Genomic DNA, 144,179 nt, shown 5'->3' with positions numbered 1-144,179 from the left:
CTCGAAACTGCACACAGCGTTCAGACAAGGAAAAGGGGAGGGGGAGTCCGCTAAAAACCTGTTCTGGATCTTGATGCGGCTTTTTCAATATTCAACGCTCAAAGTCCCACATGAGAAGCATGGGCCCCAGACAATCTGCTCTAAATCACTCCAGGTTGATTAAATTCCTCCCATCCCGAACGTGTGGGTTTTGCCAGCCCAGATATAGCCAAGTCCAAGATGGCTGCGTGCTGGCTGATAGTGCCAAACCAAACCCAGCGCAGCTCAGCCGGAGGAAGTGAGGACAGAGGCGGCTGTACAAGCTCATTGGCCGGAGCGGCGCTGTTTGTTGTTGCTGGGGTGATTACGAGGGAGAAAATGCACCTGTCGCACGAAACCCGGCAAAATAACTCAATGGTACCTGAATGGTTCATGGTCAGATTGCCCATCTTAAAAAAAAGTCCATAACCATAGGCATGTGAAAATGTGAAAAAAGCATTTTTTTTTATTTTTATTTTTTGTAAAAGTGGAGACTATGTATTTTCTAGCAAATTATTAATAGAATATTCATAATACAATTTAAATACTTTGGAAATACTCTTCTTAACCCTCCAATGGTCTTCGTAAATGAGCCCTACCTCTGGTCCTTCTGGTCATTTTTGGCCGGAAAGAAGGTGTAACTTTTTTTTATTTTATTTTTTATTTATTTATTTATGATGATGATAATGATACCATTTCTTCTTCCCTGAAGTAATACAAATAAAATAATGTACTTCTTTTAGGATTTTGTGTTATTTTGATCTCATTTACATTATATTTCTGACTTTTACATTAATCTGTATATGCAAATAAGCAAATTTATTCAACTTTAGTACAGTAAAAACCTACACTTCTATAAGTTGAAACATGAAGAACATGTGTGATATATTGGAGGCAGATTGCTGCCATCTGGTGAACAAAATATAAATAACATGATTTGAATATTATGTTGTGACAATAATAGCCAGTAGATGGCTGCAGTGTTCTATGCAGCGACCTATTGTGTTGTCTGATTGTTTGTTGTAACCTAATTTTTATTTGATCACAAGTATGCATTTGGATATATATTTAGACATGATCTAACTATTATTTTTCAAAGTTTAGCATTTTAAAATTGATTTGAAGTGCCAGTTTTTGCAGTTAACAGAAATGTACTGCAAAATTGTGAAAATTCAATGAGTACAAAACATTTTGCAATTTCAAACTTTCTTTAGAAATAAAATATTTTGCAAAAATGTTCAAGTCAGTGAGGTGAACAGCAATAATGAATAATAATAAATGCATAAAAAGAACAAACAGTGAACAATAAAAAACATAAGGAACAGTAAAGAATGATGCAATTCCTTCATGCATCAGTGGCAGTGTGTAGTTATGATGGCATGTACATTGCAAACACTTGTTTAGCATTTTTTGCACATGGTTGTTTTAATCCATGCTGGTTTTAATGTTTCTTGGGAGACAGTCTGCACACCATTATTTCTGTGTGTGTGTGTGTGTGTGTGTGTGTGTGTGTGTGTGCGCGCGCATGTGTGTTCTGCATTGTGTGTGTGTTATTGTCTCACACCCTCATTTCTGAGTGTGTGTTTAGCATTGTGGCTGATTTATTGGTTTTATTTGACAAATTTAAAAAAAATGCTCTGATATAGCCTCACTATTTGATTTTTTTGTGTTTGTGTAAGTGTGTGTGTTTAGCACTCACTAAATGTTTTATAGTCTCACTATAGTCTTTAATTTCTATGTGTGTTTTTTCTGCATTGTGGCTGATTTATTGATTGTATTTGACAGATCCCAAAAAATTGCTCTGTGTTTTGGTCTTTCTCATTCATTTTCAAAGGTCAGTCAATTTTGACTTATCAAATCATGGCCAATTTTTTGTATGTTCAGATGGCAAGTGGAGGAAAAGTCACCAAGTCTTGTACCGCTCAGATAAAAGAAAACAGTATGTCTTGGATTATATCAAAGACTGTTTTTACCATGTATTTTTGGGCATGATACCATGGTAATACCATGTTTTTTAACATGTAACATGGCAATACTAAAGTTTTGACACAGTTGTTGCTTTACTAGAAACATCAAGATCATGTGTGAAATTCCAAGAGAACACACAAAGTCACCAAGATATATGCCATGAATGACAGTTACATAAATGTAAATATGCACCATAATATTAACACATATTCTGTTGGAATACCAATTAAATATCATGGTTGCTCACATGAATACGGTAATTTTTAAGTACCATATATACAGTATATTAAAATGACTTTAACAATTCCATTTTTATATTTGTATGTTTTGAATTATCTATCTATCTATCTGTCTATCTATCTATCTATCTATCTATCTATCTATCTATCTATCTATCTATCTATCTATCTATCTATCTAACTATCTATCTATCTATCTGTCTGTCTGTCTGTCTGCCTGTCTGCCTGCCTGCCTGTCTGTCTGTGGTCTCTTTTGAACATTAACATTGACTGAGAGTTGATTTGCTGAGAAAGACAAAAGATGGACAATTTTGTGCTAAGCTATTGTTTTTAGCAGATTTATACAGTGTAGGAAAATTTATTTTGACCACTTTCAGCTCTCTTCAAAGTGCACATCAAGAGTTCAAGCAACTCCTTCACATGATCATTGAACAAGCACATGAGTTCTCACATAAACATCTTCCAGTGACCTGAATGTGCAAGCTTAACCCTCTCCAGCACAATTACTGTAATACAGGAACTAGTGTGTCACTACTTAATGTGACTGAAATAATGATTTACTGGCAGAAGGAGGACTCACCAAAAATAACACAGGGATTACTGTTTTTCTCAATCACTTTTGCTCATTTTTTTTTTTAAACAGTCTTAACATTCCCTAATCTGTAAGTGTCATTGTCACAACAGTTTTATGGGACATCACAACTCTATTGCATGTCTGCAAAATGTAGTAACTCACCCAAAACACTTAATTCATGCTTCAAAACCTGGCTTTGTGTCAGTAAATTGGCCAATGCCACCAAACCGTACTGGTCAAAATGTTTAGATGTTTTTTTCACCATGGCAGTCAACCCTGGAAATGTCTGTTATATACAAATTTAATTTTTGTTCTACTTTTTAGTTGACACTGACTGCTTACTGTACTATACAAGAATGTCAGTTTTGTCTAGCTGAATGCTATTGTGTATCACATTGAGCTTTTAAGATACCTATTTCAACAGCAGGTAAAAGTTTACTGGGAAAAGTCAATACTGTACAATACTGTAGTACATAGAAAAGGGATATGCACATTTGTATGTATACAGTAAATGTATTTTTGTAGCAATGTGTTACATGTAAACAGAAAATTCACATTTGCATGTCCATTTTTACACATTTCTTACATGTAAAGTCATCTATAGTGAACATAAAAAAAAAAAAAAAAAAATGCAACAATGAAAAACATTCCATGTCATAGATATTTATGGAATATACATGTATGTCTGACAGATTTTGATAATTAAATGGATAATTTTGTATGTGATGGCTCACATGATGATGTTTAGAAGTTGTGAAGAGTATGACAATTTCACTGAGAATCAGCTCATCAGTTTTGATCAGCAAGCCATGTACATTTAGTTATTGTGCAAATTGAAGACAATTTTACTTACTATTGTAGGCAATTTGCTTAAATGAATAAGAAATTCAAATCTGGTGTGAACAAGAAACTAATTGTTCAGAGACTTGAACTTAATGTTTTGAAAAACAAATAATTCTCATTCGAGAATTGAGCCAAAGTGATTAAGAAAAACTGTAATAAGCCAAGACCCAAGCTTTGATCAGAAATTCCCTATGAAGGATCATTTGAGGTAATATACATTCTTAAAACCCACAAAAGAAAAGAAAATTAAACACTTGCAAAGAATGTGTTTGCTTTAGTTAAGTTTTTTGACAATGCTGTAATGAATCTGCATTCAGAAAAGATTCATCTAATCTATACGTTCAACAAAATATTATTAGAACTTTGAAAAGTATCTTGATTATCATTTTCTCCCCTTTCATGATTAGCCAATGCCCTCTAATGGTCATATTTTGTCATTAGTTTTTGAGACTACATTATGAAAATCGTGCAATGTGAGGTATTTATACAGGAGCTTTATATACATCATGGGAGGAAGAGCATCATCAAAAAGAATCAGTTACATAATAGCATAATTAAAGGGAATAATAATATAAAGTAATTATAATATAATCAAAGGGAATCAGAGAAAGAATGCAGTTTCAATTCAGGTGTCACCAAAACTTCTCTAAGATAAAAGAATAATTATACCAAGATGGGTGAAACATTGAGGTGCATAAATTATGATCTACAATTCCATGCCCTTTTGATGTCTTAATGTTATTTAGATGTTACTTATTCATTTGTGTTGTTTTTTTTATTTATTTTTGAATGACACATTACTGTACCTATGGGTATATGAATGGCATGAAGTTGTCAGATAAAGAAATTCAATCTTTCATTAATGTCCTAAAAGGAAGATTCCGCATTCAATACAAATTAAGCTGAATCGACAGCATTTGTGGCATCAAACTGATTACCACAAAAAATTATTTTGACTCATTCCCCTCCTTTTCTTCAAAAAAGGCAAAAATCAAGGTTACAGTAAGGCACTTACAATGGTGCATGGGGCCAATATTTGGGGGGGTTTAAAGGCAGAAATTTCAAAGTTGTGTTAAAAGTTGTGTATTATTTGAGCTGTAAAGTTGTTTTAAGGTTTGCTGACTTCACACTGTCATGGCAACGAAGTTGTAAAATTGGGTATGACTTTACACGTAGGTGTAACACAAGGTTAGTAAGTGATTTTAACATACTAAAATCATGTTTGCATGCATATTGTCTATGTCTTGTGGCTATACTTTTGAAAAAGTGAGTATTTTAATGTAAAAAAAATTGGCCCCATTCACTTCCATTGTAAGTGCCTCACTCACTGTAACCCAGATTTCTGCTTTTTTAAAGAAAAGGAGGGGCAAGTCAGAATTACTTTTTGTGGTAATCAATATTATACCACAAATGCTATCGCTTTTAAAGGTACCTCTGAAAATGTATTAATTGCTATTTTTCAACACATTAGAGCCCACATAAAACATTTCCATTGTTTTCTTTTTTTCTTTTCTTTTCGTAAAATATTGCTTTTATTTTCAATTTTATAGCTTCAAGAAATCTTGAAAATAACATTGAAAATAAAGGAGCTTTTGTCTTGAGGTCAGCTACCCTCTCAAAAAATGCTGCCTTTTTCCTTTTAGATAAATATTGTGAGTTGATGGCAGACTTTATGTACAAAGACACATGTCCTCATTTTCAAAATGAATATTCTCTTTTTACAAAACTTTGACCGACTGCGCTCTTTGCTCCTCTCCCAAGCCTCAAAACCTCCCCCATGATACAAAAACCTTTTTAGGGTTAAGACAATTATAATGCTTTTCAATTGGTAAAATTTTATTTTCATTTTAAAATGTGTTAATTTATGCGTACAGCAGTGCAAATATGCAGGATTTTTCCCATAAAAGCACAGCAAATGTTTAAGGCTCAAAACTGTCCATCAGATGATACTGTTACAGCTAAAGATCAACCAAGTTTCATTGAGGACCCTGTGGTTACCCCCTCTAAACAGAGTTTAACTTACTAAAAAAAAAAAAAAAAAATCTCTTGACATCACAGTGCATTTGAAACAGGTCTCAACATGACAAACACTTAATAGTCACAGCATATCACAAAACTACAGCATACAAACTGTATGCATATTGGTAAGTGACATTGTAATGCAGTATTGCACTGAACAGTGGATAAACAGCATGCATTTAACTATTTTATTTATTACAATCTCTTCCAGTCTAGACTGTAACTGCTTGTTTTAAATGTGTGAAAATTATAGGCCTAAACATTTACAAACATTAAAAAAAAAGTCTTGAGGGCTCATAATAACGGTAGTTATTTAGCAAATAAACCAGGGAGAACACGTATGACAAACTCTATCTCAAACAGGTAGGACTGGCTTTGCGATTTAACCAAAACAGACATAGGTTAAACACAACTGTGTTTAAACATACTGTAAGCTCTTTCCCTGAACTTCACTCAGAAGTGACTCATAACACCCAACGACTCACTTTTTGTATGGCATTATGCTGACATGTGCCTGTTAATGTGTGCTTTTAAAGCAAAATCTTGGGGAAAAGGTGTGCAACACTATGTGATATTCCCTTGAGAGTCTCTAGAAAGCTGTTCATTTTGTGCTTAATACCTCTGATAGCATACATATCATAGTTTCAATTCTTTATAATGATTCCTGTGATCATTTCATCTGGGGATGTGGCCAACCTGACAATGTTAATTTAATCATTTAATGTATTCATTTTAATGTTATTATTAGAATTTGATGTCATATTAAATGAAATATGGTGATGAAAACATGATAGTAGTAATATTTCATAATAATTATAATTTTTATTCATATCATTATTTTATTTTTCTTATATACCATACATATCACAGCTTTAAGTCTTCATAAAGTTTCCTTTTGGAGTGTGACCCACTTGACAAAATTAATTTAATTAATTTAGTTAATTCATTTTTATATTATTATTATTAGAATTTAATGCCATATTAGTATGAAATATGATAATGGAAAATATGACAATATTAATATCAATGTGTATTATTTTTATACATTATACAACATACATATCACATACATATAACAACTTTAAGTCTTCATAATGTTTCCTTTTGGTGCACACCAACCTGACAATGTTAAATTAATTTAATGTATCCATTTTATTAGAATTGAATGTCAAATTAGTATGAAATTTGATAACGGAAAATATTATAATATTAATATGCAATATTAATATGAAATAATAATAATAATTATTAATATGATCATTGTTTTATTGTTATACACCATACATATCACAGCTTTAAGTCTTCATAATTTTTCCTTTTGGGGTGTGGCCAACCTCACAATACTAATTTAATTTAATTTAATTTAATTTAATTTAATTTAATTTAATTCTTGTTATTTAATTTAATATTATTAGAATAAGAGTGATTATGGAAAATTTTATAATATGAATATGTAATAATAATAATAATAATAATAATAATAATAATAATAATATACCATACATATCACAGCTTTAAGTCTTCAAAATTTTTCTTTTTGGGGTGTGGCCAACCTCACAATTTTAATTTAATATTATTAGAATTAGAATGATTATGGAAAATGTTATAATATTAATATGTAATAATAATAATAATAATAATAATAATAATAATAATAATAATATACCATACATATCACAGCTTTAAATCTTCATAATGTTTCCTTTGGGTGTGGCCTGACAATATTAATTACATTTATAAATGTAGGCTATTTATCCTTGAATGTATTCATTATAATATTATTGTTTGAATTTCATTTTTGTATTATTACAAGGTACTGGCAAATATTATAATATTAATATATTATTATTGTTATTATTAATAAACATAATAACACTTCACAGAGTATTACAATTTCATTTTGTGTTATTTTGAAATGAAATATTAATAATATGTTTTTTTTTTGTTTTTTTTAATGGGATAAAAATAATATGTTTCTTAAGGAATTTACACTGCAAAAGCCTAATGTTCTAAATGCCAAAACCTCTTACGTAATTTGTTCTGGGTCTCACGAAGATATTAAAACCTGTACTGTAAAATATTTCAAGTTGGTTAAACTTAGAAACGTAAGTTCGCCTGCTGCCTTAAAGACGTGAGTAAACTCAGCTTGAAGATAGTCTTTGTTTCAACTCAAATAGTTATGTTTTACAAGTTGTTTAACTAATGATCATTTGTTGTTTCAACTTGATACTCAGAGTTAAAGCAACTTACTATATTACATTATCAATTCAAGAAAACTCACTTTATCTTGTCAAATAAACATACAATTCCTCACTATTTCAACTCAAACTTTCAAGTCAAGATAACTTAAACTATATTCATATCAATTGGCATTTTAAATTAAGAGCACTAATGTTTTTAAATTGTTTCTTACATTTATTTATCATGGCTAATAACAGCAAGTTTGCCAGTTTCCTTATTTACACTGAATGAACTTCCAACTTACCTGCTCAAAAATATAAATGTATTTTAACAAGAACAATATTATACACAAGCTTTAACATTGGCTTGGGAATTCATTCCTAGTAGGACAACAGTTTCTAATAAAGACTGGTTGTAAAAATATCCATTTCATCAAAATAATATCCAGGTTTCTCCAATGTTTTGCAGAACTGGCGCAGTGGCATTTGCAGAGCAAGGTCAATGTGCTGAACTTTTCACCATGCAAGAAAGTGGCAACATTATTACATTTTATCAACACAATACAACCCCTTCCCTTTTTTCAACTTATAACTTACAGTCATGAGTTAAATGAACTTTGAAAACCCAGACAAAACTCACAAGTAGTCAAGACAATGGATTACTTTAAGTTACATTTTTTAAAACTTATAAACTTGAGTACAATATCCAAAATTTCTCATGACAATTGGAGTTAAAGATAAGAAATAAGTTAACATAGCTTGGGGCTATCATGTTTTACAATGTGGAGGGGAGGCCCTTGTTAGCTGCTCACTTGTTATGACACAATAATCGAGCAAAGTTCATTTATAAGTGATCTGCCATCTTCCGCTGCAACAGGTGAGGGCTGAGACGCTCGACTCTCCAACTTCTCCAGACGTCTTTATACTTCTCCACAGTCCTAAAAGTGCTCTAATCATGGCCACAAACGTCCAAAAGAACATATATGAACAAACAGATGAGGGAAACATATACGAGCAGCCGTATGAGAACGCCAACAGCACCACAGATCCCAAATATGAGAATCAAATTAAGCTTCAGGAGAGTAAAACGGAACCGAGCTACAGCGTGATCCAGCGGCCGTCTCCAGACTACATGAACACAAAAGGAGCCACTCAAGAGGAGGAACCGCACTCTTCACTCTCAAGTGAACAAGGAGAGAAAACTGACAGACAGATGGAGGTGGTGGAGGTGTCTCAGCAGAATGGAGATGGAAACGGGTCCAGATGGCCTTCATGCGCTTCAGAGGACACTGGAGACCCTTGCAATGACCCGCCCTCGTTGCTGCACGACGATCTGCTCATGGCATACAGTCTCCCTGAAGATTCATCTCCAGAACCTGAGGAGGTAGTTGACTACAGCCTGAAAAACGTGGAGAACAGTTCTGTGGAGGAGACCACGACAGTTATCGACCCAGATCAGCCCGACATTGCGCTTTTTGTCAAGGTAAGGGGGCTTTATTTATGATACGGAGAAAAGAAACTGTGCTTTTTTTGTTGTTGTTGTTGTTTGTTTAATTAAATAATGAGAAAAAGGGAAAAAAGAAGTTAGGAATTGCATTGTACAGTCTGAAGGTCAGATGGGTGTGGTCTGTGTGATAGCCCTCATATTTCTGCTTACCTTTGGCCTTTGGAGAGAATGTGAGGACAATCTGAGAATTCATTCTCAAACCTCTGTTGACTAGTAGGTCAGGGGTTCCCAAACTTTCAAACATTCTAATTTTATAATAAACAAACAAAAATGATAATCTATATTATATTATGTATATTTAGATTACAAAGTCAAGTATGATAGGCTTTGTTAAAAAGCATATTATTTTATGTACAATAATTTTTTATGAGAAATAAAATGAAAAATGTATGTTTGTAATTAAATATCTTATAATATAATCTAAATTAAACTTTAAAAAAATATACACTAATAATATTTTATTTGCCATAAAAATATAACAGGAATACAAAATTAAATTAAAACATATTATATATATATATATATATATATATATATATATATATATATATATATATATATATATATAAATCAGAAAAAAAGAAACGTCCTCTCACTTTCAACTGCTTTTATTTTCAGCAAACTTAACATGTGTAAATATTTCTATGAACATAAAAAGATTCAACAACTAAGACATAAACCGAACAAGTTTCACAGACATGTGATTAACAGAAATGGAATAATGTGTCCCTGAACAAAAGTAACAGTCAGTATCTGGTGTGGCCACCAGCTGCATTAAGTACTGCAGTGCATCTCCTCCTCATGGACTGCACCAGATTTGCCAGTTCTTGCTGTGAGATGTTACCCCACTCTTCCACCAAGGCACTTGCAAGTTCCCGGACATTTCTGGGGGGAATGGCCCTAGCCCTCACCCTCCGATCCAACAGGTCCCAGACGTGCTCAATGGGATTGAGATCCGGGCTCTTCGCTGGCCATGGCAGAACACTGACATTCCTGTCTTGCAGGAAATCACGCACAGAACGAGCAGTATGGCTGGTGGCATTGTCATGCTGGAGGGTCATGTCAGGATGAGCCTGCAGGAAGGGTACCACATGAGGGAGGAGGATGTCTTCCCTGTAACGCACAGCAGTGAGATTGCCTGCAGTGACAACAAGCTCAGTCCAATGATGCTGTGACACACCGCCCCAGACCATGACGTACCCTCCACCTCCAAATCGATCCCGCTCCAGAATACAGGCCTCGGTGTAACGCTCATTCCTTTGACAATAAACATGAGTCCAACCATCATCCCTGGTGAGACAAAACCATGACTCGTCAGTGAAGAGCACTTTTTGCCAGTCCTGTCTGGTCCAGTGAAGGTGGGTTTGTGCCCATAGGCGACGTTGTTGCCGGTGATGTCTGGTAAGGACCTGCCTTACAACAGGCCTACAAGCCCTCAGTCCAGCCTCTCTCAGCCTATTGTGGACAGTCTGAGCACTGATGGAGGGATTGTGCATTCCTGGTGTAACTCGGGCAGTTGTTGTTGCCATCCTGTACCTGTCCCGCAGGTGTGATATTCGGATGTACCGATCCTGTGCAGGTGCTGTTACATGTGGTCTGCCACTGGGAGGACGATCTGCTGTCCTTCCTGTCTCCCTGTAGCACTGTCTTAGCCGTCTCACAGTATGGACATTGCAATTTATTGCCCTGGCCACATCTGCAGTCCTCATACCTCTATGCAGCATGCCTAAGGCACATTCTCGCAGGGACCCTGGGCATCTTTCTTTTGGTGTCAGTAGAAAGGTCTCTTTAGTGTCCTAAGTTTTTATAACTATGACCTTAATTGCCTACCATCTGTAAGCTGCTAGTGTCTAAACAACCGTTCCACAGGTGCATTTTTCACAGGTTTCATTAATTGTTTATGGTTCTTTGAACAAGCATGGAGAACATTGTTAAAACCCTTTACAATAAAGATCTGTAAAGTTATTTGGATTTTTACAAAATTATCTTTAAAATACAGTGTCCTGAAAAAGGGACGTTTCTTTTTTTGCTGAGTTTATATACACTGGCAGCCAAAAGTTTGGAAAAATGTACAGATTTTGCTCTTATGGAAAGAAATAAGTACTTTTATGTGGCATGAAGTGGCATTCAACTGATCACAACGTATAGTCAGGACATTAATAACATTAAAAATTACTATTACAATTTGAAAAAAATGTTCAGAACTTCTTAAACTACTTCAAAGAGTTCTCATCAAAAAATCCTCCATGTGCAGCAATGACAGCTTTGCAGATCCTTGGCATTCTAGCTGTCAGTTTGTCCAGATACTCAGGTGACATTTCACCCCACACTTCCTGTAGCACTTACCATAGATGTGGCTGTCTTGTCGGGAACTTCTCACGCACCTTACAGTCTAGCTGATCCCACAAAAGCCCAATGGGGTTAAGATCCAGAACACTCTTTTCCAATTATCTGTTGCCCAATGTGTGTGTTTCTTTGCCCACTCTAACCTTTTCTTTTTGTTTTTCTGTTTCAAAAGTGGCTTTTTCTTTGCCATTCTTCCCATAAGGCCTGCACCCCTGAGTCTTCGCTTTATTGTTGTCAATGAAGCTGTCAGCTGAGGACATGTGAGGCGTCTATTTCTCAAACTAGAGACTCTGATGTACTTATCCTCTTGTTTAGTTGTATATCTGGTCTTCCACATCTCTTTCTGTCCTTGTTAGAGCCAGTTGTCCTTTATCTTTGAAGACTGTAGTGTACACCTTTGTATGAAATCTTTAGTTTTTTTTGGCAGTTTCAAGCACTGTATAGCCTTCATTCCTCAAAACAATGATTGACTGATGAGTTTCTAGAGAAACTGTTTCTTCTTTTGCCATTTTTGACCTAATATTGACCTTAAGACATGCCAGTCTATTGCATACTGTGGCAACTCAAAAACAAACACAAAGACAACGTTAAGCTTCATTTAACAAACCAAATAGCTTTCAGCTGTGTTTGATATAATGGCAAGTGATTTTCTAATACCGAATTAGCAATTTAGCATGATTACTCAAGGATAAGGTGTTGGAGCGATGGCTGCTGGAAATGGAGCCTGTCTAGATTTGATCAAAAATGACTTTTTTCAAATAGTGATGGTGCTGTTTTTTACATCAGTAATGTCCTGACTATACTTTGTGATCAGCTGAATGCCACTTTGGTGAATTAAAGTACCGATTTCCTTCTGAATCAGCAAAATCTGTACATTATTCCAAACTTTTGGCCGCCAGTGTATATGAAGTGATTGCATCAGTGACAGTGAGTCTCCATTCACTTCCACTGGAAGGATGAAAGTGACAGTCAGTTTTCAAAAGGAGGCTGCGTAAGCTGAATAATCATTAACCTGGGGGTCTGTACAGTCATGGAAACCAAGGTGAACTCCAGACCTGAGTAAATTAACCCACGGGTGCTCTTTGCTTTATGATACAAGAACACTTTAGTCTGTTTACATGACAGGGTCACTCAGCTGATTGAGCAACTGTGATTGTATTAATAAATGTGAGCTCGCTGGAGGCCCAAGTTCATGTTACATTCCATTAATCCAACTGGAAGGATCTGGAATACGAACGCACAACCTTTAAGTTACCAGCCCAAATCTTCCCTTGCGTTTATTTTTAAACTGAAATTTCCACTAGCTAAAGCTAAACATAATGTCGCATTACATGCATTAGTGAACAGAGCATAATAAAACAAATTCAGTTCTTAAGAAAACTTCAGGAACAATTAAAACATTTCATAATATTTTTATGACCACATAGTCATAAATTCATAAGCAGCAATAAAAGAACTTGTTGTTTTGGAGCGATACAATGCCAGGCTACTTTCGTCATGAAGCCAGCGAAAGAACACACATAAATGATTGCAAACAAAAATCCCATTTGTCCGTATTATACAACATTTGTAAAAATATATACTGACCTTGGTTATATTATAAATGATATCCTTTTAGCAATCATCTGCTCTTAGGCTACCACAATCACATTCATATAACTTTATAAGGTTATGTTTAAAGTTTACATAGCCATTACATGATGCTGCAAATGTTAGTATTTACTGATACTGTTTTCATTAGATTTAAATTCAATATTTTCATAATCAACATGTACATTTACTTTATCTAAATATACAGTATGTCTACACTAGTCATCGTCTTAACACTTATTATTCTTTTAATATTCAGTCACTTTCAACAGAGAGCACAAAATTATCAAAAAGGATGAAAACAATTCATATCAATAGCATATTGTAATGTGTTCTGCATCTCACAGAAACTCCTGTTAAGCTATAATTGATATAAAATAAAATAGAGGCAAGAGGTGATTCCGGAATATTAGTGGTCATTCCAGTCCTTTAAATAGCATGCAATATCAGTACTGTTTTAATCAGATAATCAGTCCTTCCCACATAATTGCTGATTTGATTAAACTAAAAGATTCCTCAATTGTGACATTTAAAGCAAAAGATTATTTATAACTTAAATACAGAAACATGTCTGAGAATCTATTGCACAATCAGTCAGTCAGTCATGGAATACCTTTTAGGAACTCAATAAAATGTTTTAATATACAGTGCATATTAAATTATTTTAATACACAATGTGAATGATTTGTTGTCCTGGTAAATTATTTGTCAAGACATTTGGACCCTAAACTTTTAAAAACCCTTTTAAATTCATACCCAAAGGTTGGAGATTCAAACACTGCAAGGGTTCATCTACTGTTGCCATTTTGTCCTTGATCAATACATTTCACCTCATGTTACTTCAGGGGACTTATCCCTGTAATTATGTAATAACAATAATAATAATAATAATAATAATAATATAATAATAGGGATTATTAATTAGAGATAAGACATTAAAGCAGTGGTTCTCAACCTTTTTTTGATGAATGCACCCCTACTTCATTCCCTTACCCCATGCTAATCCCTTGTTAATAAATTCAGCCGGCTTACGCGTCATGAATGTGAGACCAAACCTTGTGTTTCTTAAATTTAAGCAGATGGAAGGTTATATCTGGGGCCTATAAAATGAAAACGTGAAGACAGAAACTAATAATAAAAGTGGTATCGTTATTATATTTCAAAAATAAGTGAAAAGACCAATAATATTGCATATTTTGTCCCACTGGAATGCTCATTCTACATTACAGCATTGAGTTTGAGTTGGATGTAGATGTAAATTTACTCGTATCAACAACAGTAAGGTTATATAACATCCATAAAAGTTAAAAGTTAACCTAATTTATGTGACTAAATTATGTGTATTTTGCATTTGCCCTTATTTAGTTTTATAGTTTTAAGTGTGGTGTTTACGGTACAAATGCATACCGACCCGTATAATGGAGTCTAGATAAACATTTGAATGCAAACATGAACTTGATGATAGATTTTATTAACATGACTGATAGACGCCCCCCATATGTAACCTAACGCCCCCCCTCTCTACTAATTTGCTCTCAGCGCCCCCTGGCATCCTTTGAGCACCCACTAGGGGGGCAGTACCGCCCCTGTTGAGAACCCCTGCATTAAAGGAATGGAAGTCCTGCCTTACAGTTAAAAAGGGCTAATCATCTTTTTGAAAAAGGAGTTTTCAGTCTTTCTCAATTCAGGTAAAATGCTTGCTATACTTGCTTGGTTATTGCTCAGACAAAAAAGTAGCTGCCTAGGGGGCATTACAAAGATGGTCACGAGTGAACTGGCTTGCACTAAAGGGCTGAAGAACTGATAATGTAATAAGAACTTTTTAAGCTCCAAAGAGCCATATCACCAATTTAGTGAAAATGGTGCTGCAAAGAACCATTGAAGAACCTTGTGTGCTTAAATTAAGACATGGACATGGTGAATTTAACTTTACATATGAGCAAGATCTGCATCAGTTTCAAGAAATGATTGTTTGCAAAAATGTTCTCTCTCTTTCTAGATCTTTCATAATGTCAGTAACAATCATGCCATAATTCAGTCTCTATAAACTACAGTGGACTCAGTGGAATCAAGTATTATAAAAACGCCGCTGTGGCTCTGCCACACTCCAAGAAATGTATACAGTGTAGAAGTGAATTATTGACAGCAGTGATTACATTTATCCTGTTGGGAACTGAGCCATGAAGAAACGCTAATTGTCATTACTCTGCTATGGGAGTTTAAGACTTTAGTAATTGCATGATTTAAAAGTCAATATTCTCTCAGAATACACTATGAACTTCACCTTCTGACATTGTTTAATTCATTTCAATTAACCTAAAAGGGAAAGGCTCCCCTAAACTGATTGGAATAACTATAGAACCATTAAAACATTTTTAAGACATTAATTTAATAAAGCTCTGCAGTTTTGCTTGCCTCCCTGATATTAAAACCCCTGTGAATTGGCTTGAGAAGTGCATTTGTTCCTGTGTTGATGTATTACATACTGAAACAGGAAATAGGGGTTGGACATATCGGAGGGCCAGTACCTTTTTTAAATCACCAAAAGGCTTTAGTTTTATGTCACAGCCATGAATGTGATTTACCACTTGATATCGCACATCAAAGGCAGGTGGTAGTGGGGAGGGACATTCTCGAGAGCATTTGATTGGACAAAATGAGTGAGTGCAGTGCGAGTCCTCATTATTTTTGGTCCATATTCCCAAGATGAGAGAAACAATACATTTAGTAAAAATGTGTATATCTACTAAAAGTGAATTTTGTCAACTTTTAGGAGCACACTAGCATATAGATGACATCTAAGCTAACACACATGGAATAAAATCTATAAACTTTGAAATTTAGATTATACGGGGAGTTGCAACAACCCTGAAGCATTATTTGTTACTATGACTATTCAAGCAAATATTAAGCAGATTGTAGATATGGTTTTGGACTGTGCATTTCTTAAAGGTGCACTCAGTCATTGTTTCAAAGTGTAGTTTTGGACTTACACTGACACCTAGGGGCGTGGACTCAGCATCATTCAATCGCAATAGTTTTCAGTTACCTGTGTAATTGTGGAAATTCACTTTTCACAGTCAGCCATGAATAATTTAATTCCTCAGTGAAAGTGTCCAATAACAGGGTGGTTACTGAGATTAAGTGTATTCAGCTGGCCATGTGATTCTAACATGGCCGCCATCATGAGGAGACCCTCTTCATCTCGAATAAAACAGCTTTTATAAGGTTACAGATTTGACTGGTGTCTTCATCTCATGTGAGTGCTCATGATTTTATTTATGTTTCAAAAATACAATACATTTCTTTAGAAGTAAAACTTTTTAAATAAGGAAAAAATTACTAAGTGCACCTTTAAAAGCTTCTTAAAGGGACAATTCACCCAAAAATTAAAATTATGTCATCATCTCGCCCTCGTGCCGTACCAGATGTGTATCACTTTTTTTCTTCTGCTGAACACAAATTAAGATTTTTAAAAGAAAATTTCACCTCTGTTGGTCCTTACAATGCAAGTGAATGGTGACCAGAACTCAGAAGGTCCAAAAGGCAGTATAAAAGTAATCCATAAGACTCCAGTGGTTAAATCCAGATCTTCTAAAGTGAAATGATAGGTGTGGGTGAGAAACAGATCAATATTTAAGTAATTTTATTTTTTACTGTAAATCTACACTTTCAACATTCTGGTGTGGAAGTGATTTTCACTTTCACATTCAGCCACCTACTGGTTGGGACTGTTCAAAGGTGGAGACTGATAGTAAAAAGGACTTTAATATTGATCTGTTTCTCTCCCAAACCTATCGTATCGCTCCAGAAGATATGGATCGAACCACTGGAGTCATATGGATTACTTTTATGCCTCCTTTATGTCATTTTTGGACCTTCTGAGTTCTAGTCAGCATTCACTTGCATTGAGAGGACCAATAGAGATGAAAATTTATTTGACAAATCTTAATTTGTGTTCTGCAGAAGAAAGAAAGTCGTACACATCTGGGATGGCATGAGGGCAAGTAAATGATGAGAGAATTTTGGTTTTTGGGTTAACTATCCCTTTAAATAAGGGAATGGACTCTATGCACAGTCACTTCCGCATTTTGCCTCAGGGGGCACACTTACTTCTGGCACAGCGCCGGAAACTATTTCTTTCCACGCTGACTAATGCTCAGGGAAAAATTACTTTTCACATGTGTTATATACACAGATTATTCACAAGTTTCTGCGGATGACGTTGGAAAATATCCATCACACATTGAGACACGGAGCTGTTGCTCCATCCAGTAAAAGTAAGAAGGGGTTTAACAATGTGTATTTTAAGTTATCGACCAAAATGAGGGTGATTATTCACAAGCCATAGACCAGCACTGGCTTAGTAAGGTCCCTGCTCCTGTTTCCGACTGTATTACACATGTAATTATTTTGATTCATTTTGCTAGATAAAGTATAGCCCTGTGATATTATAAATTAATATAATATGACAATTGATGATACTCCAGCTTGACAGCAAATACTGGTGTGAATGATCATATATTTCTTAACATAGTGACTTTAACCATACAATTTGTCTAATAGTGGTCAATGTTAGTGTATTGTATTCTATTAATGTAGTATAATTTTCACTTTTAGCATAATTAACGTTAATAAAAATCGTGTCCCGTTTCTGAGAGATTTGTCATGTGCTTGTGCAGAGGTCTGCTGAACTGAAGAGAGCCCTGATGATGGACGAGTGCTTATGAGAAGTGAACATTTTATTCTCCTTTTTTCTTTTATTTGCAAAAAAAGGACAGTTAACAATGATGCAGTAATTTGACACAATAGCCTAAATATAGATTAAATTGTGTGTTAACACTTTACAATAAGGTTCCATTCGTTAACATGCTTTCATGTATTGGGTATCATGATCAAACGATTAACAATATATTTTTACAGTATTTATTAATCTTTGTCAATATTAGTTAATAAAAATGTAATTGTTCATTGTTAGTTCATGTTAGTTCATAGTGTTAACATATACAACTTTTGATTTTTAAAATCTATTAGTATGTTGAAATGAACATTAACTTAGATTAATAAATGCTGTAAAAGTATTGTTCATTGTTGATTCATGTTACCTAATTTTGTTAACTAATGTTAAAAAATAACCTTATTGGGGGGCCTGGGTAGCTCAGCAAGTAAAGACGCTGACTACCACACCTGGAGTCAGAAGTTCGAATCCAGGGCGTGCTGAGTGACTTCAGTCAGGCTTCCTAAGCAACCAATTGGCCCGGTTGCTAGGGTGGGTAGAGTCCCGTTGGGTTAACCTCCTTGTGGTCGCTATAATGTGGTTCTCGCTCTCGGTGGTGCACGTTCTGAATTGTGTGTGGATGCGTGAGCCTCCACACGCGCTATGTCTCCGTGGTAACACGCTCAACAAGCCACATGATAAGATGCGTTGATTGACGGTCTCAGACGTGGAGGCAACTGAGATTCGTCCCCACCACCTGGATTGAGGCAAGTCACTACGCCCTCACGAGGACTTGGAGTGCATTGGGAATTGGGCATGCCAAATTGGGGAGAAATAACCTTATTGTAAAGTGTTACCAATTGTGTTATTGTATCATTACATTTATTTATGAATATCTTGGTGTGATATTACAGATTATAAATAAAAACAAATTAATCCTCAACTGTAAGTTTTTTTCTTCTTCTCAGTAGTGCTTTACTGATGTGCAATCTCATGCTTTGATTAGGGGGAAAATATAATAATTTACAGTGATCTTTCATTGCCCTGCGCATGGCGCTAAAACCTCAGCTGAGCAAAAGAGCAACTGTCCCACATCATCGACTTCAGGTGATAGTTTGTGCTCTCGAATCGCATGTATTGCTGTATTTCTCACTTGTAAATCACTGTACAATTGCTGGATGTAAATACTTTGCACACAGATGAAGCCTTACACAACGGTATAGCAGTGCTCGGCCATTCTGCAAGCTTCAGATTGTATGTATTTACACTTTTGGAGCTTATTACCGAGATCATTTTTATACTTTTACTAAATAAAATCACATTTGTTGTGATAAATCGCTTTATTTTAGAAAGAATAGTAGTTTGCTACAACTCTTGACACTTTTGCATTAGCTGGATATGATACTGGAAGATTGTTAACCCCGTGAGGTTTGACCGGAAATACGTAGGGTACGTAGCGTTCCGTGCACAGAGTCCATAGATCCTACATTGTTGGATGAATACTGTAAATTCTACCAAAAGAGGGCGTAGTTCAACCCACTATGACAGCTGTCTAAATGCAGGCCTATCATTTCATCATCTAAACTTGAGTTTAAACCTACAGGCTAGAAACTTTTGGTTACCTGTTCAAATCTTAGAATCAATAGGCTACATGACCCCAAGTAGGCCTGCTTTAATTACAGTGCTTTTAAAAATTCTGGAAAGGGCCTCTTTATATGCAATATTAACAGTTTAATACCTTGCTGTATATTGCAGACAAGTAGTCTTGTAAATGTATTCCTCCAGGTTTAAACATATCCTTCCTTGGCAAAGTAAATCATCTGAAGCTGAAAAAAATTGGTCATGCACGATGATGGGGGTTTACTTGTTGAATATTCACACATCCTTGCCTCTCAGATGTAGGATAGTCAGCTATATTTTTGGAGACCAAATGAGAGATCATAACTTCACAGGTCCACATCAGTCACGCCCAATATCTTTGAACGTAAATTCACGCTATAAACCAAAGCCAGCTCATTAAATATTAAAGAGGGAATCTTATTCTCTCTGGCACCCTAAGCTGATCTAATATAACCTGCTGTTGCCTGCCAGCGCGCTGCCCGTGACTTGGAGGGCATGAAAAATGCATGCAACTCATTCCTCTACTCTGAGTATCTGGGACATATTACACAGTTACACTGGGGCAGCATGAGCTTTGAGGAAGAGACTGTAAACAAGGAGCTTATCATAACTGAGTTCAATATTTTTGATCATTTCAACAGCGCTTGCTCAGGCTATTTGATGTGAATTATGACGCATGCTTGTTTGCACACAATAAAAGTGTATATGGTCCAAATGCATTGAGTCTGGCGCCGAAAACCATGTTTTACACCTCAAAAACTGAACCGCCAAAGATGGTTTTCAGGTCATCGCTCAACATAACCATTCTAGTTTATTCTCATCTGTCACTCAGGCTCATCAGAGCTATGGATGACAGGGGCAGGGCCAAAAATAAGCCCCGCCCCTTCAAAGCACCTATTGCCTCTCTTTACATCACCTCCTTTTTGGGAGAGAGCTAGATTCACCTTTCGTCTGGGCTAGAGCTGATATCATAACATCTGGTGCCATTGGCTGCCCATCCAGAACAGAACAGACAGAGTTTAAGAGAGCGTGGTAAAACCTTTGACATTTCAACACAAAATATCAGCAAAATTGCTGGTTCTCATTGGGAGGATGTAGGAGACAGACCAACCAGGAGAGTTTCCGGATTTTGATAAAGTGTCCACAATGGTGGATGGCCAAGGAGCTGATATTGAATTGTTTGTCAAGGTAAGGAGAAAACATTTGCATTAGAGTGTGTAGAAGTTTAAGAAACTCCCATGGAGCTCTTGTAATGTACCCATGAATTTAATGTAACCTAATAGTTGTTCTAGAGTAATGCCGGCACATGACCAGGTTGTAAGAATAATGATATTTGATTGCCAGTAGTTCTTGCACGATGGATTACAGATTATAGTTTGTTTAACAGGACAATGACAAGAGAATATGAGTTGAACTGAATCGGAGTAAGTCTTCAAATCAGGGGTGTCATGCGCATATTTATTTATATTTTATTTTTATTTTTTTTTGAGGGGAATGGGCTGATGAATGGGATGATCCTAATAGCTCACTTGGTGCTTGAGGTGAGATAACGCATAATCAAAGAAAAAAGAAACACGTTTTAACAACTTATAGTTGTACAACCCAACAGTCTAGTAGCACAGTTATAATTTAGTGTGTAAGCAAACACAATTTCAAATCCCAACTTGTTTTATTATATTTTAAACTTGACAGTCAGCAATCACTATTGCATTTGTATGGGAAAACACATTTGACATTTTGATATTAATGATAATAAATTGATCGTGTTCTATCAGGAAAAAAAACAACTTGTATTTTATTCAGAGAGACACTAAAATCATGTGAACATTGATCATTTTTACATTTTGTAGCTATATTTTTAAAAATTATATTTTGTGTATTTTACACAACTGATCCCATTCACTTCCATTGTAAATGCTTTACTGTAACTGCAATTTTTGCTATTCTTTTTTTAAATAAATGAGGGTCTAAATAATTTTCTGTAGTAATCAACATGATACTACAAATGTTGTCAGTTGAGCTTAAAGGGCTAGTTCAACCAAAAATGAAAATTCTCACATCATTTTCTCACCCTCATGCCGTCCCATATGTGAATTACTTTCTTTCATCTGCCGAACACAAACAAAGATTTTTAGAAGAATATTTCAGCACTGTAGGTCCATACAATGCAAGTGAATGGGTGCCAATATTTTGAAGCTCCACATCCACATAAGAGCAACATAAAAGTACTCCAGACGACTCTGGTGGTTAAATCCATATCTTCTGAAGTGATATGATAGGTGTGGGTGAGAAACAGAGCAATATTTAAGTTCTTTTTTCCTTCACTTTCACCTTCTTCTTCTGTTTTTGGGGTTTCACACTCTCCGTGCATATCGCCGCCTACTGGGCAGGGAGGAGAATTTATGATAAAAAAGGATTTAAATATTGATCTGTGTCTCACCCACACCTATGATGACGTGTCTGAACACATGGATTTAACCACTGGAGTCATATGGATTACTTTTATGCTCCCTTTATGTGCATTTTGGAGCTTCAAAATTTTGGCACCCATTGAATGGACCTACAGAGCTGAAATATTCTTCTAAAAATCTTAATTTGTGTTCTGCTGAAGAAAGAAAGTCATACACATCTGGGATGTCAGGAGGGTGAGTTAATCATTAGAGAATTTTCATTTTTGGGTGAACTATCCTTTTAACTTGTATTGGATCTGGAACATTCCTTTAATGTGTGATTTTACTTTTACCTAGTTATCAAAGATAACCTTTTTTTTTTTTTTTTCAGCAAATCTGAGGCTTGAATGAGCACAACACTTCTGGCTCAAATGTTGTACTTAGATTTTTTTTTTAAAACCATAGCTAACCCTTCTCTAATGCACAACAGTAAGTAAGGTAGAAGTACTGCAGCCATTTTGCATACTTTGTTTTCATTGCATAAGTGAGTAATGTTCATCATTACAGATAATGCAACAAGCTTCCAAGATCCGAATAGTATTAGAAAAGGCAACATTCAGCAATATATGATGTTGGTGTCCAGAAAGGGGGCATTAGATTAGGTATTTGAAAGCAGCTGCTAAAAGTGAGTTAAATGTTCTCCTAAACAGATGTTTTTAGGGTTAGTGCTCTATCGAGTTTTAAATCAACTAAACCAACCTCCCTACCCTAAACCTAACCAATAGTATCATAAAAAACAAACATGGCATAAAAAGTCATTTTGTGGTGCTTCTATGACACTTTCAGCTCACATGTGGACTTGCATACTCTTTAGGACTCATACCCCAGCCCTCTGAATTGTGAGTGCAATGCTCTATCAGTTGAGCTACTGTGCAGCTTGATCATGCTTGAACAAGCTTGTAAATGTAGTTGGTTATGTAATGCAAACATTGTGTCACCTTGCAGGTCAGAGTAAAAATGTTTAGATGTCATAAAATAGCATTGTTTAATTGTTTATGAACTGATAATCTGCGGTTCAGTTATGTTCCAGGAATCGTGATGTACGCGTTACGTACAACCAACCACGATGAAATGCTTTCGCAAAAATGTAGGTATAGTAACATGATTCTATGAGACCAGGTTGCACTTGTCATTAGGTGGATGCATGATGGATGAAACCACTTTAAACCTACTCATGAGGAAACAAACATGCACACTGACAATGCATTTCTATATGTTATATACAAATCATTTCTATATATTCTACATTTCATGTACCAATGGCAGCCATATAGCAGCAGCTTCTTAATAGTTTTAAAAGAAAGACAAAAATGACTCAAGCTTTGAATATAACACAGCAAACACTGTACACAAGGCATTGCCCCTCTGTCACACCCCGGTCTATTTACAGCCCTGAACTGCTGCCCTACAGAGCAACTAGTCCCATTGCAAACTGGCCTATTGTCCTGCACTTTCTAGATTGTAACTGGCCATTGTTCTGCGTCCAGTGCACTTTCTGTTTTGAATTTTCCAGAATGGACAGATGAGTGGTACTGGAAGTGGCCTGACCTTTCACATACCGTCTGCCTCATTCATCTAAATGTGTTATCCAGTGCATTTTCCTACCATGATTCCATTCAAACCTCTGTGCTGATGAAACCGTATCCATTGTCATTGTTGTAATGTATAGAAGAGAGATATCATGTTGCAAATAGCAATAACATCAGTAAGACTGATGATTTCTTAATGAATATATGATATAAGAATGTCATTAGAGGTAAAACAGAATAGATTGTACAGTATATATACTATATATTTGAGAGCATATACGCTTGATGTAATGATGGAAGATTTGACTTTTTCATGTTCTGACTACCTCCAGTACTGCAGTTAATAAATGCAGTGTGCATAATTCATTTTGTGCTGGGTATTATGTCACAGTGTAAGCTATAGCTGGTCTCGTGCTAATGGTGCCGCTGTTTTTGGACACCTGATCTTCTCCACTGCGGAGACGTACAGTATAATGTTAATGTGATTCCTGTAAGAGTAACTCGAATAATACTGTCACTCAAGGATAACTGGAGTCCTTTGTACTCTCAGTGATTAGGAACTTAATGGAACAGCTTGTTGTTTCTCCTACCTTTTTAAATTCCTTTTTCATTTCAATTAAGCATAGAGTTAGTTCAGTCAGGCCATGTTAGTCAAGCTTGGAATCTGCTGACACTCAGCTGATCATGACATCTGTCAATACAATTCAGACTCCAATCAGAGTGGTCCTTTTTAAGTCCTTTCTTCATTCATTCTCTCTTGATGATTTTACCAATTTGTTATATTTGAAGTCTATCAAGTGTCGATTTAATCTATATTATGTAAGGATCAATTGTACCATGTTGCACTGGGGTATTATTCGCTGCTCTCCCTGCTCCACCCATGCATGGCTGTTTGCCTAAAACAGAACCATACCGGCAACACCACCAGATGCTTCAATTGTCTACAAATCAGTAAATTATTTATTTAAGTATTCAAGTTAGTATTCATTTGACGGAAATGGTCCTGACTGAAATGGCTCAAATGTTTGTAATGTCATACTAGCGTGCTGCTTACTTTACAGTATCTATTGTTTGTAGCCTACATTGTTTTAAAAAAAATGAAAAAGTATGCAATTTCCATTGATGAAAGTTTTAGACAGTTGCTACACTGTTGACCTCACCATATTGCTTGTTAAATTCAGTGAATGGTGTCCAGTTAAGAAATGGCATCCAAATTCATAAAGTTAAGAAAGATTTTGGGTTTAATTTTGCTTATGAATCTGATATTCTTTTCGGTGCAGTGTTCTCTATTGTATACTGCACATTTGGACAAAAAGTGATAGGTTATCTGGGTATTCTATGGATACAGAAAATGTGCATACCATTAACAGGATATATACTGTATACTCCAGAAATACGTAGTAAGAGTACTTTGGGACTATTCTACTCTGAACATAGCCACTCATATTGAAACACCAGCAGAGGGCACTATAAAACCTTCTCTGTCTTTCTCTCGTTTTCTCTCTGCCATCAGTTTTTTTCTCCAACCCTTTTTTCTAACACTTTCTTCAGCCAATGCTATTGGCATTTAGGTCAATTAATACGTACAAGAATCCCTGGATGTGATATGTTTAAAGACAAAGCGTTTTTATGTTTGTAGGCTGGTAGTGATGGCGAGAGCATTGGAAACTGTCCGTTCTCCCAGCGTCTTTTCATGATCCTCTGGCTCAAAGGTGTGGTCTTCAACGTCACCACTGTCGACCTGAAGAGGTGAGAATTGTTCATCTGGGTCAGAGCTCAAGTGATGTGGAATCTATTAAAACTAAAAGAACTTTTGGATTCTAAATGTCAAGATCAAAGGTCACATGTCTTCATGTTATGAAATGACATTTACCTTTGATATTGGAATGGAATCGGAAAAACTTCAATTTAAATCAAATACACCTGACTTGTGCTTTTGTGTGCAGTCAGTAGTAGGTCATTGATATTGTTTAAATATATATGTTATTTTGCCTGTCTAACTTCAAACCAGAAAATAATTTAATTCCGAACCACAGTATATCCTGTTTAATAAGGACAAAGAATCTAATGCAATCTAGGAATTAATTGAATTCTTCTGCAATACAATGGCTGACAGTAATGCAATTAAGAAATTCATAAATGATTTCATATTTGTTCAGGAAACCAGCTGATTTACACAATCTGGCTCCAGGCACTCACCCTCCTTTCCTTACCTTCAACGGCGAGGTCAAGACCGACATTAACAAGATTGAGGAGTTCCTGGAGGAGGTTTTGGCCCCACCGAAGTAAGCTCAGTTTTACAAATACACCTACTGTACTGTACTACACTTCCAATGTGTCATTTTTGCAATGTATTATATTGTATTAAACATCACATTAAACTATTGTGAACAAGAGCTGGAAAGAATATTGACACATGTTTTTCTATGTTCCTTTCCTTCTGTCTAAGGTACCCCAAACTTGCAGCGAGACACAGGGAGTCCAACACAGCTGGGAATGACATATTTGCAAAGTTCTCAGCTTTCATTAAAAACACAAAGCCAGATGCCAATGAAGGTATGCACGTCAAACTGGATCAAACTGATTGATTGAATGAATGAATGGATATACTGTATTTTGGTCAGTATACTGGAGAAGGACACAGTAATACACAGTTAACTGTATATGGAATCCATAGTGAAACTTTGTATATTTAGTAGAACCGATTTGACCAGTGCTTACATGAGTCCATGATTTAGAACAGTGGGTTGCGACTCAAAAATAAAACAAATCATATAAAATGCAACTAACCATGTAATCGTTTATGGTTAGAATAGAAAAATAAATAGGTTTATAACTTTTTAAAAGGGAGGAGAAAACACTTCCCTGATCTTGTAATGTTTACCTCAAAGGCTGTCCATCCAATTGTCAATTCTTCTATTCACTCAATTTAGTGTTAAAAAATTTGCATAGTGTTGGGCCTATACACTTCATGGACATATTGAATTTCAGTGTTGGATTTAAAGGACATTTTTGTTTACTTTTACAAATTTTAGTTGATACCGATAGCCAAAAATGATTTCATTTTATAATAATTATAACATGAATTCCTTACTTTCATATAGCGCATTTCTGTATACCTCCACTCAAAGAGCTTTACATACTGTAGTATTTGGATAGTAATATTAGCTGATATCCTATTTATAGTGGCAATACTTCAAATCTACACTGTTTTGCCTTTAAAAAAAATAGTATTCACACCAAGTGAAACCACATGCTTTACGTGAAATCAGACCTCAAGACAGTTTAAGGTACAGCAGAAAATATATTAAAATAACTCTTTAAAATCTAGCATAGGAAAAAGTACTGGTATATTGTTTGAATTGGAAAACATTAGCTCTTCTAGTATCTGCTTTTAATATTGGCCTAATCAGACATGATAGGATATTTTACAAAGCATGAATATTGGCCAATACCAATAAGCTTACAATACTGTATATCGTATATCCCTAGTTAGTTTTCAATTTGTTTGGGCTGCACTGTTTTTTACCATTCACATTCATTTACTGTGCAGGAACACACAGGTTATTAAAAAGTGTGTAATGTTTTGTTAGCACTGGAGAAGGGTTTGACAAAGGCTCTCAAGAAGCTGGACGACTACCTGAACAGTCCCTTGCCTGATGAGATAGATGCCGACAGCACAGAGGATGAGAAGGCCTCTGAACGCAAGTTTCTGGATGGGAATGAACTCACTCTGGCAGATTGTAACCTGCTGCCAAAACTCCACATAGTGAAGGTGAGCTGAACTGCGGAGGGTGACATGAGAGTCACTGTTAATCGGCCTGAAGATCCTTATATAAAGAGTCAGAGATGTTGTTTCAAACCTTTATAACTTTCTTTCTTCTGTGGAACAGAAACTGAGAATTTTGAAGAATGTTAACACTGTTCTTAGTCACACAACTAAAGCATACAGTGACCAGGGCTGAGAAGCTCTAAAAAGGTGAAAAAAGCTTCATAAAAGTACCATGACAGTAGTTATTTATATATTATACATATACTGTATATAAATATATTTATATATTTTGAGCGCTTACAATATTATTTTATTTCTTCTGAAACCTCGTGCTATAAACAGACCAAAATTTAAAGGGACAGTTCATCCAAAAAGGACAATTCTGTCAACATTTTCTCGCCCATGTCTTTCCAAACTCATATGGCTTTCTGTTTTCCATGGAACACATAAGAAGATGTTAGGGAGAATGGTAGCCTCCAACATTAGGGCAGAGCAATATATCAAATATTCACAATGTTATCGCAATAATTTTGCTGCTGATATAAAATTAAGCAGTTTGTCATATGTGATTATTAAACTGCAAAACGCTGCTGTGTAATTCAATGAATGCATGGTCTGTGTGTTCAGAGTGAACAGGAAACTTGTTCTGTGAGGAAATGCTGTCTTCAGTGGTGCATTGTGAATGCAAAGTGCTGCAGATTCATTCTGTTTATAATTTATATAAACATTTATACATTTTACATGTTATTATATCTCAAAATGGGACACGGTATCACAGAAAAAGAGATGTCAGTGTTTCAATAGATTTGTTATAAGTAATATTGCAAACAGACAAATACACACTGACACTGCAGTGTGCTTTCAGCTTTCCACCAATATAAAAGCTCCAAGTGAAGGTGAAATAAACATGATAACACTTTCAGCTTTCCACCAATATAAAAGCTCCAAGTGAAGGTGAAATAAACATGACAGCACTTTCAGCTTTCCGCCAAAATAAAAGCTCCAAGTGAAGGTGAAATAAACATGATAACACTTTCAGCTTTCCACCAATATAAAAGCTCCAAGTGAAGGTGAAATAAACATGACAGCACTTTCAGCTTTCCGCCAAAATAAAAGCTTCACCTTTCCACCAAAATAAAAGCTCCAAGTGAAGGTGAAATAAACATGACAACACTTTCAGCTTTCCGCCAAAATAAAAGCTTCACCTTTCCACCAAAATAAAAGCTCCAAGTTAAGGTGAAATAAACATGACAGCACTTTCAGCTTTCCGCCAAAATAAAAGCTCCAAGTGAAGGTGAAATAAACATGACAGCACTTTCAGCTTTCCGCCAAAATAAAAGCTTCAGCTTTCCGCCAAAATAAAAGCTCCAAGTGAAGGTGAAATAAACATGACAAAACTTTCAGCTTTCTGCCAACATAAAAGCTCCAAGTGAAGGTGAAATAAACATGACAACACTTTCAGCTTTCCGCCAAAATTAAAGCTCCAAGTGAAGGTGAAATAAACATGACAGCACTTTCAGCTTTCCGCCAAAATAAAAGCTTCACCTTTCCACCAAAATAAAAGCTCCAAGTGAAGGTGAAATAAACATGACAACACTTTCAGCTTTCCGCCAAAATAAAAGCTTCACCTTTCCACCAAAATAAAAGCTCCAAGTTAAGGTGAAATAAACATGACAGCACTTTCAGCTTTCCGCCAAAATAAAAGCTTCAGCTTTCCGCCAAAATAAAAGCTCCAAGTGAAGGTGAAATAAACATGACAAAACTTTCAGCTTTCTGCCAACATAAAAGCTCCAAGTGAAGGTGAAATAAACATGACAACACTTTCAGCTTTCCGCCAAAATTAAAGCTCCAAGTGAAGGTGAAATAAACATGACAGCACTTTCAGCTTTCCGCCAAAATAAAAGTTCCAAGTTAAGGTGAAATAAACATGACAGCACTTTCAGCTTTCCGCCAAAATAAAAGTTCCAAGTTAAGGTGAAATAAACATGACAGCACTTTCAGCTTTCCGCCAAAATAAAAGTTCCAAGTGAAGGTGAAATAAACATGACAGCACTTTCAGCTTTCCGCCAAAATAAAAGCTTCAGCTTTCCGCCAAAATAAAAGCTCCAAGTGAAGGTGAAATAAACATGACAACACTTTCTGCTTTCTGCCAAAATAAAAGCTCCATGTGAAGGTGAAATAAACATGACAGCACTTTCAGCTTTCCGCCAAAATAAAAGCTCCAGGTGAAGGTGAAATAAACATAACAGCACTTTCAGCTTCCCACCAAAATAAAAGCTCCAAGTTAAGATGAAATATACATGACAACACTTTCAGCTTTCCACCAAAATAAAAGTTCCAAGTTAAGGTGAAATAAACATGACAGCACTTTCAGCTTTCCACCAAAATAAATGTTCCAAGTTTAGGTGAAATAAACATGACAGCACTTTCACCTTTCCACCAAAATAAAAGTTCCAAGTGAAGGTGAAATAAACATGACAGCACTTTCAGCTTTCCGCCAAAATAAAAGCTCCAAGTTAAGGTGAAATAAACTTGACAGCACTTTCAGCTTTCTGCCAAAATAAAAGCTCCAAGTTAAGGTGAAATAAACTTGACAGCACTTTCAGCTTTCTGCCAAAATAAAAGCTCCAGGTGAAGGTGAAATAAACATGACAGCACTTTCAGCTTTCCATGAAAATAAAAGCTCCAAGTGAAGGTGAAATAAACATGACAACACTTTCAGCTTTCCACAAAAATAAAAGCTGCAGGTGAAGGTGAAATGACAACACTTCAGCTTTCCGCCAAAATAAAAGTTCCAAGTTAAGGTGAAATAAACATGATAGCACTTTCAGCTTTCCACCAAAATAAAAGCTCCAGGTGAAGGTGAAATAAACATGAAAACACTTTCAGCTTTCCGTCAAAATAAAATCTCCGCATGAAGGTAAAGTAAATATGACAAAAATGTATTGTTATTGAACAAAACAAATATAATGTTCATAACAATTCATATGAAAATAACAATAATTCAGTATTATATTGTATTATAATAAAATTAAACTGGGCTCCATAAAGTAAGTGAACGAACATGTACACAAATTGTTTTTTAGTACAAATATACTGTATGTAGGTAAATATTGCTTTTTATTACTGTATTGTTGAATCTAAATGAAAATGATTAAATATCATTCTTGTGTTAATTTAGTGAAAAACTGTGGAAAACATGCATTCATTTTAGAGTTTTATTTCATAAATTAAACATTTCAATCTACTTGGCTACAGAGGCTGTTTGGTTGAAATAATGGTTCCTCTGATTAAAAAAAAAAAAACACATTTAATGCCATTTCAGAGCAAATACATAACTATCGAGATATATATAAAATTCACCAATAGCTAAAAATACTGAGATGTAATTTTTGTACCCCTATCATCCAGCCCTAGTCACCCTACACAACTGAAAGCTTGTAAATCAGAATCAAATCAAATCAGGAAATCTGAATGTATAAATACCCAGCCATTGTGTGGATGTGGCCTTCATGAAATTTTGAGTTGAGCAGAAAATTAATGCGTTTAGTTTAAGTGATCTATTTTTCAAACCATTTTTTGCAGGTTGTTGCCAAGAAATATCGGAACTATGACATTCCCACCGATTTGACAGGAGTGTGGCGCTACTTGAATAGCGCATACGCACAGGAAGAGTTCACAAACACCTGTGCTGCTGACAACGAGATCGAATTGGCATATCAGGATGTGGCTAAGAGGCTAGTCAAGTAAACAGATGAACAAATTTGACCAAACCAGACTATTTGTTCCCTGTAATTCAAAGCTGTATTAATCCCATACTAAAGTTCACAGTAAAGTTTTTTATTTTTCCAGGGCCATTATAATCATTCAGCCGATAAGTACACACAATGGTGCTCTGAGTCTTAAAACGTAGGTAAATTTGGATCTGTAAAATCTTGACTGTCTGTGAGTATGCAAAATATCAGCCCATCTTCACCAGCTCTCACTCATCTGTTGCTCATGTAAACATTTTCCAAAGTGACTTTCCTGTTGTGTCTCGATTTAAATAGACACACTTACAGTAACATTAGTGTTTCCTAATGTTCTCTCGCTCTCTTTCTCTCTCTGCATAACCTAGTTCTGCCTGTTTTATTCTCATATACTATAAAATGTCTGTGATTGTTTTCTATCAGTCATAAATTGCATTAATACTTGACTGCTGAAAACACTCGTTCAAGCATTTCAAATCTTGAAAAATGTAAGAATTGTTTACTTCCATTTCTTTCAGTCATATCTTTATTTCTATTTGTGTTTAATGGAGAAAAGGATTAAATGTGAGCAGCAGGATGTTTAAAGTTGTAAAGTGTCCTATGTGCAGCCTTTTAACAAATCACATACAGTAGGCCTATACTTTGCAGGTGTTTGTATATGTTTCAAGGTACAGTATTTTCTAAAGAAATACTAAAAGAATTCATTTTTAAAGTACTTAACTTCTTGATGAAGAGTTATCAAACTAATTGAATATGTGCCTCCATTACAAGAAATGCAGTGTGGCAAATACAGCTGATTAATAATGATCATTTCAATTTCTATATAAATTCTATAAAAATCTAATTTCTATAGAAATGTAAGATTTATGCATTTCAATTATATGACAAATTTCTATCAAACTGTATACTTTAAATAATTTACATTATAATAAATTAAGCATAATTGTGAAGTATTGAAGTTTATTTAGTCTAAATAATTGACATTAAGCTTTATTCATAATACTGTATGTGCATTTTGTTAAAGATTAGTCAATTCAGTTTTTATGGAAATTTGTCATACAACTGAAATGCTTAAATCTAAAAAATCCACAGATTTTTCCCCCTGCTCTTTTATACTTTGTACAAAACCAGTAATTTCTGCAAATGTTTTATAGAAAATTCACACTTGAATTGCCTCATGTAATTTCCTTTTAAATCTCACGCTAAGAGTGTAAGTTCAAAGTCTTTGTCATTAGAATTTAAACAAGTTCTTCAGACTTTCCTCTGTCATTTCTCACATTTCAAACAATTTTCATGTCTTCTCAGTTTATTTTTGGCTTATTTGAAAGTGTTTAACATCAATCAGGTGGATATATCATACTTAAATATTTATTTACAGCCCATTTTATGGGTAATTAATGAGCTGAGGGGAGAAAGGAGATTCACAACACTCAGTGGCCCATCGAAATGGAAAATAAGGAAATCTGATTGGGCGTCATTCCAGGTCTCCTCCTCTCCACTTAGTACTGCTGGAATATCACAAGCCCGTGATGGGTCCTTGTGGAGCTCCTGCTCTTGTGTGGTTTGGACTAGTGTTTGATATGAAATGAGAGTGTGGCGCCAGAGAGGCCTATTCCTAGTGAAGCTCTATGAATAAAATAATATTTTCACAGTTTGACTTGCATTATTTCTTTTTCCCTGTGCACACGTTTTTGCTAATTGATAGAGTTTTATGGGGTAGTGTCTAAGGAAATTGATATTTATTGTAATTGAATAATGAATGCTAACTGTGCAGTTAAATTTCTGGATCATTCTGAGTATGATGATGTATGTCCACACATGCTCAGATACAATGGCTCCAGTAAGTATCTGCCTGTCTATCTGTCTGCCTGTCTGTCTATCTATCTATCTATCTATCTATCTATCTATCTATCTATCTATCTGTCTATCTGTCTGTCTGTCTGTCTGTCTGTCTATCTGTTTATCTGTCTGTCTGTCTGAATTCTATGGTCATGGACATACATTTTTGGATATAAATGTGTGTACAGTATGTATAAGAGGGTATCTGTATCTATATATTTTTTGAGTGCTTAGAGGCTGAAAGGGCTTTATGGTATGTCACAGACCATTTCCATCTAAAGTGGGTTTCATTGTCCATTAAACACAAAGAAACAGACTTTGATCTGGTTGTTTCATCCTTGGGGAAAGATGAGTGATGTCTGCTAACAGATTTAAACATGAGCTTTCAGGCCATGGATCAAAGCTCTCCCAATGCTTCCACTCTCTCATTATGGCCAAAAGCCATCCAAGCCTGTCTCTATTTTCTCAGAAGACCTGTGCCCGTCAGATTTACAATAGGGAATGGGACTATTTACCCGAAGCAGGAGCCATCCAGAAATAACAGTCCAGAAAAATAAATGGAGCCTTCTATATTTTTCCACACAAGTAAGAAAATATGGTAGAGAACTTGTGCCTCGCTGCTTCCTAATTAGTTCTTAAACATTCTCTGCCTTGGATTTTGGCATCCACATTCAGCGTTTCTGATAATATACAATGCGGCATTAATGTCAAACATGTCTCACTGTGATCCAGGGCTGTAACTCTAATCTGTTTGCACAGACGCAAATGATTCACAAGTCCTCCGGTCCTATACTTGAGGAGGAGACACTGCAGAGACAGTTTCTCGCTGACTGTTTTTTTCCCCTGGCTTTTCGTAAAAGACAGTTTGCAGGTTTCAAATGTAATGCTTAGATTGATGCTCAATTTTTGAGCTTTTTCTCTTACATTTTTTGTTTATTAGTGCATTCCAAAAAATAATTTTTGGATTTATGCATTTCAATTCTGTAAAACAGAATTTTTTTTATACTACAATTTAATTTAGTAAAAAATTACACAATTCAATTTGATGGATTTTCTTTTTTCTTTCTTTTTTTTTTATTTTTTTAATGAAATTGAAATGCTTAAATCTCAAAAATAGGCTAAAATATATTTATTTGTGTGAGCAGGCAAATTATTACTGTAACAGGTTGAAACAGAGTACGGGAGAATGGAGTGTTGTAACACCATCAATTTAATCAATTCTGCAGGTAAAACTTTGTCTGACGAGGTAAATTATAGAATACCGACCTGAGAAACATTTTTCCTGTCAATATTTCAACAATCTTGTCATGTACAAAATTTCTGTGGGCAGAACTAGCCAACTAGCGATACCCGATTTTCAAATTAATCAAACTTTTGAGTTGGTTCTTTTTAGTGAATTGGTAGAGCAGATTTGCGGAACGTCTTAATCGGTTCGTGATTCAGGCTGAATCATTCGGACACAGTTCACTAACACTGACTCTTATTTAGTTTTTGAAAATCTGTGTATCACAGGCTCAGTCATCAAAATTTGTGGCCCATTTTGTAGGAAGACTGTAGTTCCTCACATTTACCTGGCTATTGACCTGTTTCATATGACATTACCGTATGACCGCGCCACCATTTTTATGACCAAAACTCCAAACATCTTTAATGTGCTGCACTGTGGGTTGCAATAAAAGCCTTCTTCAGGAGTTAAAATCAGCTCTTACAGACGAGAATTGATATCGTTTAATGGGAGTTTTTCCATTCACCGCCATTGTTTCCTCCCGCTGATGGTCACAAATATGGCTGTTGCGAGGAAAAATTGACATCACTGAAACAGGTCAATTCACTGTGACGCGAAATTCCAAAGAGCGAAGAAATTTCTCAGACATGAGAAGATGTAAGCGAGTGTGTATGGAACTGGAATACTGCACTTAATACTCTAGGTGAATGAAGTTATAAAGAAACTTACCACTAAAATGTTTTCCTCATCCGCTCTGAATATTTAGAGTATCAGAAGTTCATCATGCGAAGTTTGTAATCACGTGGATTCCCATTGAGATGACTGCAAAGGTAAATGTAACTGCTAAAAGTGAATTTTGTCAGTGTTTAGGAGTACACTAGCATATACAGTACTGTGCAAAAGTCTTAGGCACATAAGATGTTTCACAACAATGTTTGTCTTAAGATGGTTATTTATATCTTCAGCTTTAGTGTGTCAGTAGGAAATATGCATTTTAGACTCCCAAACATTACTTTTGTGAATAGAATAGGATAGAAGAACAGGGAGCCCTGCAACAGATGGCATGGCCCCCACATTGCCCCCCACTGAACATCGAGTCAGTCTGGGATTTCATAAAGAGACAGAAGCAATTGAGACAGCCGAAATAGATAGAAGAACTGTGGCGAATTCTCCAAGAAGCTTGGAACATCCTGTCTGCCAACAACCAAGAAAAACTGTGTCCAGGTGTACCTAGGAAAAGTGGTGCTGTTTTGAAAACAAAGGTGGTCACACCAAATATTGATTTAGCTTTTTTTAAGCTTACTGAACTTTGTATAAAGTATATTGATAAATTAAAATTATTTATGGCATTATTTTTGAAGAAATCCACACAATGCAACATTTTTCACAAGTGCCTATAACTTTTGCACAGTACTGTAGATGACCTCAAAGCTAACACACATTTTTTTTATTTTAATTTTTTATTTCATAGGGTTTTGTAAATGTTTCAGACAAAATTCAGCCAGCCAAATTCTATACCAGACAGCATGGATGGTTTTGTAATGGTATGCAGATGGAGGTATTACAGCTATAGTCCGATCACATGTTGACCAATAGGCCTATAGCACACCCTTACACATTTTTCAAATTGTATACAACTGCATTCAGACAAAAGTTTGACTCTCAACCAGATGAATAAAATATTGTATTACCACAGTCAGTGACAGTTAAGAATTAATCAATGGATGAATGAGTGTCCAATCACTCTGTTAGACATGACTGTATAACCACTGATCAGTTCAAAAGCTTGCCACGGTAACAAATGGATCTCCTCACATTTGAGTATACAAAACTATATATAAATGCTGACCGTGCAAGACTGATGGAAAGCCACCCTATTTTGCCTAATTTTGGTTGTATATTTAAAGTTCCTTTCAGTAGTATTTAGTTAAGTTTTAAGATCACATGAAAGTTTACTACTGACTTCTGGTCAAACAGACTGAACTGGTCTCCAGAATTCTGACACAAATGCACTACATCATTTTTATTAGGACAAAGTGGAAGAAACATAAATCCAGGCTTTGCCTGGGGAAACATCAGAATATCAGGTTTTTCCTCGAAAATGGGACTGAAGCAGTCATGTGACTGACATGTGGTAGGATTTGATGGAGATTGTTGATCTGACGGGCACACGCCTGTGGCTTCGGCAGAAAGCTGATGACCAAACTAGAGGGATTTCTGGCTCTGCAGTGCTCCGGTCTGGCAGATGTTCTGCACATCAAAACAGTGCTGTAGTCCTTCAGGAGGTTTAGTATGCACCCTGTCGCACAGAGCCACTCCAGATCAGAAATCTGATACTTTTGTAAAAAATGCAACGTTAATACAGAGATGCTATTATCTAGAGCAGGATGACCATTGGGTGATATAAATGCAGGTATACATAATACAGTTTCGCAACACCAAATCAGATGTATGCAAAATTTCTGAAGTGAAACAAACTCAAATTTACTCAAATTCACTTAACAACAACAACAACAACTTGAAAACAGACATTGTTTACTATCCATTGAAGTAAATAAACAAGAAAAAGATCCCACACACTGCTGTGCAGGATCTTTTTTTTTAATTATTATTTATTTACTTTAGTTTTTTCCTACGTATCTGCTGATAGTCTATCAGGTGTGCAGGGTTTTTTTCTTCTTTTTTTACCATCCACAAATTAACAAATTTATTGATAGATTTTGGAACTGTCACAAGGAAAAATTAAAAGTTATGGTAATTGGCCAAGTGAACACTAATGCAGATAATCACAAAATGGCAAATTATTGGCCGATTAATTGGCCTGGCCGATATATCGGTCTATTACAAAAAAACAACAACAAAAACAAAAAACTCCACTATCAGTCTTAAAATTACATGTTAGTGAGAGAATTTAATTCTAAACACTTATTTGTATGGCAAAAAATGTAGCACTTAGCACTTCTGAGATGTTTGACGTGCAGATCTGGAGATATAATGAAATGACACTAGCACAATAAATTAAAATTAGTTAAATTATTTAACATTTTAGGCAGTGTGTAACATTATAAACAGCCTTCATTCTTTTAAACAAACCTATTAAAATGATAACATTTGGAATGAAATACCATAACTTGTCTTGAAAGGCACTGAACTGTAGGAATGTCCCATGCCAGTTTGAGTAATGGACTCAATGGTTGTATCACAATGATAAAATAATAAAAAAACTGATTGATTAAAGCCTGAGCTGTAAAAGAGATTTTCATCATTAGCCTTTAACATGGAGTCATCATATGGGGACCAGAAAGCATGATTTTAATTTATCATTTAAGTATGAAAATGTTACTCTTCCTGTATAGTGGCAGGATGTGGCTAGGAGACAGTTGCGCCTGAGAGGATTTTAATTCATTTAAGACATGACTTGGTGCCTGCATAAGGATCCAGGACAGCTGAGTTTCCTTCTCGGTGCTCCATCAAATAATATATATATCCACATAAGAGCACAATGTGCTGTTTCATAACCCAGCTTTGCCCACAGAAGCTCTCGCATGTCCTCGGCTGTCAATTAAATTTGTTTTATCATTCGGCCATATAAATCATCGCAAGCTCCACTGGAAATCGAGAAAGTTTGACTTTCCAGTCATAAACCATAAAATCTGTCATTAATATAATAGCATGCATTGGGATATTTGGAGACTGCACTAAATGAGTACCAGACCTGGGCATTGATATAAAATGGCTTGGCTTGCAACACTGGGCAAAATTGCTTCATCGTTTTCCAAAATAATAGGTATAATGTCACCACGACTGTACAGTATGTCACTCATCAATAAAGATCTCTGGAAACGTGATTTGACTGTTTTGTATTTCCAGTTCATTAGTTATCAGTTAACACTCAGTCACCTCAGACGGTTTATAGGACTGTTTCTTTGACAAGAAACATGTCTTTGCTCTGACTGGCTTTGACTCAAGATGAAATTTCTCTTTTCACATTTTAGTGTTTGGCTCAGTCATATGGAAACAGACTGTTTTGCATGAATATTTGGCATGCTGCAGAACTCTGTCCATAAATGCAAGACGATCTGTATTGAGTGGCTTTTGACAGGTTAGATGGAAGATAACTTAAGCCTCCTGGCACAAATATACAGATTTAACAATGTGATCTATTGTTCGCATGGTAGCTGTCCATGGTACTGATATCGATGCAATTTTTTCCACAAATACCTTGATTATGGTCTGGTGGGGTTGAAAGTCAATTTGATAAAACTGCTTGGAAATATGTTACATTTGTCATATATATATATATATATATATATATATATATATATATATATATATATATATATATAATTAAAATCATACTTTAACATTTGAAGTGTTTGTGGACAACTTTACCTTTCTGTCAAACACTTTCCAAATTACAACGAGGTCATGCTCAATCAAAAAATACCCCCTGAACTATTTTAGTTTCTGCAATAATAATGATTATTGTTATACTATTTATATGACTCTGTGCATTTGTAAATTCAGCAACAGGTCAGTTTCTCCAAAAGCTGTAGAGAAATATAAAATACTGCAGTGCAAAAAAGCACCAGATGGCGTAGTTGAGCTAATGGTATTGCGTGTCAGTCACTTCCTTGTGGTGTTGAATATACTGTATATATAAAAAAAATGCACAAATGCTTCGGCTTGTGTCATTTATGATATTGTAATTTTGTTCATATAAGCACAATGTAAAGAACTACACTGTAAAAAACAATTTACCTGGTTTTATTCATGTCATATTATTTAAAATGACTGTACCAACCTGACTATATTGGATCACTGAATGTAATTTTAAGGTTCAGATCCAAAGTATCTCCATGTTATCACGTTTACGTATTACGTATCAAAACAACTTGATTTTGGCTGAGGGTGTTACACATGCAGACTTTTTCATGAGATCTCTCTTTTCAGTCAGAGGTATGACACACTTGCCAATACAAAATGATGGAGGGGTGACAAACATATCAGTTCTCACTCTCTGATTCTCTGTCACGTGGAGCTCGTTAAAATAACAACAGGAGTACCGCATGATTTAGGAAGCAATTAACTGAGTAACTTTTCCTTGTGAATGTGTGTGATTATGTATGTATCTCCTCGAGGCTGGCCGTAGAATGTGTATGTACGCTTTGTGACAGAATCACTATGGACTTCAATCAGCGTTTGTGATGATATGCAGCTGAGGCGATGGCAGATAAAAACGTTCAGATCAGCTTGACGTCTCCTCAGTTCTTCATTAAAGGAAGAAGCTCACTGGTCACTTGAAGTGAACACAAAAGCCTGCCCCAGGGACAGAACTATAATTTTTTCTCTTGCTGTAACCATGAACTCAGCAGGGAGTCCTGACGGTCAAGGGATTAACAAATTTACGCTGGCAGACGCTAATGCACGCTTCGTCTCCCTCGGCCTGGCCAGCCATTTTGTAAATGAAGCTCACACCTGAAAATCACTGGCAAAATCAGCTAGTGTGGCGCTGGCTTTGGCCGTTTGACTGATTCATTGAAATGAACTGACGCAAAACAGTACTTCGTTCAAAAATCCGACATCGCTAGTTTGATTCTAAACAGTTGACGGAAAAACCGGACAGACGACTTGAATGTTGAAAGACTTTCAGGGAAATGTAACGTTGTAGTGTGATAGAAGAACCTGCCAAGATTGTTTTTACTTGCATTTTGTGGGAGTTAATTTCAAACCTCATTATAATATATGGAAATGTGGCATGTGGGGTGGCCAGTAGCAGTTCTAGCTTGTATGGCACCGTGGGCGAAACCCGCTTCAGCACCCCAAAGTTGTTGGGGGTGGGGTGGGGGTGTTGTAGGTGGTTAGAAATTAGATGGCTGGTGGAGTTCAGGGCACCCACTTGTCTGTGTCCCCGCAAGATGCCGGGTGGCTGCCCATGCCGCCCCTGCCTAAAATGGCCACCCATATTGCTGCCACATGTTCTTTTCTTCTCCTTTTTTATTTCATATTTACAATTCATGTTCATTCAAGAGGGAAAATTATGCAACAACAGTATGTCTCAAGGTCAATCAGTAAAATGCAGTATAATTAGTGCGGGCCCTTTCAAACTAACACAGACCGTTTCCAGCCAGAGTCAAGTTTGTCTTGGGCTTTATGACACAGGCGTGCTGACTGGTTTGTGGGTGGACTGTCTCTTTCTCTCCCTCTCTTTCTGCCCATATTTCTCTCTCTCTGTGTTTGGTAAGACAGTAATTGAGAGATTGATGTCAAAGGGAAAATCTTGTGGAGTTATTTCTCGACCAAGAACAATAGACTATCAGGTACAGCACCTTCTCAAATACTCAGCACGCCCAACATTACTTTAGATTTCTCTCTACTATATATAATTATTTATCTTTGGAGATGTTTCTTCTTTGTTAGCCACACAGATTAAGGAATATCACATGCCTCGTTCTTTGTAGTCCCTGGCTCATTATTCTAATTGCTGAATGCAGATCGGAACGTTTACAACGTGAAACCGAAACTCGCCCTGTTTTTCCCGCTCAGTTCACATTCAGGGAAGTCCAAAGAAGGTTCCCAGTTTAAATGGAGAAGAAGGATTCGCTAATTATGCCTGTTATGTCTTGAAATAATGTGTAACAGCCCTTGATTCCTATAAGCTTGATTTAAAAGAGACCCGAAAGAGACAAACACGATACCGTAGATAGCTGTGCATATCCAAAACCATCCAAAGCAAATGTTGATCCAGTATATGATCCAAGTCAGTGCATTCTACAGTGGTGCACAAGCCCTGAGCTGCTTTCCATTTTTAATCTCTGGCCAGGTATCTTCAAGGTTTATTGAACCTTCAGTGAAACTGCATGTAAATGGAACAAATGCATGGACTTTTGGTCATTAGTCTTTCCTAAAGCCCCATTGTGACTTTGAATCAATGTCAAAGAGAGGAAAAGAGAGAGAGAGAGTGAGAGAGAGAGAGAGAGAGAGAGAGAGAGAGAGAGAGAGAGACAGAGAGAGGAGAAAGTCTAATGATTGAGATGACATATTTAAAGAGGGATACAGTAATGCCAGGAAACTATGATAGAATACTATGAGATGCAAGCATCTGAGACAGACAAGATCATTGCAAAATCTCTTTTTATTTCCCTTACAAAGAAAATTACTATAACAACATAAAACAATTAAAAAATGAGCCAATAAAAGCCAATTTCTTTCACTGTTGTCATGATCATTTCCCTGTAAACCCTCATTCTATCCATAATTAAAGACCCCATGAAATCACAGTTGGACTTTTGTGGCTTTTTGTCCGTGTCTTTTGGTGCTGAGGTGATCTATATGCTAGTGTACTCCGAAAAGTTGACAAAATGACATTTTTGCAGATACACGCATTTCAAATGTCAGTTTTATTGATGACAATGATCTTGCATTCAGGGATGTATCCACATTTTTGTCCACTAAAATGTTCTCTAATGTGTAAAATTGACTCCTTCACCCAATACCACCTACTTCTAACTAGCAAATCATGGTTCATGGCTATTGGCTACTTAAAAAAGGCAACAAGCCCAGTGCTATGTCCTGCTCCAACTTCCTGTTTCAATAGGAAATATGTCAACGGCAGACTGATCTTACTGTGAATTCAGCAACAGTAGGTTAAAATATTGGATTAAAGTATTGGTCTGAGCTTACCAAAATCCAAATCACTGCCCCCAGTGGCCAAAGCTGGAAGTGCTCTTATGTGGATAGATATATTATTTGATGGAGCACCGAGAAGGAAACTCAGCTGTCCTGGATCTTTATGCAGGCACCAAGTCATGTCTTAAATGAATTAAAATCCTCTCAGGCGCAACTGTCTCCTAGCCACATCCTGCCACTATACAGGAAGAGTAACATTTTCATACTTAAATGATAAATTAAAATCATGCTTTCTGGTCCCCATATGATGACTCCATGTTAAAGGCTAATGATGAAAATCTCTTTTACAGCTCAGGCTTTAATCAAGTGTAAATAAATTATTTACTACAGTCAGCAGAAATGCCCTTAACCCAACCCCCAACCCTAAACCTAACCATCAATGGAGTACAAATTTAATTTTAGAGCGAAAATGCAAACATGCTCACCATTATTTATGTGAACGTGATTACTACCTGGTTTCCATTGGACCAGAACCTGTGTCTCTGAGGTTGCTCTCACAACAAGCTATTGATTGAGCTAGAGGGAAATGTGTTTATAAATAAATCGATGCAAAAATGTCTGATGGGGGATGGCGATTGTCAGTAATTCAGCTGAATGGGGTTGATTTCAGGGTACACAGACTTTAAGAAGCAACTTGTCGATTTCCCGTGTGATCATGTTGTCAACAAAGAAGAAAAAAAAAACATAAAGTGATTTCATGGGGTCTTTAAAGAGAAAAAGAACTTGGGGAAGGAAAACAAGATAAGTAAAACACAGTTGTGCAATGGAAACAAAGCATGCAAGAACCAGAGACAAATTTGCTACAAATCGCTCTTGTCCATTGAAACCTGTTCGTTTCATCAGATAAATACTAATTTACAAAAGAAAAAAAAATTGATAATAATTAAACAAAACAGGGGTGGTGTATTTGATTCCAATATACAACATACACTCAGAATGTTGTAAACATTTCGTACACACTCACAGCTATTCAAATTTGTAGGTAAATGCCCTGATCATATGAAACAGTCAAAATAACCTTGAGTTAACAAAGATGCAATACTGGACCAATGTTCAGGTAAAAAAAAAAAAAGACCGTGGAGAAATTAATTCAACATAAAAACAGCTAAGAGCTTTGTTTTGTTTTTTCACTTGATTGCTTAGGCTTTAAAAGCAGTATTTAATTCAAAGCAGACTAAACCTTTCCAAAGTTTGGTGAGGTTTGGATAGTTCCAACTGTAATAACTGTAACAGAATCAATCTGTTGAAAACTGATTGAAATCCAGACACTGATTTGCAACATGAGTTTCATAAGCAAAATTTACTATGCACCACTATATCCTAGATTTACAGTGGAACAAAACTGAGCTAAACGTTTGAAACATTTTAAACAGCATAAGTTACATTCCAAATAAAGTATTATTGGAAGTTATTCTATTTTCATTGCTACACTGGGTAATATAGTACCTTAATTGAGAGTTCTACACTGTGTAGTGTCTTTTTGATCAGATAAATTGCTCCAGTTCTCAGGTGAGAATATCTGTGTACAGTATATACTGTACTGTGTGCAGTATATTTTCCCAGCCATTTCTAATAATTAAACAATGTAAATGCCAAATAAATTATCCCAACACATGCATGCAACTCAAAGAAAGCTTGATCTAACACACTGGCAAACACTTAAGAGCATCCTTGGCCATTTCTTTGGTTTAAAGCATTTGGTACCAAGCAATGTTGACATTTCTAAAATGTAATGTATTCCAACAAAAAGACCTTATTACACATGCCGTTTTGAATGTGTTAAACAGACTAAAACATACAACTTTGTGTGATTATTTAAGGCACAGATATTTTAATTATCCTAAATCACTTGCATTAACTTGAACATAGATGCTTTACAAAAATATTCCCTCTATGACTCAAGATCCTAATACATTAATTAATATATAGCTTTATAAGTTAGTTTAAATCAATGTCTTTATCAAATATGTATAACTTAAATGCTTAAGTTAAAAAAAGCAAATAAACTGTCTGCTTACTCTAAAATGTCTTGCATTGCAATGTCTTGTGCAGTGCTTTAAACGATTTATTAAAGACATGCCAAGTAAATAAAAACATAATGCTAATGAAAAACTCAAACCATCTCTGCTCCTTCAATTTCAAATATTCCCACCAATGACAATGTTTCCTAGAGGTCAAAAGGTCCAGAATAATGTATCACGTCCATAGATTGAACTATCACAAAGACATTTCAATGTAAAAAACAAAACAAAACAATACTTCCCTTTCAAATAGTTCATAAATACTTAAAATCATATGAAAACATAGAAAAGGAAAGTAGTTCAGCAAAAAAGGATGAAAATCCAAAGGTTTGTGCTTTAAAACCATGCCATTTGTTTGGAGTTTCCATCAGACTGCGACAGATCTGTGTAATATATGTGCATCATTGTTCAATCAATATGGCCGCCATACTCCTTCGTCCATTCTACCAGCAGGATTGAGCAGAGTGGGGGAGTTACTATGACTACTGTCCCCCTCAACCCCTCCATTTCCATCAGCCTGGACAGGGAGATTTGGGTTGACCAAGCTGGTCCCCGTGGATGCGCTAGTACAAGGTGGCATCATCCGTGTGGGTGAGCGATCCCCCCCTGAAACCATAGAGAATTGGTATGAGCCAGTGGAGGCGCCATAGTAGAGATAGGGCGTGCTGCTGCTTTGGAAGGGTCCACTTTGACTCTGGTTGGAACCAGGGTAGGGTGGGGGTAGGTAGGTGTGGTAGTGGGCGCTGCCGAGAGACATTCCTGTGGTGACGGGGGTCGGCGTGTACGTGAAGGTGGCCGGGTAGTGCATTCTGGGACTGGAAAATCGGCTCTCGGTGAGTGAGGGAAAACCGGAGAACTGACGCTCAAACTGGCAAGGAAAAGGACTCAAATCTGTCGAACCTGTAGGAACATACACAGGAATTGGTTTTTAGCAGTATAAAATTATTCAGAGTCTGTTCAATATGATTCAGTGGAAATTGTCAGAGATTTGTTCCAGTAGGTTAATTAAATCTAATTAAATACTTGACATGAAGTTGACAAGTCCTGCAGTGTGACAAAACTGGCCCAATTCACTTCCATTGCAAGTGCCTCACTGATTTTAGCCCTTTTTTTAAATGCTTTTTTAAAATCACTGATTTTTGCTTTTAATTTCGACGAGTTTTTGTGGTAATCAAAATTATGCCACAAATGCTGTCGACTGAGCTTGACTTGTATTGAACCTGGAAAATTCCTTTAAAAATTCATCAAAATGTTATCCTTATAGAGTATATAATGTTAATAAAAAAATAAAAAAATGAAATGGACATGTTATGTGTCAACTACCCAGCTATATTAAAACAACAACATTAACAAAAATCATATGCATCATAAGACATGCAGAGGAGAATGGTTTATCGATTAGTTGGCTTAACTTTATTGTGGTTTTTCTTCCTTGTCAGACAAGTTCATGTGTATGTGTATTCATGTGTCGGTTATACATCTTAGATCATTTGCATCTCTAGGGCTTTATATATATCTCTGTATGTTTGTCTGCATTTTTAAATTGTTTCTGTGCATACAAACCTTTGTGTGTATGTGTGTGGGTATCTATATTCACTTGGCTGCAGCACATAAAACACAGTTTAGATGCATAATCGGTCACACATTTGGAAGCATTTTGAGGGGCGCAAAGCAGCACTGATGTTGACTCCTGGTACCTCCAGCACTATAAACCCAAGCAAAACTGTCCATCTGCCCTTTTGTCCTTCTTTATTCGCCTCCAAATATCAGAAACCACTAACGGTCTGTAGCTTGTGCTAGTGCCAAGGAGTGAAGGAACAAAACAAAACGGCCTCCCCTCCCTGGCACGGAGCTGTTTTCATAAATCACATGGCGTCTTTCTTGTCACCATGTCTGCGTTTGTGGGCCGCTTGGGTGGCAAGGTTAAATGTTGGTGATTTTCAGAAGCACGGGTTGTCGCTTGGGCCCCTGTGGTGCTAACGTTAGCCATCTCTCCTTTGCCTCTGTGCCCAGTTCTGTTGCTTTTATATTCAAAATCTTTGGTTTAAGCAGCTGACGATAATGGTTCTCTCACCCCGGGCTACAGAGAGACTGTGCTCAGAATAAAAGGCTGAATGATAAAAGCGAAAGTTTTTTTACCAACTTACAGCACAAATGAGGGTTATGCTAAGCTATTTAAACATTCACTGGTGCTAGACACCACAAATCCAGAGACGAGACGGTAATGGTCTTGAAAACAGATGCTGCGAATGTAAAACTAATGATTTATTTGACAGAATGATTCATTTCAGGTGAACCAAACAATTATGGGTTATTTACAAGTTTAAGTCACGTCTACATAAGGTACGATGACATCATGCAACACAGTGCAGAACGTTTTACCATCTTAGGCCACATCCACACTAATCCATTTTCATTCAAAAACCCTGTTTTCAGTTTCCTAAGTTTGTGGTAATGGAGGGCGTTCTGTTTTCTGGGGAGGAAAACACTGTTCTAGTGTGGATGGGAGGCATAAACGTAATGGAGATTGTTTTCGAAACGCTCAGTTTTTGGAACAGAAAAACGCTTTTCTATTGTGGATGGGAGGCGTAAACATAGCGATATTAATGCGTTTTCAAATGTAAACAAATCAGTGTTCATTTTTGTTTGAAAACTCTGTTTTCAGTTTCCTGATGTCATCGTTTTCCAAAGTATGTGGTAATGAAGAGTATTTTTGAAATGCTTAGTTTTTGGTATAGGAAAACGGCATCCTAGTGTGTATGAGAGCTGTAAACATAGTGATGCATTTTTCATGCATTTTTAAATGAAAGCGTATTACTGTATTGCGGACGTAGCCTTAAAACGATAAAATGGAGTAAAAAAACAAAAACAAAAAAATTCAAGCTCTCCTGCTCAAGATACTGAAAAAAACTGTTACTCTTATGTTAAGCACAGACAGCTGAATACATCAAAGAGCTGTGCCCTTATCTCACATCAAACCTGTTATTAACAAAAGCTCAAAGTGTGCCAGCATCACATGAAAGGATGATATACCCAAATTAATTAAACATGACAGGGCAGGTGGCTGGTGTCCAAAACCTGCCAACCACTACTCCGGTGAGAGAGATTCTTGTTTAATTATTTTAAGTCTCTCGGGGTTCTCAAGAATGGATGAGGGTGTAGTATCCTGGTAAGTGAGAGAAAACACCTACCTGGCACTGAATCAAACAGGTGTTTGCAAATGGAAACTTGTCTGTCTACATTTATTCTTTACAGGATACATTTGTGGGTGTGTGCAGGGCACATAAGGACAAATTAGCTTATGGGCTGCAACTTGGGCACCAAGTGGCAGTCAGTTTCCTGAAGGTTCTTTTGGCTTTATTTGCCTTCCACTGGCCTGTTATTATGTCTCGGTCTGTTATTAACGATATACTGCACAGGATCAAAGCCATGGAAATAGGAGAAAAGGAAACTATCTTTTTTCTTTCCTACCGAGTTTTAAAAATACGCTCTTGGTGTAGTACAATTTTAAACCCGTCACCATTTACATATCTTCAGCACTATTAACCAATCACAACCGAGCAAATGTGAGATTGTGTTTCTAACGAATGCTGACTTGAAGGTTTAATGCAATGTTTTGTTTAATTTGATTGACAAACCATTACAGTAAAATTATAATTTCAGAAAATACCAGGTTAACCACTCCCAAAATGACTTATATATTTAAATATATCTGTGGTCACTACTGTATATATTTCCCTTACTTACATAGTTTTGATGACTTTACTATTATCATAAAATGTACAAAATAGTAACAATAAGAATGAGTAGGAGCATCCAAACTTGCAAATTGTCATTTATATAACTAGAAATCCAAAAATTTTAGCATAAAATTCACATTTCTAACAAAAAAGTGCATTATAAACATATCATGCATTTGATCTGCAAACCCCCTCCCTTACAAATGCGCATATCATAATTAAACACGCGCCCACCCCCATGCCCACTGCAGTGTTGGACGTGAGGGGTAGGGGGCGCACCTGCTGGAGCTGGTTACCTGGGAGGCGTCTGGGCACATCACTGATGGAAGGGAGGCCCGTGGCTCGGCTGGAGGAAAGGGGGGTGGTGGAGTGCATGGACGGGGAGGCCATGGGACTCAGATATGACGGGTATGTCTGGTCATATGACCACGGTGGAGAAGACTGAGCCTCACGCGGATCTAAAGGTCCAAATAGAGAGCAGGTTTTAATAGAGCAAGAAACCACAAGAGGCTGTACATCACAGTAATTTAACATGATTAAATGGGGTCCTTAGGCACAAAGCGGATCATTGCTTTTAAAAATTGTTCGCAACCACACTTGAGATAAAATTATAGACATTAATCTTCAATTAACAATAACATTTATTTGTATAAAACGAAATTTTTTTGTGGTCCTTGCAAGTGTAACACAAGCCATCTGGTATGTGATAGCTGTGCGGTATGTGTAAACCTCACTCCCCTGGCCTCAAGAGGCAGACTAGCAACTGACGCTAGGGGCTGTAGCCTTTAGCCTCTTCATTAGCACGCCCGCCTCCAATGCCGGCTGAGACCGGTTCGATTCCTGCTCGGAGCGGGTCGAGCAGTTACAGTGGTGCCGTGACCCGGATGGGAGTGAAGTTTAGGGGGGTGATTGTAACGGGATCTGGTATGTGATAGCTGTGCGGTATGTGTAAATCTCACTCCCCTGGCCTAAAGAGATGGACTAGTGACTGATGCTAGAGGCTGTAGCCTTTAGCCTCCTCATTACCACATCCGCCTAACATGCATGCTGATGCCAGTTTGAATCTCGCTCGGAACGGTTCAAGTAGGACCGGTTACACCTGTGCAATGCAATCTAGATGCTAGGGTGTTGTTGATGGTTGCCAGGGAATTGCTAAGGTGTTCAGAGTGGTTTTATTGCATTGCTATGTATCTTCTAGAGTGTTCTGGGTGGTTGCTAGGGTGTTGTTAGGTGGGGACTGGGTTGTGGCTAAGGTGTTCTGAGTGTTTTTTTAGTTCATTGCTATGTGGTCTTTATAGTGTTCTGGCTGGTTGCTTGGGTGTTGTTAGGTGGTTGCTGGGGTGTTGCTAATGTGTTCTGAGAGGTTTTTAAATGTGTTGCTATGTGGTCTCTAGAGTATTTTGAGTGGTTACTAGGGTGTTGCTAAGGTGGCCTGAGTAGTGTTTTTTTGTGAAATGTGGTCTCTAGAGTGTTTTGGGTGGTTGCTTTGACATTGCTAGGTAGTTGCAAAGGTGTTCTGGGTGGATGCTAGGGTGTTGCTAGGTGTTTGCTTTGTTGTTGCTAAGGTGTTCTAAAGGGTTTTATGGTGTTGAAATGTGGTCTGTAGATTGTTTGGGTGGTTGCTGCTACATTGTCACTGTAGGTAGTTGCTAGGGTGTTCTGTGTGGTTTCTAGTGTGCTGCTAGGAGTATGATGGGGTGCTGCTACGGTTTTCTGAGTGTTTTTTAGTGTGTTACTATGTTTTCTTTAGAGTGTTCTAAGTGGTTGCAAAGTTGTCGCTAAGTGGTTGCTAAGGTGTTGCTAAGATGTTCTGAGTATTGGTTTTTAATACAGTGTGGTCTCTAGAGTGTTTTGGGTGATTGCTGCGACATTGCTTGGAAGTTGCTAGGGCGTTCTGGGTGGTTGCTAGGGTGTATCTATCTATCTATCTATCTATCTATCTATCTGTCTATCTATCTATCTATCTATCTATCTATCTATCTATCTATCTATCTATATCCATCCATCAATCCATCTGTCTGTCTATCCAGTTTTATACAGAGGTCACGTGTGGTTAGCAAATACAATATGTGCACTTAGGCAAAGCATTTAAATGGATGCATTCAGAGTTCAAATATTTGTCTGAGGTTACATATTTCATGGCTCATAATTCAAGCTATCTGTCATGCCAAGTATCAGTTTAAAAGCAGGCAAATAATTGCTAAAGTCAACAAGGTACAGCACATTCCTTCTCAGATTCAGTCACTTGGCTGACACACACAGAGTTTGGCGCAGTACAGAAACAATACCCCATGTTTAGGACATGCACTCTCAGAGCAGTAATTAAGGACAGGTGATATCCTGTTCTCGCACTGTGACAGAGAGCGCTGCCCTAGGCTGTCCGCACTCGGTTTCCACATGTCCATCAGTGTAGCAGTGTGTGATTTCGGTGCAGATAAACCACTTAGTGCTGAGACGAATTGAAACTAACTTTCAGCACCAGTATGCTGAAAAGCTTGGGTGGATAAATATAATCGCTGTAAATGATGACTTGACTAAAGAAAACAACAATTCTGACCTTACAGGTTAGCGGTATCTTGACTGAAATTATAATTTCTTTTAAGTGGTTTTGGGTGCAGATAAATAACACTGCAATAATTATTTGTATTACAGATCTTTAAAGTGTGTACTTTTTTCGATATTAAAATACATTCTCCCATTTCAGCTTAATGCAGAGCCAAATATATGTCAGCCATTTGTAGGTTGATTCCCCCAAAAAGCATAAACAATGTGTCTCTGTGGCAGACTTAAATAGCAACATTGGCTAGCAGAATTAGCAGTTTAGCAATATTGACTTAACCAATGGTGTGACTTAGTTTGGACTGGGACTATCTTGTTGTTCGAGTTTGCTGGCATTGGATTTGCCAAACATGTTGTGTGGGGGTGGGGTTTTGGGGAAAGGGCATGTGGTTGAAGTCAGCAATATTGCAGAAGTTGGCAAAACAGCTAAAATCGCTTTCAGCACCTCCCTTACAAAAAATCTAGAGTTCTGGCAAATTAGCTGTAAACATGTCACTAATTTGCCACTCATTATTTTCACATGCAAATGAGCTTGTGATTCGCCACAAATGTTTGCTAGAAGTTTGCAGCTCTTCACTGGTAGTGGTGAACCTGCAGCAAACCTTCGCAACAATGGACAATTTGCTGCAAGTTTTTCGCAAAGCTCATATGCATGTGAAAATTATCAGTGGTGAATTTGCTGCAAGTTTTCAGCAAATTTGCAGTGAACTCGATTTTTGTAAGGGACTTTAATAAACTGCATGCACAATAATTACACAAGAAGTAGATTAGAATGTTTATTATAATAGTTTTAGATGAAGTCAATGTCACATTGCAGATCACAGCTAAAACTGCCTGATAATGTAACATGCTACATAACGTCAATTCTGGAATAAAAGCTGACAGAAAAACACGCTCAGTTTTTATCATTAGATGCAGTGGTGCTCTATCTCATACCTGCTATCTGTGTTTGCCCCTGGTGCGTAAAGGTGTTTGGGCTGCTAAGAGAAGGCCGCAGTGTTTGTGTTGGCACGGTAACCCTCATGGTGCTCTGCCGAATACGCTCTAGTTCGCTGAGCCGGTCGGAGAATAGTCCAGCTTTCGGTGAGTCGTCCAACTTCGGCCTGTGCCCTACAAAAAAGAAATCACCATGAATAAAGATGATGACCACCCTGATGTCACTGAGCAACACCAACATCACTCTGACTTTTATAACATGGGCTGCATAATCTCTATCCAGATATACAGGATTATGTGAGAGCAATAATAAGGTATCATTTGATTCTATTTTGACCTGACAATCCAATGTCAAATGTCTATATGGTTTTTTTGGGGGGGTTCTTTCCTCAAGTTCTTCAGACGGTGCACTAATACAAAATAAATACTATCTATGCCGTACAAAATAGAAAAAAATATTAAATAAATAAATACATTTATTATAAAAATAGAAAATAATGAAATATATTTTTAAATAGAAAACATTTTGTTAAAACGTATACAAAAAAATACTACGTGGGCAAGAAAATATATTTCCAATATCAAAATGCATTTGATGTATAAATGCAAATCTGTGTGGACTAGAATTTTTACAAGTTTTAAATACATTTTTTGTTTTTAAAATATACAAATAATTTTCAAAAAATATTTTAAGATTTTAATGTATAAGATATAAGTATATATATATATATATATATATATATATATATATATATATATATATATATATATATATATATATATATACTTATGCTAAATGAATGATATGCTAAAAGAATGCAAACAGCAAGTGCAAAGAATAAACAACACTACCACTGTGCGCAATTCATAGCGAATCACCCCTAAATGTCCTGATCAAAAGCACAATGGTGACAGTTCATGAATTGCCCTTTGCAGTCCTTGAACCGCTAACTTTTCACTTACCCGCCCACTAGGCTAAATCAAGTCCAATATGTACAGTATATGTATGAAATGGGTTTGACTAGGAGACAGGTGTTCCATTTCCCCTCATAAAAGCTTTCAGTATGCCCTGTGGCATTTAAGTCTATTAAGCCACAATCTACCGTGACTTTGGCATATGGAATCAAATCACATCTAATTTCATTTCCAACAATAAAGCTTTGTATACTATGTTTTCTTTGTCCCACAAATAGCATCCATTAATCGGTCCCATCAGGATGGGGATTTGGCTTTGAAAAGTACACAACCAGTCAAAAGTTTGGACACACCAACTCATTTTTTATTATTACTACTTTCCACATTTTAGAATAATAGTAACGTCATCAAAATGAGAAAATAACACAAATGAAAATATTGGAATAATGTAGTGACCAAAAATGTTAAACAAATCACAACTGTCTTACATTTTAGCTTTGTCAAAGTAGCCACCTTTTTCCTAGATTAGCATAAATTCAGTCAAGTCTATCCAAATGTTTAACCGGTAGTGTAAGTGCCATGCATTGCACAAGTTGGCATACATTGAACACTCAGCATTGCCAGACAAAACAAAACAAAACTTATATACCACAAGACCATATGCACTTCCCCTCCATACGATATGTCCTGACACAGGCCAGCACCTTTCTGGAAAGCTATAACAAGTGTTTAAGAGTCCATAGCCTCAAGTCTATTCTTGGCAAATTAGAAGAGGGATAAAACAGCAGAGTGGCCCGATACACAACTAGCCCCTTTTTCCACATTAAAATGGCCCTGTGTCTCCCTCAGCTTGCACCAGTTTTCCTGAGCAGGCAGTAATGTAAATATCAAACAGGAGAAAGAGTAAAACTCCTGCTGGAGTTGGCAGCGATCCAGTTGGCACCAAAAGAATGAGCTACCTCTGGATCTCAACTAACCGGACTGTGCATTGAACAAAGAGAGGCAGCGTACACACTCCGAGAAAAAAAGGGAGATATTTTTCATGCTACAATTTTTAAAGAGGTCACATTCTTGCAATACCAGTCAAAAGTTTGGACATGCAAAGAACGAGCTTTATTATTTTACAGTATCTAGACTTATACTATATTAATTATTTCCACATTTTAGAAAAATACTAAAGTCAGGAAGCTAAAGTCTAATAATTAATCTTATATTAAACTTCTCACGAAATCTGTCAAGAAAACGTCCCCAATTTTACTTCTAAAATCAAAAGAAAGAAATATGTAATTATATTTTGCATATAGAAAATGTAGCCTATTTTGGGGCCATTAAGATTTTTTAAATTGTGACATTGTTTCATTACAGTTACGCACATTCTACCCCCCAATGCGAAATAAAAGATGGTCATTATGATATTATCATTACCACAACATGAAAAAAAAACTGTATTTATACAGTACATCATAGTAGTTCTCCTACTGTTTTAAATTTAGCTGATTTTAATTTTAAAATCATTGTTTAACAGCATCTGTTTTTGCAGTTAAAAAATTACTGTTACTGTAATGAAAGTCATCATTAACAAAAATAGGAATAGTTTCGTGAGAATCACATGTATGCTGGAGACAGACAGGCAGGCAGGCAGGTGGATAGATAGATAGATAGATAGATAGATAGATAGATAGATACCTGTACATTTGTCTACAACACTAATTTCAAGAATTTAGGCATACGCCTTTAGATTAAATGTTTTTTGAGATCATGTATTACATAAATTCAGTCAAGTGTGTCTAACTTTTGATTGATAGTGTATGTTAAGAATATAAACAATGAACCCATTTTTAATAGCATGAATGTCTTCTGTAGAAGCATGGAATTATATGTAGAGATACAATAATACAGTATTTCATTTAAATGAAAACATCATAGCTTATGAAAAGATCATTATAATTACTATGAGTCTAACCTCATGACATGTTGCATTGCTCTCTCCCTTTGAACACACAAGTAAAGGCAACAGGCAATGTGACATATATATAAGCAAAAAGCTATCATAAGTCAACCTCTTAGGAAGTGCAGTACTTAAGTAAACTGTGCCCTTTCACACAAAGCCATAACTTTTTGTGACAAACCAGACAGTGATACTAACATATTCTTGTGGTGAAGCAAAATGGACGAAGATGTGCAGGCTTATTTCCTAGAGATTTAGATAAAACATGATGTTGTGTGCTTGGAGAGACAGTGGAGCACCATTAAATTAAAGGAATAGTTCAACCAAAAATGAAAATTCTCTCATAATTTACTTAACCTCATGTTGTGCCAAACCTGTATGACTTCTTTTTTTTTTCTGTGGAACACAAAAAGAGATGTTAGGCAGTATGATAGTCTCAGTCACCGTTCACTTCCATTGCATCTTTTTCCCCTTCAATGAAAATGAATGGTGACTGAGGCCGTCATCCTGCCTAACATCTCCTTTGTGTTCCATGATGGAAGCAAGAAAGTAATACGGGTTTATAACAACATGAGGGTGTGTCATCTGAGGTTGAGGCTGTAGAAAACACTAGAGATGAATTTGCAAAATAAGGGGAATTTAAAAAAGATACAGTATGTAATGCTAAGTGGCTTCTCTTTCATTCTGAAAAGTTTTATGTCCATGGTAAATATGTAGCCATCTCAGTTTTGATAATGTATATGGTTACATTAGTTCCCTCAAGAAGAATATCTTGGGGGAAGTTCAAGCAGCCAAGTGGTTAACAGTGTGGGCTGCTAACACAAAGGTGTAAGGTTCAGTCCCAAAGGTGTGGATCAAATACAAACCCAGGAATGAGTGTTACTGAGATCACAATTTTGCTCAAGCACCTTTGAACTGTTGAGCAAAGCACACAAGCTAAGGTTGCTTCTGCGAGACTGTTCCTCGAAGTACTACTGTTTTCTTTGGATGAAGAACTTGCAATAAAATGGTGAAAAATAAAACATATAATGGGTCTCTCACTCACAATTATTTGATGCTGCTGTACCAACTATGATAAGAAAATGTTCTGTTGTTTATTTTCCTGTTGGTTGAAAAGAGCCACCCGACTCGCGGTTCACCGCTGCTCTTTTAAATCCAACATTTTGAATGTGACGTCGCCTCAGCTCCTGAGGGATTATTGGATCATTAAGTGTCCATTTGATCCACACTTCTGAATCTCACCGGAAATATTAGGCCATCAGGGTATTTCTCACTTACTGCTTCATGAATACTGATACTATAGAGCGCAACAGTCTGGTTCCAGAAGTAAAAATCCCATTCAATCTTTCATAGACTAATTGATTTTCAACAATGACTTATAAACATTTCAAGACAGACCTACCTTGAGTTCCTAATTTGTTTATCGATGGTATATGCTTATGTTGAATCCATTTGTCTGCGTTATTTCAACTTCATTGTTTAAATCGCATGTTTGATAGCGGAATTCCTGGTAAACAACTACATTACACATGGTACAACAGAGAACGGTTCACCAATCAGAGAATCGCGGCCATCAAAGCCCACAAAATTTGCCTCGGAGCAACCGCCCACTCCAATGACACACTGTGAGTGACGTAATCAAGATGTCTCCCTTTACCCTTAAAGTACTTATATAATTGTACATATTTCAGTATTTAGCAATAAAAGTAAAATATCTTGTTTCAATACTTATAATACTAAAATCAATAGTTTGATATATTCCCATTCTTTTTTTATTCAGTTACATCATTTGCAATGATTCATGGCACTGCAGTTTGTACCCTCATGAAAGATGGTAAGTATCACAGCCATGTACCTTTGTCTTTTTGTCTGATTTTCAAATACTTTTTGAGTAAAAGTGTGTCGATATCATAAAATGGCAGGGTCTGAGTAATAGAGAGAAAAATAAGTATTTATAAAGGCAAAATCAGCCATTTAAGTCATGATTTGAGTGAAAGAGTATAAAACACAGAGTTGTTGTAGCACCTCTAGTGTTCATTTCTCCTGGAAACTGCAGGGAGTTGTACCTGGAGACACGTTTAACAAGTTTTGCAAAAATGTACTGTATATAGAGTCACGTTTTCACTATAAGACCAGGTTGCAGAACTCTTTTATGGAGGATTTTATGAGAAGCCTATGCAAAAAATGAATAAGTGGCAGGGCACTGTTGCGCTCTATTCCACTGGCATACTGTTCTTGGCATACTATATAGTAGTGTTGGGCCTCATGTACACAAATAGGAGACAAAGGCAGGCCTACATACAGTCATAGAGCTTGTACGAACACTCAAAGCCTAATAACAACAACCGTGCCAAAATCAAACAAAGGGAGTCCAAAACAGACTACAGATCCCATCAAGCCTGGCTCACTTTACACCTATATGTGAAATTCTGAAGGATCGAACTCTCAACTCCTATTGGATGAAACGCACGACAGAACACGCCCCCCAAACCATGAAGTCATCGAGAGTATAAAACCCAGAAATTCCTTCTAGGCTTCGCTTCCAGCGACAGTATGTGCCTTGTCTAGATGCAGCCCTACTGCTCCCAGGTGTAGCCTTGTTGCCCAAGGAAGTAACGTACGTTCATGAACTTTGGCCATACGATCTCCATCTCGCTGGACGAGTTGAGATTTCTCCGTATTCCACCGAGCACACTAACGGATCCGAAGGAGACTGCCGAGCAATCTGCGTCTTCACACTTTTGCCTGCAGAAGTGAAGAAAGAAGATTTCTCTTCCTTCTTCAACCGAGTCGACTTTGCTGTTTTTTCCGCTTGCCGACAGAGCGAGGAAACAGCCTCCCATCATCACCTGAGCCTCGAGGAACCAAGTCGGAGTCAAAGGACGGATGAACACACATTCGCGTCCTCACGCGACTCAAGTAAGAGGTTTACGTCTGAGCAGAGATAGATTATTATAGTGTGTTGTTCTTGTGTATAAAGGTAAAAATGAGCTAGTTTACGGACCACTGAGTCCGCTCATTGCTGCTAATAATACTCAAGGTATTATTTGTAACTTACTGTTACCACGAATGAGATTTGCTTGTTTGCAACGTGGTTGTTGTCCTACCACGTTGGACTGTTTGTACATTTCCGCCATCGTGGGTGAGACGGCACACTGAGTTTTTCCAATAAAAAAACCAACTACCATGGCGGACGCATTACGAGCCGTTCACTGCATCTCTGAGTGATAAAATAACGGTTGCCTCTCTCCCACAATCGCTAAAACCTATGTATAATAATGGCTTTGGTGCCATCACTCTATTCTCTCTCTCTCGTACTAACCGCACACACACACGACCCCTCACAAACATACCCACACACACATTTGACGAGCAGATAGAGCCCGCTTTGTCCCTAAGTTATTGTACCAGTGGAGACACGGGTTAAATGGGCAGACACCATTAACTCGTCTCAACGGCCACATTCACGGCCACATTCTCTGGCCGGAAACCTCGTGTGACGTACTCACCACGAGAGCCACGTCCGGCATTTTGTGCACTCCACACACTCCATTCACACAAACACACACACACACACACACACACACACACACTTTCCTCTCATGCATTATAGGCTTATTTGTTACCATATCTAATCATGTTACTGTTAAGTTTGTAGTTGGAAGTCGGAAGTTTATTGACTGCATTGTATTGATTATTAATTGATATTACTGCATTAATACATTTGTTATACTTTAAAGAGAAGTGTTTTGGTATTGTTCTGCATGCACCTGTGTCAATGGCTGGTAGGGGATGTCAGTGCCCAGATTCAAGCCTTCATTGTTTTCCTTTTGAATGTCGATGTTCTTCAGATGTCGACTTTCCTAAGAGAACAATCCTATAGTGAGACTGCTATACTGTCTGGTTATTAGTCCCTGATTCCAGGGTGGTGCCCCAGTGATATTAATCCTTATTAATTTTCTATTGATTTTGATAATTATCTTTGATGATTGTTTTTTTTTTCTCCCCAATTGGGAATGCTCAATTCCCAATGCGCTCTAAGTCCTCGTGGTGGCGTAGTGACTCACCTCAATCTGGGTGGCGGAGGACAAATCTCAGCTGCTCCGCGTCTGCGACCGTCAATCTGTGCATCTTATAATGTGGCTTGTTGAGCACGTTACCATGGAGAACTAGCATGTGTGGAGGCTTCACGCTATTCTCCGCGGCATCCACGCACAATTCACCACGCGCCCCACCGAGAGTGAGAACCATATTATGGCGACCACAAGGAAGTTAACCCAATGTGACTCTACCAGCAACCAGGCCAATTGGTTGCTTAGGAAGCCTGACTGGAGTCACTCAGCACACCCTGGATTCGAACTTGGGACTCCAGGTGTGGTAGTCAGCGGCTTTACTTGCTGAGATACCCAGGCCCCCATCTTTGATAACTGTTGATTTGAAGGATCAATAAGATAATGTTAATTCTAATCAATGTTCTGTTGATTTTAATAATTAATAATTATCTTTGATAATAATTAATATTCTACTGAATTTGATAATTGATGGCTATCTTTGATGATTGTTGATTTAAAGGATCTAATCAATGTTCTATTGATTTTAATAATGAATATTTATCTGTGCTAATTATTAATTATTGCTAATAACCAAACCCGCTCCTGAATGAAGTGCCCGACAGTAGGGAAGTATGATCTTTGGACGCAGTGAGTATGTTAGCTTTGTCAAGCTTTGTCAACAATCTGAAAAATCCCATATACTTGCATTGACTCTGACAGAATGTTCAAACAGGCTGAACAAACCCACACAAGGCCTTTAATCTGCTTTACCATGCTTTCTCTCTCTCTCCTTTCTTTCTTTCTTTCTTTCTATTAATAATTACTTAAATTTAAGTCTGCTCACACAGTAACTGTATGTCTTCAGAGGACTTGGAATATGTTGCACATGGACTACTTTTATGACACTATGGGTGCTATTTTAAGCTTTAAAGTGAGTCACTATCAACTGCTATTGTATGGAAATAAGTGATTCCAACATTCTTTTATCTCCTAAAGTCATACGGGGTTGTAATGACATGAGGGTGAGTAATGATGACAGAACTTTCATTTTTGTGTGAACTATCCCTTTAAATTAAGGACTCATTTTGAGTTTAGTAAACCTGTGCTGTGTGTGTTGTGTTTTTTCATTAAGGATCCTGAAATGAGTTCTATGATGAAGGCATGAGGGACATCATCTGTGAGGAAAGGTATTTAAGAGGGCCAGGAAACCAGATGATATCACTGCTGGAGGGAAAGTCCCCAAATTTCCTATCATCCCCCAGCCAGCAGAGTGAGATTTTCGATAGCTAGCACTTCCCTGTCCAATCACAGAGCGGAAGTGCAAACACATTCATTCCAGATGTTTAAATGGCCCAGTGGGATGTGGCTCAGTCTTCAGCTGATGAGATTTTATCTCAGGTTGAGAAGAGAAGAGCGTGTATAACTAGAGTGGGGTAATTTTTTGTTTTCAGGCTTCAATTAATGACAAGGGATTCTCTATAGCCAGATTAACTGATCTAAGAACAATGAAAAAAAATGGAATGAGTGTTAAATAAATGATCTGTGGTTTCCTGGACTATTCTTAGACCAGTGTGAGGGTCTGTTTGGACAAGTAAATCTAAACAAACACAGATGATCTGATAGTGAATCAGAGGAATTAGTAAAGCAGCTGGATGCTTCCGATGGGTAAGTAATAGACACAGGAACTAATTAAATGAGGACAAAGTCAGTGTGTGAATTAAACACATTTTTTAAAAGAATTTCCAAACATAATTTTCAGGGTGCAGTCTTTAGGTGCCCCTATCAAAGTTAGCCAGAGACTATTTAGCAGTGACTGTTAAACTGAATGGGAGCAATTGGAACGCCCAATGGTTACCAATGGTCAACAGATGTAGAAAGCAAGTCCCGCCTTCAGGTAAAAGAACCAATCACCTTTTAGAGACAGACATCGCCTGTCAATCAACTAGAGAATGTGCATGCTCAAGCTGGGAAAAAGTAGCTTTTTAGCATAATCTGGGGTAAAGAAGCACAATTTATGATACCATTGTAGTCAGATTTTACTGCTGATTTGTAATGTGTTCTTTGATCATAATCTTGGCCAACCATCTTGGAGATATCGGTCTCTCCCCTTTCAAGTAGATTGGAGATGCAGTGGCATGCTGCTTGTTTACAGAGAAAAATAGCTCCCCATGAGCGTTCCAAAGATGGCCGCCGAGTGAACAGACTTGCTAAAAAAACTTTGAGTTAACGCATCTCTTAAAAACAAACAAACAAACAAAAAAAAAAATGTTTTTTTTTTATGTAACAATTATTTGTGTGTATTACTTCTAATGAAAATCAGTTACAAAGTGAATGCTAATAAAATGTAGGAATCACAAAACAGAAAGCACCCTTTCAAGCACAAAATTATTAAACTTTGGTGTGTGTCTTGTCCTGCATCGTTTGTGCTACAGACATGAATGTTGCCTTAAATTGGCTTGTTGACTGCATAGTAACACACTAAAAATCACACAGAATGCTCTAGCTAATGTATACATTAGCAACACCCTGGTAACCACCCACAACACCCTCGCTGCATAATAACACTAAAAACCACACAGAACACCTTAGTAACTGTACAACAAGACCCAGGCAACCACCTACAACACCCTAGCATCCACATAGTAACTCACTAAAAACCACTCAGAACACCTTAGAAACTGTATAATAAAACCCAGGCAACCACCCACACCACCCTAGCAACCGCATAGTAATGCCGAAAAACCAACCATAACACCTTAGCAACTGTATATAGTAACACCCTGACAACCACCCACAACACCCTCGCTACTGTATAATAACACTAAAAACCACTCAGAACACCTTAGCAACTGTATTCCAAAATCCAGGCAACCACCTACAACACCCTAGCAACCACATAGTAACACACTAAAAAAACACTCAAAACACCTTATAAACTGTATAACAAAACCCAGGCAATCACCACAACACCCTAGCAACCACATAGTAACACACTAAAAACCACTCAGGACACCTTAGAAACTGTATAATAAAACCCAGGCAACCACCTACAACACCCTACACTGCATAGTAATGTACTAAAACCACTCAGAACACTTTAGCAACTGTATACATTAACAACACCATGGCAACCACCTACAACACCCTAGCAACCGCATACACACTAAAAACCACTCTGACACTTTAGCTAATATACGTATACATTAGAAAACCCCTGGCAACCACCCACAGCACCCTACTGATTGCATAGTTATGCTCTAAAAAAAACTCAGAACACCTTAAGGCTTGGGTATACTTTGGTTGACTGCATCCCGTATCGAATTGCATCCGGTTGACTGTGTTGCGTTCCTGAGTATACTCCATTGACCCTGAGTGCAGACAGATGCGTTTGACGCATGCGTACAACGGCTGCTTTGTGAGTCAATGGCCGGTGTATCCGTCGACGATGCGCACAGACGATGACCGCGTCCGTGGGTCGAGAAAATCTGGCCAGCGTGCAGTCAGGCCGCGCGGACTGGCTTATGATGAAATTTACATCATGCATACTGTGCGCGGAGCGATAAGCAACGCGGACAACCAAAGTATACTCAGGCCTTTAGCAACTGTATAACAAAACCCAGGCAACCACCTACAATACCATAGCAACCGCATAGTAACGCACTAACCACCCGGAAAGCCATAGTTAATGTATACAGTAGCAACACCCTGGCAACCACCCAAAACACCCAGCAGTAAATAATACATGAAAAACACTCAAAAAACCTTAGCAACTGTATAACAAAACCCTGGCAACCACCTACAACACCCTACCAACCGCATAGTAACACACTTAAAGCTGAAGTACTGTATGTACTTTCTGTGCCACTAGCGCCACTAAATGGAATTACGAAATACACTTTATTTTCAAAACAGCTTTCTGACTGCCGCTGGTCAAACAAAGAGATAGTCCCGCCCCCCACTCACACCGTTGGTCGAGTCAATGTAATTGCGTTTGAATAGACGGGTCGCCTAAAACAAACAGAGGATTTCATAGCGCTATAGAGACACAGTGCTTACAGTTTTCAAGAAAATTAACATATGAATGGCTTACTTATAGCTTTAAAACCAACTCAGAACACCTTAGCAACTGTAAAGCAACACCTTGGCAACCACCTCCAATACCCTAATCCAGGCAAACACCGATCACATTTTTTTTCTTCTTCAGAAAATGTAAAAAAATAAAAAGAAAAAAAAATCTGAAAAACATCTTGAAAAGAGCCAATTACTATACATTCTAAATCACAAACGTCACGGAAACATCTGTAGGATGTCAATTTAACATCTGACAGGGAGCGTTGTAGAGACATAATACAGATCAAGTTTTCATCTATCACATAAAACCACACACATCGAAAAGACATCCAGGCGACCATGTGTGCTATCAGGGTCAGGCCGGAAATTATGGAAATTCATCACCACCTGTCATCAACAGGGTTTTTGAGAAAGTCAGAGGAAGAAGGAAAGTCGGAATAAACTGGCATAAGTTACAAACATAGAGAGAGAGAGGAAGAAAAGAGAAAAAGCCAGGCTGTTGTGGAGTGCTGCCAGATGCCTGTGTGGTCTGTACATTTCAGCATTTAGGAGACAAGCCAAGCGGGGAAGGGGTACACACACACACACAGACACACCAAAGGCCCTCTGCCATTTTTAAACCGCAGGCACACGTCTTCATCACCTCCATGCGGATATGAAAGCAGAGTGACTCTGAACAGAACGGCATCAGTATTTCTCGGCTTCTAATGATGCAGCACTGATGTATGCACCAACTATACAAACAAGACACAAACACACACACAATCCGAGCCCGCGACCTTGGGGTTGGCACCATCACACACAGGCTCGCCGTGTTCTCTCTCCGCTCCAATTGGATTGAGACTACTGCTCAGTTTTTTTGAACTTCTCCTCTCTTGTTTGGGTTGGTTTTATGTGAGCAGTTCCCATTGTAAACTTAATTTGCCCCAAAGTGACGCCTTCGCTAGACGAAACCAACTTTTTTTCCGTTCATTGTAAGGTTAAATAATGTCTATCAATCTTGTGTGGTCTGCTTTGAAAGGAACACTGCACAAATCTGGCATTTTTTACTGTAATATCAGCCACTGTTATTGCTAGGACTAAATTATTAGCCCCTTTCAACTTGTTGATGTGTGAGATTGTCAAAACAATGTGACTTGCGCGTTGGATTTGGGATTTTAGCTTCAAGCAAATCCGCTCAGAAGGGGATTTTCAGCAGATTTACTAGTAGTCTTGGTGCAGTTTGAGTGCTGTGATTGAGCTACAGAGACAAAAATGCATAGAGCATTTCCTAAAATGTGTTACAAAGAGTGACAGTCTAGCATGGAATCTATAATTACACAGGGCCCCCAGTACAGGTATGTTAGTTTAACCAACCCCACCCCAACCATTAGATCAAATGACGCTTAATGAGAGCTATTAGGACTTAGTGTGTACACAAACACACAGACACACACACACAAAGACATACAGTACTTGATGGAAACAGCAAACCACTTGGTATTTTAAAGCAGTCATGTCCTGTTAGCATAGTGGAAATTTGAGAGGGATATGATAAAACTCAATATGGATTCACAAATATTATAGCTCAACTTGTAGCGCATTGGTGTGAGAAACACCAAAGTCAGGGGTTCGATTCTCAGGGAACACACACATAAGGTGCATCCCAAACCGCACATTTCTGCATTTTACGTCATTTTGTAGTGTAAGTGGTGCGAGTGGTGTGTTAACACTAAAATTTCTACAAAACGTAGTGTACTATGAATACCCGGTCACTTGGGACACAGCTTTCCTGATAAAATGTTTATCTTGAATGCACTGTAAGTTTGCTTAAAAATGTCTACCAAATAATTTAGTTTATATGAATATATATATATTCATGTTTTATGTTTAGCAAGCCAAGCCACAAGAAGCATTACAGTGAATTTACAATGTGGTGTGATAATTGCCACGCATGAACTCGAGTGGCTTTGCTGTAGTGAAATGGCAGCAAAAACAATATGCTACAAGACACCAATATTCAATAAACAGTCAAATTTAGTATGCTGACTTATGCTACAGACTTGTTTTTTTCAAAATCCCTAAGCCAAGACCAAATTGTCTGACTGTAATTCCTCCTAAAGCTTTTAAGCAACATCACCAAACTTGGCACAGACCTTCAGCCTGTTTTGACTCAGGCTGCTATGTCTTTTCTAACTGATCGGACTTATGTTTTTTTCTGTAACAGATGATCATAAATCCCCCAAATTCCTTAGACTTACATTGACTGAATGTTCAAAAGGAACTCCGACTGTCTAACTCTTTTTTAAATGTAAACAAACCCAAACAAAGCCTTTAGGGCCACATCCACAATAATCAACTCTGTTTTGAGTTTCCTTATGTCATATTTTTTCAAAGTATGAAAAAAAGAGCGTATGTATGGAGTATAGAGAGCATTTGCGAAAGTCTTCATTTTCAGTGCTGTTCCAGTGTGGATGAAACCCGTAAACATAGTGAAATTAATGCGTTTTTAAACAAAAAACATATTAGTGTGGACATGCACATTTGAAAATGCTTTGATTTCGCTACATTTACGTCTTTTCTCCACACTAGAATGACATTTTCCTCCACCGAAAACAAAGTGTTTAGAAAATGGTCTCCATTACCTAATACTTCCGAAAACGATGCCTGTAGGAAACTGAAAATGGTGTTTTCAAATGAAAATGTATTAGTGTGGATGAGGCCTTAAACCCAAAGTATTCTTCGCTAAATTATTCGATGCTAATGCTAGGCGTCTGCATACAGGACGCGTGATGCAAATTTAATCATCAGCAGAGTGCTCGAGCACTGAACATGTGCGGCTCTATTTTTCTAACTGCCTGTATTCTGAACACACAGGATGCTCATGCGCCTGTAATTATTTTCAATAATAAGTGGGTCCACAAGGTGGCAACACTCACCGTTGAGCAGCTGTTGGTGTCACAAAGGAGCGCTAGAAGAAGATGTACAAGATGGAGGTGGAAACAACAACAGAGTATGTGCGCATCAAGAGTGCGTGTGTGAAGAGGTCAGGAGATAACTGCATTTGTGTATCTTGAGTCCGAAGGACTATAAAGACATCTTTATGGGTCTAAACTCCTGAACATGCGCCAACAGCCTGTGTATGCGTGCACAGATAAATTAAGTATACAGTACTTTGAAAGGCTGAGGGTTTGACTGGATGCAGACGCTAAGCGTTCACATCAAAACTGAAGTATACTTTGGGCTTTAATCTGCTTTAATCTATCTATAACCTCTAAACTTTTTTTTTTTTTTTAACTAGTTTAAACTTTCAGACAAGGCTTTTCTAAGCCAAACTCAAAGTGTATCTTAACATGCTTTACCTATCTATTTATTAATAATTATCTATATTAACAATTCTTATTGACAATTAGTCTCAAATATTATACTTCAAAGCTCTATGTGGTTTTAAAAGAAACGGAACAGTAGCCTATCAGCAACAACTGACTTGTACATTAGACATACAGTATGCACAATTTTGTTTTTCCTATCCTTGCATTAACTTTATAAAAACCCTTTCCATAATTCCATTCAAGTGTTGTATCAGCAGGCCTGCACTGTTATGATACAATAACAATAAAAAAACAGGTGCATAGGGCTGCTGAAGAGTTCTGTCTGTGAAAACAACCCACATGCGAGCCAATCAAGAAGCAAACTCATTTACTGATCTGAGGGACATATGTCACAGCAAAACACTCAACGCTCTCGTTGTCTTACGCACTGTCATGCCTCTATTGATTCACAGCTCTGGGGTTACTCTTCAGGCAGAATTCATATGGCACCCATCAAGATCTATTAAATACACAAACACATTAATATATTTCCTGGATATCAGAATGAGGCTAGGGTGGCAGACAAATAAAAAAACATGACCCAAATGAACATTTAGACCACCCGAATGTGGCATAATGAGAGCAGGATATTTTGACTGAAATAATAATTATTTTATGTACAAAAACATGTTCTAGTTCTTTCAATGATTTTTAAAACTATAATTATGGACAGACGAGACACTCTATCAGCTGTTTGGCTGGCGGGGAAATGTCGGCAATTTTTGACAGTACACTGTAATGATTGTCTGAACGTGTGCGCCGGTCCTCTTCCCTAATAACCTGCTCATTAACACCAATTTAAGGTTTAATGAGGCAGAAATGTAAATTAGGCATTTTCCGATAAAATCAGTGCAGAGTAAGAAATGTTAAATTATTAAGAGGGCACGCATGACTTGCACTGCTGTATAATGATTTGTGTCAGCAAACGCACAGACATTCGCATGTGCTTAGAGCACAGGTGTGTTTTGACCAGAACAGTGATGGATGATATATTAATGTCTAAGTTTTAACATCTTTTTCTAGACTCATTATTTGATTGGACAACCAAAAGTTGACATTTTTACATAAAAATCTATTTTAAATGAAAAATAACCATATTTATGGTTGATAATAACAGCATTTTACTGTCTGAAACAAACATATATCATTGCTTACTGCATACTGTTTATTAAAACATTCATCAAACATACCGCATACTGTTTCATGTAAACTGTATATTAAAAATAGTAAGCAGTATACAGTATATACTTTGCAGTATGTAGTAAGCAGTACATTAGTATACTGTTCTGAACTGTATGCCACTTTGACATGTCTAAAACATATTATTATTTTTTAAATACAACAGTTTCACAAAGAAGTATAATAATATTAACTTATATTTCAGTTTAAAACTGGCCAATTTCCGACAGTGAAAATAATTACAAAAGAAGCAAAAGCGTCATCAAAGCTCTGCAGGTTTGAAACAAGTGGTGTTTCATTCGTAAACAAATCAGTGGTTTTGAACAAATCTTTCATGTGAACAAATCAGTTTAGTTCAATTCCATTTTTTCTGCCTTGAAAGATTCAGGGATTTAAAAAAAATCAGTTTTCATCATTCAGTGACTCACTAGTGACACAAAATACGCTAATTTGTCCTACCTACTGGAGTAATTATGCAGTCTCCATAAAGGGTCACTTATCGAATCAGTGAATAAACATAAACATTTTAAAATCTACTATTTAGTGAAAGTCATGAACACGGAGAAGCAGAGTAATACAAATAGTAATGTGTCTCAGTGATGTTGGACTGTATATCAGCACTCTTGGAACACAGCTTGTCCAATCAGATTGGAGGACCAGAACTAACTGTTGTACAATGTTGAGTATGTAACAACCAGTACACTAGTATTCCATTATTAACTTATTTCTTATTTTATTACTTGTAAGTTCCTTCGACACATCTAAAAGCTTTGCAATGTAAAATCCTTAGGTGGCATTCTTAATTGTAATCTGATAGTGTACTGCAGCCACAGAAAAGAAACAGCCGAGGCAGGAGCTTTCCAATATCAAATCATCACTAAACGAAAAGCACCATGTAAACGACCTCCAGTATTCGGAACCTTTCATCTGTTACTACGCACAATAACATGGCCTGCAAGCCTTTCAAAACTTCACTTATAGATAAGGCAGAAGTAGAGGAAGTCTTCAACATCAAAGACAAGGCCTGCAGTTGCTAGAGGCCATTGTAATACAATGAAGAATCTAGACCATATACAGCCGTTGTGTCTAAGGGCCTCTAAATACTAGTACCATATGTGTTCATTGAGAATAGTCTGAAAGTAAAAGAGCAGGAAAAAGAGACAGAGAAAGGGAGAGGGAGAAATGTTGTTAGGGATGTGATGGCTTGAATTCTTTGCCAAGACGAAAGTATATATTTTTTTCATAATAAAGTGAAACAGCTGCTTGCCAGACCAGTTGGCACTGACAGATGTAGTAGTTTTTCCCCCCGCTATGTTTTATAAGAGCCATTAAAACAAGCTGATGCAGCACAATGGTACTATGGCGGAGCCTCTGTGCAGACTATCCTGACCAGACAGACAGACAGCTTGTTAAGATAACAATGAAAAACCAGCTGGCAACCAATAGCAACTTAGAAAAGTGTGAATTCTTTAACGTCAACATGAAAACAAAACTGACCCTATTTATAGAACTTAATGCACGTTTCTGATCTTATCATGATGGTGTAAGTTTCATGTGAACGTCGTGGGGTGATGGAGAAACGTAGAACGTGGGAAAATCTACAATATATATATATATATATATATATATATATATATATATATATATATATATATATAGTATTTGCCCCATCCTGATTTCTTCTGTTTTTCTGTATATCTCTTACTAAATTGTTTCAAAAATTCAAACCAAATCTAACATAAAGCACAGGCAATCTAAGTAAACAAAAAATACAGTTTTTTAATTATATTGTTATTAAAAAAAAAAAAAAAAAAAAAAAAAAGATTATCCAATACCAACTGGGCCTGTATGAAAAAGTATTTGCCCCCTTAGTTACTAAATCCCCAAATCTATGAAACTGCATTCATAATGGGGTTCAGCTGGACTAGACACACCCAGGTCTGATTACTGCCAGCCCTGTTCAACTAAATCAACACCTAAATAGGACTTTTTCAGCAGCATGAAGTTGGCTAAAATGTCTCACCCAGTAGCACACTATGCGAAGGTCGAAAGAAAATCCAGAAATGATGAGGAAAAAGGTGATTGAAATACATCAGTCTGGGAAGGGTTACAAAGCTATTTCAAAGGCTCTGGGACTCCAAAGAACCACAGTGAGAGCCATTATCTCCAAATGGAGAAAACTTGGCACAGTAGTGAACCTTCCCAGAAGTAGCCGGCCTTCCAAAATTCCTCCAAGAGCACAGAGACGACTCATCCAGGAAGTCACAAAAAAGCCAAGGACAACATCCAAGGAACTGCAGACCTCTCTTGCATCAATAAAGGTCACTGTTCATGACTCCACTATCAGAAAGACACTGGCCAAAACTGGCATCCATGGAAGAGTGGCGAGGCGAAAACCACTGCTAACCCAGAAGAACATTAAGGGTCGTCTGAATTTTGCCAAAACACACCTTGATCCTCAAACCATTTGGGAGAATGTTTTGTGGACTGATGAGTCGAAACTGGAACTATTTGGAAGACAGGGTCCCGTTACATCTGGCGTAAATCAAACACAGAATTCCACAAAAATCATCATTTTGGTCAAGTATGGTGGTGGTAGTGTGATGGTGTGGGGATGCTTTGCTGCTTCAGGGCAACTTGCAGTTGAGGGAAACATGAATTCTGCTCTCTACCAGAAAATCTTAAAGGAGAACGTCCGGTCATCAGTCCATGAGTTGAAGCTCAAGCGCAACAGGATTATGCAGCAAGACAATGATCCAAAGAATAGGAGTAAGTCCACCTCTGAATGGCTCAAAAGAAGCTAAATTAAAGTTTTGGAGTGGCCTAGTCAAAGTCCTGACTTGAACCCAATTGAGATGCTGTGGCAGGACCTTAAACGGGCAGTTCATGCTCGAAAACCCTCCAATGTGGCTGAACTAACATAAAAAATTCCACCACGGTGTTGTGAAAGACTGATCTCCAGTTATCGGAAGCGTTTGGTTGCAGTGGTTGCTGCTAAAGGTGGCACAACCAGCTATGAAGTTAAAGGGGGCAGTTCGTTTTTCACATGGGTGATATAGGTGTTGGATAACTTTTTTGCTTCAATAATAAAAAATAAAAATAAAAAATATTTATGTATATAATATATTTGAAAACTGTATTTTGTGTTTACTCAAGTTGCCTTTGTTTTATATCTTGTTTGAATTTCTTCTGCAATGATTTCATGAAATCAGATAAAAAAATCAGTCAACAGCACATGCATCGAATGACCACAAACCTTTGATGAGGAGCGATTGTGGCCTGAAAGAGTGGTGAATGTGATGACATGACTCATGGATGTGGTTAGTCACAGCATTATGTAATATAAGGTGTACTCACTCCTGGGTTCTCGCGGCCCGTCCACCGTGACCTTAATGGCTCTGTGGTAAGTGGCCACTTGCGGTGGGTTTGTGAATACTGTAATGGTCAGGGTGAAGCTCTTCCCTGTGCAAACACACAAATGTTTAAGGGTTTTACTCACTGTTAAAGCAGCTGCCATGCTCAGACAAGACTCCATAAGCTTAATATTTTTAGGGATATTTATAGATTTAATCAATTAGGAATCAGCAGTAGACACATGAATACAGCATAAACTTCCTGAATTTTGTATTTTATTTTATATGTTTTTTAATTTTTTTATGGGATAAAACTGTACATAAGGGTAGTGAACATAAAATTAATTTGGGAATTTTACATGTTTTGCAGTGTGACATGCTGTACTCCTCCTTAAACTATTTTAAACAGCATTAATTATTTAAAAATCTTTTATATGGAGCTTTTATGGCCTCATATAAATTTAGAGGCTGCATGGAATATTTATATTTTAATACATTCATTTGTAACATTGGAGAACCTTTTAAAATAAACAAGTGAAAGCACAAGTGTGGTTAAAAATGGTGAAAAACTTAAAGGTGAAGTGTATAATTTCTGCGCCACTAGTGGCAACAAACGGAATTGCACAAATAATAACTGTTTTTTTTAAATGTATTGCCTTTTTACTATTACTATAGTAAAAGTGTTTTGATGTCATAAGATAGCATTGTGTGAGGAACAGGGCAAAAATTAAGTGTTCATTTGTGGGGAAGGGAATAAAATTCATTGTTGTTTTAGTGCCTCCAGTGCCGATAATGTACATATAACGAGCCACGTTAAAATAATTTTGTAAAAATATAGGTACAGTAACGTGATTCTATGAGACCAGGTTGGTTTATGGACATGTTGTTTGTCAACTGCCCATAAAGAGGACCGTAGGCTGCTTGGAATGTTAAGCTCAGAATTGTACCACACTAAAGTGTGGTATTGGCAAACTTGACCTTCGGCCGACATATCATTTCCCTAACAAAAATTCCAGACAATTTGTGCTCTCCGGTGGTTTAAAGCAAGGGAACAAGGGATTAACATAACGCTCCACTGGTTCTTGCTCATGAATGCCCCTGGTTTGCTGGGGAGACAGGAAGTAGTGGGCGGAATACTTTGGCAACGCTGGGAAACAGCTGGCAAGACACATGGAACCTCAGCACCACAAATCTGCTGACACTGATTTCATAAAACTCTCAATCATAAAATATTGAAATAACACCAAATGGCTCTGATAATGTAAAAATAAATTGAACATATTGGTAATACAATATATGGCATGTCTTCGTTCCCTTCAGTGGGGGATTTAAGAATGGGCGACATGGGCAGGGCTGACATGCTGGGGGTGGCAAGTGCAGGCGGCACGAACCCAACCCAACCCAATCCAAACCCCCCAGCCGGCTAAATTGGGTGGCAAGCGCGGCACCACCCATGCCCCCTGGGTCCCCCCGGTAAATTGGGCATCCCCCCCAAAAAAATATTGTTAGTGTGTGTGTGTTTGGTGTGTGTGCTGAAGGGGGGTTCGCCCAGGGCACCATACAAGCTAGAAACGGCACTGGTTCCCTTAGAATCTTTGGAAAATCAAATAAATCTCAAGTGTCATAAATCATGAAGCTTTAAGAATCTAATATTTGGAAGAACCGAAAGAACCTTGTTGTTTGATCTTTGTAAGGAGTGTGCAAGCTTTAAACAATACAAGACTTTTGTGGTCTTGATGTGTGTAATTTCTTTCAGTGCTAAAATACTTTATCCTTTATCAGTTTAATATGCAGACAACATTAATTTATTCATAGGTTGATTCCCCCAAAATGTTTAAACACTTTGTGCCACTACCAAAACATTTATTTTTGTTCGAGCATCCAGACCAGCCCAACAAAGCAATATTAGCCCGACCAATGGCGTGAGTTTGGGACGTGGTCTACCTGGTCTCATAGAACCACATTAATGCAGTATACCTACATTTTTGCAAAATTATTTTTACGTGGCCGTTGCACGTATCGTGGCAGTTTCCTGGTGAAATGAACACTAGAGGTGCTACAACAACAGTGACTTTTATCACTTTCACACAAATCACGATTAAAACGCCAGATCATAAGTTCTTTAACACCTACATTATTTTTCACCCTAGTCCTCACACAATGCTATCTTATGACATTAAAACACTTTTACTATAGCGCAGGGGTTCTCAACGGGGGCATTCAAAGGACGCCAGGGGGCGCTGAGAGCATATTAGTAGAGAGGGAGGCGTTTGGTTACAAATGGGGGGCGTTTATCACTCATAATAAACAAATCTATCGTCAAGTTCCTCTTTGCATTAAAACGTTTAACTAGACTTGGAGTATATCAGTTGGTTCTCAATTATACGGCTTGGTACGCATTTGTTCCGCGGTTCATCTGATTTTGAAGTCTAGCGACACATCTGAAGTATCTGGTTTAGCAGCGTCAAATACAAAGGCAGAGACACAACCTCCGCTAATGCACCTGTATGGCTCTGTAGATGGATACGGCTCAATGGACAGACCAGTGCAAGGCAAAGAAGGTACGTTTTTACTCGCAGACCGGCCTCGAGCTCTTAAACGCGCAGCTCTGTGAGAATCAGTGATTCTCCAATGTGGTTGGTCTTTGAAAGGTTGAGAACCACTGCTATAGCGTATGACTTGTAAAGCAATACATTTTAATGTTTGCATTACATAACCAAATACATTTACAAGTTTGTCTCTTGCAATGCAAAGGAATGGGGTACGAGTCCTGGAGAACACGCGAGTCGACATGTGAGTTGAAGGTGTCACAGAAGCACCACAAAATTGTGTGATCACGTTTTTCATCTTACAATTGCTGTTATGACACTATCGGTTAGACTTAGGTTAAAGGTTAGTTAAAGGTAGGTTTTGTTGATTTAAAACCTCATCTGTCTGGGAGAACATTTAACTCGCTTTTAGCGTCACACAGTGACATTTCACTTCAGAACTGGACAATCCGTGTTGCAAAAGTGTTGCCACAGTCTCATAATTTTCATGAGATCATGCTGGGCGCGGTTATCTGTTTGTCCAACCAATGCCAGACAAGACGAGTGTTCGGGAAACCTGTTTGTAATTATTTTTGCAACTCCGAATGACGACGTTGATGGTGCAGAATTACACACTGCACCTTTGATAAAATGATCTGGGTGATAGGCAGAATTCAAGTGTTTCAAACAACCTTCATAACTAAACCAAAATTATATAACACACATATGAACGTTAGGTGGGCAAGTTACCGTTAATCGTATGAGAAACCTTAGTACAGAACGCACATAGACCTGTAATTTAATGAGTGCGTTCTTACCGGCAGTGTGGTGATGTGGTTCGTAACTGATAGCTGAGTACACAGACTGACTATAATTATTCTAAGAATGTCATGTGTCCCTGTATGACCTCATGCTTGTTACAAAATCTCCCTGGAGGATTCCTCCACATCACATTGTGCAAGGTAAATATTAAATGATTAAGCCTAATACAACAAAATCATAGGGTAACAATACAAACTCTCTCAATGAATTAAGAAGCTAAGCTTGTGTAAACAGAAGCTGGTACAATTTTAAAGGTCTTGAAAATACCAGTCAAAAGTTTGGACACACTTGACTGAAAGTATGTTTTTCATGATCTTACAAACCTGTTGATCTCATGCTTAAATGCTTGAAATTAGTTTTAAAGACAGATAGAAATCGTGACTATGAATGAATTTCTTTACATAACTTACATTTTAATTTATTCATGCCATTTGTCATTTTTTTAGTTATTTTAAATGGATGAGTTGGACAGAAATAATTAAGGAAAATCAGCCAACAACTGCCCAGCTTACATGGGAACTCCTTCAATACTGTTTATAGTAAAAAGCATTACAGGATGCAACTCATGAAGTTGGTTGACATTTTTGGTCACTACAAAATGTACAAACTTCAATCTGTGTTATTTCATAGTTTTAATGACTTTGTTATTATTCTAAAATGTGAAAAATGTGAAAAATAGTAATAATAAAGAATGAGTAGGTGTTATCAAACTTTTCATTGGTAGTGTGCAGTTAAATGCTAACATGCAATTGGCGTCAGTTGAGCAAATGACTCCTTTTCGTTTCAGCACCAGTCAGCACAAACACAATGTTGATAAATGAGAAATGGTCAAAAAACTCCTTAACCATCCTGGTTCTGAACACACATCCTTGTGGAATGTGCGTGATAAGGGTTTTCAAAAATTCCAACAATCATGAAAAGGTGGACGAACCTCTTCCACTTCGGCCCACAAAGCGCAGGTCGTTGAAGCGGGCCACCTGGTTCTTCATGACACCTGAGGCATTCCTGAGCTCAGCTGAATAGTTCTCATCATTCCCAGCCATCACTGTGACCACCGTCCCATCAGGAACCTCTCCGAGGGCCACAACCTGCATAAAAAACAATGACCACAGAATTGCTGCATTTCAAATAAATGTTTCATTGCAAACTGTGTAGGAGCACAAATGCAAGACATTCTGTTCAACAGCTTCATTAGACAGGTGAAGTCTATCTAAAAAATTATATTTCTCAATATGCACGTTTATGCACATAAAAATATATAAAACAGTGACATGATTGATGCTGTCTAAGTTGGGGTTTGTGGGAGTGCCTAGAAAAAAAAATACGTTCTGAAATAAATCTACCATAATATACCATGAGATGGACAATCCATGTAAATTTTTCAGAATTCTATTATTGTACATCCTATTTTGATTTTACAGGCTGTTTATGCTGTGTGTTTGTCTGTCGTCGTCATTATGTTTATTTAACTTATGTTTGTAAAACCTGGGTTACATTAAATTCCCTAAAGTACAGTCAAAATATAAGTCACCTTGTGTTGCACCAAAGGGCACGTATTTGCATATGTTCTCGCAATTCTTGCTATTTCATCATTACCGGCTTATTTGCCAATTACCTAGTTAAACACACCTGCACAGGCCTGACCAAAAACACATGAGCCAAGATTCTGCCACAGGCTAGTTACACATCAAACAGTGAATAATGTCAGAACAATTTAATAATTTCTTATGAAAAAGAGGATTAATATCACCGAGGTGTGATATTAAGAGGAAAGGGCTGTTCACACACTCTTACTACAGTTTTAAGTGAACGATTGATTTCATTGACTCAGGGAAGCTATATAATTCTGAAAGCATAACTACGCAAATAAACAAAGTCAGCAAAATTGACTAAAATTAATAAAATTACACTTTTCGTTTGAAAATTAAATTAATGCTGAATGCTGTTCCTAAAGGGATAGAGAATACAAATAATGGTTCTCCAGCAAATACTATAATTTATATTTAAACAGCACATTGTTTAAATGTTTTGGTGAATTATATACTTATTAATGTAGTTTAAATATGTTTTTATTAATTAGCCTGTTGAATTATTGTTTAATCACTTTCTTATTTGTCAAGTGTATTATAGTGTTAAAGCTGCAAAAAAAAAAAAAAAAAAAATCGACTTGCACAAGCCTCATATTTTCCACTTTATAAAGTTATACTGACACAAAATCTAACATAAAACAATAACACGTTATATGTAGTTGTTCTATAATATTATGTATATATTATAGTATATAGTACACGTATAATACACGTATTACATGTCACTCTAATAAATGAGGCTACTGTAATGCTAAGAGGATCTATCTGTAACTATGAAAAGCCCAGGAAATAATTAAATTACTATACTTTAGTATTAGGCCTATTCGACAATTTCTAATTTAACCACAATGTTACATTAACACGAATGAAAAGTTTGACAAGTGCGTTTTTGCGCGCTTTCATAAAAATTAAAGCGTTTTCCAAACAACCCATCTCCGAAAGTGTAAAAACAAGTCCGTACCTTATAAGCAACCGGTAGGGTTTTATTACATCTCCAATGAGAAGGCAGAACCGAGCAGAGAAAGTTTGGACTGTCGGTTCGGACCAGTTCGGCGGGGTGGTCGGCGATGATCTCGGCCATGGAGCGGTTCTCTTGCGCACGGAGTCTTGGCACCACCGCGCCATCCTGCTGCAGCTGGTGTCCCGCGCTGGAGTTCACATCGTTCATCTTCACCGACACCGGCGGACTGAACCTCCGTCCGGCGCTGGGATCTACGGGAATGCGCATCACAACAGTCTAATTTAGCCAAAGAGAGGTAAGACGAGCCAGACAGCCCTAAAGACAAAAGTATCTCCTCTGCTGCGAGTCCCTCTCCGTACGCGCAACGCTGCCAGTATGCGATGAGATTCGGAAGTGCTGCGGATTACACACACTCAACCAGACTTCAATTGGCGCTTTGTGCGCAGTCGTCATTAACTACGTTTTCCTGTATTAAAAGAATTAATTCACCGTCGCGAGAAGAATTTGTATGATTTGGTTAGCTTTCCAAAAATGTTATGAGATTGCGTGGATCTAATCATAACAGATTAGACCGATGTCTCGGAAATAATTCGGAAAACCTTTAGTGCCACAAGTGGGACTGGAGCGCACTGGTGCGCAGTCGCTTTCAGTCTGGAGAAAATTGTGAAGAGTCAAGACAGTGGGATTTTATAACATTTAAATAACATATATCATATTAACATTGATAATAATAAATAAATAAAACGTCATGTTTATTTGATATTTTGTCTCTGGTATAGATCAGTGAAGTCCTTTGAAATTGTGCTACTTTTTGGAAAGCGCATGCATCACAAGATGAAAAGAGTTCAGGAGGCAAAATGCTTCCAATGTGGTTGGTCTTTGAAGATAGAGATTTCTTTTTTGTGGTTCATATAGTTCCAGCTTCATGCAATCGTTACACTGATACCACTTTAACACGTGATATCTTGGTCACATCATAAAAACTCAACTAGTCATTCTGAGCATTTATCTCCATATAACTCTGGTTATTTTTATTATTAAGTAACAGGTTTGATTGAAAACGGGGGAAAATGCCTCTGTCAGTTTCAGAACACTTGGATTTTCCAATTGCTGAATAGATTAAATTACTGAAAAATTAATTTAATTTTTATGTTGTGCCTCAAATAAGTCACGATAAGGACTTTATTGAATTAGTCTAGGCACTTTTCTTTTTCTGTGCATAATGGCAAAGAAATATTCATACACAGAAATTAAAGCCATTAATGGTGATTATTAGGAGATGAATTGCGATGCACATGTTGTGGTTTTAGGATACTGGAAAACAGATACCTGCACAATTTGGAAGGCAGAGAGTATTGTTTTTACTTTAGGGGAGACCTAATAATGATTACAATATTTTTCAATGATAACAATGCAAAATATTGTATAATAGACACTTTTAGTGTTTTTTTTTCTTGGTGCCTGAGCATGTAATGGAATGCATATGTTAATTTCAACCCATAATTGTAAATACTCGAATGGCCCTTTAAAGGTAAGTTCACCCCAAAAGGAAAATTCTCTCATCATTTACTCACCCTTATGCCATCCCAGATGTGTATGACTTTTTTCATCTGCTGAACTCAAATGAAGATTTTTGAAGAATTTCTCAGCTCTTTTGGTCCATACAAAGTGAGTGGGTGCCAAAATAATCCAAGTAATCCATAAGACTCCAGTGGTTAAATCAGTATCTTCAGAAGCATTAGGTGTGTGTGAGAAACAGATCACATTTACATTTGTCTTCTTGTGTTTTTGGTGATTAACATTCTTCATGCATACCGTCCCCTACTGGGGAGGGAGAAGAATTTCTAGCAAAAAAGGACTTAAATGTTGATCTGTTTCTCACCCACACCTATCATATCACTTCTGAAGATATGTATTAAAACACTGGAGTTGTATGGATTACTTTTATGATGACTTTATATCCTTTTTGGAGCATCAAAATTTTGGCACCTATTCACCCATTGTATGAACCTACAGATCTGAAATATTCTTCTAAAAATCATAATTGTGTTCTGCTGAAGAAAGAAATTCATTCACATCTGGGATAGCATGAGGGTGAGTAAATTAGATAATTTTCATTTTTGGGTGAACTATCCCTTTAAAGAGAAAAAGTGTTTGAATTACCCAGGAAAAAAAGGTACATTTCATTGAACACACACTGACCTTATGTGAGAACTTGCTCCAATAGTGGGGCATGTTGTCACATAGGGTTAATTGTCACAATGGAACCTGCCAGTATTACAATGGCACAGGATTCATGTGATCATTGGGGATGACAGGGGATCATGTCCCCATCAGCACAACCACCTAAACAAAATCTACACCTCTCATTAAATCTACTCCTGCATTAAACAGCCTATTACAGGCTTTTCAGCAAAGTTTAAAAGTAAAACAATTATGAGGCACAAAACAAAAATATTGTTTTAACAATCAAATATTGTTACTGATACACTGTGTGACAAAAGTATTTAGACATTCATTTGGAGACTTAAGTGGAGTGGAGTCAAAGATACATGTTAAGATCATTCGAGGGAGATATAATTATAGAATATTTTCTGAATCATAAAATACATACACTTTTAACACATACACGTTTTATTAATCTACTGCATAAATTGCAGAATGAATAGGCAGCAATTTTAACACCCTTTGGGCAAAGTTTCTCTTGACTGTCTGTCTGAACAGTGTATCTACTGCTTTCCATGTTCTGCCACTGAAAGTAAAATACTTATGATCTAATGAGCATGAAAACACTATGGATTGCTGTAAAAGTACATGGACTCTCTCACTGATACTGTAGATGGCAATCTCTCCCTCTGACTTGACATGCTAGTGATTAACCAAAGTCATAAGTGTTTCAGTATGTTTCACACATTTAAAAAATATCCAAATAATAGGTGTATAATTTTGATGGGAATGCATGCATAACCAGAAAACAGAATGGGGTATGAATAAGGCATCTAATTATTTTTGGCAGAACTGTATGAGAGAAAACATAAACCAGAGGACGTCAAACCAGTGACAGCTGTCAAACAAAATCTGTCAGATGTTTCTGTTTGTACCCTTCTCCTTTGGTTTTAAGATTTTATTGTAATCTTTTAGTACAACAGAAATTAATAGATGCTTAGACCGAGTTCCTGAAGAAGAAAGAAAGGACTTGGACCTAAAACACTGTATATGATGTATACAGTTATCTCTTAGCAAAACAGTATGACCTTTAGGTAAGTATACTGCCAGTGAAAATGTGGACACACCTACTCATTCTTTATCACTATATATATATATATATATATATATATATATATATATATATATATATATATATATATATATATATAAATGTATGAAATGAAACAATTTATAGATGGAGCTACATTGAGAGCCCCATATCTCTGGGATTTAACCATATAGGGCCTTAAAATGAAGATACAAACAAATGAGTTTGTTCTGAACCAGAATATAAAAGGATATTAAGATATATTTAATACTTTTGGAGTTATAGGGACTCCAACCTTGGAAAAATGACACATAAAAGTTTTTTTTTCCCACCCACATTTTTTGGAGTCACACCATTGGCGTATAGTGCAATAAGGGAGGTTGAACTCAACTCATTTTAGTAATAGGCCTACCCAAATCTTTGTAAAAATAAAATAACGAAGCTGCCACTTTTCTAAGGTTATTTATTTTAACCTGTATAAACTATAGTTTTGCTCCAAAATCATAGGTGAAAATTGTAATTTTGAGCCCCCGCTACAAAATGATGAATTACTCAATAATAATGTTCCATGGCATTTAATATTTTCGCTGTGATCATCATTTATGCATTTCCTTCACCAGCAAAATGATCAAAAATGAAATTTTGTGTGGTGGACCTCTGGTTGAGTTGACTCAGAATGACACATCTATTTAAAATGAATAAATAAGTACATTTTTTGTTTTGTCAAGAAATTCATATGTATTCACAATATATATTTGTCTAAAACTAATTTTAAGCTTTAAGCAAAAGCCTTAAGATCAAAAGGTTAAGATAATGAGAAACTAATTAATTCAAGAGTTTCCAAACTTTAGATTTTTGGTATAAGTAGGTCTGCTTCTCATACAAGATACTATCAGTTAGTTGGCATGAAAAAATAAACAGTCAAACAAAATCAACGGCAAAACTTACTACATCCAAAAGTGATGATTATGGACTGATAGCTTGTTCAGGAACACAGATTTATAACTTACAGATTTGAAACAAGCAAATCCCCTCTTTCTTTCCATATGAAGCTTCAAAATGGGGCAAATATCTGATATTTACTGTATGAAAGTCTTGCTGGGTGGCATGAGTGGGTGGTAGTGGCCTCTCGGGCACAATGTGTGTGTGTCTTGTATGTGGGAGGGATAGAAAAAGTTTCAGGAAGCACTGACATGCATCTGGCACATCGTTAAGAGCAAAAAAATTTAGCTTGAGTTATACAAGTCGTGATTGAGTTGCACTCCCTCTCTGTTTCCCCGAGAAGCAAAAATATGTTCAAGATTGGCCGTCATTAATAAAGATCCATTTCCAATTTATAAAAAAAATGATAAATCAGAGTAGCTGCAATGAAAGTCACAAAGGTATTAAACAAATCCAAGTGAAAATTACTCTGTGTATTATTCAAACAGTCATGGATTTCAGGTTTGTCTGATTATTGCTCTTTCAATCACTGATTTGTTTAATAAATCTTGATGGAAAAGGAGATGATTTATATTTTTCTTTCGGAGACAGTCCTGATAATAATTCCTCGCAGATGGACACCATACAGTCTTCACGCATGCAGTCAATCAGACACACGAGCAAATCGTGGCTATCAATAAAACAATGGTGCAAATAAAACTTAATAAGAGAAACAAAGCGACTGTATACATGTCCAAACAGAGAAGCGTGTTAAATCATGTACAGTACAGACAGAAAGATATCAAAGAGCATTTGTCACATCTGAATTCACTTTGCCATACAGTATGGCCACCATCTGCCAGCAATATCGACACGCAGCAAACGCACGCAATTTAACGTCGCTCACTGTAAGTCCTCGAGAGCAGGACTCTGCCCACTTCTTTTTGGGCGTCTCGTTTGATCTCCTAATGAGCCAAGAGGAGTCCACACAGCTGGCTATGATGTGCTACAAAGATGAGGGGTTAGAAGCCATCCACCGAGCAAGAACCTGGGATTACTGCATGCTATTCTGAGCTTTTTGTCACCAGACACTCAAGCTGGATCAGACCCAGCTCAAACATTGATGATGTGATAAGCCGAATGTAACAGAACCTTAAACTACTGATGGCATGACACACTGAGCTTGTAATGGAGTTGACAGCATAATCCAGTGCAGCTAGCTCATCAAACTGGCATTTGGGTGAAGTCTACTGAAAGAGGTCCTGTCAGGCCGATTTCAACACAACCAGACAGGTAGTCATGCAAAAATCAGCCGACAACACTTTTCCCCCTTGATGGTGATCCATGTTGTATTATAAGTGATGATATGGGACAAAGAACCCATTGTTGACTGGTAATGTAAACATGAAAAGACACTGAGCTCCAGGGCTTTAATGATATCCAAATGACTCCAATTCAGATTCATAAAGCCTTGGGATTATGTAACGTGCTACATGAGTGTTTTTCAATGCAATTTTTTTTCTCGTCCCGCATTCTTTCGTCGGTTGAGAGGAAAAGTACAGCCACTTAAGTCCCTGGATCAGGGCTTCATTTCACAGTGGTGCATTTTTGAGACACTTAATTATGGCTTTATATGTGGGGAGCAATTTGATGGGGCAATGGAGGCTTCCAATTTTAAATAGTTACTTTCCATCCTTGGCAGGCTTCTGGAGAGAGAGCAAGAGTGATGGTGATGATTCGTATACAGAATCAGAATTCATACCCCTTACCTCACCAGGAAGACCTCCTTTCAACCCCTAGATTTAATCGAGAGACCATAATTACCATTTGTCATTGACTGGTTAGTGACATCATTACTGCAGACCATGAGGACTTTAAGGCCAGAGTTGCCAGAAAGACATACAGTAATATTTGCTTTACCAGAGCAAAATGCCCCCTATTATGGTCATATAGTCTGTGGCAAAATGGGAGAAAATGGGAAAGGATGGGGTGATTTCCATTTGGAGGTAAATATCCAGGGTGCAGTGTTATTGGAAGCTAATTTGAAACTACTTCCCAATCTGCAAGCTTACAACATTAAGGCTATTAAAAGAAGAATATATATATTTTTTGATATATTTTTTAATTCAATAATATCACCTGATAGTCATACATTTAATTAGTGTAACATCCCCTTTTGAAAATTAAAGATGGTTTTACTACATTTACCATTATACAGTTTTTGTAGTTAAACCATAATAGCAAAATAAATAAATAAATACCATGGTGACTTCAATAGGTTACTATTGTAAAATAAAATAAAGTAATAAAATAATGATGCTGCCACCTTTCTAAGATAATTTTTGACCTGTAGTTTTGCTCCAAATCATAGGTGAAAATTGCCATTTTGTCCCCCCTCTACAAAATAATGGATCCCTCAGTAAATATTAATCCATGGCATTTAATATTTTGGCTTTCATTATCATTTATGGTTATCTTTCCTTTGAAAAAACATGAACAAAATACATTTTATAAATACAAAATTTTATTCCATCAATTAAAAAAAAATGCCATTCAAAAAGGGTTTCTCTAGCATTTACTAATAAATGAAAGTCCTGCTACTGGTTTGTGTATTGAACCCATTTACCTGCAGCGGTACCCATGCAAAGGTTCCGTCAATTTCTGTTCTGACCAGTCGTCAGAGGACTTGTAAAGATTTGCATCTCTAAAGCTGTGCATATGTAAAAACATATGTTGATATTTTATGTTTCATTGTCTATCCAAATTGACAAAAATGTATGTTTACAACGTTAGGTACGAGTCACTATGAATATTAATGAGATCACCCTGAAATATCATGAAAGCGAGTGCTCTCTGTGTGTGGAGTGGTTTTGGATGAGTGCTGTGTTCTTTATGGCAGTTCAGTATGGAAAGTGGGAGGAGGGAGCGGGGGTGGGGGGTGCTGTGGCAGTGGTGGTAGTGGTGATGAAGGAGGGGGTGGGGGGTGGCTACGAAGACAATTTCCTTTTTGCTCTCATTGGCATGACTGTCTGCCGCCTCTAGCCTTCATGGAGGTCCTTAATTGAGATCACTTGTACATAAAAATAGGAACAGAATAGGAACTTCTGCGGCTTGTGAAGGGGTAAAGGGGGGGAAACGGCTGGTAATATGTGACGAGGGCTCCAATTAAATATCCATTTCACCGTGAAGTCAGTTATATACAGTAGATGGAGGGTCATTGGAACTTTTTTGTTATGGCGCTGGCTAGGAGTTTCATCGTCCTCTGTGACTCCAAATACATGTGTGCCTAGTTGTGTATCAGAGTATACAATCACTGGCATCATCAGTTGTGTATAATGTATGTGATTATGTCTTCGGGTGGCGTAACACTGATATTTTGATAAGTTAACCAATAAAATATTCTGATATGCCCCCTGAACTAAAATGGTCTGAACCCTTAACCCTTTTTACACCTGGTATTAAGATGCGTCTCAGGTATTCCGATCACATGTGGTCAGGCGAGACATATCGCTGTTTACACTTGGTCACTCAACTGCGTCTCCTGTTATCACTGGTGTTCAGATTTCAAGTGCAGGGTCTCTGGGGGGTATTTACACTTGGTAACTTAATGCATTTTTCTGATCGGATTGCTATCTGATTGAATAAGCACACTCCATTTACACTTGGTCACATAAGTTTGTCTCCGCCAAACGGATATAAATCCGATCTTCAATTCCAGAAATTTATACAAATAAAACAGAGTTCGCTTCTGTGATTATGCTAATGCCAGGCAGTACATTTTATAGATGTGATTTATTATTTGATTCCAAGTGACTGCCCATTGTAAGTATTTTTCCCCTCAGAACTTGTCGTAGGTTAAATGCGTCATGCGCATCAGCTGCACGTTTAGTTTAACTTTCATCAGTAATCTGCATCAAATAAATGAAGAAAAAGTTCTGTCTCCTCTACAAAGTTTGTGAGTTTCTTAATTTGCTATTTATTTAGCATTTTTCTTATGCTGACATAGCACTGAAATTTAATATAAGCACAAACGTGGCAACTGAAGCAGAATTATGTGGAGTACCTGTATTAGCTGAGCTTCAGATATATGTGCTTCTTATCTGTTTCATTGCATGCTGAAATCAGGCACATGGAAAAATAAAATTCTGTGCATTTGCTGCGCTTTTTAAAAATTTCAGATTGGACATTTATTTATTTATTTTTAAAGCCACACGTAACCGACAAAGCTTAAAACTCTTGTTTTAGCACAGTGTTTGATTGACAGGTGAGGGATGGTGCTTTGCTTCTGTCCGGGATGCATCAGGACAGATTAGCATTTACACCTCAAATACAATGTGGTCACATGCGTTTTGGTAACAAGAGTATGTAGTATTAGTGATCTGATCAAAACCCTGTTTACACCTGTATTTAGCGTTTGACCACTTGTGATCAGATCACCCAAAACGCATCTTAATACCAGCTGTAAACAGGGTCTTTGTGAGAGAACCGCCGTGACAGCAGGAGACCAAGTTCATCGCTCAGACACAATCCCATTGCGGTACGCTCTTTCATCATTAAATGACGGATAACTTTGTCAAAGAAAAATGTTTAATGGCACATTTAATTTCAAATGAAATCCATGAGGGTGTTGGGAGAGGTTACATATTTTTAAGTGTGCAAAAATATGTACAAAAATAATAATGAACATAATGAAAAATATGTTTTAAAATAAATGAATACAATACAATAATAACTTTTCTTTAAAAAAAGCTAAAATTTAGGTTACAGTATGACACTTAATTGAATGGGACTATTTTTGGAGGGTTTAAAGGCAAAAATGTGAGGCTTATAATTTTATAATAGCACTTACAGTAATTCTTCTGTTAAGCTTTAAAGTTGTTTAAATTGTAATTTTTATGGTCCTTTTAGGGTTTAAGGGGGTTTACAGCGTTACGTATCATTGGCAACTAAGTTGTATAATTGTTGTAAAATTGGCTATAACTTTACACAGAAAAGGTTTGTAAGCGATTTTATCACACTAAAATCATTTTAACATGCATATTGTCTTGTGGCTATACTTTTGAAACAGTGAGTATTTTAGCATTTATCGACTGGCCCCATTCACGCCCATTGTAAATGCCTTGCTGTAACCCAGACTGGTGTTTTTTTTTTTTTTAAAGAAAAGGAGATAAATCAAATTAATTTTTTGTGGTAATCAGTATTATGCCACAAATGCTGTCGATTGAACTTAACTTGTATTGAACCCAGAATATTCCTTTAATGATCATTAACAAGTATATACACTAAGTGAAACGCCAGCTCACGCTAAAAAAAGTACAAAATGTACAAAACTAAATTACAACATATTACATAAGTAATGTCTCAACAACATTTAAATAGTCACAAAATTTAGGCTATGTCCACACAAATATATTTTCATTTAAAAAAGCAATAATTTTGCTACGTTTACACCCTCTCATCCACATTAGGATGGCATTTTGAAAATGCTCTCCTTTATCGCATACTTAAGGAAACTGAAAACATTTCAAGCAAGAAGGTAACCATAAAAGGTAACATAGCAATGGTAAGCTGCTCAAATACTTTCTGTTTGGATCAGTATCTGGCGGTATATTGACCAAACATAAAGCCATACTTATTTTTCACTTAAGAGACTAACATGACAAGAACATCACAAAAATATTTTTGACGTTTGGTTAACAGTGCTAAAGACATCAAAAGACGATCTGGGTTACACTCCTCAACAGATTGCATCCTGAAAACTACAGTACCTATAGAAATTCACTGATTGTTATGTGGGAATTTTAAAGATGTTCGATGTTCGAAAGTTAAAGTGCATATCCAATTGGTATGTGCTGTGTGATTGAGCAATTGAGGATTAGTGATTTATTCAAGCAGAGTCGAGAGTCAGAATAATCAGGGGATCAGTCTAAACCAGACCCACACATGCACGTCTGGACGAGGGTCGGGTATCACCTCTTTACAAGGGTGTGCTTATTTTGGACCCGATTAACCTTCAGAATTCCATCTCACACTTTCCCCTTCCGCTGTGGATTGCATGGGTCTACTTCCTCTTTGGAACGGCCTGGTTAGTTGAAAAATATTTATAGTTATTACACTGTTCTCATGTATCCACAGCCTGTTAGTTCTGTTTTGTGTGCAAGCTAAAACTAATAGCAGATTTATGTGGGGGGATTTCACCTTGTCCCGCAGTAGATTGAGGATGATTTATTGGCTGTATAATGTGAACCACTGATGGATTAAGAAAACAGAGGACAACCCAAACAGGCAGGTATCCAGAAAGTGACTCGCAGGGGAGCTATCACCCTGCTTTACATAGCCCTGGCTTTATATCCCTGTTTGGATGCAGGAGGGCTCATGCCCAGGTGTTTAAAAAAGTCTCGATGAAAAAGAAAAAGGGAAAGTGAGAATATGACCAGTGTTGGGGAAGCTACTTTGAAACTGCAGTGATCCAGGCTACAAGCGACTCATAATTCAAAGCAATTAAACTACAGTCAAGCTACTCTTAAAAAGAATGTACAAATAAACTAAATTACTTATAAAAACTATATTAAAGCTATTTAATGGGGCAATATATTTTTAAATACATAACTCTCACATGATATAATTTATTTTTGTATTCCAAACAGAATTTATCTGGCTCAAAAACAAAACTATTGACAGCAATAAACATGAACAAATACATTTACTAAATTGGGCCTACAATAAAACTATAATACAGGCTGATTTTTTAAATGGAGTCAAATACACAGTGAAAAATATCATTGTGTACCTTACTAAAAAAATGCTACAATGAAGACATAAATTGGAACTTTGATGAATCAGTTAAATTAATCAGTGAATTGTGTTTTTTAATGAACTGGTTTTGGAAAAATTATTCACTGTTTCATTTAACTCATTCATAATGAATCGATTCATTTGAACAACATTGTCCAAATGAATAGATTCACTAAAATAAATAACATTTTCCAACGCTATTTCCTCAGATCACTCGCTTGTAAATTGTGTGCTAAATACAATTCGTCGGAAAAACCGATGTTGCGTTTGTTTACACCGCTATTTGTTGGAAAATGAGCTTGTCACTGAAAGTCTACAATAATTTGAAAACAACTGTGTTGCTGTCAGGCAACTGAAAATATCGTAACGTCGCTAATATAGTGACTCACCAACACTGAGACTCGCTCATTCACTGGAGTTGCTTTCTTTTGAATGTAAACCTTGGGAAGGGGTAAAGATATAACCTGGCCATATGTGCACAGCAGTAGATTAAATTCATTATTCCAGCATGTCAAAAGTCTGTGGAAACAGGTGATTTGCTTGGCTACTGGACTGATATTTCTCTTGCATAAAAATAAGGCTGCCATTGTTTGCTCGAAATTGAATCATTCTCATGGGGAGCAGACCTGTCCAGCTCAACTAGACATTCAACTAGAGTTGCTCGTTCGCAACGCTTAGGGGAAAATGGTAATATAACCTAAAAACTTTTCAAATAATAAGTTTAGATTTCTCAGTCTCCTATTTTTGTGATAGTAACTGGCTGAATCAGATACGTGGAGGGGGTAACTGAGAGAAAATGCTACTATGAGTGAGTATGGGGTAATAATACTGCCACAATGTCTTTAGGGTTTGTTTGGGAATATTCCCTTTCTGAACCGACTCCAGTCTACAGTGGATTATATCCAAACTTTTTGAACTCTCTCACCCTTTTACAGTATCCACTTCACTTAAGCATGCTAATTATATGATAAGTGGTCCCCAGTAGTTTAACAAAAAAGCTTATATATTGCTATATACACAGTATATACAGTATATTATCATCTTGTGTCTGGTAATCTTTGTCAAAGTGAAAGCTTGTAAATTATGGCGCAGGAATTAGCGGGAACTGTGTTGTCCTTATTCAGAGTAATGCCATATTTAAATTTTACCTGGAATTGGTAGTTTGGGACAGAAGAAGTCTCTTCAATGGGTTTGTACTTTTGTTGTAATTGGTGTGTATCATTCAGCTGATGAGACATTGAAAAAATCTTTCCGAAAAGTTTCAGTAGACAAAACACTTCATAACATGAGTTATGAAAATTAGAAGTGATATAGGACCTTAGTACAGCTTTATTGTATGCCAAAGAAAAAGTCTGTTCCTCAAGGTCTCGTTTTTATTCTAAATTTGTCATCTTTCTCTTCGCAACATGATCACACAGGAAGTCGGGATGTTGTTTCTGAGAGTTACAGTGCCCTAGAATCGGCCACATTCTGCAGATTCACCGACAATTGCCATCTCCTATCTAACATTTTTAATTTTTGCATTGGCTCCAGTTTGTTTACTTTCCATTATGGCGTGGCCAGAAGCACATCACGTCAGCAGAGTAGGAGTGCCAGTGAGAGAACTACTGGCATTATCACACACCAGTGACAGCACTATTATCATCACACCAGTGAGGTTTTGCAGGACTAGTGACACGTTGAAAGAAAAAAAGTCTGTTAACACTTGTTTCCTCCATGTGTTTATTATTTTATTAAAATGATGACCAACAAAACAACACATTTTGACTATCAGATTTCCATGAGCTTACAGTGGAAAACTCTTGAGGGAAAACATGACAAATGTCCTTTGTTTGCCACCACAATGCCGATATGACTTCTGGGACTTTAAATTGGTTTTTGCCCACAATTCACCATCCGATGTATCCTCGATATTCGGCCTCATCAAGAACACATCCGGATTATTTTAAGCATTCTCTGTACTAGCGTTCTTGAGTATTGAAATTGAACTTTGGCAGTGGATGATGATGATGAATGAATCCATGAGAATGTAAGAACACATAAGAACGCACACTGAGAAACAGCCCTGGGTTCGGATGCTGCGTAGAATCTAGGAAGTAATCGCATTCACATAATCAGTGATGAGAGCGATTTAGAGGTTGCATTTGTCCCTGTAACATTACATTTTTACTCCACTGATGGTTAGGTTTAGGTTTGGAATTTTGGTTGAGCAGTACAGTTTATAAAACATACATTCCTCTTGACTGTATCACAGACTGTACAGCTGAAAGCAACTCTCTTCACAACTGGCTTTTCTCCCTTACGTGGACATTTCACCCAGAAAATGGAGCTCACACATGCCCATACGCCCAACAACACTCACCGCTTTGGCCACTGGGGGCAGTGTTTCACATTTCGTTAAGCACAAACTAATTTCAGTTAAAGAACCAACCTACTGTTTTCGATTTCACTGTGAGATTAGTCAATGTAATCCACACTCTCTTTTTTTCTCTCATTTGGAATGCCTTGGAATGTAATAGTGGACTTTTTTATTTTTCTGTTGGAGCAAATGGTACATATAAAATGAATATTAGCTGTGGTCTCCCATGTACTTCTGTAGAAGCTTACCCTGTTATGGTTTACCTAGATGAGTGATAGTGGGACCTTTTTAGGTTAGTTCCAGTAATATCTACAGATTTACTTCATATGACACTTTGCAGATGTAACATTTATTATAAAGTGTAATACTCAGATATTCTTGAACCCTTTGGAGGTATCACTAAAGCAGGACGGTATACACAACTGGAATGGGGTCCATAAGTTTGAAACGATTAATGACTTTTGCAGCACATTTCTTGCAGCTGTAGTACCGTTGCTTGTAGTCTTTGCATTACGCAAGAATAGGAGCCATTTTTCTGCAGCAGCTTATTTGCGCCACATTTGGAAATCCAAATGATATCTAATTTAGGGTGTTTAAGCAAACTCAAAAGAATTGTAGCTCACGAAGGAACATTTGACTGACTTCCCAAATCCCATTGGGAGAATTTATATTATTGGTAATCGCAGCACTTTAGGGGTGATCTGCCTGTGGTTTGCCTGTGACATACCAATGCAATCTAGATATTTTCACAATTGAACAAAATGACTCTGATATTTTTCTGCAGAGATCTCAGATGTCTCAAAATCACTGCATTCTATTCCTCATTTTATTTAACGCTTAAACTTGGAGGGTTAAACATTTATAAAACTTCTGACCTTTTTGCACAGCCTTACAGTATAGTTCATGTAAAATGTTACCTTTTAAGATATAATACCCATTCTCCACACATCATTATAATTTGATTAATATTTTTTTTAATAAAATGAAAATAATTTTTGCGGCACTATAGCATCACCAAACAGAATCAGGTAGATTGCATTAAACAGTACCTGTCTACCATTGGTTGTACAGACAGTTACGTACTTCCACCCTAAACTTACACCACTGGACAAGCCAATGTTCCGGGGTCGGGCTGGAGGAACAGAAAAATATTTTGATAGAGCCACAGTGTTACACTTATAGGTGAAATCAACATACAAATGGCTTACTTGTAGTTGACTCTGCATATTAAGCTAGAATACAAGAAAGAATTTTAACATAGAAAAAAATACATCAGCTTTAATATCAAAGTAGGATATAAATTATTTTAATGCATTCCAATAAGAGATGTAGTAATTGGAAAAAACAATTATCTCTTAATTATGCTCATTACGATTATGCAACACATCGAAGTCTTATTAAATCAACCTATTTTGCTTTGCTGATTAAAGGCCCTGGAGGCAGTTTAATTAACTCTAATTACATACGTTTTTTTTTTGTAGCTAGCCCCAGGGCCAGGGTGTCTGATCTTAATAAAACATCATTTTCACCCGTCAAATAAAAATAAATCACGCAATAAAAAGGAATACTGTGGAAACTTGCTCGCTACCTTAAATACAGTAGCCTTTTATTAATTTCTCATCAAGGAACAATAAATCAGTGACTGGGGTCACAAGTCTGTTCTGATAGGGTTGCAGACAGCAGGGGGAAAAACAATACTAATTTCAAATAATAAAATGCAACTAATCATATAACTGTGTTATTGAGGACAGCCCCTGTAGTTAGGAGGATAGCAACATAAATAAGTTTTTCAACGTTTTTGTTAATGTCAAAGGCTGTCAATCCAATTAAAATCTACAGTATCTTGGTGCAAATTTTAAATTAGCAATCTATTGAAAATTGTACGTATCAAAGCAAAACCAGTTGAGAACCACTGCTATAAATAATGTTTGTCTGTCATTATGCAAACAGCCTAATTAATTGATTAATAACCAATAGCCATGCATAGACCCAAACTCACCAAGGACAGCACACGTGGCCACACAGTATTGGTTTTTGATACTTCTGTAAGGTCAAGACGGGCCGGTTTGAAGGCAAACAGCTGTAAAGTTCTGGCCCCGTCATACTTTGGTTAAACGTACTGTAATTTTGAGGCCTTGAGGAGTGTCCTAGCAGTCATTTGGTTGTTTACCAGAGAGATAAATTACCTGTCCCTGAAGTTGAAGGCCACGGGCAGCGCGTAGGCTGAATGTGTATATCAGTGGTAAAGTGTAGGTTGGCAGGAACATGTGGCTAGAGTGTGTTCACATATATGTGGGATTATATGGACTTTTCAAAGGAATTCAAATGACGGTCTGAATTCAGATCAAAAAGGGCTACTTTGTTTCCACAGAGGGTCTACTTGTTGTTTTATTTTCTTTGTGCTTATACACTTACATTTATGCATTTAATAGCAGCTTCTATCCAAAGTGACAGACATTGCTGCCATACAAGTTCAAAGGCAGCAACAACACCAACACTGAAACTGAAAAAATGGCTTTAAAGTTGATTGATTATTGATCCAGTGTGGCAGGATGAGCAAGAAACAGACACAGTGGGTGTGGCGTCAGGCCTCAGAGAGGCATTTATTGGAAATAATAATAAACATAAAATGTTCAAAATGGGTAATAAAATGTCAGTGGGGATAAGTGTCGAAAATATTGGGTAATCTGGCACCTTTGCGGTGAATGGGGCTTTGTGAAGGATAGGTGGTGATTAAAAGTATAAATTCCAGATATAATAGGTGGGGTCCGGTGGCCGCGACTCACTCACCTCGAGGATGTGAGCAGCTCGGCTTCCCTGGGGCCGCAGCGTGTGAGAGGAAGGGCAGCTCGGCATCCTGACCCTCCTCCCGCTCTGTTTCTGGACGTATGAGGATGACAGTGTGTGCACACAAGGAGACAGAAGCCAGCTCCCCAAGGAGAGATGCGCTCTATGTTTTTATGGCAGCGTTGACGAGGCTACATTCACATTAGGTACGCCTCATTATCCGCTACCCAAATGAGGCTTATTATATTGCACCTCGCCTCTCTTCTGCCCACTCCCATTGTGAGCCTGACTGAAGGATGGCCCTCAGTGGTGGGTTGACGATGACAAGAGGGAGGGGCAGGTCGTTCTGCCACATAAGCCACATTTTGATTATCAGATTTTCATAGACTGTTTTCTCTTAATCTGAGCATAGTTGTGCCAAACCTGTCTGGCAGAGGACAGATTTATTTATTTGTTAAAAAGACATATTTATGTCTAAATAACACTCTTTGGCATTCATGGATCTATTGATAAATATAGTTTTTTGTACTAACAAGAATTACCACTTATAATGCACTGTTTCCCACAGTTTATTGCTTTTTAAGTAGTGATAACTGAAAAATTTGAATTTAGTCTTTTATAAAAGTTCTCACAGAGAAATTTTTGGGTGTTAGATAATGTTTCAAAATCTAAAATTCTGCCTAAATGGAGTGCTCCAAATCAGTTATTTATGAGGTTCCTTTAAGGCTTAAGAGGAGTTCACACTGAGCCCATTTACAGTACTGTGCAAAAGTTTTAGGCGCTTGTGAAACATTTTGCATAGTAAGGATGTCTTAAAAAAAAAATAAAAAATGCCATAAATAGTTTTCATCAATTAACATACAAAGTCCAGAAAACATAAAAACTAAACACAGAACTGTATTTGTACATCAATATGCTGATAACTCCCAAAAAGCAGCTTATTTAAAAAATCTAACAAAGCAAGAAAACTGTGTTTACATAAGATTTAAAATAATCTAGTTATTCTCTGCTTTTGAAGTCAAACCATAAGGAGGCATGCACACAACACGCGTGCACAAAGAATGGCAGTTAAGGTTTACATGCAACGATCAGGGTAATTCGCAAAAATGTACCCATGTCGACTGGTTTATTCTTAAGCCTTTTATGGCATTACACCACAAAAATCGGTATATTCTTACTGAAATTTAAAGCACTGCCCCCAGTGGCCAAAGCGGTAAGTGATGTAGGGTGTATGGGCACGCGTGAGCTACATTTATGTCCAGGAGAGGTCGCCAAAAGCTAGTTGTGAAGCGAGTTCTTTTCAGCTGTACAGGATATAATACAGTCAATAGGTATGCATATTTTATGGACTCTAACCCACAACCCAAACCTAAACCTAAACCTAAACCTAACCATTAGTGGATTAAAAATGTCATTTTAGAGGGAAAAGTACAAACTCAGATTCATGCTTGTCACTAATGCGAACGCGATTACTTCCTGGCTTCCTGTTGATACAACACGCTGCTGGTCGAGCCATGTGGGAAGGTAAACACACTGAAACTGATGCAAAATGTTTCTAGTGAGAAATGTTGCATGTCAGTGAGTCGGCATACTGTCGCAGATCCTAGGGTACCGGAACTTTCGGAAACAGCGTGCCAACTTCCTGTGTGATCATGTTGTTTCATGTGTTTACATAACCACACATGTTGTCAATTTATTATGCACAATCTGTGTAAGAATGTTCATGTAAATGTGCTCACTGATAGCAATTAAATAAGTTTTTTTAAATGTAGTAATCAGCATTATGCCATAAATGCAGACGTTTTCACTCAACTGCAGTATCCAACTGTATTAGGCAATGAATCACTATCTGTAATTCTATTGGCAGTCACCGCATCACGTCACTGCTCATTTGCATAAAGTTTAACTGTGTTCAGCTTTGTCACACCACCAGTTGCCACTCATGTTGCTGGAAGTCACCAAATCTCATTGAAAGTTAATGACTTCAGGTTGCTTTGACACCGCAAATTGCCATCAGTGTGAATGCACAATTTGAAGATAGCTGCCTATGTAGAAAGTAGACAGCAGACAACAAGGCAGCTCGCTAGATTTTGTAGAGTCAATGTGAAAACATTTCACAATATGCTTTCAGATCCCCTGGGAGGTTTCTTGTTAAATCAGTGTTTTGATGTTCTTTGCTGTTTCACTGCCTAAGAGAACAGACATTCCATTTCCCACATACACATCAAAACAACGTGCAGACATGCACGCCACCAACAAATCAAAGAAAATTGTAATTAAACTCAGGAGGACGTGCATTGCATTTGTTGAAGTGTAAATGACCTATTTAGTCAACGCAAACCTTATTTTACTTTCAACAAACCAAAGTTGAAGCCATTGACTGAAGTTCAAAAATTTGTTTTTGTAGACTTTATTGGGCTTTCACTCTGTATCTCTTCTGAATGTGTGTTGAGTAAAAGTGAATTGGGAGCTGAAAAGAAGGGCTATGTTCAGAATAGCATATTAACATTCTCAAACCACCACAGTATGCACATTTTCTGTATACATTATATGGATGGCCTACTACATTTGCCAAAATGTACAGTATTCAACAGAGCACACTGCGCAGAATACTGTTTCTCACAATGCAACGCGCTCAACTTGACCTTGCTTTTCCAGTACGATGAATGAACTGGAAGTAATTATAGCCACAATTTTTAACATCTCTTTTTTGACTCATTATTTGATTGGACTGCCAAAAGTTATGACATCACAACAAGCAAAATTATATTTAAAATACTAAATTTTCAACATTATTACATGGGAAGTCTGCATGTTAGTACAGAATATTTTGCCACACATATTCAGACCCAATGTGCCAAATTCCACCATGTGCCACCATGAGGTGAATGTTGATTTTCTGAATATTGTCAGCTCTGTGCCTTAATGTCACATCCTAGATACTACTTTTTCAAAGAAGTATGTAAAAGATTTTTTGTCTCAGTACTGTGATGGTTAGGGTTAGGTTAGTGTAGGTTAGGTTAGGGTTAAGTGTAAGGTTAAGGTAGGGTTAAATTTAGGATTGGGGGTAAGGTTAACAGTGAAACTACAGATGTAATTAAATGCAGGTACAATGCAACACCACATATGTACTTAAAAAGTATATTGTATCAAATGCTTAAGTACATAGTAGTTAAAGTCACCTCAGATTAAAGGCTCTATTTTCATGAGCGTGCAAAGCGCAGCGCTACGTGCAACAACCCTGTGCAACGCCTTATCAAATTTTTGTGAGAGAGCTAATTCTAATCTGTCTAATTTGTAAGTCTAAAGGTGTTTTTCCACCTGTTGTTGTAGAGGTTTTTTAAGTCACTGTAAAATGGGCCACCAAGAAGATGGAGGGATTAAAATGTTTGGAATTGGTAGGCTATGGTTTTTTTTGACCATTTCGTTATTTTGATTATATTTTTGTTTCGTTTAAAGTGTACTTTCAATTTAGAAATAGTTTTGGTTTATTTTTATTGTGTTTCAATAAATTGATTTAATTGATCGATTGATGTGAAGTGGATGTCAATACAATCACTGTTAATACTAGCCATGATTTGTTTGTTAGTAGATGAAAATGATTAATAATACTTACATTCGCTGTAATTTACATCCAAATTCTGAGGAGAATCACATTTTCCATGCGTATGAAAGGATTGTGTCACTGTCATAGAAATATGCCTGACATTCATCAAGGACACATTTTAATGCACAAAATAAAGTAATTTTCAATTCTTCTAATTCACTGCATACAGTCCATTTACACTACCAACTTCTTATGAATGTACTGTCTTGGTTTATATCGCTGGTGCTTGAGGGAATAATGAACTATAGCCTATAACACAGACGGTGGAAACATAACCGGAGAAAACCTCAGAATTAAATTGCACTTAATCCAACCCATTTGCGTGTTGTGCGATTTTGTCAGAACTACTTGCGCCTAGACTAAATACCAAAATTTTATGGCCCTGCCCACTGATTTTGTGCTTATGACTTATGACATAGCGCTGCGCTTAATGCTAGCGCTCTTCAAACAGGGCCCAAAGTGCATCCCAAAATTGTTTTACTTCCTTTTTTAGATTATTCTGCACTACTCATGCCAACATTTTTTTTTTCAAGAATTTCATCTTTTAATGAGAATTATATATATATATAAACCCCAGAAAAAAATATCAAAATTACTTTTGCTTTTAGTAACTGAAAACATGTTCATCATAGAATAGGTGTATTTACTGTACGTTGTTTGTGTGAATTGCATTTTTTAAAATATATTTTTGAATTACTTAATAGATCTGGAATAAAGAGCGTCATGTCATTGACCCTTTTTTGAGTTTTCACTTCCAAGTTTCAATTTGATTTTCATCATCAGTAATTAAATGCAAGTGTGCAATGAACTTGAACCATTTGATTTTATATGAAAATTTAAGGCAGCAATTAAATTTTTAGTGGGTAGACATTTGTGTGTGTGTGTGTATATGTGTGTGTATACTGCACAGTTTTTCAGTAAGTTGTCAGCTAGTATTCCATTTTGAATATTGCTAAAATCCCTACCTCATGTTTTTCCTGCATCCCTCAGGACACTACATACACTGCTTCTGTGACATCAAAGGCAATTTTAGAACACACTGCCAAGGTGTGCGCTCTCCCTTGCCTTTGTGTCGTGTGCATATTTCATTTTGGTATTTGTGAAAGTGGATGTGTGTGCGGGATGCTGTGGGCGTGAACACCTCCCAGAATCTTTTGTGCCCAGTTCAGGGCACAGCGCAGTTGGCATGTCAGTGATTCGAGGGGCTTTTTACAACAGAGGCCTTTTGTGCGCCGTGTGATTGAGCTATCGCATTTAAATGTGTGGGAGGAAAGTGGACCAGGGCGATGAAGATGGGACAAAAGTTTCTTGCAGCCCACATCAACCGAAGCAGATGGGTGGTGTCTGATTTACCAACTTGTCTCTTGTGACATACTACTACAGCAGCTCTGAGCTGCAAGGTGATCCTTTTTTCTTCCTGTTCTTGTCTTTGGTCCACTCAGATTACAACATAGGGCTTGTGTGGGCGTCCGTGAGTAGACCTGCCAACAAACTAATCTTCAGGTGTGCAACTGATCTAGCCCATCCATTTAACACCTTTATCCTCAAGGGGGGTGGGGGGGAGTGCTGGTAATTGAATCAAATTAGGAGATGCTACTTGTAGTATCGAGATCAAAAATCCATCCTTTTTTGGCCTCACATTTCCAGGGTTCTGCGCTATAGATTGTGCATATGCTCTGACCATGACAAAAGGGATCAGTTTCATGTTCTTGCGGAGTATGACTAAGTGCATTAATCAAATTGCTTCCTCCTTTTCTCACTCATTAGTTTCTACCAGCTTCCCTGGCAAGATCAAAGGCTGATTTGAATGTGTTGGACAGTATAGCACATCCCACTTAAAGTGTAGAATAACTTACAGCATGATTTAGTTGTACATTGCAAAATTAACTCATCAGTTATTTATCTGTTAGTGAGTTTACTGTTGGGATACACCATGTAGTGTAATCACATATAGTGGCCCCAAAAAGCATATGGACACTTAAGGCAGTTTAAAAATATGTGAATGTCATTTCATTAGATAGCAAAATAGTAAAGCAAGTGACATTTATTTGAAAGAAATTAACATTTTAAAGAAACATTTCAAGAAAGATAGCACAAGCACACTTTTCAAAAACAACATTTGTTGTCAAACATACAGTAAGTGGAACATGTTCATAGTTAATGTGATGAACCTGTAGTTAATGTGCATCAACTTGAGAAAATGCAAAAATCAGAAATAAGAAACATAAGTTAGTTCTGAGAAAAGGTCCAGCATTGTTTGCAGATGCCACCTGGTTTGATATTTTGTTTCTAATGCAGAGAAATTTAGAAATGTTTCACATATATTGGCCCAAAAAGGTACTTTTTTTAGGGCCACTACATGTCTAGCTGCATAATTTAGTTGTGTTTATCGGTATAGTAGGGTGTTTTTTCAGTCTTGGGTATTTCATGTTTTAGGGGTTGATGCTGATGTTATGAGGGTCTCATTAAACCTGACTGAAACTTTTTACCAGACCTTCATTATTTATTTTTGGTACTTTTCAAATGCCCTCTATGTATATATTTTACTGCTTTAGCCTTGACCCAGACCCAGTCTTTCAATATTAAACTATGAAAATCCATTCTAAATATACAAATTCTTACATAACTATGATAATTGAAACAAAGAGTGAAATAACAAACCATTTTAATACTCATTGTGTGAAAATGATTTAAGTTTTTCCAAAATTATGACTAACCCACAGTTGTGGCGTCATTTCCACCACATCAAAAAATTTCCCCCAAAATGATTTTTTTTTTCAAAAGTTTTTGTACTTGTTAACCAACTCGACCAACATGTCAGTGGAGAGCATGTTTGAGATTAAATATGAGACAAGTGATGTTTGAAGAAAACAAAGAAATTTAAGGTAAATATCACAAGCTGTAATTTTGCCAAATCATACAAAAAGTTGAAAATATTTTTTTAATTGTGTGTATTGAGGATACATTAAATGTTAGTTACAAAAGTAGTTCAAGACAAAGGAGTCGTCCATTTCATTTCAAAAACATAAAAATAAATAAATAAATAAATAAATAAATATTTCCATCAGCAATTTTTTTCATAACATAATTCTAGTAAGCACAAAACAGAATTTGAGATGTGCTGGAAATGACACTGTGATGGGAATGTTAATGACTAAAGAAAAAAACAAACAAACCCATAAATCTCCTGTGATGCTTGATACACTATTGGACATTGTTAGCAGACAAATTTCTACAAGTCCAAATTGCTAAAAGTTGAAGAAACACCCTTGTGCTATACCAACTCTAATTTAAACTTGCATAGAAATTAATTTTCACTCTAAATTATGAGTTGTAATAATATTTTAAATAGATCTGAATAGTTTTTATTTTATTGTTTTAGTCATATAAATGATATCTGTTAGTGACATTTATGTGTAGAATTGGGCAAAAGTGATTGAGGGGACCTCATAATCAGTACATCATAAACATCAAAATATAAAAATATTACCAAACAACCTTTTACAGAACAAGTAATGCACACAAAATCTGAACTCTACCTGAATATTAGCAAATGAATACATTCCAAGGATCATTAAATATCTAAATGCCATTGAAATGACATGTTTGCTCGCCAGTTACAATTAAATTGCGGTAAACATGTTTTATTTTTTTAAATGTCTTTGATAATATTTTTAGATGGTCCTCCTCTTCACAGAAGCTGCAACTCAGAGTTTGAGATTATCCCCTTGCTTCAATTACCTATTGATGAGAGGGCTTCCCTGCTCTGGCCCTGCTTTGGAAAAACTATGTCTGGTTTGCTTTTAAAATGTGTTTTAGAAATGAAGGCCGGCAGTAGGATCTAAGCAGGCAATGCCTGCAACACAAGCTGGCTTTTAATATTCATCTGATGTTACTCCTCAAATGATTTGGGATTCTTGGAGTCTTTGGAATGCTCATGGACTTTAAGTTCTTAAAGTAACCAAACAATCTTCTTTTCCTTCATCAGGTCTTAGTTTTAGGGTTTTTTGCTCTTTCTATCTGTCTCACATTCTCACTAAATGATAATTGCTACCAGGGGATAATTGTCAATACTGTAGCTCGGTTTTGATAATGAGCAACAAAATATGCCCTGGAGAAACCTATAGCGAGTCTGTCTTGTGCCACACATGTAGACAATTACTCCACACCCATTTGCCATTAGGCAGAGTTACAGAGAATGTTTTCTACTTAATTAAATCCAAATCTCTCAATAGTGCAGCCTGAATGAAATATAACTTGCCTTTTTGGGTCTGTGTTTTTTGGGTGTTGGGGGTTATCTGAGTTAAGAACTCTGTGTCAAGGCAATCTAAATTTAAATAAGTTATATTTTTAGAAAAATGTGCGATGCATCAATTCAAAATTGATCCAAATCCAGCTTTCTGGTCTACAGCACCATGTGCTTTTAAAAAAACACCTCAAGTTCTGTTGTTTTTGACTTTCATTTCTTTGTGTTTGCAGTGCAATCATTTTGGCTCTTCACTGATTAACTCTGAGGTAGAACAACTACATATACAGCACAATTGGTTCCAAAAGTCTGAGACTCCAGAGTTTTCTCAGTTCATTTCATTTGTAATGAAAACGTTGTATTATCAGCATAACAATTTGAGTGAAAACTTGAATTGAAGAGTTCAAATGAATTTCAGAATTTCGTAGTATTTGCTATGTCCCACTTTTTGCTTTAATGACAACGATTGACAATGATTTGTGAATATTCCAAAGCATCTTTCCAAAGCTTCCATTAAGGCATATTCTGGTCTTAATGGAAGCAAGGAAATCTAATCTTTCTATACAAAAGAGTTAACATGGTCAATGCCACAAATTTGTTTACAACTGATTAGTGACTTAGAAATAGTGCAGAATCTGAATAGTTTCCTAGTAAAACTTCTTTGTTTTTGATTTTTCCAAGTTTAAATGAAGAAAGAAAAAAAAAAAGAAAAGAAAAGAAAAAAGAAACCCTAGATTTTCAATGTGGTCTCAGACTTTTGGACTCCACTGTGCATGAGCTATAAATCCAGTCCACCAAATGTAAAACTGCTTCTTTAATGCAAAAATTGAACTTTTGTGCAAAACACTTTGCGCTACAATGAGCCAAAAAAAAAAAAAAAAAAAAAAAAAATTTTTTTGCAAAGAAAATAGGAAATCGAAATAATGATTTCAAAACAACTCAAACGGTATTTTTCGAGTGAGTCTGAGGTCTCAGGTGCATGGGCCTTTCACTGTTTAACAGAGGTAGAACATTTGCACATATCTATACTAACCACAATGAAGACATATCCTCCTTCAGCAGGCTCTAAGCTTTACTCCATTCCCTTCTCATCCTGGTCTAGAGCAGACAGAGGGTCAGAGGTTAACATGCTAATAGAAGGTGCTGATTGCTGTGAGTGACTCTTTGCGTCTCTGCCTGTATAGAGCAGAGCGCTGCACACGTGCTGCTGAAGGAAAAGGCCTCGCACAGCTGTGTTTGGAAAGAAGACATTCATACTTGAAAATTGCTTTACAACATTGCTCTTGGAGGTATCGGCAAAACCCATAGATCAGTTGGAATGAATGGGCTCTCTTACTTTCCTTCAGTTTGACATGGGAAAGTCATATTTCTTCATGGACAATATGGATTTGTGCTTGGAGTTTCCTGTTAGGTTTGTTTATATATATATATATATATATATATATATATATATATATATATATATATATATATATATATATATATTTATTTTTATTTTATTTATATATATATATATATATATATATATATATATATATATATAATTTGCATAATGTTGAGGTTTAAAACCTTAGTTTAAAGACACTTTTCTTTATAATTCTTTACACAATGGGCTGCAAAAGAGCATGGACTTAAGCCACCCTTACATTTTATGAATGTCACTGCATTAGATAATAAAATATCAAATCAAGAGGCATTCATTTTACAGAAATTCTTTAAGCAGAACGTTCTCCAAAAAAGGAGTTTATTTGGTTTAAAATGAATAATGAAATAGATAGATATAGTGTTCATAATTGAGATGAAAGGACTGGGACACTTTTTGGTTGTCGAATGTAAGTAGTCTATGTTTAAAGTGATGAACTACACCTGTGGTTTTTCTGCTAATGTAGGACACCTGTGTAAAATTGAGGGGAACTGACTTCATACATCTTTTAAAAATCACCTTGTCACCATTTGGTTAAATGTCATTACAAAAATGGCTAAAAATAAGTAAATAAATATAAATTAATAAATTAATTGGCTCTGAGAAAAGCTCTATCATTATTTGTTTGCAGATGCCATTGGTTTGATATTTTGCAATTTAATGCAATGGAATTCTTACAGTTTTAATTGAGATTGAATTGTCCAAAAGCAGAAGTAGCTGGAATTTCTTATGGACAAATCCGGACACCTCAGGATGTTTCTAAAAATCAAAATCATAAATCAAAATTAAGTGAACGAATATCTAGTACATTTCTCATATGTTGTTGCTTATCTCGGGATTTTAAGGTGAATTTCTCTAGTGTGACTTTTTTTGAGGATTGCTATACCCCACAAATGGGTTTTCAGCTTGTATACACATTTACCCAACAGTCCATGTCAAATGTTCCTTTGTTTGCCTTTATATTGGTGTTCATATCCCTGCCTTTTGATGCACATCCAAAACATTTTCAGTTATGATGAATATATAAATTATGTTGGTTGGAAATCTCCCTCCAGTACCCAAGCTTTGCTAAATGCTTTACACCCAGTCAGGCTTTACAATGGTTGGCCTCTTGGAGAATGTTTGTAAACATCAACACGCGATTGTTGTTTCTCAAAATGCACCTCCTTAACGTCTACCACATGGCATGATCCAAAACAAGGTCAACAGGCACTTACCCCAGAAGAAGCTCTGCTGACATGAGGTCACAGAACTGAAGAGGCTGTTAGATGCCATGTTGGTCGCCAGCTTGGTCACTTGGCATACAAATTTCGTTCCTTAGAGGTTGTCGTTGACCCTTGATGCGTCTTAGGTTATAAGAATTCACGGTGCCAGGATAAGATGTACAAAAAAAAAAAAAAAAAACACCCACAAGAATTGTGTTTTGGTATCAACTATGTTCTCGACCACAAGTAATGACCAGTTATGGTGTAGGAAAAAAATGTCGCCTTTTTGGATAGGATGGAGCCAGGCACGCAGCAGTAGACAGTGCAGTTGAAGCGTACTTACTGGTTGGTGCGTTCCTCAAACCCGAAGTTGACCAACGACAATTACCATTGACGCGCTGCTGGTAGCCCCATGCAATATTCCCGAACTGAAGTTCTGCGGTTCTGTGGTTGCTCGGGCTGAGCGAAGCCTTCACACAAACTCAAAATGGCATAAGCCTTTAAAAATCTCTTTTTTCCTTCCCTCACAACACTGTCACTGGAGAAGCGGGATCACATGCTTGTGACATCACTAAAGCTGCAAAGTTGTGTGGGCCAACTTGCTTCTGTGGCTTTTCGGCTTCTTTTTCTCCCCCCTTCCTCTGCTGCCTTCCTCTGTTTTCCTTCTTTCTGGAGATGCGTGGTTCACCGGCTCTTCCTGGCAACTCAGGAGAGGCTGTGGGGAGGGAAGGGGTGGGTGTGAATCGTGTGATGCTGCTACTCACCCCTTGTGAGTCATAAGGCTTCGGAGGGGGGCGTGAATGCTAAACAGCCTCTGTTTCCCTCAACATATGGACGACAGTGTGCTCTTCTTTCTTTCCTGCCTCCTTTCTACCTCTCCATCCTTCTGTGTCTCTCTTTTTCTCACTTTTTCTCTCACCATAAGCTTGCTGGTTGGCGTGCCGCAGCCTGGCATTGCCATTATGTCAAAGACTGACACTGAGGTGATGTGAGGATTATATTGTGGAGGTGTGCGTCTTAACTGTTTAGCCTCTAGGATGGTTACAAGGGGGCTTGTAAGCATTTCCATGACTGATGTCTTATTTCTGCATTCGTAATCCTACACAGCATGCACTGAGGCACAAAAAAGTTTTTGGTCACTTTGTTTTTGAGTAAACTGTGCCTTTAACCCTCAGAGACCCAGCATAGCAGAATCTCAACACTTGCTTAAAGCATTTAAATAATGAGTAATATTCATTAAATATATGTATATGAAATTATATGTATCACAAGACTTTCATATTAACTGTTAGAGCTTGCTAAAGTCAAAAAAGGAAAAAATACTTTGCTAATTGCTTACACTTTTGGAGGAATCTAGAAATTTTACAAGTAAATATTTGACCTGTAAGAGGTTTTTTTTTTTTTTTAATCAATTCTCAAAATCGTTAATGATGTTGTGATGCTTACATTTCCCGAAAATATCAACGCTCATAAATTTTAGAAAATTTTTCTAAGCCTAGCAAAATTGTAACGCTGGGCATCAGTGGTCAAACTTTTTCTATATACACACAATGGAGCCTTTTCAGTAAATCATATGGAAAACTATTTCAGAGCCGTTTTCTGTACTGTTCTGTCAACTTTGTATTGAATATACTACTTTACATAGAGATGGGTATTTTTTGTTATTTTGATTATACCAGCAAATATATAATCAATATCAAGTTTTAAATAGTCAAATTTCTTAACTGTTTATGAATTTAACTTTACTGCTTGAAATAAATTATTTTTCATATGCTTTTGTGTGTTGAGTTTCTGATTTTCTGTGTTGAATATTCTGATTCTGATTCTGAATTGTCTTGTGAATTCAAAACTTCCACTTACTGGTCATGGAAGTTTAGTGTTCAGCAAGGGCGAAATTTTGCTATGTTTTTCCAGATTTTCCAAAATATGGTTAGAATAGGACGGCACCTTTGCCATGTGTCCAGGGACAATATCACACTGGCGTACACACTACAAACATACACAATTCCGTATTATAGATCATGTGATGTGGAAAGGACCTCTTAACGGTAATAGAGTAAAATTTCAGTACTTTCAGTACTTGATTAATCGCGATTAACTATGAAAATGTATGCGATTATTCACGATTAAACATTTTAATCGACTGACAGCACTGGTTATACATATATCATGTTACAAGTCATGTGCTATAGTAAAAGTGTTTAGAGGTCATAAAATGGCATTATGCTAGGAACAGTGTGAAAAGTGTTTATGGATGTGTGTGAAAATGAAGAAAAGTCATCGTTGTTGTAGCGCCTCATAGTGTTAAATTCACCAGGAAAGTACAAATGTAAGTACAACGAGGCACATATTTTTATTTTATTTTTTTGTGCAAAAATGTAGGTATAATAACGTGTTTCTATAAGGCCACGCTGAAATACTTTTTGGGCCACTGTACATACAATAAATCTCTCTGGCATTCTGTCTCAGTATGTGTGCGTGTGGTTGTTTGTATGAGTCGGCCTCTTCATTCTCTCATTGGCTGGAACCTTAATGAGTGATTCCTGTAAGAGGCTATATATTATAATGTACCTGTCAGCCGGGGTGTATGAAGAAATGTTGCCTCCAAAACATGTGACAAACTGCTATCATGCATTGTGACTCACTGATTTCACACACTATGCATGCAGTCTTTTACTTGGCAGTTGCTCTGGGCAGCTTTGTGATCGAGCTTGTAGGTATTTGTTTAAACAGATAAAGTAAGCTGTTATTATGAATGTATTGGATGTTTGGAATGTATGGAATGTGTCAGATATTTTCTTTCTTTGCAAATTCTACCTCTTAGAACACAGATATTTTTCATTACATTGTGGAGTAACTTACTAAAAGTAGCAAGATTAAACTGTTTACAAAACAATGTAGCTTTTACAGTAACAAGCTATGACTAGTGGTATAGCGTGATGATGCTAAATTGCAGTTTTTTTTATGTGCAGTTGTTTTTGCGCAGATAGCTTTATCAAGTAAACTGATTTAGTCCGATTTTTTTGAAAGTGCATTAGTTTGTTTGGACCACCAAAAGCGATTCACTGATTCTTTTGAGTCACCAAGGATTTTATGTTTACTTTTTTGTAGTCAAATATTTAGTTATATAACATATTGATATTTTCTGTGTTGTTTAAAGGGGTAGTTCACAAATTTAAATTCTCTTATCATTTACTCACCCTCAGGCCATCCAAGATGTCTTTCTTTCTTCAGCAGAACACAGAGGAAGATTTTTAGAAGAATATCTCAGCTCTGTATGTCCATACAATGCAAGTGAATGGTGGCCAGAACTTTGAATCTCCAGAAATCACATAAATTCAGCATAAAAGTAATCCATACGACTCCAGTGGTTTAATCCATGTCTTCAGAAGAGATATGATAAGTGTGGGTGAGAAACAGGTCAATATTTAAGTCCTTTTTTACTATAACTCTTCATTTTCACTTCCACATTCATCTTCTTTTGTTTTTTGGTGATTCACATTCTTCATGCATATCGCCACCTACTGGGAAGGAAGAAGACTTTATAGTAAAAAAGTGTAATGCTTTTTTTATGTCATAGTTTCAGCAAGAAATTGTAGCTTGTAATGGAGCTAACTCCTTTTTTTTATTATTATATATATATTTTTTTAGCTTAAATGTTTTGTTAATGATTTTTTAGTTTGGGTCTCATTTCCTAATGTTCATCTGCACAAGTTGAAAAACGGCTTGTTTTTGCCATCTTTGTTAATTATAATGGCAATAAGCATAAGCCTGGCATGCCCAGGGGCTCAAAGCTCATTATCAATTCCTGTGTAAATATTTTCTCTCTATGCTCTCTTCACACCCACATTACTAATGTTACTAATGTTGTTTCTGACCAATTTAAATATTAGCTTTGTCTCTCATAACTGAATGCATTCAAATGGCTGTACATCTCACAGGAAGTATATAATGTATATTCACTTCCGAACAAAATCAGTATGATGACTTACGTCAACTCTGTTTTCCTTTGTTTTACGTTTTGACTTTTCCCACTTTTTGAGTCTAAGATATCTTGGTATCAATTTTAAAAAGCATGACATTATCACATGCTTAATATTTTCAGTATATTTGTACAAGTAAAATATAATACTAAAGAATTAACATTAACACTACATTTTGTTCTAGTTTGCACTAAATATTTATGCTAATATCTAAAATCTGCAAATGGATATATAATAAAGGACCAATTTGGCTGGTGGAATGTTTGCAAAATGTTAAAAATCAATTTGTAATAAAAGAAATCATATATTTGCATGTTCAGGTTTGGCTTGATTTCCTTCCCATTGCAGTACGAAATGAACAGGCAGGTACAGTGATTTAGTTCCACATCTGTAAAACGCCAGACTAGTTTACACTGAGGCCACCTCTGAATTAACATGCTTTTATAGGAAACAATCACCACTTGCAAGCAATTCCTGTTGGCAGGAGCTGCAAATACAAATATTAAGCATCATTAAAGGTGGGGATCTACTATATTAATTTGATTTGAAAGATCTACCATACTTAAAGGGTGTCATTATTTACTCAGGCTCATGTTGTTCTAAACCTGTATGACTTTCTTTCTTCTACGGATCACAAAAGGTGAGGTTAGGCAGAATGGAAGCCTCAGTCACCATTCACTTTTATTGCATCTTTTTTTCCCCCATACAATCAAAGTCAATTGTGACTACATTTTAATTTTCTCTTTACATCTTACTTCTTACATCTCATTTTGTGTTCCACAGAAGTAAGAATGTAAATGATGGCAGAAATGAATTGAATTTTTTTAAGAGGAGAGGGACTCGAGAAATACTTTTCACTTTCAAGAAAGTCCAAGGCACATCCAAGGAACAAGAGACTCAATAAATTAAGTAATATTTCCAAAAGGATGTTTATATTTGATGTGAATTGTTCGGTATAGTCCAAAAGGTATCATTTGAATGAAAGTTCTTCTTTTTGTATTTTCCTTTTGCCATCCAATGGTGAGTTTACATCTTCCAGTGACCTAGAGGGCCTTTCTTGTGGTGTCTCGTCGACTGTTTTTGGAGTTGCTGCTTAGAGGGAAAATAAAATCGCCCTCAGTGTAGGATGGGGGGTTTGGGTGGGCAGAGGGGATGTTTAATATCGAATGGCACTCTTACAAGTAAAACATGCATTAAAAATAACTCTCGGAGTTTAAATTAAATCACATTTTTTTTAAAGAAAAAAAAAACCTTCAAGAAATAGGGCAACATTATTTTGCTAAAGAGGATATTTTAGTTTGGTAGCCTAACCACTGCAAACTCAAGCAATTTCTTACTCTCTGCCATTTTAATCAAGAATCACATCCAGTATAAACATGAGTGTACCTACACAGCAGTTCAAAACTCCAGAGTCTCTGGGGAGCTGAAGCGATGATTTCCAAGGTTTCCTTCACGAGTCTAGTGGCTTGTTTGAAGGCGTGTGGGGCTACCTATGTACACGTGTGCTCAGCATACAGTTCATCCATCAACATTCCTTGTCGCCGGATAGCAGAGATTCTTGATACGTGAATAATAAATAAATGTCCACTTGAAACATACAGACTTTTTCCTCTGAAGCCAAACAATAGCAAAAAAACTCCAAAAGGGCCTTTTACAATGGTTAATGGGTGTTAAGTACAGTATGAAGCCAAAAACCAAAACCCTCAAAACCACACTGTTATTTTTTTTTTCTTATAATTGTAATGGAAAAAAAGCTACAGTAAAAAAAGCAAAAAACTGTTTATTTGTTAACGTCGTCATGTATGGTGAAAAATTATATTTTGTTTAAAAAGACGGAATTGTACAGTACATTATTGTGATTTTTTTCCCCATTAAAAAGTAGGGCTTTGATTTGATAAAAATGTAGTTTTCTGTGATTAATCGCAATTAATCGCAATTAATCATGGTACTTGGTAAATTACAACAACCATTAAAAATGATAATCATAAATATTTACTTTATACTTCATCTAAAAAAATTGCAAGAAATTGGTTAGTCAACATTTATTTAAAATAATTATGCACATAAAATTATTATTATTATTTTTACAGGTATAAAATAGCCTACATTTCTCAGCCCAAGTAAAAAGTGTTATTTACCCTATTATTAATGGTGAAAATTTATGTTAGGCTATGTTAAATGAAAATACATGTACTTTTACTGAAAACTGATAAACAGTAATTGGGTGTTCCAAGAAGTCTCTGCGTGACCCATCACATTTGATTATAATTAATTGATATAGTTGTGTTTCCTATTTTTGAAATAAATATATTTGGCATTAAAATGACATTATGTAATGCCTGAAACATGGTCACTGTATTTTTTTTTTACTGTGAATTTCTGGCTCCCAGTTTTTTTAACCATCGTTTAAGGATTTCTTTTTTTTACATTGCCTCAAGTAGCTTGTTTTATAACATAACGGCAACAGCAATATGATAAAAGACACCAATGTTTGATAAATTATTACATTTATTTATTGTAATAATCACAATAAACAATTCTTCCACCAATAAATACATTTCGTTAGCTTAACTGTATGCTGTTTAACTGCCAGGCATTAATGATAAAAGGCTATTTTCAAATGTGGCTCATCTAATCAAATTTTATAGCTGGAAATGTACATTTAATAAAAATGTACTGTGAAAATTTTACTTAAAGCTGAAGTGCGTGACTTTTTTAGGTTAAATTACTTTCATGTGTCCCGAATTAATATGCAGAGATAGCTGAAACAAAGTCATTTTTGGGTTAATTTTCTCAAACTGTAAACACTGTGCTCCAGTGTTTACACAGTAAATATAAATATGATAAATGTAAATATGATAAATGTAAATATGATAAATGGGTCATGGGTCAAAATGTGCTTATTCACCTTACCTGGGTTTAAGGCTAAGGACTGTTTGCTGAACACACTAAAAACCTTTGCACAACATTAAACATTTCCATAGTTAGAAATGTAAATAATGTCACAAAGAAATGTCACAGATAGAGAGCACTATATTGTCATTGTGATATTTATTTGTGTTGATTTATTAATATGGATAAAATATAAAAATATTATATATCTTATTGTGTAATTATCATATGGATAGTATTTTCAATATATACATTAATATTAGTTTTGATCTAGTTTTGAGTAATACATTAGCCTTATAGAGTATATCCTGAATTGTAAAATAAAGCTTCAGCACAGTTCTTCTGGCTTTGGAGGAAACCCTGAGTACAGACTCAGAATTATATCTGCAAATACCATTCAGCTTCATTAAAGAATAGCTTATGGCTTTTCCTTGATTAGTTTGCTGCCCCCAGGTCCAAAATCAGGTCTATTGTTTTGGGCCAGCAACATCTTATTTCTGTTCACTCCAGGGATAAAGAGATGTCGAATTCTCTGATGATCAGTGGGTACTGAATGCTCCCTATTCAGTCATTTTGCCTTTAGTGGTGGTTTTGGCCTGGGCCCAGAACTGTACCTTCAGTAAGTATTACTCAAATATTTACTCTGCTGCTATATTGAGATGAAACAAGGGAAAGATGATTTAATGGGCTCACCAGAGAGTCTACCTCTGTGCCAAGAATCGTCCATTCTGGTGGTCAGTTTAATCCACAGAGTTCAGACTCTTACAGACGGTTTTATCGCCATAAAAGATCATGATTCAACAGCCGTGACATCCCGTCATCTAGAGTTGGATTTTAGGTAAGGAACACATCCTGTGGAGTATGGCATTTAACACTGGACAAAAAACCTAGTGATAATCACAAGTGACTGGATTCGGGATTTGAGGACTGAAATTCATTGGAAATTTCATTGGTTTGGATGGCATTAAAGTGTATTGTATGACCACAAGATTCTGAGAAAGATTGATAGTTATCGGGGTGTCGTACGCCTATTGACCGGGCACCAGTTGCACTCCTGGCTCACATGGGATAAGACATGACCAAACGTGGGATAAGACATCACTAAAGAAAGATATTTTTATATATATATATATATATCTTAGTAGCTCCTTTTGGAAGTGTAAGACCAGAAACATACTTTCTTACGTGAACACAGATGCAAATGCTTGGTCGACTCATTACCAAAATGCACATACTAACGTGTGTTCTTGCATTACTGTGGCGGTAACAAACTTTAGTACTCAATGGGGCGATAGAGTTACTTTCAAATGTTAGTACCGTAAAACCACATGAGATATTATTCAGATTAGATGCTATAAATAAATTGACTTTAACTTACTTTGCTCAGCAATATTGTCTTTTGCTCCGCTATAGTCAACTTTAAAAAGTGTGAACTGTCCGCTTATGTCCGTTATAGCGCCCCTGGCAGTGCTGAGAATTAAATGTGATTATGACAGCCAGTGATGTATTTTTCCTTAAGAATAATGTTGACATTTTGATTACAACTCCTTTTGTGTTTCACCAGAAAGAAAAAAAAATCACACAAATTTGCACCAACACAAGGTGGGTAGAAAATTACAGCATTTTTCAGTTTAAAACAAATGATTTCTATGAGGTGTGACTCGACTGAAATGACCAAATTTACAACAATATTTTAGACAAACAAATTGTTTTCTTCCTACAACGATTGTGCAACTTATCAAAGACAGAAATATCTTCCTCTTTTTTCCCTTTTTTTGTGGGGGGGTGGGGGGGCTTGGCTCAAACATCTGAGGGGCCTCTTGGCTCAGTTTAAACAGGCATGATGCTTGCCATAGTTAGCTATTTTGTCATTAACTTGTCGTTAATTTATTAGTATGCCCATTGGGTCTAAAGCTAAATACTATAAAGTTGGATCCAACATACATATTTGCCATTCTGTTTGCTGACTGTTCCTGGAATGACTGAAAGTGTCCAAATGACCATGTGCAAGACATTTTAGACACCTTGGAAGTTTTTCTCCTTCACCCAAATGTCTCCATACAACCCAGACTCACCAGACAACCCATGAAGTATTTATCCTAATCTTGACATTTATAAAAGCACATGGTGAAAAAAGCTGGTGTTTTTATTTAGGCATGCAAAATGTACCAAGCTCCACTAAAAATAAGTGTTAGGGAATTTCTTGGTTTGGTTAACTTCTGCCTCTACCTCAAGCGGTGACCAGAAAACGCTACCAAATCTGACATGCTCAAGTCCCGAGAAATATTACGCTTCCTGTAATAAAACACAGCTTTTAAGTTGCTCACAGTTTAAAGCAGTCTTTGGAAGTAACTGACTAGAAGTAGCGATACTATTAACTTTTTTCTTGTTATTTTTATTAAATTTTTTACTGTTAGCTACATACAGCATTTCAATAGTGTGACAGTACTTTTGATATTCTCATAGTAATGTAGCTTAACAAGCTACTTTTTCCAATGGTTGGGAAATTGGAAGTTACACATTTTATAAGATTTAGCTTCAGTGTCGTTAGCTACTTTTTGTTAGCGGCTTAAAATGTAGCTCCTTTTCAAAAGAGTAGCTTGTAATTTATCTAAAAGACTTTAAGATTTAAAGTCTGAATTATAAGTAGCCTGTATTATGAGAGGCTATATGTTTGATGTAGCTTCCCCAAAACATGTTTCAAGCATAATTTCCTACTTTCTGTTGGCATTGCTAGGCTTCATTTGAAGGGAAACTATAGATGAAGAAAGTTTTCCAAGTTTAGACAGTAGCTTATCTCTGTACGTTCTCGCCAGGAAATGTAATAATCAATTTACAATAAGTCACTGTGGTCTTGACAAACAAAGATAGCTTTGATAGCTCTCCTGAATTTGAGCACTTTTCTTTTGTCTCATTTCAGTTTGTGTCCGTGTCACATATAATGTTGCAGAAATGGTTCTTTTTGTTGGAAAAGATTTAAGCTGGGATCTGATATTCTGGGATTGCTTGCTTTGGAACAGTGAGGGCAAATCTTGGAGGGCTACAGGCTCCGGATACAGTGTTCATTTCAAAAGAACCTTCTATTATTGTGAATCTTTCAAGGAAATGTGTTATTTCATTCCTTTTAATATCTTCCCTGTTTTACGATTACACTTATGTGTGTGGTCAATAAAGCAGAACTCACATGCCTCTGTGAAAATCTTCAGTAAGGCTCGGAGTAGGATGAAATGACACCCAGTTCTTGGGTGGTCATAATGAGGGGCCATTGACTTTTAAAATGGTCTCTATGCATGACAATTTATTACACATGGTTTCCCATTTTTTTTTTCATTCTTTCTTGAATTTCTGTTTCGGTAGACTAGAGAATACTAATATCCCCCTATGGTTTTTATTATAGATTTTAGTCATCTAGTCATACTGAACTAAAGTTTGTAGCAATGTTAAGGGAGCAGTAACACTTGTAATGTTTAACTATTACATCTTCAGAGCTTCATTGGATATATACTTGCCGATGTCTCTCATTTGTATGAAAACCTTTTTTTTTTTTTTTTTTACCTTAATCTGTTCAGCACAGTATAACACTTCGTATTGTGTAATAGCCATATTTATTTTTATTCACGTTTTTTTTAATTTTTTTTATTAAAATCTTTAAATGTTTTTGATAGATTTATTAAAGCATATTAAAGGATTGTTCCGGGTTCAATACAAGTTAAGCTCAATTAACAGCATCTGTGGCATGATGTTGATTACCACAAAAATGTATTTCGACGCGTTCCTCCTTTTCTTTAAAAAAAGCAAAAATCGAGGTTCCATTGAGGCACGTGTATGGGGACAATGAAAGTGAATGTGGCCAATTTTTGGAGGGTTTAAACACAGAAATGTGAAGCTTATAATTTCATAATAGCACTTGCATGAATTTTTCTGTTAAAACGTGTGTATTATTTGAGCTTTAAATTAGTTTCAATTGTAAGTTTTACAGTCATTTTAGGGTTTTAGGGTTTGTTTATATTACATCGTCATGGCACGAAGTTGTAAAATTGGCTATAACTTTACACAGAAAAGTCAGTACGTGATTTTATCACACTAAAATCATGTTTACACAAATATACTTTATGTCTTGCATTTTAATGTCCAAAAATGGGCCCCCATTCATTTCTGTTACGATTCTCTGTTGTTTGCCCTGTGTTTTGCCTCTGTCGTCTGTTTCCCCCTGGACTACACTCCCCATGATTCCCTGCCCTGATCGCTACCAGCTGTTCCCTATTGTTTTTCCTGTGTGTCATTTACCTAATTATCCCTCATGTATACAATGCCCTGTTTTCTGTTCACCTTTGTCAGTTGTTAATGTTTCTCCCCAGTTCATGCTCCGGTTTCAGTCCTGTTTGTTTTCATTTGTTTTCGTTTGTTTTGCTTCCTGGTTTCCTGTCTTGTCCTGTTTCCATGTTCATCCTGTTTTGTATTTAATTTTATTCTTGTTAAAATAGCTGCTCTTAGATCCTGCCCTCGTGACTTCCCTCATTGCTACAGAACAACCGACCCAACCGAAATGGATCTAGCAGTGCCCTTCATTTGGCTGACACGAGCGAACTTACCCATCCTGGAATATTCCTGTCTGTTTTGTGTCCTTGCCAAGTGCACAGACTTTTCGAATGCAACCCTGAAGTCCATGTACTCTATCGGTCTCATTGCACACCAGTGGAGGGAGTTGCCGGCGACCGGAGATTACACATGGGAGGAATATGTTGAGTTGACATTAGAGACATTCACCTCAGCGGATCCTCCTCAATCAATCCTGATCCCGGTTTCCGAGTGAGCCACGTCTCAATCCGCTCCACGCCACGTCACATCTACGTCACAGTCGGCTCCATGCCAGGTCACAGCCACGCCTGAGTCTGCTCCATGCCTTGTCACAGCCACTCCTGAGTCTGCCCCCTGCCTTGTCACAGCCACATCTGAGTCTGCTCCACTCCATGTCACAGCCACATCTGAGTCTGCTCCACTCCATGTCACAGCCACGTCTTAGTCTGCTCCACGCCAAGTCACAGACAAGTCTGAGTCTGCTTCATGTTATGTCCCAGTCAAGTTTGAGTCTGCTCCACTCCATGTCACAGCCACGTCTGAGCCTGCTTCACACCATGTCCCAGACAAGTCTGAGTTAGTTCCACGCCATGTCATAGCCTTGCCTTCCGCGACTCCCTGCTCGAAACCTTTCTCGGCCCTTGTCTCCAAGTTGAACTCTCCACCACTGATGTCGGTGTGTAGGGTCACTAAGACCCTTCCTCACAGCTTGTCAGCACTCCTGCCTGCCACGGCCAATGAGCCAACGCCCACGCCTGCCACGGCCAATGAGCCAACGCCCACGCCTGCCACAGCCAACGAGCCAATGCCCATGCCTGCCACGGCCAACGAGCCAACGGCCAACGAGCCAACGCCCACGCCTGCCACGGCCAACGAGCCAACGCCCAAGCCTGCCACGTCCAATGAGCCAATGCCCAAGCCTGCCACGGCCAACGAGCTGGAAGCTTCGTCCATCCCAGAGCCTGCGTTGCCAGCCTCGCTCGTCCCAGAGCCTGCGTTGCCAGCCTCGCCCATCCCAGAGCCTGTGTTGCCAGCCACGTCCATCCCAGAGCCTGCGTTGCCAGCCTCGTCCGTCCCAGAGCCTGTGATGCCTATTTTGGCCACCCAAAGGAGGAGGAGAAAGGCTTCTGTCCCTGAGTCTCTGCCCATGCACACAACCACGGAAATCGTTTCCAAGTCTCTGTCTATGCCCACGACCACAGAGGTCGTCTCCGAGTCTCCGCCCATGTACATGACCACGGAGGTCATCTCCGAGTCTCTGCCCATGTTCACAACCACAGAGGTCATCTCCGAGTCTCTGTCTATGCCCATGACCACAGAGGTCGTCTCCGAGTCTCTGCCCAGGTACACAACCACAGAGGTTGTTTCCAAGTCTCTGCCCATTTTCACGACCACTGAGGTCGTCTCCAAGTCTCTGTCCATGCCCATGACCACAGAGGTCGCTCTCGAGACTCTGCTCATGTTCGTGACCACTGAGGTAATTTCCCAGTCATCCTGGACTCTTAGTCTCGAGCCTACCACAGCTCCGCCTTCCATGGCTCCGCTCCTCGAGCCTCCTACGGCTCCGCCTGCCACAGCTCAGCCCCTTGTGTATGCCAAGGCTTTGCCTTCCATGGCTCCGCCCCTCGAGCCTGTCACGGCTCCGCCTTCCACGGCTTCGCCCCTTAAGTCTTCCACGGCTCTGCTCCTCGAGCCTACCATGGCTCTGCCTTCCACGGCCCCACTCCTCGAGCCTCCTACAACTCCGCCGGCACTGCTCAGCCCCTCATGCCTGCCATGGCTCCACCTTCCATGGCTCTGCCCCTCGAGCCTTCCATGGCTCCACCTTCCACGGCTTCACCCCTTAAGTCTTCCACGGCTCCGCTCCTCGAGCCTGCCATGGCTCCACCTTCTACAGCTCCACTCCTCAGTCCTGCCACGGCTCCGTCTTCCATGGCTCCGCCCCTCGAGCCTGACATGGCTCCGCTTTCCACAGCTTCGCCCCTTGAGTCTCCTACTGTTCCACCTTCCACAGCTCCAGTCCCTAGAGTGTGGTCATCTCTCAGGTCTCATGACCCTGTTTCAGCCCTGTGGCCACCAACCAGGCCTCCTGACTGTCCACCTAGTCTGCTCTGGTCTTCTGGGTCTCCTGGCCGTCCGCCTGATCTGCTCTGGTCTTCTGGGTCTCCTGGCTGACAGCCTGCTCTGCTCTGGTCCTCTGGGTCTCCTGGCCGTCTGCCTGATCAGCTCTGGTCTTCTGGGTCTCATAGCCTTCCACCTGATCTGCTCTGGTCTCCCTGGTCTCATGGCTGTCCGCCTTATCTGCTCTGGTCTTCTGGGTCTCCTGGCCATCCGCCTGATCTGCTCTGGTTTCCTGGGTTCCCTGGTCGTCCGCCTGATCTGCCCTGGTTCCCTTGATCCCTTGGTCGTCCGCCTGATCTGCTCTGGCTTCCTTGGCCCCCTGGTCATCTGCCTGGTCTGTCCTGGTTTCCTTGGTCCCCTAGTCATCCGCCTGATCTGCCCTGGTTTCCTTGGTCCCATGGTCGTCTGCCTGAGCTCACCTGGTCTCCTGGGTCCTCTGGCCACAAGCTCGATCTGCTCTGGACTCTTTGTTCTCTGGCTCCATCTTGGCCCTGCCTCCCCTTCCTGCCCTCCTTGGGCATCAGGAGCTGCCCGTTTTCTGTTCACCTTTGTCAGTTGTTAATGTTTCTCCCCAGTTCATGCTATGGTTTCAGTCCTGTTTGTTTTGCTTCCTGGTTTCCTGTCTTGTCCTGTTTCCATGTTCATCCTGTTTTGTATTTAGTTTTATTCTTATTAAAATAGCTGCTCTTAGATCCTGCCCTCGTCACCGCCCTCATTGCTACAATTTCCATATAGAATGCCACACTGGAACCTCAATTTTTGCTTTTTTTTTTTTTTGATTCAAAATAAATTTTTGTGGCAATCAATATTATGTCACAAATGTTGTAGATTGAACTTAACTTGTGTTTAACCCAGAATATTCCTTTAAACAGTATCACATGAGCCAAAGTGCTGCTGTTGATTGTTAGCTGATATTTAGTTCAACAGCATGATTGCTTGTGTAATATACCTTTAATACAACTGTTTTATAAAGAGGTTCATATCTATTAATTAACATATTTTACTTAGAGTAATGTTCTAGGTTCAATACAAGTTAAGCTCAATTGACGAGAATACATTTTTTTAGCATAATGCTGATTACCACAAAATTATTTTCCTTTCAAGGGCAGTGAACAGGGCCAGTCCATAAACATTGAGATATGTACGTTTTATAAAGGATTGAAACAAGATGTGAACATTATACGTAATAACATGTTTTGAGTATGATCAGATCAGGGATTTACTGCCATTGTGGCTCTTACCAGATTATGGGATTATTTGTGTTATGTTGTCATGACAACAAAATTGTAATGCTGGATTTAACTTGACACATATAAGGTTAATAAATGATTTTATCACACCAAAATGATGTTAACACATAAAATACACATTGTGTATTTCAATGTTTATGGAATGGCCCAGTTCATTACAATTGTAAGTGTTGTAAGTAACAACGATTTTTGCCTCTTTTTATTTTTTATTTTTTTAAATGAGCGAGGGATGGGCCATTTCTTTTTTTGTGGTAATCAACATTATGTAACAAATGCAGTCAATTGAGCTTAACTTGTACTGAACATGGAGCATTAAAGATAACACAGAAAATCTGAGTGATATACAGTGAAGTGTCCCAGTGCTGTTGTTCTAAATATCAGTACTCTTTGAACGCCGTATTCTCTAGGGGAAAAAACTGCACTTACAGTTTGAAGCACTTGTTTTGTTTATGCAGTGATAATGGACTAACACAGCTACTCCAATCTAATTTTTATGAATTAAAGCAAATGAGAGTCTCACTGCGAGCTTGAGTAGCACTAATATCATTTACGTGAACCAAATTGTTGGTTTTGTGGTAAATCAAATCTCAGATTGATCAGTAAACACTCTGACTAATGCGGTCACTGAGACTGAATTAAGAAAGATGGCCAGATTGCAAGGAAAGAGCGAGGGAGTTGGTTTTCTTAATCTCTGATCGATATATTTGATGGCCTCTCTTCACTCATGTCTCTGTTGTGTTACTCTAGAGAAAGGATGCTAACAAACAGGAAGAATGAACTAACCAAACATCTTAGACAGGGAAGATGCCCTAATTAATGTAACATGAATAAAAATAAGACTTTCAGGTGTCAGGGAATGTTGTACTGTTGTTTAGCTATGGTTGTTGCTCATTCAGCAGATTCTGGTATACAAAAGTACATCCCACACTACATTCATCCTTTTGATTTTTATTCACATAAAATGAAATATGTCTTGTATACCTGGGTGTCTTGTCAGGTATTCAACAGTATGATGTATTGAACAGATTGTTGCTGCATCCGAATAGGCATACTTCCCTACTATACACTATATTATGCCCAAAACAGTATTCCGATGGAGTAGTATGTCCGAATCCTCAGTATTCAAAGTAAGCGAGAAATATTTGGATAACCCACTATTTCCGGCAAGATTCTAAAGTGCAGAATGACTCGACACTTTACTGTCCCATATTTCCTTGGGACCTGAGGAGGTGTCAATTTCAAAATGCTGGATTTAAAAAAGTGAACCAGGAGTCAGACGGCTCTTTTTATTTTTTTTTTATTTATTTTTTTATCCCCTTTTCTCCCCAATTTGGAATGCCCAATTCCCACTATTTAGTAGATCCTCATGGTGGTACGGTTACTCACGTCAATCCAGGTGGCAGAGGACAAGTCTCAGTTGCCTCCGCTTCTGAGACCGTCAATCCACACATCTTATCACATGGCTCGTTGTGCATGACACTGTGGATACTCACAGCATGTGGAGGCTCATGCTACTCTCCGCGATCCACGCACAACTTACCACGCGCCCCATTGAGCGCCAGAACCACTAATCGTGACCACAAGGAGGTTACCCCATGTCACTCAGCACACCCTGGATTCAAACTCGTGGCTCCAGGGGTGGTAGTCAGTGTCAATACTCGCTGAGCTACCCAGGCCCCCCGGACAGCTCTTTTTTTAACTGTAAGTGCTATACTGTATATACCAAGAAAGTTATTCTGTGTGGCTCTTGTTTAACAAAACCAGAGTAAATTATTGTTGCTGTTGTTGTTATTACGTCATATATTCAGGTCACGGGACAATGCTCACATTCCCAGTTGAAGTATGTGGCAAACAGGGTTCAGTGATCTGAAAAAAAAATTTTTTCATGATATTTCATAATGACATTGCGATAACCAATTACATCATCCAACACTCCCAAACCCCCTGCCCTTACAAAAATTAACCATGGTTTTACTACAATAACAACAGTTTAACCATGACATTTGTACTAAAACCATATTAACCACAAAATAAACCATGGTTACTACAATATTACTATGGTGAAACCATGATATCCACCAAGAAAACATACTGTAGTTTCTACAATATTACTGTAGTAAAGGTAAACCATAATTAATTTTTGAAAGGGTTAAACAAATAGGAAAACAACATTAAACTGAACATTAATGTATACTTAATATACACTGATGAACTAGAAATCACAATTTTATGTAACTGAATCGAAATATTGTGATAAACTGCAGCAATTATCTAAATATTTTGCTTAAAAAAAGAAGGCAAAGTTCCTTTAAGGCAGTTTGGGTCTCAAGAAAATCAGTGAATCCTTTACGTGTGTGAACTAGTTAATTTACATGAACTGTCCGAACTAATCGACTAATTAAAATTAACTGTTCTCAGAAGCTAAATATAAGGGAATTGTTTATTTTAACCTGTTCATTTACAGTGCAGTCAAGCATACTTTTGGCATTTAAAGAGCTGGTTCAGGTGTCTTGATCCCAGTGGACCTGAATTTACAGCCTGATCTCATTAATATACATAGCTATTTGTACGTTAATATTTATAACATTTAAACGTACGTTTGTACATTTTAATAGACACTAAAATGTACAATATGGACGTTTGAAAGCATCTAAAATGTAAACATACTATATTTACATATTTACAGCTTTAGAAATGTAAAATATTTATGAACCCAGTACAAATATTTGAATACACGAATCGATTATAAATATATTTGTATATTTTTACTGTTTTATATTTTAGATCCCTTAACCCTACCCCAAGCACTAAACATAAGCAATACAATATAAAAACATGTAACAAGTAGATTAATGTACAGTAGCAATAATTTTTTATTTTTAATCATATGAAAAATATTTATTAAGCATATAAAACACGTAACAGGCAGATACATTTAATCATAAAATGTTATTCCGAAAAATGTCAAAATTCAGTACAAAAGTAGTCCAAAGGGCGATGCGCTGCATCCGATGTGCTCCTCGATGGCATGCAATAGCATTGTGTGAGGTAGACAGTGGAATTTTAATTATTAATCGCTGTAAATCTTCTCCTGATGTACTCCATAACGGAGCAGTCATACCTCATTCAAGCATATATATCGCAGAATACGGCATGTCGCAAATGGTCACAAAGACACTTGAGAGCCAATAAGCATTCGACTTCACTGCCGTAAAACCGCTGGGGCCAGTTGTATAAACATAGCCATTAACTTAAGACTAACAATTTGTCTGACTAGCTAAAGACACCATAGAAAGCCGGTTGCATAAACCAAACTCACAGTTGTCTTTAGTAAGACATTCTAATTCCTATTGAATTGTGGGAAAAGTAAGACACTGAACAGCTTAAAAAAACGGCCTACTCTGAACGCTCAATTCAGTTTTCATTCGCTGAAACTATTTGCTTATTAGAGGAACACAATGCTTCAAAATTATTCTAATGAACAAATTCAGTGCTTTTAACCCAGATAATAAAAAACACAAAACACTTTGTTATCATTGCAGAAGTCAAAGTCTTCTACAAAGTCTCAACTCAAGCCCTTTTCAGCACTCAACTGAAGCCCCCACTGGCTCAGCTGACAGTTATTATCCATGGCAACATAGAATGTCAGTGAAAGTTAGCCTATGGGACTGCTGTCTTACATTTTGGTCTTTATGCAACTGACTGAAAAAGATAAGACCAACATTTTAGACGACTAACTAGTAAGACTAGTCTAAAAAGGTTTTATGCAACCGGCCCTGTAATGCTTTTTGAGGGCAATTTTTGAATTTTGAAAATAAAACCAACCAACGTGGGTTGACGGTTACTGCGGGAGTGATGGTGCTGCGGCGGATGGAGACATTGAATAAAAGGCTTGAATTTGGGTCTGTTCTTCACAGAAAGCAGCAGATTTGGATTATAGCTAACAAATTTATGGATTCATTTTATTATTGTTTTATGGTGCTTTTGTGGTTTATTTAGTTTTTTGGCAGATTCTGAAAACACCTTTTGTGTCCCATGGCAAACAAAAATAAAATGAAATGCTTAATAAATGATTAAACGATTACAGAGTTCAGTCAGTACATCTGTACGTTTCTATAGGTACTAATACGTAAAATGATGACGTTTAGATGCTGTCACTACATCGATAGTTTATGTTTCAGTGTCTATGCAAACGTAAGAGAATGTACGTTTGCTTGAACTAAACTTTACATAAGAATACAAACTAATTCTCATGAGATCACATTGGACCTTATGCTAAGTCAAAAGTCTAATTCAGAGAGTGTACCTAGATTTGATTCTAATGCTCAAGAAACACTTACCACATCGTGTACTGCTATGATTCAGGGTGATTCCTCAGTGAATGACACCCCACGTAAGTCTTCCAGCTCACATATGGTTTGAATGCTGTAGTCAGAAGTAAACTGAGAGATGATGAGAGACAGTAGTATCTCAGAGTTCTCAGTAAACCCACAAAGTAATTGGCAAATGTGAGTAATCATGACCAGGCAATGTGGGGAGTGACTCCTGGTCCATCAGACACGTGGCTCTGGACTGTATCGCAGAGATCTTCTAACCAGGTCCTTTTCTGCCCAAGGTCCTTCATCGGAATGTGATTTACGAATGTGAGTTTAAAGGCACAGACTAACAATATATTACTCACGTTAAATGCAGACAGTGTAATTAATGTTGGCATGAGTCTAATGAAGAATTGCTGAATGGAGCATGTATTACGATGAAATACAGTGACAATAATACTCTGTGGCCTAGTTCTTCACTTTAGAGCCTTACAAATGCCCATTTCAAGATTTAGTCACTGAATGTGTTTTGAGTATGCAAGTTTTCCTGTGCCGTTAATCACCTCTGTGAAATAATTCTACCGTCAGCTTTGTTTTATGAGTACATGCACTGTTGGCTTACTGCTCTTTTTTGAATCTGTAATGTGTGTAGGGGAGACTGGGGGCAATTGTAACACACTCGATTACTCCATTCAGAAATAACTGGACTGATGACATGCACAATACAAGTGCTCAGTTGGGTTTTCTATTAGAAAAGTAAAATAATAATAAATAAAAAAAGAATAGGCCTTATTAAGTAAAAATCGGAACTACTGACCCGATTGGCCTGGCAGGATTGGCCTTTTTTTGTTGAGACCTGAATCTAGACATATGTTTTTGTATATTTAGGTTTTTGGTTACAGATGATTCCGGATACAACATAACTGAATTTCAATATGATTTGTACATTTTCTGAAGATAATGTGAGTGGTGTATGCTGTGCATAATCTACCGCCTTGATGCTAGAATGTTGTGGGTGGTTGCCAGGGCATTGCTTTGCGGTTGCTAAGGTGTTATGAATGATAGCTAGGGCATTTCTACACCGTAAACCAATTGTCATTATTGGAAAAATCAAGTTGTCTTAACTGAACATTACTTGAAATGATAACTCAAATATCGGAATTCCTTGTACTTATTTTTCTATAAAATTCATATACTTTTTAATTGCTAATTACTATTGAGTACAAAATTGAGACTGTGGGGAATACCTACAATGTCTTGTGCTTGAATTATTTTATTATGTTTCCTTGTTGAAAGTGAACATGGGGGCATTTAAATAAATGTTGGGGGTATTTAAATAGTTGTTACTAAGAATTCATAGAGGTTTTAGCTCTTTTGCAGTGTCATTTATGTTGTTTTGTTGCAATATGTTGTTTCATGTGATGTCATCATTAGGGTGATCTGTGTCCCCTTTGGTCAAGTTGGACCCTGTTAACACCATCTCAGTATTTCTTGTGCTTGTGCAACTGAAGAACAGGCATTTATGTGTCTTTGTGGGGAAATAAGTTTATTTAATGATTGACCTAGTATCAGTTATAATCTTCATTATTTAAGCTGTGTTCTTGTTTATGACCTAAAGTCCATTCAATTAAAATTAAGGTGAAACGGCAACCTTTATATAGCAAATCTGAGTTAAGTCTACTTGCATCTAGTTACCTTAACTTATATAGTTAAATGAATTCAATATGAACACCATGTTAAGTTAACTTAATTACACATGTTTTGGAGACACCATTACTCATTTAAATTGAGGGAACTGAGTTTACTCAGTCAGTTGAGTACAGTCGTTTACCTGTAGTGCTTCAAAGTTAAAAAAACTGACCCCGCTTTACAAAATGATGGATTAGTCTGTAAATATTGGTACATGACATTTAATATTTTGGATTTTATCTTAAATTATGTTTATCTTTCTTCATAAAATGTGTTAACAAAATAAAAAATTTCGGCTGGTGACGTTTCTGAAATTTGGTTGATTTGACATGGAATAACCCATTTACGTATATACAGTAGTTTAACACTTAGGGTAAGGGATCTAAATAAATATAGAAAGAGAATTAATTCTTCAACCAATTGAAATATGGAAAATGTGAAGAGTAATTATATGAATAGCCAGTTTATATGTGACTTTTGGACTTTTTAAATCCTAAGAAAATTTAATTTTACATTATGATGGACATTTTTGCTGACGGTCTGAGAAATTATAATTGAACCTGTATCATCAGTTAAAACAACACTACCATCAAGTACACTAATTCACCATTTACTTTCATTGCACCTTTTTTTCAGTAAGATGAAAGTAAATGGTGGTTAAGACATCACCTTATGTGTTCAATGGAACAAAGAAAGTCAAGGGTTGAAGGATGAATAAATGATGACAGAATTTTCACATTTGAGTAAACTATCCCTTTAACCCTCAAATTCATAACCTTGCTTGTAACCATTTATGTGTATATTTACAAAGTCGATTTACAAAATCAAACATACAAACAGAACAGAAATAAATCACAATACTGGCACAATATTTTTGTGCACATTCCTGCTTGGTGTGCAAATGTCATTTAGGTTCTCTTTGTCCTTAGAGGAAGTTTTAAGTGGGTGGTTTGAAGACCAACTGTGGTTCAGATATATTTCTGGTTTTGCTGTGGGTAAGACACTCCCAAGCTCCTCACCAGAACTATGCAGATCAAGGCCACGCTGTGGAGTAGACGATTAACAGCATTAAACCATGACTTATTGAGGTCTGTCCTTTTCCTGTTGCTTGGAAGTCATCTAATGGCGAGATTAATTGAGTTTTCTCATCGCTTGTAATAAGAATCTTTTCCTTTCTTAATTGCATTTCAGCTTTGCTCAATGGACTGGCATAGCGCACTTGGCTAAACAGTAAAAAGAAGTTTGGATTCCAAATGCCATTGGAAGTGGGCAGCAAAAACAATAAAGTGATGTTTAGGCACATTGTAAGCATTGCAAACTGTGACCATATCCTGTTTTTAAAGGGATGGCAGCTTTATTGCACTGTGACAGGCAAACTGAAATGGTACCCACTGTCCTGTTGGCCTTGTTCGAAACTAGCCAGCGTGTTTAGTCATGCATTAGAAAGAGGGATTTTTAAGTGCAATCCGATGCTTGCGGTACAGTGTGTGGACAAAGTGGACTTTTTTAGACGTGCCTTAGAATGAGTGCACAATAATTTTACAATTTACTGTGGTTATGTGATGGTGCACTGCCACTGTTATATTTGATTGGAATGTACCATTCTATTTTTGTGTAGATCTAGTCAGAGTTGGGTTATGAACCGCACATCTCTGCAGCTCTACCCCATCCATCCATCCATCCATCCATCCATCCATACATCCATGCGTGAACTTGAAGGAAACTTGACTTCACACATTCACTAACCAAATCAAGAAAATATTTGTTTTTGTTTGTTTATGCCAATTGGTTTGATGTTTTGTTACCTATAAAATGAAATTAATACATTTTTAAGTGTGACTTAAATGTCCAAAAATGTCCAAATACTTTTTGGGACACTGTAGCTGTTTTAAGACCTCTTGGACATTGAACATTGTTTAAAGTCCAGTTTACAATATAGGAAGCAGTTTATATTTTCTAAAGGAATTTTAAATACATCTTTTGCCATTTTATTTCCACTTTCTCAGGCAGTGCCAAAGAAAAGCAACATGCCGTGCAGCAATGATGTCTGTTTTTAATATTAACAGACATGAGTCTGATATTTTGAAACATACCAAAATAAGCAGTATTTCTATATGACTGGAGCCTGCCAATGGAATGAGCACAATAAACTGTTCACTTGCACCACTAGGAGCTATTGGTGTTTATTTATCTGGACAGAACATATCTATGGTATTTCTGAATTAACTGGCAGCCTTCAAAATATTTAATGGAATGGCACCAAACTGAAGAAACTTCAAGGGGCCTCCATCATCGCTAATACAAGCCTATATTAAGATTGTCAAGCTGTTAACTTATATCAATCACTTTAACATAAATAATTTGAGAGGAAAAGAAGAGAGAGAATGTTGCTTTTTTCTCCTTCTAATGGTGTATTACAATCCTTCAGTGAATGTAGCTTATATAGCACAACATTTTGCTACAAATCCAATTCGTAGTTACTACGCCTACATGCCAGCTGAGAAAAATTACTTCAAAGTCTTCCGTTTGTCTAGACAAATATGGATTATAATATTCTCTGACTCTGTTTTCTCTTAATCAGACCATAGTTCAAGCAACCCCAATTAGTCAATTTCGACAAAATATAAAGTTCCCGCATTTTGCCTTTGCAGGGCAGTATGGTTCCTGAAGTACAAATTACCTCAGAGTAATTGTTTAATTATTTGGTTAATGGCTCAGAATTATTATATGAAGTACTTTATGAAATGCCTATGGAAAAATGACTGGGAAAAATACTTCCAGAACCAAAATGTCTGAAAAATGGGATTGGCACTGTTGGCACTCTCCCTACACTCTAAAACTACTTATGTTTTTTTTTTTAAAGGCTATATCTGAATATTTGGTAATAAACTTAAAAGATATTGTTTTTACACATATAATCAATTGCAACAAATCAAGTTTTATTTTGTGCCATTGTTTTTGATTCTTTTACATAATTTGCAGTGCTTGAAGATTGTTCATTACCTGTCTTTACCTGTATGGTTAAATTGGACAGAAATTATTATTTTTTACCTCAAATCATATTTTTAATGTTGTGATTCAAGTTGGAGCTAGTTATTTTGGTTAATGGCTTAAAACTATTAACTTTTTTTTTTAAATCCCTATGAAGAAAATTAATGTGAAAAATATTTCTGAAAACAACGTCATTGAAAATGTGCGTTATCATAGTCTCGCTCTGTTGAATCCACAGCTTTACATTTTCTGAATTTTGAACAGGGTGAATGTGACAAATGACCATAAGGTGTTGACAGACTTTGATATAGATTGTAGACATTTGCACAGGAAACTTTTTAATGAGGTGCACCGTTCATACACTGAAAGCCCCATAATCGCATTAGTACATAAATAATAATGCCCCCTTCAAAGAAGTACCATTACTCCAGCCGTTGCCATTGTAAAGAGACTGTGGGACTGTTTCGCTTTGTTTGTTGTGTTCGTTCCTTTCAACTCTGTGAAAATAATGCATCAGGAATCCTGTTCGTTTTGGAGTTGATCATTATCAATTTAATTGCAACCGAATCTGGCCTCATGGAACAATTTTTAATGTATATCATTTCGTATTTTTTTTAGTATCTGTCATCTCAAATATGTAAATGTTTAAGAGGCAGCAGCAAAGTATTTCTAGCAAGTCAGTCCATTGTTGACCATCTTTAAAACGCTCTCGGGATGCTATTTCCAGTCACGACAGTGCAGATCCTACCTACTTGAATGGGGAGGGACCGAAATTTCAAAAAATGGTTGGTCAAGATTATGATAAAATAACATATTTCAAATCAGCAATAAAATTTTACTACACTGGAATAATAAATTGTGCTTCTTTACCTCAGATTACGCTAGAAAACGCAATAATCCCAGCCTTTATTGCTAATGCGCATGCACATTCTAGAGTTGATTGACAGGCGATGTCTGTATCTAAAAGGTGATTGGTTCTTTTAACTGTAAGGTGTGACTTCCTTTCTATATCCATTGACTGTCGGGTGCTAGAGGTTCTTGGTTGGCATTCCAGTTTCTCCTATTTATTTCAATAGAAGTGGCCCATCTCTGCTAAATATTCTCTGGCAGCAGTCTCGGCTTGACTCTGAGTAATATGGCTTCAATAAATCTGAGTGTCAAGTATGCTTGATTTATTTGAAGTGGAGGGGAAGACTTTAATATGAGACACATGTTTTCAATAGATAACTGATGTCTGAACCGATAAATCACCTGAAGATGTAGAACGGCAATACAACAGGCAGCCAGTGATTTGTAAGTAATATAGGGTAGGCATACAAAACTCTATTTCTGATGAATCATGGACAATTTTTCCTATTGGTTACAGTTTAGAATTTTCATCCTATCTAGACTGCATGCAATCCAGAGAGTAATTACAAAGCACAGTGGATGTAAATCCTTGGAGACGGTGGGCTTATATATATATATACACACACATACAGTATACTGTATATATTACAGTGTGTGCCTCTGACAGTAATAAGAAGTGTGACAACACTGTTTATTTTTTCATGCCTTCATTAAAAACACAATAACAGAGTATAATTAACTGGCACCCAAGGCCAGAAAATATATATATTTTCTAATGTACTGCATATTAGAATGAATAAATTTTTCTCAGTTTCATTAATTGAAGGTATTTATTACAAAGAATGTTGCCAGCAATTTTTATATAATGTGTGATTTTGTAAAATTTGTAATAATAATAATAATAATAATAATGTAGTTATATATATATGTACATATATATATATATATACATATATATATATATATATATATATATATATATATATATATACATATACGGATATGATGTTATAATAAATAATATATTTGTTATATTTCTCAATTCTGCCTTTTGCATCAAATTTGAAGTGTCATCAAGACATTCTGCTCTCATAAATACAGCACAGACTGTAAACAAGCTGGTGTATTTTTTGTGCTGTTCTCTGCTTCTTCTGTTTCACTGCAAGACAAACGAATGATTGTAGTCAAAGCATGTTTGTGCAGAGCTGTGCCAAATCAAAAGCCACATGCACTAACAAACGCAGAAATTCGCAAAACTGTTATGAATTACGGGGGTTTCCTCTATAGACAAAACACTGGCAGAGTCTACAAAGTTCTGTGAGGTTTACCACACACTAGCTACTACAGAAATCTGCAGAACAAGACCATTTATTGATACATAGCCATTCTGCAGCATTGTGTATTGAAGGCACAAGTATAACAGCATACTTGGCCCAAGATTTCCATTTACGAACACAAATTAAAGCTTACACGCGTTTTTCATTGGCATTTTGACCCCTCGAAACAATAAGGTTCAGATATGACATTGCTCTTGATTAAAATAATACAGTGTCCTTTTAAAATTAACAACTGTCATCATCTACTTATAAATAAATATGTCCAAAACTTCTTTGTTGCCGAGCAGTGTGGCATGACGCATATAATGTTAACAGTTTGATCTAACTTTATAAACCATAGTGAGAGGTTTTGGGTATGCACGCCATCAAAAGTACACCATGCAATGTACAGTAGAATGCCCAATATGATGTGTGAACAGCCAGAGGCCATAATGTGTGGATATTCCCTGTATATTTGGCTGCATAGATGTACTATACAACAATGTGTTTGCTTGACTTTTTAAACTAGCTGTCTAGTTAATGGATTTGTTTTATGCATCTTTGCTAAATTTAATGTAGGCTTTCCTATTATTCCAATGCATAGACTTGGCTTCAAAATGAACACAGTCTCAAATGGGCGTTGGTTCCACAAATAACTTTTTATAGTGCTTGCAAGGCAACACTGTATTGATGTTTAATTCAGCATTGCTCAAAAGTAATGTTTTGATGGCACCAAAGAGCCACAGTATCTACACTTTTCAGGGGAATTAACCTAAGAATGAACCAAAAAAAAAAAAAAAAAAAAAAATGCTTTTCTGAACAACTTGTAATGAAACAGCAAGAACTTTTGTTTTACTCTTCAAAGAATATAGACTCCTTTTCAACTATAAATTCTCCTCCATGCCCAGTAGGCGGCGATATGCACGAAGAATGCAAATCGCCAAAAACAAAAGAGGAAGAATGTGAAAGTGGAGATTGATAGTAAAAAAGGACCTAAATATTGACCTGTTTCTCACCCAAACATATATCATCTCTGAAGTTGTTCTGGAGTCGTATGGATTACTTTTATGCTTCCTTTATGTGCTTTTGGAGCTTAAAAATGTAGGTACCCATTCACTTGCATAGTATGGACCTACAGAGCTGAAATATTCCTCTAAAAATCATAATTTGTGTTCATCAGAAGAAAGAAAGTCATACATATCTGGGATGAATAAATGATGAGAGAATTTTCATTTTTGGGTGAACTATTCCTTTTAGCACCCTATGCAGCAGGGTTTGGGTGAACTATTTCTTTAAGAATGATTTATATCTCATATAAAAATAGATATAAACTCACTCCAATTTTAGCTGACTGTGTTTGGAGTCTCAGAACACAAACTCAGATTTACAGCATGTTCAGTTCTTCCACACATCCCTTGTTGAGTTTGAAAAAGGCCACCAGCTGTGCCCTAGAAGGGGTTACTCTTAGTTTTAAGGCAGGCAACTTATATTTTGATGCTCTTTTTCCTGAAACACTGAGTTAGACCATTTCTACAGTTTTCCAGCATTTGTGCCTACTCACCGTTTCTGTGTTTATCTTAGTTGGGTCTCTTAAAAGACAAATCTTGTAATGGTTCACTCTGTAAAATGGCCCGAAGTGCTTTAATATTAACTGTAGTTTGAGAATAGAGGAAAGACTGTATATATCACTGGAAAAGACTGGACACAGAGGATAAACACAACCATAGCACCATCATAACATACCAAACTGTGTATCCAGCTCCACTAGAATGTGGGCAGCACACAGGGGTGACGTGTGGGTGGCATGCATGGTTAATTTCCACACCTGTGTGTGGGTATTTCCTTAACCAAGAAGCAACATTGAAAAACTGCCCAAAAGCTATGCACAAGGACAGGAAACTTATGCCTTTCAAACGTGTGCTTTTTCTGGCTGAAAATTTATTTTATAACTTGCCAAAAAATTAGAGTTCTGTAATCATTTAATCACCCTCATGTCGATCCAAACTGTGGGACCTTATTCTGTGGAATGCAAAAATTTAGAAGTTTAGAAGAATGCCCAAGCTGCTCTATTACAAACAATGAAAGCAAATGGTAACCAGGGGTTTTCCAGCTTAAAAAAGGACACAAAAGCACCATGAAAGCATCTTAAAAGCAGTCTATGTAACTTGTGCACTATATTCCAAGTCTTCTAAAGCCATATGACAGCAATGTGAGAGGAACAGACTGAAATTTAAGTTGTAATTCACTGAAAATCTTGCCTGAGGGCTGTGGTCACTATTCACTTTGATTGTATGGAAAAGAGCAGCTTGGATATTTTGTTATAATTAACTCATTTTGTGTTAAACAGAAGAAAGTCATTCAGGTTTCAAAAGATGTGAGGGTGATTCATGAAATTCATTTTTGGGTGAACTATTCTTTTAACCAAGAATTGTTTGAAATCGAACTGATTGAAATAAAACTGAAAATGCTTCCCTATGGCGAGCTTTTCTTGTCTTTTTATAAAGCATAAATTAGGTCTTAACTTGCATTTAAAGATAATAAAAATGTTTTTTTTTTTTTAAATCCAATTAACTCTTCCTCTTTCTCTTATTTATTGCAAGTTCAAAACATTTTACAAGTTTGTTGGAAGTGTTATGTTGCTTTTACAATTGAGAAAAAAAGCAGCAGAACAATGCACTTTTACAGTACACAAAGCAACAAAACTTGCAAAGCAAGACAAAGACTTTAAAGTTCTGCTTTGGTGGCTGATTCACATCCTGGCTGATTTCTGCATATAGGCCTATTCACTTTAATTTTATTTTGTCTTTTTAAGAATGGCTGTTAAATGTTGCACACTAAGAAACCACCATTTAATGACATCTTTTTTTTTTTTTCCGCCCTTATTTTGAAGGTCTCTAATTAAAGTCTACACGAGTGTCTTTAAATGTGGTTTTCTACAGTTTCAGATCATCAGGAAATATTTCATCACCTGCTAGCTGGTAGGCAAACCATTGTTTGAAATATTTCCCTATTTACAGAAAACTGCCAACCCATTTCTACTTATGCAATCAAAACCATGTGAATGGAAACTATTTTAGATGCCATCAGTTAAAGGAAATATTCACCCAAACAAGAATATTCTCTCATTTACTCATGCCATCCTAGATGTTTGACTTTCTTTCTACTGCTGAACACAAATTATGATTTTTAGAAGAATATCTCAGCTCTGTAGGTCCTTTTTTGTTTACCATAAATTCTCCTCCCTGCCCAGTAGGTGGCGATATGCACGAAGAATGTGGAAGTGAAAGTGAAAGTGGAGATTTATAATAAAAAAAGGACTTAAATGTTGATTTGTTTCTCACCACATCTATCATATCGCTTCTGAAGACATGGATTTACCCACTGGAGTTGTATGGATTACTTTTATGCAGCCTTTATGTGCTTTTTGAGCTTCACAATTCTGGCCACAGTTCACTTGCATTGAATGGATCGACAGAGCTGAAATATTTTTCAAAAAATCTTTAAAAATCTTTGTGTTCAGCAGAAGAAAAAAGTCATACACATCTGGGATGGCATGAGGGTGAGTAAATGATAAGAGAATTTTCATTTTTGGGCGAACTACCCTTTAAACTGGAGGTCACACTTCTGTGATAACTTCTTAGATTAATATATTCACATTGATGAGAATTTTTTTGTGCAAGGTAACGGTTTCACCCTGCCTTGAATAGATACACATCTGGGCAAGCTGAGACTTTTGCCTGTTCCTCTGTATGAAGCCATTCCAAACGTTTATGTCTGAGTATGTGTTTTGCTGTGGCGAATTAGTCTGTCAAATTAGCCCATGGGCTTTGTCAGCATTCCTGATGTCTGATGCATCAAAACATCAGAACATCACCTGAAATTATGTTTGAATACAAATGGCATGTTAGTAGATGCCAGTCGGTCATTAGCAGCATGCTTAAATTAATTAATATAGTAACTGTCTCTCTATAATTAATCTACACACCTCACTGAAAAACTCTCATGAGATTTTAATCATAATCTTTCATGACGGTGTGAATTCCTTAAGTAATGGAAAACAGGAGAAGAAACAAATCCAAACATTGCTAAATACAAAAGGGATAATTAAGTATCACCCTGAAAGTGTTTATTACATACTTACTTACCACATAAATAAATGCACCTGAAATATTGATTTCAATTGTTTTATTATGAGCAATGAAAGAGACCACAGAGAGACATGAAACTAGCACAGCTATGTAGCAAATTGGTCGGCTGGAACAACAGTCAGTTGCAGATTAGCAAACATTATACAAACATTTTTGACCATAGAACCGGCCAATCAGAATCAAGTATTCCAGACAGTCACGAAAAAAAAATCTTTAAAAGGAAATGAGAGGAAAACAGCATGTTAGGAAAAATACATTCCCCTTCTCTCACTCACTCGACGTTGTGTCGATGAAGTGACACTAGGGGTCGCTCCTGGGAGCCCCAGACATATCTGATCTTTGAGAAAAGGCCAATGAGAATTGGCGAGTGGAATTTGCATGCCACTCCCCCGGACATATGAGTATAAAATGAGCTGGAATGCAACCACTCATTCAGATTTCTTCTTCAGAGCCAAGTGGTTGTGTTCATTCAAGCTGAACTACTACTGGTCCATTCATCTCTCTTGCTCTCATGAGCTGTTGGTCTTACGGTGCATTACAGCGGTTCTACCCCTCTTGTGTTGTGCAGAGTACATCCCTGGGCGCTTCAACAGCAAGAAAGAAAAAGAGTATATTTTCTCTCTAAAAGAGAATATTTCCAACTAAAAGAGTGGCACTCACAAAAGCATCTTTTTCAAGATGACTTTTCGTTTGTGTATCCTTCCTGGTTGTGGTCGCTATCTCTCCGCTTCTGACGGCCACGATCGCTGTATCTCGTGTTTGGGTGCTTCCCACGCGGAGACATTGTTCGTGGATGGTTCATGTCCTCATTGTGAGAACATGACCATGGCTACAGTGCGCTCGTGGCTTTCTTTCGTCAGAAAGAAAGCTACCCCAGCGGCTCCCCGTCTCGGTCCTTCTACCTACGGGTATGAGGCTGAGTTGGTTAGCACTGGGGGCAATTTGGTGACTTCAGTGGGAGCTTCTCCGCCGGGTAACCCCCCACGGACCTCCCATTCCCCTGCGTGCTCGTATGCCCCGGCCGGGTTCTGGGATGAGACTGCGGGCCAGTCTGAGGGTGGGTTTGCGGCCTCGTTCGGAACTCGCGAAAAGGATGAGATATCCATTGCAGCATCGGAGAGCGGGCTCGCCGTGTCTGACGTGGAAGACTCGGCTGGACTCCCACCCAGGGGTACGGTGGTCCAGTCGCAGGCGCACGCAGAGCTGGCTGCCATGCTTGCCCGGGCAGCCACGAGTGTCAGGCTGGAGTGTAACCCTCTGCTCCCCCTCGAACCCTCGCAGCTCAACGATTGGTTCCTGGGGCCGGAGTGCCGCTCACGGCCATGCTCTGCCCCCGTTCCTTTCTTCCCGGCATCTTTAACTGCCCGCACCCGATTCGCGAACTCCTCTGCTCTCACTACCCTCGACGGTTCCTCAGGTGGATCAGGCGGTCGCGGTGCACATCCAAGGCTCCCATCCAGGGCCTGTAGGTTCACATCGTCACTGACGGCTAAAGCCTATGGCGCTGCTGGACGTGCCGCCTCTGCCCTGCATGCCATGGCTCTCCTGCAGCTGCACCAAGCCAAGGCACTTAAAGAACTGCACGAGGGTAGTTCTGACCCAGGATTAATGCAGGAGCTGCACTTGGTGACTGACCTCGCCCTCTGGGTGACGAAGGTCACAGCGCAGCCTCTCGGGCAGGTGATGTCCACCTTAGTGGTCCAGGAATGCCACCTTTGGCTCAAACTGGTCGAGTCGAGAGAGGCTGACAAGGCTTGATTCCTTGATGCCCCCATCTCCCAGGCTGGCCTATTCGGCATACCAGAATAGGCCAGTACAAGGTCCTCCCCTTCGGTCTGTCCCTGTCACCTCGCGCCTTCCCGAAGGTCACAGAGGCAGCCCTTGCCCTGCTAAGGGAAGTGGGCATCCGCATTCTCAACTATCTTGATGACTGGCTGATCCTAGCTCACTCGCGGAACTTGTTGTGTGCATACAGGGACCTGGTGCACACCGCGTGCTCGTCAGGCAGGTCTGTCACCGTCTGTTCAGCCCTTGGTCCAACCTAGCGTTCCTACGGGCAGGAATTCCCCTAGGGCAGGTCTCCAGGCACGTCGACGGATGCCTCCAAGCGTGGCTAGGGCACCATGTGCAATGGGCATGCAGCCGCTGGCCCTTGGACTGGTCCACGACTGTGTTGGCACATCAACTGCCTCGAGTTGCTGGCAGTATTGCTCGCCCTGCAGAGGCTTTTGCCATTGATCCAGGGCAAGCATGTGTTGGTCCGGACGGACAACATGGTGACGGTTGTGTACATCAACCTCCAAGGTGGACTACGCTCTCGTCGAATGTCGCAACTCACCCGCCGTCTCCTCCTCTGGAGTCAGCAGCGGCTTAAGTCACTGCGAGCCACTCATATCCCGGGCAACCTCAACAGCACAGTGGACACGCTGTCACAGCAGGTCATGCTCAGGGGAGGGTGGAGACTCCACCCTCAGGTGGTCCAGCTGATCTGGAGTCGATTCGGTCAAGCGCAGGTGGACCTGTTCCCTTCCCGGGAATCCTCCCACTGCCCGCTCTGGTATTCTCTGACAGAGGCTCCCCTCGGCACAGATGCGTTGGCACACAGCTGGCCCCTGGGGCTGCGCAAGTATGCGTTTCCCCCAGTGAGACTACTTGCACAGACATTGTGCAAGGTCAGGGAGGACAAGGAGCAGGTCATCCTAGTGGCACCTTATTGGCCCACCCGGACTTGGTTCTCGGACAACACGTTCCTCGTGACAGCCCCCCCCGGGTGAATTCCTCTAAGGAAGGACCTTCTTCTCAGGGATGGGGCACCATCTGGCACCCGCGACGAGACCTCTGGAATCTCCATGTCTGGCCCTTGGACGGGATGTGGAAGACTTAAGTGGCCTACCACCAGCAGTATTTGGGGAAGCACGACTTGATCGTCAGGTTCTTGAGAGGCGTTAGGAGGTTAAACCCCCCCAGACCGCGCCTTGTTCCCTCGTGGGACCTCTCTGTGGTCCTTCTGGGTCTATGGGGAGCTCCATTTGAGCCCCTAGAGTCAGTAGATTTAAAGGCGCTCTCTTTGAAGACTGCCCTCCTGACGGCGCTCACCTCCATCAAGAGGGTAGGGGACCTTTAGGCATTCTCTGTCAGCGAACTGTGCCTGGAGTTCAGCCCGGGTGACTCTCACGTGATCCTGAGACCCCGACTGGGCTATGTGCCCAAGGTTCCCACGACCCCATTCAGGGATCAGGTGGTGAACCTGCAAGCAGTGCCCCAGGAGGAGGCAGACCCAGCCTTGGCGTTGCTGTGTCCGGTGCGTGCTTTGCGCATCTACTTGGATCGCACGCAGAGCTTTAGAAACTCCGAGCAGCTCTTTGTCTGCTTTGGGAGACAGCAGAAAGGAAGCGCTGTCTCCAAGCAGAGGATCGCCCACTAGGTCATTGACGCCATCACTATGGCATATCACGCGGCACACAGAGGTCTCCATGTCTCGCCCCGCTAGTCCACGTAACACAGTTCAGTAGTCATGGCGTTTTTTATAGGGACCCCTAGTGTCACTTCGTCGACACAACGTCAAGTGAGTGACAGAAGGGGAACGTCTCGGTTACTGTCATAACTTCCATTCCCTGATGGAGGGAACGAGACGTTGTGTCCCTCCTGCCACAACACCGAACTACCCGCTGAATGGGCCGGGACCTTGTCTCGGCTCCTCAGTGCAAAACCTGAATGAGTGGTTGCAATCCAGCTCCTTTTATACCCGTATGTCCGGGGGAGTGGCATGCAAATTCCACTCGACAATTCTCATTGGCCTTTTCTCAAAGATCAGAGATGTCTGGAGCTCCCAGGAGCGACCCCTAGTGTCACTTCATCGACACAACGTCTCGTTCCCTCCATCAGGGAACGGAGGTTACGACAGTAACCGAGACGTTTGGTGTTGCTTGTGGAAGAGAATATTAAACATTATCTACAGCAAAGATCTGCACTATTAGCATTCCACAGAGAACTCATAACCTCATTATAAAATCTCAAGCTCTTTTAAACATTGGCAGAAACAAGTGGCAGATTGCAGGAATGAACATGCATGTGTAGACATGCATTTAGACACAGTTAGGCTACTATTAGTTAAGACAAAAATGAATCAGATAATACAACAATCTCTAGACACAACAATCTCATCCATAAGACTTCAGTGTTAAAATCCATGTCTTCAGAAGTGATATGATGTGTGAGGTGTGGGTGAGAAACTACATGTGAAAGTAAAAATGTAGATTTAATATTTAATATTGATCTGTTTCTCACCCACACCTATCATATCACTTCAGAAAACATGGATTGAACACTGGAGTCTTATGGATTACTTTTATACTGCCTTTATATGATTTTTTTGAGCTTCAATGGTCTGGTCACCATTCATTTGCATTGTAAGGATATATAGAGCTGAGATATTCTTCTAAAAATCTTAATTTGTGTTTTTCAAAATAAAGAAAGTCATATACATCTAGCATGGCATGAGGGTGAGTAAATGATGAGACAATTTTAATTTTGGGGTGAACTATTCCTTTAGGTGAGGTAAATTCCTATAGCTTTAGGTGAGCTTTGCATGGGCAAGTATCAGTCACATTTTCTTCAGAAAATGTAAAAAAAAAAAAAGAGAGAGAGAGAGAGAGAGAGAGAGAGAGAGAGAGAGAGAGCGAGAGAGAGAGAGGGGGACATTTTTCAAATTTTCTTTTTCAAGAAATGTAAGACCAGATATTTAGCCATCAGAGCTACTTGCCGAGAATTTAGGGCAGGTATTACAGAATGTAGTGTGAATTTTGTGCTCTCTACCCTATTATTCAAGTGTATTAGTGTAGGTCAGAGGCCACTAGCTGTCCTGCGATCTGGACTGTAAACGTGGTCATGCTACTCATACAGAGCCTGCGCCAGTAATACGCTAAATTATATGATAAATTCACTCCAGATGTGGTAATCATCCCCAACCCGAATCTGACAGTGTGCACAGCAGCAGCTGCAGTAGCTTTGCAATGATCAGCTCTCTCTTTATCTGCCTTCATACACACTCACAGATGGCGACACTGTGGATTGTCCAGAATATTTGCGCTTTTTTAAGTTATTGCTTCCATACCTGCTTTGCAAACACTCAGTGACTCTGTTTCCTTCCACTTTGCTGAAATAAAGACCGTATTAGCAAATAGTGTTTATTTAACCCCTTAATAGATGCACTGTGGTGCAAGCTAGGTGGAGGCCCTTCTCAATACAAAGCTTTTAGCTCTCGCAGCTGACACTTTGATTAATGTGAACTAACACTGCAATTACCAGTTTTGTAATTGAAGATCAGAGCCACGCTCTTTGGAGATGCAATCAACCAAAAGACACTAGTTGAGCTCCAGTGATTGAAACACATGACTCTGGGGCTGCCTTCAATTTTTATTATTATTGTTATATTTACAATTGTATTCATGATATAATTTGTATTGGTTTTTCCACCTGCTGTCATAGAGTGATTTTTAAGCCACCACAAAAGGGGACATTGGAAGAAGTTGGAGATTAGATTTTTAGAGTTGGATATTTTTGACCACTTTGTTATTTTATATGTTAAGTGTAATTTGAATTTAGAAATATTTTTGATAAAAATTTTTCATTTCAATAAATTAATTACATTTTTTTAATCAAAACCATCTGGTAGAAGTGAAGTACGTGCTGATACAATCACTGTTAATGCTAGCCATGATTTGTGTGTCGGCAGATGAAAATGATTCATAATAATTACATTCTCTATAATTGAATGGAGCCTACATCCAAATTCTGAAACACATTTTCCACATGTATAAAAGTGGTGTGTCACTGTCATAGAAATATGCCTGACATTCCACAAGGACACAGTAGAACAAAAGAATCTAAAACAATATTTCCATATTTCCATAGTTCATATTTCTATTCTTCTAATTCATTGCATACAGTCCAATTACGCTACTGAAATCTTATGAATGTGTCGTCTTTGTTTATTTCACTGGTGCTTGAGGAAATGGATTATGTAATAGAATGCAGACGCTGCTATAATCGAAGAAGTACCTCCGGATTAAATTGCACTTGGTCCCCATTAGCCCATTAGCGCTTTGTGTGAGCGATTTTGCCAAACCCGCTTGCTCCTAGACTTAGAGCATACTTGCACGAAAATATCAAAACTTCATGGCCATGCCCATTGGCTTTGCGGCTATGACTAGATGCTTTGCGCTAGCGCTCTTAAAATAGGGATTGAATTACGTTGATATTTATGTCTGTTTGTGTTTCTGAAGTGTGTGCCTCCTAACGAGCCACTGTAACGGAGAAACACACAGAGGTGAGTGTACTTTGAACTGATTGCGACAATGAACGAGGGAGAAATTCAGACACTATTTTGTTTTCAAAAACTTTATTTTGCTTGTGGAAAGTGTACTTTTTCATGAAGCTCTCGGTAAAGTAATATGGTAACAATTTTAGAGAAGTAATTAGTCATTTTTTGTGGATTATTGATAGCAGTAAAGCTTGCCATAAAACACTACTAATTTTACCATATGCTGTTAGCATACACAACTACTTTTGATTGGCTGTCAATAGAAAAAGATGCTTTTTTACCGCCATATGGTGTAGTTACAACATCAACTAGCAGGAGCTAACTGGGCCATGCTAAACAGCCAAATTATTATTCACAAGCAAAAGCAAAATTATAATTTTACATAAATAATTTGTAATTGTGTATGTTGACCAGAAAAGTGTTAGTAGGGATTTTAAAAATGAACTTAAAAGCAAACTAATTGGTAATGTATTTTTTTCCCCTGAAGTATTCACTAAAATGATCTAATTAAAAGTTTAGAGAAGTAGTTATTAATATGCACTAGTGGATTACTGATATCAATAAAGCTTGTCAGAAAATAAAACTAATTTCTAACTAATTTAACTATATAACATAAATAAGACATAAGTTGTAATTGTAAATGTTGACCATACATTTAGTTTGTACACATTTTGTGTACTGTTTTGGGCGACAGACTTTTGCAACAAAATCACTTTCAGTGGCAGCACAAGAACGCTAAAATACATACAGTAGATAAAGTGTCGGTTACTTTATGTGCATCCCTTTTCTCTTTATTTTGTTGTGTAAGTGCTAAAAAGCTTCCTGTGATTGTCAGTAAGTGGAAAAAGAAAGAAAAATGCAATTCTCCAACATGTATAATTTTTTAAAACAAAATTACTTACGCGCACGCAATCTTAATTGCAACTTACGAGCTCGAAAGTGCAAACTTACGAGGACTTGAAGGCAGCATGTCTAGGGAACTATGATGCCATAATGTACAGATTATATAAGCTTCCTGTCACTTTCAACAACATGAGAAATAATAAGAAAAATTAATTATGAAACTTGGTTGTTTTAGCAGAATGACTTGAAGAAAACCTATTCAGCCCATTATGCTTGTTTTAAGTTGAATTTGCATTATGAAAGTGCTTCTCTAACAAGTATTTTAGTCATTAGAACCAACACAATAAGGAAATTGTTTTTACAGGAAAATAAATTCCCTTGATACGCTTTTAAGGATCATGAAAGGCCGTGTCTCCATCAGATGCATTATGAGCAAAAAGCTATGGCTGTGTTAATTAAATATTGAATAGTTAAATAGTGCTCTTACAAATGGTGGCTAGGGTCTGTATTTGTTGAGGTGTGCATGTCAAATTACTATGCAAAGTTTCATGATCAGCAAAAACAGCGTTTCTGCTGAAGGAGACTGTTGAATTTTGGTGGTTTGACCAAATGTTGCCGAGAGCAGTTGTAGCTGTCCTGTCCATTTAGAGGCCAAAACTTGGATGTAAAAAGACGTCACAACTAGAAAAGGAAGTTTGCTTAACTGCTCCTTCGAAGCCAGGTGCAAAAGTTGGCCAGATTCGCTCTCGTAGGCGACCGTTTTAAGTCAGTTTTCATCACCTAACATCTTTATCAAACCCATGGGCCTAGTTGGTGTTTTCTTATTTTTGCCATCTTGGGGGGCGAGCACTGTAAATTACAGCGGGTGAATGGGGAGAAGTCCCTCGTGTCTTTACGCATGAATAATGCACGTAAATGTCCACGTAAAACATGCACTGCTACAAGTCTTTTTCATTACGAGTAGTTAGGTTGTAAAATGCCTTTGCAGACTGCATTTTTATTTCTCTGTCTTCGTCTCTTGAATTTTCCACTTTTTTCTTATGGTACATTTGCCTGTAAAGTTAAATTGTTTTACTGAGTGGAAAAGATGGCATAGAGATTTATTTGACTCACAAGAGATTGTGCTCTTTAAAGGCAGCTTGGAAAAGCTGTATTCTATCTCTTTAAACTAATAAAGCCCTGCTTTTTGGTGAGTTTAATTTCTTTTTTTGTTGGATAACAATTTATTGTTGGTAAAACAAAAAGGGTTTTGGGACTTTTGGGAGCATTCAAGTAATAAAAGAGCATTTGGAACAACAGTGGGGTTCAAAAGTCATAGGCTATGTCCACACTAATCCGTTTGGAAAATGCATTAATTTCGCTAGGTTTATGCCTCTCATCCACACTGGAATGGCATTTTCCTCCACCAAAATCTGAGACTTTTGAAAACGCTCGCTATAACCACATACTTTAGAAAATGAAGACGCCAGGAAACTTAAAGCTGAGTTTTCAAACTGGATTAGTGTGGACATGGACTTAGTCCACATTGAATATCTGGGATTCAAAATCTAATTTAAAGCTGAAAATAATCAGGAAGTTGTGGAATTCGGAAAAATCTGAAACAAAGAAATATTGTGATATAAAGCGAATAAGAAATATTTAAGATTATGCACTAATTCTGGGTCACAAATTAATAAATTTGTGACCGTACTGTATTAATTACTTTATACAAGATTTCCTTTCTTCCATTGAGGCACACAACATGCTTATAATGTAATTCGCAATGAAATAATTTGCATTAAATTAGACATTTAAACCCGACTGAATCTAGCTAAATCTAATTTATAGCATTGAATGCAAGATTTTAGCCGAAGGGACACATCATCATTTAGCTCAAAATGTCATGAGCATCTACCCTGGGCTTTTTTTTGTTATTTGTTTGGGTGTTTGTAAGGATTTCAAAACCGAATGCTGCCACAGTCTGGGTGGTCGTCTAGACGGCCAAAGATGCCGCCCAAATGTTTGGAATTTAGAATTTTATTTATTTGTATTCAGGATGAATATGCATAATGGAAAGTGCATCCTCTTTAGCACATCCTGGTAACAGCGGGTCGTTCATCCTCTCAGACTGTGGTTGGTCCAGTCAGACACTGGCTGGCATACATGAATGAGCAGTGCTGGCACAACCCACCCACTCTCAGTTTAGTGGGCAAACATGTTTCCACCATTCCAAGTGTATAATCGCTCTATTTTAGAGTGTAGCACAAAATATAGATATCAGTTGTGTTTGAAGAGATAGTTAGCCCAATAATTACATTTAATTTAAGGTGTTTATTCACTCTCAAAACTAAATGACTTTCTTTTCTCCATGGTACACAAAAGATGTTATAAACTTATAAAGGGTAAAAAAAAAAGGTAGGTAAAGTGTAAGGTAACTTTACCTACCTGTAAGGTAATCTTACTAAAATTTTAGAGAAGTAATTAGTCATTTGAATTGGATTACTTTTGAGTAACTTACCCAACACTGCTTCTAAGTGTATATTGAAAATCCTTTTTCATTTGAACTCCCGGTAATTCACAACATCCATTACATGCTACTTCAAGCTCACTGAATAGTGATTTGACCTGCTGTCAGGTTTGAAAAAAACTCCACACTCTCTTTGTATTCAATCTGCCTGGGCTGCTACACCAGTCATCTGGTACATATTACCTGCACACATGCTCCAGTCAGCGCAGGTTGGCATTCAGGGTTAAACAAATCCAGCCAGAGTTTGGGCCATAGATCAGTCCGATACCAGTGTGCTCACACTGGCTACTGTGTACATCCTCTCTGCCTGTTTTTCTACAGCTGCCTCGGAGTGAACAGTGTGTCCCAGTACAGATTCTGTTTCATTATGTGTCATACTAGTAGAGTCTTCCAAAGGAACATATGGTACGTTAATTGCAGGGACAGTCCCATTGGGACACCTTTGAGGTTAAGTGTCTTGCTGTAGCATGAAATGATGTTAGTAACTCTCCAGGGATGTCCAAAGGGATTGAACCTGTAACCTTTGAGTTAGTGGCTCCGATCACCAGGGTTGTGCCACAAGATTGTTATAGTTTTGATAATTTCACTAGTTATTTTTATTTTGTTTTGTATTTTTGTTTTCAAATGTTTTTTATGGAATCCCATTTCTGCCACATGCTTTGGTAAGTCGAAGTCTTTTATGAGATAAAAAGTCATAATTATTAAATGCAAACTCGTACTTTTGAGATAAAAAGTCGCAATTATTAGAGTAAGACATATTTAGGACTTTTGATGTCAGCATAACTTTAACATCTCAGTTATGGCTTTTTATCTCAATGACTCAATCTCAGTTGAACTATCTCATAACTTTGATTTATTATCATCATAATTATGACTTAGTGTCTCATTGCCTTTGATCTCATAATTAAGACTTTTTATATCATAATGTTTACTTTTTATCCCATAATTATGACTTACTATCTCATAATTTTGTCTACCATAATTTTGAAATTCATGAATGTGACAATCTATAAACTATGACTTTTTATTTCATATTTATAACTTAATATCTCATAATTACAACTTTAAATATCAAAATGATGACTTATGATCTCATAGATTTGACATAAATGATTAAAAAACATAAAAATGTAATCTAATAATCATGAATTGGCTTCCATTTTTGTAATCATTTATGATGTATAAATAAGAATTAAGATTTTTTTTATCTCAAAATTATGACAGTGTCTAATAATTGTAAACTTTAAAAATCATAAAAATGACTTATGATCTCATAGATATGACAAACTTTTAAAACACATCTAATGATCATGAATTACCTCATAATTATGATTTTTATCTGAAGATTATGACTTTTTATCTCATAAAAATGACTTCCAAATCCAGATATTTTTATTTTATATTGTGATGAAAATGGGCATCCATAAGCCTTAGTTAGTTTTTATTTCATTTTGTAGTTTAGTTTTAGTTAATTTATATGGTGCATACATATTTTTGGTCTTTTATTACATTTTTTGGAAAATTACTATTTTTTTTTATTATTTGGCTTTTATTTAGTTTCAGTATTAGTTTTAGTTTCCTTCCCTTATAACATAGCACCACAAATTGTTTGCATATAATGACACATTCATCACTTTATCAGGAACTGCATCACACTTTAAAAATAATACCAAATGAGCTTACAAAGTTTTATTAGTCAAATGCACAACACTGCAGTAACCTACTTGCTGACAATGAAATATGCTATAAATGTGTCATTGCTGATATATTTTGCAACTGCAACTACAGTCACTCTGGGAATGTATGATTCAGCAACTTTGACTAGATCCACTCAGGTCTAGTGTAAATCTAAGACTTAGACTCAGTCTTAGAGTACAA

The 144,179-nt window shown here is 37.3% G+C and overlaps 2 protein-coding genes across 6 annotated transcripts; one reads left to right on the top strand and one right to left on the bottom strand.

Moving 5' to 3' along the window:
• Nucleotides 1-8,696: 8,696 nt before the first annotated feature.
• On the top strand, nucleotides 8,697-32,773 carry LOC127415672 (chloride intracellular channel protein 5-like). Of its 2 annotated transcripts, none has more exons than XM_051654485.1 (6): nucleotides 8,697-9,324; nucleotides 25,240-25,349; nucleotides 25,760-25,885; nucleotides 26,050-26,156; nucleotides 27,194-27,375; nucleotides 30,958-32,773. In XM_051654485.1, exons 1-6 carry the CDS (start codon nucleotides 8,797-8,799, stop codon nucleotides 31,120-31,122), a joined length of 1,218 nt encoding a protein of 405 aa, XP_051510445.1. In that variant the 5' UTR covers nucleotides 8,697-8,796; the 3' UTR covers nucleotides 31,123-32,773. The 2 variants fall into 2 exon arrangements, with proteins under 2 accessions (XP_051510445.1, XP_051510446.1); XM_051654486.1 differs by lacking the exon at nucleotides 8,697-9,324 and adding an exon at nucleotides 20,636-20,809.
• An 8,540-nt stretch (nucleotides 32,774-41,313) lies between these two features.
• Nucleotides 41,314-103,154, bottom strand: LOC127415663 (runt-related transcription factor 2-like). Of its 4 annotated transcripts, none has more exons than XM_051654467.1 (8): nucleotides 102,841-103,154; nucleotides 102,510-102,638; nucleotides 75,899-76,149; nucleotides 74,280-74,436; nucleotides 70,003-70,107; nucleotides 51,131-51,304; nucleotides 47,932-48,093; nucleotides 41,314-44,795 (listed from the first exon to the last, which is right to left on the bottom strand). In XM_051654467.1, exons 2-8 carry the CDS (start codon nucleotides 102,565-102,567, stop codon nucleotides 44,308-44,310), a joined length of 1,395 nt encoding a protein of 464 aa, XP_051510427.1. In that variant the 5' UTR covers nucleotides 102,568-102,638; nucleotides 102,841-103,154; the 3' UTR covers nucleotides 41,314-44,307. The 4 variants fall into 4 exon arrangements, with proteins under 4 accessions (XP_051510427.1, XP_051510428.1, XP_051510429.1 ...); XM_051654468.1 differs by lacking the exon at nucleotides 102,841-103,154 and adding an exon at nucleotides 100,903-100,967 and having other exon boundaries at nucleotides 102,510-102,627; XM_051654470.1 differs by having other exon boundaries at nucleotides 44,653-44,795; nucleotides 47,915-48,093.
• Between the last annotated feature and the right edge of the window lie 41,025 nt (nucleotides 103,155-144,179).

This window comes from Myxocyprinus asiaticus, chromosome 25 (genome assembly GCF_019703515.2).
Source record: "Myxocyprinus asiaticus isolate MX2 ecotype Aquarium Trade chromosome 25, UBuf_Myxa_2, whole genome shotgun sequence".
NCBI classification, from domain to species: domain Eukaryota; kingdom Metazoa; phylum Chordata; class Actinopteri; order Cypriniformes; family Catostomidae; genus Myxocyprinus; species Myxocyprinus asiaticus.
Note: the sequence above shows the minus strand (reverse complement) of the source record. Positions and strands in the feature narration are given on the sequence as shown.

Bases quoted from the DNA above. Each gene is read 5' to 3' on its own strand.
- LOC127415663 (XM_051654467.1), bottom strand. From the start codon at position 102,567: ATGGCATCTAACAGCCTCTTCAGTTCTGTGACCTCATGTCAGCAGAGC. The intron at 76,150-102,509 runs GTAAGTGCCTGT...GCATTCCCGTAG, and splicing joins TCAGCAGAGCTTCTTCTGGG to ATCCCAGCGCCGGACGGAGG. The intron at 48,094-51,130 runs GTATGAGATAGA...TTGGACCTTTAG, and splicing joins GGGGCAAACACAGATAGCAG to ATCCGCGTGAGGCTCAGTCT.
- LOC127415672 (XM_051654485.1), top strand. From the start codon at position 8,797: ATGGCCACAAACGTCCAAAAGAACATATATGAACAAACAGATGAGGGA. The intron at 25,886-26,049 runs GTAAGCTCAGTT...CTTCTGTCTAAG, and splicing joins GAGGTTTTGGCCCCACCGAA to GTACCCCAAACTTGCAGCGA. The intron at 27,376-30,957 runs GTGAGCTGAACT...CATTTTTTGCAG, and splicing joins CAAAACTCCACATAGTGAAG to GTTGTTGCCAAGAAATATCG.